Below are 117,123 nucleotides of genomic sequence, written 5' to 3' on the forward strand. Positions count from 1 at the left end.
TGGATTTTGTGCCGACTGGTTGTGCCCCCGCGATCTCCGACGACAGCGCAGCTCTGGCTGACTGGCTCGCTCTACACCATCTCCTGCCACCTGCCGCCGCCATCTCCTGCCGCCGGTACCCTTGCGACCGTGTCTATCTTTCCTATTTTCTCCTTATTTCCGTATGTGGGTCTCTAGGTCCCTGCCCTATCTCTATCCCTACCCCTTTAATCTTCTCTATCCCTTTTAATTCATCCTTATCCCTATTCCTCGTGAGCCACTGTTGAGGTGTTGCACTATGATGCAGACAGTTACGGGGATCACCTTTACTTTCTTTCCTCTCTCTTAAGAACCACTTACTACTATCACTGACGAATTTGTCATTGTCGGTTATTTGGCATCAGCACTTGATTGATTGTTACTCGACAAGGAACTTGTAAATTCTTGACACATGCGCAACAATGTAGACATCAAGATAGCAGAGCTTAGCCCTTGTTGATTACGCCTCGACATGCATGACTGTACGCATTGCGGTGACTCCACGCGCATGTGTGAGCTAAAAGGAATTTATGAGCATGTTTTTTTCAAACAAAGCTATAAGGTTGGAAGCCAGCACTTCGTCATGCCTTGCCGTTTTTCCTGCCTCTTTCCGTGTGCTGAAGTTTCATTATCGATCTGCATAAACACACCCAACTGCGTGCGCTAATGAAATAGTTAGCACGCATGTGAACTCAGCGATTTGTATGAGTGCACATTATAAAAGCAAGCAAACTGATGCAGACAGCAGCCGTGGTGGCGAGCTGCCATACAGTGGCGTAAATTTAAAAAAACACACAAAAACAGGGGGATACATCTTACAATGGCAACTTTATTGTTTCTGTAAGTATGTGCTTGAATTTTATTAACACAGAAATTAATATCATGCTTCGAAATAATGAAATAGGGAAATAAGCTTGGCGCCACATCTTGCGTAATGACATTGTGTGGTTGAGTGTTCTCAGAAAGCAACTCTTCTGTTTTATTTCTTCTTTTTTTAATAAACGATCGTAGACAAGTAATTGAATACATGCTTTATTATCAATTGTCAACATAAATTACTAACGGTAGATGATCAAGGATTCTTCGTGAAAGTTTTCATGATGAACATTCGCGGCACGTCAACTCATCTCATTTCAGAGTGATTTTGCACAGGTTTCTTTTTAAAACGAAAGTAGTGCTTTTCTACTTCATCTGTGTTTTTTTTTTTGGGGGGGGGGAGAACAATAACTTCATTTTACCCAATATTGCGCTATACTTAATTGTCAAGAGCAGTCTGCACAGCGCCTTTCAAACTTAAAGGGGCCCTGCAACACTTTTTTTAGCGTACATGGTCAGAAAACGTTGCCGCTCAGTAATCGAGGCTTCCGAAAACACGCGACATTATGGCGCTGCACATGGCCTCGATTTTACAAATAATTCTCAAAGTCAACCGAAAATTGCTTTCTCTCCTCTCTACAAATGACGCTACAGGCTCAAACATCACATGCGTCAAAAGCCATGTATCAGCCATTGGTTGATTTGAGCATGGCGCCCTTGGGCGTTACTGAGACCACCGCGGGAGGTTGTAACTTGTTCACGAGTGCGTGCGTGATCGCACTGAACAGCCGCGCACTCGACGAAGAAAAAAAGACATATTTTCCTTTCCTATGTCATCCCTTCCTGCTCAGCTATCAGCATTTTCATCAGGACGAGAGCAGAGATGCAGCATGTGACAACACACTGCAGCATGTGACAACAACTGCAGCATGTGACAACAAATCTTTGTAACTCTGCTCGTATTGGGCCGATTGTCAAGAGCTTTTGCGGGGGCAAGTGAATTCACGAGGCAATAAGCTTATTGATATATATGTTGGGCTTAACGTCCCAAAACTACCATATGAATATGAGAGACGCCGTAGTGGAGGGCTCCGGAAATTTCGACCACCTGGGGTTGTTTTTCGCGCACCCAAATCTGAGCACACGGGCCTACATTTCCACCTCCATAGGAAATGCCGCCGCCGCAGCCGGAGTTCGATCCCGTGACCGGCGGGTTTATAAAATAACTGGTCACGGCATTTGAAGAAACAAGAATAAATTTACATTATTTATACATATCAGTTAACAGTCCATGGCGGACGCTTTCTTCTCTTCTTTCTTGGGAGTTCACGCGTTCTTTTTGACTGCTTCTTCTTCATATTTTCAAGGAAAGACGAATATTCAATATGACCCTCCGCCCACCGCAAAGCCACGCACTTTGAATTTACTACAGTGAAGACAGTTCCATCGGGTAAAGAAGCTGGACAGGTCGTGGTAGCCTCATATTCCACAGCAAACTCTAGATTGTTCTTGATTTTCTTTCCCAGACACTTCATTCGCTTCATTGCTTGCATTCAGTTACCATGTAGTTGTCCCCAACCTTTTTTCCAAGGAAGCGCGACTTCATAGCGACCATTGAAGAAGGTAACGCCATGTTAAAATATTTTTTACCTTATTCTTTTCTTTGGTTGAAGTGTTGTCGGCTGGCATAATTCCGATGCTCTCCAAGTCCCTGAACCACCGTAGAATCTTGTCGGTAGAGGCAGTCGTACTTGGCCGAAAGACGCATACGTTTAGAGCTGATTTCAAAGGGGTGTCAAAAGAAAGTGGTCCTGCCAACATCCATCCAAATGCAGAACCCACAGCCACCAAGCTTTTTGTCCATGGTGCCACTTCGTCTCTCCCGACATGATTTGCCCAAGCTGATTAGCACCGATTAAAATACTGATTCCTGGAACTGCACCCACGCCCAGTATCACCAATTTATCAGCAAGGAGATGACCGCCGATTTCGATGTCTCTGACAAAGTCATCATCTACTGGTACTTGAACATCATCCTTGCCGACGAATGGTACTTCAATGGCGGTTAACAGGTACTCCTGGATGTCATACTGACTGCTAAGTTTCAGTTCGACCACACGGTGTTGTCTCGGAAGGGAGCTTGTTTGTCCAATTATATTCATCTCCAGATCAACTGATCAAAGTTCTTTCAATCCAAGCGTCTTGGATACATCTTCACGAATAAATGTGCGCTGGCTTCCGCTGTCCACAATGACACGAATATAGATCTTTTGGGTTTCCCATGACCGATGCCCTAAATGTTTGCTATAACACATCAGAGTCAACGTACGAATGAGAACTGGTATGCAGACTGTTTGCAGTTACGGAGCCTTCATGTTCTTTCTTCTTTTGTTTCCATTTGGCATCGCACACTGAAGAAACGTGCCTACCTCCGCGTGTTCCGCACTTGACTTTTCTGTAGCAGTCCTTGGCTAGATTCCCTGTTACGGTGCATCGATAACATCGCTTCTCGGCAGCCAATTTCTTCAACTTTTCTTCATGGGTAATACTGCTGTCACAAACTGGAGTAGCGTGCTTTGTAGACCCACAAAACAGACAGTCTTTATCCTTTGCTTTCGACAAACACTGCAAGACCGCTCCTGTTGGTAGAGTGGCGTTCAAGTGCCTTTTCTCTTCGGGTGGACAGGCGCCTTTCTTTCCTTTCAATTCACGAGTGTCACTTCTTTCGTGGCTTTCAACTTCAACGCGAAGATATGTCAAGAGCTTTTGCAACTCCTTCTCGGCTGTGGCTGTCGATGATGAGTAAGGCTGCTGTTGTCCCGAGCCTGCATTGTCTGTCGTAGACGGTGGTAACCTTAGGTTGGCTTCTTTCCGGTAGTAACCAACGACGATGTCTGTTGGAAATGCCTTCAACAAAATATCCGTCATCATAGTTGCATAACCAGCAGGACTGACGTTTAATCCTTTCAGACCTCTGATATCACACTGCACATATAGTCCAACAGCTTTCGAATGTTGTAGGCGTCTTCCTAAGAATCAACTGCTGGTAGAGCGCGCAGTAGGCGTATATATGGTCCTGTACAATACGACGGTTATCTCTGAAACGACTTTTCAAAATCTCAATGGCATCGTCAGTCGGCCGTCGCTTGCAGTACAGAAATCACGGTGGCTGCGTCCCCTTTCAGAACAGTTTTTAGATATTGAAACTTTTCTCCTTTTGTCAGGTTTTCGTTTTCCTCATCAGCGGTCCTAAACTGCTTCCAAAACGAAGACTAGTTGTAGAGCTGTCCGTCAAATGTCTGCAACTGGAGTGTAGGAAGCTCGATTTCCTTGCGCGGTGTGCGATTCTAGGGCATCTGAGATGGCCTTGCAGGTAGAGACTGGGTTGTCGTAGGACAATGGGTTTGACGCAATTGCCACTCCCGAGCCATCAGCCGTCCCAGAGTTTATAGCGCCGCGTCTTGATATGTCAACAGAGCTTCAAACTCTGTAGCGAACTCGTCCTCTGGAATAAGGTCTTCCAGCTCGGCGTTCACTTTATCAAATCTGCGTTGTTGCTTGTAGCCGTTCAATCAAAGATAAAATTTTTGCACTATCAGCACTTTCCATCACGGCTTTGGATTCATTGATGAGACGCGTATTCACCTGTCGTCGTGCCGTTCGCTTCTCAATCAGTGCTCTGATGCGATTCATCTTGCTTCAACAATGCGTGATCATGCTCACCTCAATCGAATGTTGCTGTCACGGCGAAAAGCAGCTGCATATGTCCCTTCAGGATTTCCTTTCTGGCTTTCTTCAAAGGTTGCTGCTGTCCTCAAGACGTGCTGTCTTCCGTTAGAAAGTTCACGATGAGCACTGGTAGCATGTATTGTCCGGATGAGTACTCCGGATGGGTTTCGGCGCTACTTTGTGAAATAACTGGTCACGGCATTTAAAGGAACAAGACTATATTTTCATTATTTGCACATTGCAGTTAACAGTTGATGCTGATGCTGATGACCTCAGATGAATGGCGCTCACCCAGAGAGGGGGATGGGCCAAGAACCGGGCGGCAGGATACTTAAATGAAACTAAAATGAAACTAAAGCCCATCTGAAAATTTAGTTTAGAGATAATACTGCCAATAAACAAAAATGTTTGCTGAGCAAGCGGTCAAACGATCTCTTGCTCCTGACACACATGGCTACGAATTATAAACTAAAGATCTGAAAAGGTTAGAGTTCACTAGCACGGTAATCTTTTAGTTGCATGGATGTAGTCAAACACTGTGGAGCTTCTATCCCTGTGGCAGAAACCAAATGTAGTGCCGCCAAGTGATCAAAGTGCTCATACATTTAGTTGTATTCTTAGCTTTTGTAATGGGGCTACTAAAAATCTTTTTCTCTGATAATAGTAATGACGACACAATAAAAATAAATGTTCAGTTGTTTCAATTTCGTTGCGAAAATGCACAGTGGTGACGCCTTGAGCCGAGCTTTGTTAAGGTAATAACTTTGTTGTGGAACTGCACAACGCAATCTGGTATAAGTGACCTCTGACTGGCGAAATACACATCACTGTTTATTCCTGCAATACCTTAAATGCTCGAAATCTTTATATTCGTGGCGGACTCTTTTTTTTTCTTTCTCTTCTTTCTTGAGAGTTCACGCGTTCATGTTCTCAAAGAAAGACAAATATTCAATAGGTGTGGGGCGACAAGCTCCTTTAGTGAATCCATTCTACGGTTACTTCAAAAAGTGTTGCAGGGCCCCTTTAAAGAAGAGCGCCCACTTCTGACAAGAACAAAACAAAATATGTCATGCAAGAAGAACCATCAGATGAAGATCACTAGTTCCGTTTTGAACGTTGCATATACGAGATACCCCTTCCGTGTGGTCGGTCTTACACAGACTCAAACCCGCCGATGTTTCAATGATCGTGTTTCAATGTTTCAACAATCAATTCTTGCGCACCAGAACGGGCAGCAATCCCGACTTGCATTGCAAGAGATGCAATCATAAAAACTGTTCGCCTCATCTACAAAAAAGGTGAAACAAACATAAATTGGTCCTGGAGAACCAGCTGAGCAGACCTGTTCCGAAGGGGATCCACCGAAGTTGCTGGCCGCACCCATGCTGGATAACCATGGTCCTCCTTCCATTCACAGGCTTTCTGGACTGCCGAGAGCTGACTGAGAGTTCGGAGTTTTTAAGCGCCCTCTCTCAGTCCTGTTCCGTGTTGAACTTTGCGCTACGTAACGCTGGGAGCTGCCAGAGCATGTGAGGAGTGTGCAATTGTTTGTTCTTCAGCTAGGGCATCTTGGGTTTATGCCTTCATCAAAGGAACTGAACGTGCTACGAGACGAGAACGAACCTACCTGCAGCATCGCAAAAGCCGGCGACTGTGGTCAAGTGAGCTTGGAATACGGGAGAGGGTACCTCCGCCTTGACAGCTTGTAGTGGGAACTTGGGAACTAACTTCGTTGAAAGTTTCTTGTAGATTCCTGAATTTCTCTGTGAACTCGCCTCCGAACCCGCCCGCACCGCCGCGGCTCGTGATTTCTCGCGCACGGTTATGGGAAAGTTCATCGAAGTTCGGAACACTTGGTTGAACCCCTGAGACCGTGTGGGCTGGCCATGTAACACCGTGCAGCGAATAGCACCGTTCGCCGCACGCGGCGCTTTTCGGTCGCTCGAAACGCGCTTTGCGTTTCCAGCTCTATAGTTGCAAGCGTGCACGGTTTAGAAAAAATGCTATTTGGTGAAAACACAAAGAAAAACACACGTTTTCCCACTATTTAAACTTCTCGAGTAACATCCTAAAAAAAGTATCCACTAACCGGTTGAAATATGCTTTAGAGACAGGACACCGCTATCACGTTCAACTCTTGAAGGAGACGCTTAAGGATCCTCAAAATTTCTTGAAGGTTTTTCTTTTTTTTTTGTGAAGAAAAACGAGCCCGCAATATATCGCATATGATAGGACTATATGAGCAAGAGATACGAGGATATGAGAAAGAGATATAACAATATACCGATATAAGTAAGAGATACTGTGAAATAAGCTTGCTAGATAACATTCAGCGAAAATCTATCCGTTTCATTTTTCATAACTATAGCCGCAACTTCTCGCCGACCACAGCCCTTCAATCATTAAACATCCCATCACAACTCTCGTGATACCAAAACGAAGCTCTAAAATTTTTATACGGAATTATTAACTCCTCCTCCGGCCTTGGTCATGGTAACCTCATCACATTTACTGATGATAGTTGTACCCGCAGTTCTCACGCTTTGAATGTAGCACCTTTCTTTGCTCGTACTAATACCTTTAAATACAGTTTTTTTTTTTCCACGTGCAATAGAAGTGTGGAATTCCCTGCCTGGTAGCATTCGCTCCTTACCACTAACCGACTTCATAGTCGCTGTCGATGAATATCTTACTGGCGCGTAATTAACTTCATTTTTACTTTTGCTTTGTTACGAGTGTACTTGCTTCACAATTTGTATTATTTGTTTGTATGTTTTCTCTGTTGCCTAGTATTATATAACGTCCCATTCCTGCGATAGCCCTGAATAGGGCTGCAGTATGTATAAATAAATAAAAAATAAAAAATATGACGAATAGACCAGCGATATGACGAAAACTTCACTTCAGCGACTGTTTTACCATAGCGCTCACACATGCACGCTTGGGCCACTCTATATTGATGTTTGTGTCTCCATACACCGGATGCTTGCAAAGATGGTCGACTGAGCTCATACACGTTACTTTTTTGTATTTATTTTTTAGGGCTTTGCTTAGCTGCAAGTACCAGCATGCAAACCGGTGAATTATCAACTGGACATCACGTGCAAGTGTCCTTCGAGGAGCTTGACTTAAGAACTCTTTGTTTTCTTCCTTTTAGTTCTCTAATTAACGTAATTTTTAAGTTGAGTGCCAGTAGTTGCAAACGCAGGGTGTAGTGGTGGAGAGCCAGGGATGATTCAGAAGCCATTAATTATTTAGAGGATAGAAGCTCAGACGGCGGAATACTGAGAGATCACGTCAGTGCTTTAGCACATCCCCTATCAAAAGGTACCGACGAATGTGCAGCCAGCAATCGTAGTACAGCTGGTCCAACAGTAGACGACGGTCCTTCCCCGCTTCACATTCCACATGTCCCTGGACGACGCCAGTCATTTTCATGTATTCGTGCACGTTCATGAAACGCATGAACTTCTGCGCACCTCGGATCAAGTCATCGGCCTCTTCGGTCGCAGCCACCCTCTTTCGAACGTTGGCGACGAGAACCGGCTCCTCGGAGACGCACTCGAAGGCGCATGCGCAGTACCAACTGCGGTCTCCCATAACGAACCTGGTTGCCCTGTCGACGAGGCTGCCGTTACGCCGCACGAGCTCCTGGACTGCGCACATCACCTGGGTGGGCCCATCGCAGAATGGAAGTTCCAGGCGAAGTAAATTGTAGCTGTGCTGAAGACCGATCAGTAAACGGTCTAGAAATACGTGCATGGAAGTACTCATGCCGCTGACGGAGAGTTCTCGAAGCTGTCGGTTGTTCGAGGCGGCGTCTGCGAGCACTTGACAATCCCTGTCACTTAAAGAGGTCTTAAGATACAGGTGTATACTCGTAATTCTTGTGTTGGAAGACACCGCCACGATTACGTTGGACATAGACTGAACTGCCGACTCTTCGTTATCAATAAATGAAGGACTATGTTCAGAAAATTCGGTAAGCAGCATAAATTCAGTGATTCTGTGCGATTCGGTAATGTAAGCTGCCAATGACGCTAATGCACCCTCGTCGAATGAGTAGAGGCTGACGCACAAAGAGGTGAGGTGGTAGCAAGAAGCAGCGACTCCAAAAAAGTTGCGCAGAACATCAAGGTTACGATGAGAGTGCCCGAAAGTGACGTTGAATGATTTCACTTCCCGACATGCGGGGAGTATCCAGGCATCTTCCAGGACAACATCGTAGTCTTCGATGTGGACTCTTCCATCAAGGCCGCAATCCTTTACGGCGCGACAAACTTCCACCAGATCGATGTCATTGGGGAAATAGCGCAAGGCCACGCTCTGAATGCTGTTACCCTTCGCGAGTGCTTTGAGTAGAAGGCAACACTCCCTGCTGGAGAACCATGACAACTCCACCTCCAGCTTCTGCAGCGTACTGTTTTCCTGAAGCGCCTTGGCCCAACCACGAACGCTTGTGTTTGCACGTGTGCGCAGAAAGTCAGGGTCACTTAAGTCCATTCCAAACAGGAACTTCAAGTTGCAGATGGACCGGCTTTGGGTTACGACTTCCAGCAGGGAGAAGAAGAGCAGGCGAGTTACAAGGCCGTACAACGTGAGATCTTCCAACGTCTTAACCCCGCGGATCACTCGGGCTAGCGTGTGCAACTCGGCAATGTAGATGCTGAATAGACAAACTCTGATGCTAAGCTTTCTAAGTATGGAGTTGCTCTTCGTGAGGTATCGCACGAACGGCCCTATTGTTCCTCTGTCGGGGCCCGAATGAAAGAAGGTGTCTCCGAGGGCCAGTTCCTGAATGGTGTCATTGTTTACGAGGGCTTCGATCAATTTCTTCGCCATCAAAGGGCTTATCTTCAAGTCCATCAAGTCAAGCGATACCAGTGTGGCATTTTCCTTTTCCAGCAAGCGGACGGGAATAGCCAACGCAGCGTTGGATGTCGCGTGGTCTTTCAAGAACTGAAATCTGGCTTTTGTGCCTCCCGCTCGATCGGAGACTTGAGGTGGGTCCTCCACAGTGCCCTCGATGTTGAGCCTTTTGAGGTTCGACGAGCGCGCCAGTACATCTACCATGGGAGGCGAGCTAACCATGCCGTAGTTGGACTCCAGTGAAACGATGCATCGATGTGATTCGAGAAGTCGGTGCAACAGCAATGGTGCCGATGTTTGGTTGTTGGCGCATTCGTCGCAGTCCGGCCATTCCTCGCAGACACGTGGCACTGCAACAACGCTCAGCTCCCCGAGGTCGTCGCGAATATCTTCTCGGAGCTGAAGGCGTGCATGCCACAAGGTTTCGTTGCAGGTGGTCAGGTGTTGCACCAGTTGACAAATGCGGGTCCCCTGCTGCGTGCACGCCAGATCAAGCAGCTCATGAGGAAATGCCTTGCCTTCCATACGGGATGGTGCTTCAGGCTCGCTTGCTTGCTCTCACCGTTCTTCTGGATCTTACCCACTGAGGGGGATCGAACAAAAAGCTGGTGGTTAATGTAAGGTTGATTGGTTCCTCAACCTTTTGGCGCAACCCACTCTGGGTGACAGGCCACGAATCGGACGGTGCCTTGCTTATCAGTCTATGCAAGGCAAAAGAAAAAGTGATTAGTTAATTCTTGTTTACCAGAATATGGCGATTTTAACATCAAAGAAAATAACAAAACTAAATTATTAGAAATTTCCTGAACGACCTCATAATATTATTTATACAAAGGGATTTATTAGGTTAAGCTGCTGCTGTGTATTAATGAAGTTCTAAATATAATCCAGCTTTGGGAAGAGACCTGGTCAATGACTTAGTAAGGTAATCTTTTTGTATCACACGGGAATTCGTAGAGGTCCCCACAGGAAATTCTAATGAAGCAGACCCAAACAAACGACAGTATTCTGAGCAGGTCCCGATAGCTCTGACGATGAAGGACCCTTTGCGTCTTCAGATATTTACGGACTCCAGGGCTGCCGCCCGGACGTTAGCCTCGGGAGTGATCTCCATCATCATCATTCCATAGAAAGATGGTGATAATCCTGGGATGAAATGCCCCTATTCAGTGAAGTGAATAGGCCAACGGACGGGTGGTGAAACAAGATAGTTGTGTGAAAGTCTCCACTGCTTGACCTGAGAATAGCGACAGCCTGGCTGGAGATCACTCCCGAGGCTAACATCCGGACGGCAGCCCTGTAGTCCGTAAATATCTCAAGACGCAAAGGGTCTTTCATCGTCAGAGCTATCACGACCTGCTCTGCTACAAAAGCAGACACTTTATTGATGGAAGCAAAGTTGAGAGCGCTACTGCGATGATCAACCACGATGGCTGTAAAGCTATCAAAGCGGCCACACTGCACCGCATCGATGAAAGACCGCTCCCTTTTCAGGAGATTGAGCAACAAGATAAAGCAGATACTTTGCCCGGGCCTTTTGCCGGCCAACATTGTACTGCAAATGAACGTTACGAGGGAAGGGTGCCACCTCGTACGTACCCTTCACTATTTGTGGGAAGATCATCTGTTCCGCATCCGTATGATGGCACCCTAGCTACCGTAGGACACGCTGCCCAGCCTTCGTGGAAGAGTGCCGTGCGACCACGAGCTGTCTGAGCCTCAATCACCTCCGAGGTGTTCTTCTGCATGCCTATACTCATAAACCTAACCGTACCGATGCTCAAGGGAAGTCCTAGCATTCGCTTGATACTTTTGCGCATTAAAGTGTCAAGTTTATTCTCCTCGCGTTTTGACCAATTTGGCGATAATGCTACGTAGTTGATGTGACTCACGAGGAACGCATGGTAGAGCCGTAGGAGATTATTTTCCCTCAGCACTCTCCTGTGGTTTTATATCCTTGATGTCAGCCTGAGCATAGCCTCAGCATGTCAGCCTGGGATGATGTGGGCCAAACCTGTCAGTGAATTCCTATCGAAGGCCAAGTGTAGAGCTGAAAAATAAGATATGAAGAAGTTTTTTATTGCTAAAAAAGGTGATAGCTTTGTTAACGTTTCTTTGATTTTGCTATCAGGGGATAGAACAAATTTTTCAGATATACACGTCAAGTCAGTTCCGCGTATGTTATTCGCACCCTTCCTTGTTGTTTTTAACAGATTTATTGCGGTTGTACCTTGTCTGTCTGTTTTGTTATTCTGAAAAGCCTATAAACCAGTTGCTTTCCGTATAGTCACTTGGAAGTTCTGCGCTTGGGTGGGCACATGTGTTCCCGTTTTCGTCATGTCTTCCCCGCGCAGTTTAAAGTCTTCTTGAAATAAGTTTCTAGTTATGATAACTCGCTAAAACTAGAGGTAAGCCGTTTATTAGCACCGTCAGACTAGTTTCGTTTATACATGCCACAATATTAGTGGCGCCGTGAGACTTTAATGCGCACTCATAACAACACAAACGTCTTTTCTAAAGCCAGGACATTCTCACATGAAGTTTCATTCTTCTTCTTCTTCGAACTAAGTTTACAGTTCGAACTAGAATCAGGAGTCACAATGATTTCAAGGCGCTGCTTAACCCTTAACTGTGCAACGACTTTGGCACCACCTGTGAAAAACAAGCCTACACCCTTGTTTGCCTCGTCTACATCCGTTACTGGCCACATTTAGCGCTTGTGTAGACTTAAAGCGTATCCGCGTGCGTGTCGCATCAGTCAACGACAAAGGCCACGCGGCCCACTCAGTCGCATTGATGATCGAGATCACTCGCTTGCATATGCGTGGGCACGTTGAAATGCTGAGTGCTGCAGACCCTGAACGAAAGGGTCGAATTTCACCTCGTACGTGCGTCATCAAGAGGGTGCAATCCCGCTGCTATACTCCAGCAGAACACACATGCACACATGCACACTTCATCCACAGATGTGCGACAAGCAATCCGCAGCCATCACGGCCAACCTGACGTGCGGCGGTTAGGCTGACCGGAAGATGGACCGCGCGGGCTGTCAATCATTACTCTCGCTGAACTCATTGCCGGAAAAGACGGCAATCGGACGCTCCTCGAGAGGTGTGCAACGACGGATATACATGCCTAGGAAAACCAGAGGCTCGTCTATGTACGGACGCATAAATCTCGCCGTGCCCCGGCGTACAACGCGTCCGCGCCTCTCTCGTCGGGCATTTCCTTTCTCCGGCCGCGTGTCACGTAGCCACATCCACAATGGCTTGGCATAGTCCTTGCTTCAATGACACGGCAAAAGTGATCCGACGAGTGGACAGATGCCACTTCCGCAAGTGACGTTCTCGGAATGAGCATTTAAGAAGCGGGGTTTTACCCCGCGCCAACAGTGAGCTTTGGAATGCGAATACTCCTGTTTCTAACCATTTATGGAGGTCGAAGAGGATGTGTATGTATGTATGTATGTATGTATGTATGTATGTATGTATGTATGTATGTATGTATGTATGTATGTATGTATGTATGTATGTATGTACGTATGTATGTATGTATGTATGACCCCTCCTATCTAAAAGTGGTAAAGGAGCCTTGAAACACTTGGAATTATTTTATTCGAAAAGCGTATTGCCTCACAAATTGAACGCCGCAAAAGTTTTAAGCATCCGTCCTGTACGAGTGGATTTACAAAGATTTGTCACACGCTGCAATCGCATTCTCTCTTCTCTCGTCCCGACGAAAGCGCTGGAAGCTAAGCGTGGAGGGATGCGAGGGGCAAATGAAAAACGTCACGCGCGCCTCAAGACCCTGAGCACTTTTTTTTTCCTTTTTTTCTTCGAATACGCGGCTTTTTCAGTGCCATCGCACGCGCACGTGTAGACAAGTGATGGCCTCTCGCGGCGGTTTCTGTAACAACCAAGTGCACCATGTTCAAATCAGCCAATGGCTGATAGATGGGCAATCTGCGTGTGAATTCTGAGCGTCCTCCATGATTTGTCGAAGGAAGAGAAAGTTATTTCTAGCTGAATTTGATAATTTATTGTCAACTCCAGGCCGCGTGCTGTGCTCTAACATTTGGCTCGCGTGTTCTCGGGAGCCTCTACTACCGATCGGCAGCGTTTTCGGACCATGCTCAAAAAGTGTTGCGAGACCTTTCACTCAAACACAGATGGGAAGCTGAGATTTTAGATAGATAGATAGATAGATAGATAGATAGATAGATAGATAGATAGATAGATAGATAGATAGATAGATAGATAGATAGATAGATAGATAGATAGATAGATAGATAGATAGATAGATAGATAGATAGATAGATAGATAGATAGATAGATAGATAGATAGATAGATAGATAGATAGATAGATAGATAGATAGATAGATAGATAGATAGATAGATAGATAGATAGATAGATAGATAGATAGATAGATAGATAGATAGATAGATAGATAGATAGATAGATAGATAGATAGATAGAAGGATGGATGGATATGGACGGACGGATGGGTGTCGATGGATGGATGGACGGAGGGAGGGATGGATGGATAGATGTTTAAAAGGACGGTATGTAAGATGATATGTAAAACGACAACTTACCGCTCTTCTATTCAGACGGTACACAGGAGTATAAACGATGCCCATTGATTCTAAACACACAAAGACAGCCAAAAACGATAGCCACAATTTCCCCATTACTGCTGAAGTTCCCTTGCTTGCTCAAGCATAACACTGAATATTCTTTTTTGTCTTCATCATTTGAGTGCATTTTTACATTGATAGAAGTGTGTGTGTGTGTGTGTGTGTGTGTGTGTGTGTGTGTGTGTGTGTGTGTGTGTGTGTGTGTGTGTGTGTGTGTGTGTGTGTGTGTGTGTGTGTGTGTGTGTGTGTGTGTGTGTGTGTGTGTGTGTGTGTGTGTGTGTTCTTGTATTTGCGCGCGTGCGTGCCTGTTCCGTGTGTGTTTTAGGAAGTTGGAACACGCAATGATGTGTTGTTCTGAAAGAGCTAGCACTTACTTCTTCAAATTAAACTATGAAAAATGCAGTGTTCTGCTCCTGCCAATAATCTCGGGCCTGCTCACCAGTGTGCTTATGTCAACAATACACCTCAAATGTATATTGCGGGGCAAGTCAATATATCCAACCAAAGTTGGCATAGTGGACGAAAGTTGGTATTCGGCTCTTATAGCTCGAAACATTTCATTCGGGCTTAAATTAGCTGGTAAAAGAATTCTAAATCGCAGCAAAGGAACGATGTAGCAGTATTTTGGAGCAGCTACAACGCAATCATTGTGCTTCCACCATTGTCATCCTTTGTTGCATAGGCGTATTAGCAATCGTGATGAAAAGCGATGACCATATTTCTAAAGCGAGTGGTTCTTCCAGCAAAAAGGCGCATCATTCTGGACTGTGCGAAGCTTTTTCTTGTTTTGTTTTTGTCGCCTTTTAGAAACCGGCTCATATGTGCAAGGAGGGCTAATTACTACAATGTCTATTATAAGCGAAGAATGAAAAAAGAAAGCCGTCGAAAAGGGAAAAAAAACTGAGAGGCAGTAGCAGAGACAGTGAACACAGAGGTGGCCACTAACAACAGACGTTTATTTTGGTTTTGTTTTTTTTAAGAAACGCCACCTCCTAAGTGTGTACAGAGCATGCGCAAAGGTGCCCTACTAGATCACTGCGCCAGTGTTATTCATGAGCAATGGTGAATCGCATGGATAAGACTGGCGCAGTGGTCCAGCAGGGTGCTTTTGTGCATTCTTTTTATGAACCGAGGATGGTGACACTTCGCTACATTACAGCCACCATGGTGTTCCCCAGGGTGGCATACTTAGCCCTGTACTATTCAACCTGACGCTAATAGCTCTCAATGAGCATCTGCCAAGTACTGTCAGATTGTCAATGTACGCGGACGACATCTGCGTTTGGACGTCTGCAGTAACACGTCTACAGCTGCGAGCGCGAATTCAGAGAGCTGCCACTCAAGTTGCTATTTACCTCCGTCAACGAGGTCTGGAAATTTCCTCTGAGAAATGTGCACTTGTGGCATTTACGCGCAAACCAATGCAGAACTACAGCGTTCTGATAAACAGCGAAAGGATACGTCACCTCCGATCATACAAGTTCCTAGGTGTTATAATTGACAGAGACCTCTCATGGAGCTCGCATGTATCATACATGAAAAGGCGATTGACAGGCATCTGTCATTTGTTCAAGTTCTTCACTGAAAAGAACTGGGGAATGTCCACAACTGCTATGTTGCAACTATACAGGATTATTTTCCTTGTATTCCTTCGGTACAGCCTACCTGTGTTAACCAACGCAAGTAAAACAAGCATACGAATGCTTCAAAGTGTCCAGGCTCAAGCACTCCGGATATGTTTAGGCTTGCCCCAAAGTGCGTCAACAGCGGCAACTATCGCCATCACAAGGGACAACCTCATCAAGACCCACATTAATGTGGAAGTGCTGAGGACACATATACGACACCTTGCTCGAACTTCTCGACATCACCTAGCCTCTCTACCAGTGGTCCGACCATGCACATCTTACTGCAAAACAGTGACCGCACATGGTGAGTCGATCCCAACTTCGTTCTCTCCGGCCGCTAGACCTGCGACTCCGCCATGGTGCCTCGTTCAACCAATGATTAATATTAACATACCTGGCGTCCAGAAAAAGGCCAATTTGTCGTCACTGGCTCTTAAACAGCTCACACTATTTCTCTTGTATGAGAAATACCAAGACTCCACACATATATACACTGACGGATCGGTTCAGCCGGACAGCTCTACAGGAGCAGTAGTGATACCAAGGTTGGCCATGACAATTAAATTCAAGACATCTCACGCAACAACATCAACGGCAGCAGAATCGGCAGCACTTCGTGCCGCGTTGCAATTTGTAGTTGATCAACCTACACGCAAGTGGACTATTTTCTGCGACTCGAAGGCGGCACTGCAGTCTCAACTGTCAGCCTTACGCCGTGGACCACACGAGCAGCTGGTACTAGATATAGCAGAGGTTATGCACCACCTGACTCTGAAAGGGCACTAAATTACATTTCAGTGGTTGCCCTGTCACTGCGGAATCATCGGCAATGAACGGGCCGATCAAGCTGCCCGCTCAGCCCACACAGAAGATCATAAACTACGACTGCCACTTTCTAGGACAGAGGCTGCACGAAAGCTTCGCAGGCTTGCTCGCCAGCAAACCACATCACAATGGAATCAGCCACACTTCAAGCATGCCCGACTGTACTCGCTTGACCCTACGCTAAGTCTTCAAGTCCCGTCGAGGCTTTGCCGAGCAGACCAGACCCTGTTATGTAGGCTGTGGTTGGGCGTTGCGTTTACCAACGCCTACGCTTTCCGCATTGGGATAGCCGACACCGCAGCCTGTGGCCACTGTGGCAAAGAGTAAACAATCCAACATATTCTTTGTGACTGCCTAGCGTATAGTAAACAACGACTATGCCTTCGCAAGGAACTCAACAAATTAGATGATCAACCTCTGTCGGAGCAGGGAATTCTGCAGTATCGACAGGATGCGACTTCACAGAAGAGGGCCCTGAAAGCGCTACTACACTTTTTGCGATCAACCGGCCTTACTGAACGGTTGTAGCTAGGACGCCATTCCTGTGTGTGTTTTTGTTTGTTTTTTTTTAGTGTGCGTGCGTTTTTTTTTTCTCTATCTACCCCCTCTTTCTTGCCCCTACTTCCCCGCCCCCAGCGCTGGGTAGCAAACCAGATGCCAATATCTGGTTAACCTCCCGGTCTTTCCTTTCTCTCTCTCTCTCTCTCTCTTATGAACTAAGGCAGAGACGTTTTGTTATTTTTTTTATTTTGTCTCTTTAATAATTTTATTTGTTAGTAGCTACCACCGTCTTCAACGTGTCTGCTTTTGTTTCTTCTTTTTTTTTTCAATGTATGAGTGGCTTTCTTTGAGTTCAAGAGGGCAATAATATTGTAAAACAGCGCGCACAAATACGCATGTGACTGGCGTACCTTGGAGGGCCGCATTTCTGCATGGTAGCCGGCTCAAGGTTTTTTTTCGCGCACAATGACTCTATTGAAATATGAGTTATGAAATCTCCTCTCCAAACACGTATAGCCAAAAATGACGAAGAAAAATAGCCAAGGCGCAGACACCAGCGTCGTTATTTCTTTCTTTATTTATTTTACCCTCAGGGCTTTACAGCATTCTAGAGGGGAGGGGCAAAAAGCAAAACATACACGTAATAAGCCAGGCAACGCAAAAAAGATGCAAAAGATTCAATAATAAGAAAACGAGAAGAAAAAAAAAGAGAATGCGGTGTGAAATACAAGTTACGAATACGATGAGGAATTATCGCGTGCGCAACATGAAATTCAATTTACATGGAAGATGTCAAGGCCTGACGGAACGCGTCAGGTTCAGTAATACTGGCGGTTGATGCTGACAGAAGATTCCAGTCGCGACATGTGTTAGGAAGGAAAGATTGGGAAAAGGTGACGGTGTTACTTCGAGGAATATGCACTTTGTGGGGGTGATCTATGCGGGATGATATGAAAGATGCAGGCTGTAATAAGCGCGATTTTAGAACGTGATTGTGATAGTATATTTTTTGGAACGCGCAAAGGCGAGTGATTTTTCTACGCATGACAAGCGGAGGGAGATTAAGCCTGACCTTCATGGCAGTTACACTAGATGTTCGATTATAGCTGCAAAGAATGAAACGTGACGACCGGTTTTGGATTGCCTCTAACTTGTTAACGAGTGTTATGTGGCCGGGATCCCATACACATGCGGCGTACTCCAGTAGAGGACGGATGTAGGTGATGTACAGCTGTTTCTTTAAAAGAGTCGGCGCAACAGGAAAGTTTCCTTTTAAGTAACCGAGCATGCGATTAGACTTGGATGGGACGTGATTAATGTGGTCGGACCATGATAGCGAGTTAGTAATGTGAACACCAAGATACTTATAAGACCGGACATATTCAAGAGGGGTTGCGTTCAGGCTGTAGGAATAGTTATGGATAGATGTGTGGTTACGTGAAACTCTCATTGCTTTACATTTAGAAATGTTAGGTTCCATTTTCCAAAGGGTACACCAATGTAATATGTTGTTTAGGTCTGCTTGTAAGGTTTCGTTGTCGTTATGATCAGTAATTGTACGGTAAATGACACAATCGTCAGCGAAGAGGCAAATAGGGGAGGGTATGTTATTAGGCAAGTCATTATTATAAATTAAAAATGGTAGTGGGCCTAAAACAGAACCTTGAGGTATGCCTGAACGCACGGGCACTTCAGAGGAATTAATATCGTTAGTGCAAACTGTGTGTGGTTAGAAAGAAATTCTTTTATCCAGTCAAGTAATAAAGGGTCTATGCGCAAGCAGTGTAATTTTAGTAGGAGCAGTTCATGGTTAACCTTGTCAAAAGCTTTGGCGAAATCTAGGAAAATACAATTAATAGTCACACCTGAGTCAAGTGCAGCGTGGAGATCATTAGTAAATAGTATTAGTTGTGTTTCGCAAGAGAAAAATTTGCGGAAACCATGCTGAGAGTTATGAAAGAGGTTATTTGATTCCAAATGTTTAACGAGGTTTGAGTAAATTACGTGCTTTATTAGTTTGCAAGGGACCGATGTGAGAGAAATAGGACGATAATTACGGGGGTTATGTCTTTCACCAGATTTATGGAGTGGGATCGCCTTAGCGGTTTTCCAGTATTTAGGTAGACAGTTATCTTGGAGCGATTTAGTAAAGAGGCAGCCTAAGATAATGGAACTGTATTCCTTAGTATTCTGAAGAAACTTAGAGTTAATTGAGTCAACTCCACATGACGATGATCGCTTTAGCTTATCAATAAGTGTCGCAATGCCGGTTGTATTAAAGGTAAGGGGATCCATAGGAAGAACGTCAAGATTCTGCATGCATGGACGATTGTTATTGATGGAGTCGGAGAAAGAAGAAGCGAACGTTTCATTCAGTAATGAAGCACAGTGAACTTTTGGGACTGGATTACCGAGTTCATCAACAAGGCAAATAGTTGAGTCCTCTTTCGGCTTAAATGTGTTCCAAAACTTTTTTGGATTAGCTTGTAACATTGCTGGTAGTGTGAAGTGAAAGAAATGGTGATTGGCGCTATTGAGAGCGTCATTGTAGTACTTAGCTGCCGTTCTATAGACAGACCAGCGTTCGGCGCTTTGTAATCGTTTCGCGGCACGAAACAGCCGTGATTTTTTATTCGACAACCTTTTAAGGTGCCTAGAATACCAAGGTGCGTTAGAATTGATGTATATAGTTCTTAAAGGGACATTTTGGGCTGTTAGTACTGCAACCTTTACTTTGAATGACTGCCATAGTATTTCAACGGGTTTGTGAGAATAATCTAAAAAAAAATTCATCGAGAAAAGAGCAGAGACTGGAGTTTATAGCTTCAAAGTCTGCTTTGCTATAGTCTCTTATCTGTTTCAACTGTCTACGTGGGTTTGGTGCAGGAAGGGTAATGGTAAAGTGAAGTACGTCATGATCGTTTAAGCCAGGGGTGTGTGTTACAGAGGAAGCGATATCAGCAACTGATGTTAGTATCAGGTCAAGTAGTGACGCTGTGGTGGGCGTTACACGCGTTGGCCCAGTTACCAAGTGAGACAGATTAAAGTCGAGGCATGCATGAATAAAAGTGATAGCTTCCGCGGATGATGAAATGGAGGACAGGTAAGGTTCTGGCCACTGAATATGTGGAAAATTGAAATCACCAGCAAGAAACACGGGCACAGCAGGAAACTTGACAGTGATTTCATTCACCTAGTCATGAAACGCCTCAGAAAAACCACTGGCACAACTTGGAGGACGATAACAGGCACCAAAAATTATTTTCTTGAAATTGATTGTTACACAGCACCAAATTATTTCCAAGCTACTCGCAGTTGAAATTAGAAAACTCTCGAATGTTTCATTTACAGCAATCAAAACACCACCACCAATCCTCTCGTCACGGTCACGTCGGTACACAACAAACTTTTTGTTGCAATGAAACAGCTCGTTGTTTTTTATTTCGTTTGACAACCAAGTTTCACTTAATATAACGACATCTGCATCCGAATCGTTGATTAGAGCACTGAGGCTCTCTTTTTTATTACTAAGGCTGCGAATATAGGTATACAGAACAGGTATAGGAAACAAGACGCCACCACCCCTCGCGGCATCCTATTTTTTTGTGGCTTGCGTTCTACTAGAGCGCGTTAACCTAGGCGAGAGAGGGGCATTCTGACAAGAGCGGGAAGTTGACGCAGGCTTACACATATTGTCTGAAGGTTCTTCGCGAACACGCTCATACACACTGTCTTCGCCTGCATCGTAAATATAGCACTTACCACCTGCGAGAAGTTTGTTGTTGGTTAACTTAGTGGTTATGTTAAGTGTTTTGCTGAACTCACTTAGTTTTTTCCGGGCAGTGCGCGTAGCGAGTGAATAGTCTTGCTTTATACTTAGTTCAGTTCCAGAAAGCAGAGAACGCTTTGAGAAATATAAATCTTTACTTTTGTCTGCAGCAAACTTAGCAATAATGGGTCTGTACTCCCTGCTTTGTATCGTCCCAACCTATGGGCACGTACAATACTATCTGACGAAAGCTGCAGCTGTAGTCTATCCGATGCAAGCGCGATAATTTTTGCTGATGATCGCTCCCAGTTTTCCAGAGGATCATCTTCAATGCCAAAGAACAGCAGGTTGTCCCACCTAGAACGATCTTCAGCATCTTCAAGTCTAGCACGCAATGTGGTTAGTTCTTTTTGCATTGTAGTTACACATTCACGTGTGCGGCAGACGTCTCCCTGAAATCCCTCGAAACAAGCTCTTTGTTGTTCCACTGACTGCAAGCGCTCATTAAGGCCCGATACAGTGGACACCAAAGAAGTGTGGGCAGCTTTAAGGTCGTCTGGTGACTCTTTCGTCATCAACAGCAGCTAGTTAAACGCAGAACACCCGTCATTCTGGTCTTGGACTTTTGTCGTGTTAAAAATTTCGTTCGAAGAAAATTATGTTTCTTCGCATCCCAGTTTCACACTTATATGACCACGATTGCATCGCAGCCGTCAAAGAGGCACATGTCATCAATTTTCTTGGGAACAACACCGGCGATGTCTCAAACATCGGAGGACTGAGTGTTGAAAGGTGAACGAGAATTCTGACTTCTTAAAGCCGTTCCACGAAACTTGATCAGTTCTTTCAGTCTTGTAAAGACGTGGTGGCGCTTCGCATGGCTGTGATGATTTGATTTATTGTTTTGTTTTTCAACTCGTACAGCCGACTGAACTGAGTGTTGCAAAATCACTTACACATATCAGTGAGGCGTGCGTGTACACGCCTTAGTTAGACGTAAATACGTGGCGTGAGCTAAATATCTGTGATGACCCCTGCACCAGGCTCTCGTAATCCTGTACTTTCCGAGAATGAATCGCTCGCCGAAGGAAACAAAGCGGGCGAGACAGTGAAGGATAAAGCTTACTCGCGGATGCATGGTCGACTGACCCAGAATAAGGCCACAGCGTGGCGCTGCTGGAGTGACCCTAGCGTAGAGTTAGCTTTAGCGGAAAGAATATGGCGTCATTGAGAGTAGAGGAGGGACACGGGATGTGTTTCTCTGTATTCAGTGAGGTTGCATTTTGTACCGGAAATCATGTGAGTGTGCGTGTGTGCGCGCGCACGGATAGAATAGACGGCTCGTCCGGTACGATTACTAATCCTTACGCGGAGCGAGACGAAGGTCGCCCGCTAAAGGGGGGGGGGTAGGAACAAGTGCAAGCAACAGGTGAGGCAAGCGGCATCACGCAGTGTGTCACTGTGCACACAGCACGTGCATCCCGGCTTCTTGTGCTCACTTTTTGTGGAGTTAGCGAGTAATGTGCCAGCCGCCCGATTCTGAACTTGATATACGAGTACATGCGAGCACGTATATAATGATGACTGAAGCTTTCACTCTTTAAACTTCCCTGTCCTTCCTCTTTCGATCCTCCTCCTTCACTCTTTAAGTGAATCCATCAGCTTTGAGTTCGTGAAAGAGCCAGTAGCGCCTGTCATATTGTGGCCACCTGCTCTCCTGTAAAGCTCGTCTGACGACACTGCAGGCAGGTGAGCTGGAGCATTTCTGGGATCCGATACAATTGCACAACAGCTCTCGTTGGTATGGCAGGTGCAAACATGTCTGCGGTAGCTCAGCCATGGTCCCCTCGCTGACTCCCAAGGCGATGGCCAACACGGCCTGGCAGCTCACCTTCCTGCCAGGCAGCGCCTTCAAGAGTCGCCAGGCCAGGAGGTTTCCGATTCGGCATCTGATGGTAAAGCACAGGCTAGTCTAGCTGTCACTGCGTTGGATGCAGTCATCCAAGTGCCGCAAAAGCATCCAATCCATGCCGCTATACCTGTTGTCTGGCAGGATATACGTTGGGCAAATATAGGTCGGGAGCACGAGTGTTGGGTTGGACAGAGCACTGAACCGTGGAGGCCCTTCTGCAGGCCATGGGGGCCACCAGTAAGTTTTGATATTCCCCCGCCTCGCCACAGAACCTCCTGAACTTAGTCCGGTCTGTAACCATGTAGGTACGCGCTATCGGCTTCCCCCAGGTGTGAGGCTCAGCGCTATATAAGTGGTCAGGGCCCCACGTACCAGGAAGGGACGCAGCCCACGAATGGCTACTCTGTGTTGAGGTTAGTGTAAGGTTGGCGGCAGTGCTAAAGCAGGATTCCTGGCAGACATATAGGCATGCTGCCCGAGATGCATCCACAGCCGCTTTATGCGTGAGGAGTCCCAGAAGTTTTTAGGACGAACGCCCACGCTCAACGCGGCCGTGTTTAGGCGCCTGAGACGCACGGTGCGGTGCAGCATTCGAGGGGGCCATAGCAGTAGCGAAGTCGCCGACTGTGACCACGGAGTGCGCCAGGTTGCTGCGCGCGTAAATAGCGGGCGTTGACTTCCCAACCTTGCGACATAGGTTCAGGCATAGAGTATACATGTTGCAGCTTCTTATAGGACAGAAGGTGGCCCCAGAGTACCCAAGAAAGCCGGCCGCCGGGGCTCCTCCGCTACAACATAGAAATATGAAAAGACAGAGAGCAAGGGGATAAGGTAGAGGAAAAACACACAAAAAATAGATTTGGATATAGGGAACAGGCATTGACAGGTACAGTATAGTACAGCTGGGGTGGGAAACAAAATTGAGGTTCAGGGGCAGGAAAAAAGAAGAGGGTGATGCAAACAGTTCCGCTGCTTCACCGGTCTTCGCACCATAAATGCACAGCTGCCCTAATTTTAATCCTTACTTGGCCTTGACAATGGTAGCAACCAGTTGTTTACATTATTTGTCTTCTTCAGCATGACTGACAAAATATTTCTTCGCGCATATCAGGCGCACTTCTCGTTCCCTGTGTTTTTTCTTTTTTCTTAGCTTTATAGTCCGAGAAAGTGGTATATCATTTGATAAAGGTGTCCAGCAACAATGAATTAAAAATGAGTGAAATGGCAGAGAACTTCGTGAAAAATATTCTTTGTGATAATATTATCTCGAAACTTGCTCTGCGAGCGTTAATCATTGCTAACATAGTCGCAAGGTGCGCAATGCGTTAAATATACGTATCTCAACGAGTACGGACACGTCCAGTTATTTTGGCTGCGAAATGTGTTCCCAATCGCTCAACAATATAATAATACCTTGGGTTTGACCTCCCCAATACTACGATATGATTATGTGAAACGCCGTAATGAAAGGCTCCGGGAAATTTCGACCACCTGGTGTTCTTAAACGCGCACGTATATCTCTAAGAAAACGGGCTACCCCGAAACCAGAAAGCACTCTTCGTAGAATTTCGCTGTCGATTTTACCCTTCTGTATGTAGAGAGTTCTGGTGGACTTCCTATTCATGTACGTGCTCATGTGCGTAATTACACTCTAAAAAAATATCGAGTAAAAAGGGTGTCTTTTTGTCCCAACACAATAATCGTCATCGGTCTTGCGTGCGCTTCCTTTCTTGAAAACTCGGCGCTGGCCACTTTCCTATCAAGAATGCAGTGTAACCCTGATAATGGGCATGTCGATCGTGACAGGAATGTACCGGGCGCGGGGCGATAGCGCAAGGATGGAACGCAATATATATAGATGACGATTATTGTTGTGGGACAAAAATACACTCTTTTTACTCGCTATTTTTTTTTTAGAGTGTAGGGGTCAATTTAGCGAGACCTATAGACGGTTTCGCTGTTTGTAAACAAACCGGCTCGCGCCGAACGGCTATATACCCCGCCTTCTGGTGCGGAACTTCCGGCAATGTGATTTCAATGGCTCCGGTGGTGTATTCGTGGTGTGTTTGAATTTTCTGCTCTATTATTTCAGGCGCATTCCTTCGGATGTGCTTGGAGCAGGGTCTAGCGGCTAATTGAAGGGGCTCGACGTAGCACACGGCAAGCACAGGCGCGGCCACTGCTGCAGGTTACGCGGCTATAGCGGGGCCGACGGGCGCCGCGCAAAATATTCGTCGTGGCCTTCCGAGGAGTCCGGACCCCAGCTCCATTTTACCTTTGATAGTAGTCGTGCCTACACAAAGAGAAAATGCATAAATTGCAGTACAAGTTTGTCAGCGAACTTAGTTGGGCCAGTTGGTTCTGCATGTCGACGATGTGGATATGCGCTTTGAAGACGCGGACCGGGAATTGACAGCGCACACCTGTCTTTTCCCTGTCCACGTCTTCAAAGCGCACCCACATCGTCGATGTGCAAGAAAAAAGTGAAGTTGTTCAATTCAGCTTTTCGACTAGAACTGTAAACCTTCCTCCTGTTGAGCCCCGAACATATTTGTATTTTCCCCTAAGGTTAAAACGCCTGTTTCTGCACCTGTGCCACACCGGGCACCTTTTGAAGAGATCAGCGGCTATCGGAATCGCTCGCAATCCGAAGTGTTCGTGTGACTGATAAATTATAAAATTTACTGATGTGATGACGTAAACTGCGGCTGTAGGGTCACGTGAACAATTATGTTTTACTCACGAGTGAGCTATTCATGAACCAAATTTTCGAGTTGAACTTACCTAACCCGGCAGTTAATCTTCACACCCAAAAGATAAATGAGCTTAAATTTGGCGATGTTCATTAGCGGCAGAAATACCGGCGATGAGTCATTTGCTCGCACATATGAGAGCCGACTCGCCGACGTCGCTTTCGAAAAAAATCAAATGCAACGACAACGAAACGTGGCGATTAATGTGTGGCGATTAATGTTTAGCGCGGCTACTTTGTGTCCCATTTGTTTCGAACAGAACGCATCATTTATATAAATCAAACTATAAAAAAAGGCAGATCCCACGTACAGTAGGAATCGATGCTATGCGAAGCACGACTGAGAAATGTTGATACGTCACTTTAAAATCAGCACAACGTTACGAGTTGGCGGTAAATGATGCCTTACATGACTTCGGTGTCATGATTATCATGTGTGGATGTGTCGTTTACCTTCGTCATCTATTCACGTCACGTGATAGCAAATTTAGTATATGTGGAGCTAGCGAAACGGCCGCGAGCACGCATTGAGCGTGGTATGTTGTCATATTCTTATATGACACACGTGTCAGGATTATCATGTTTGCACCAGTCATATATTTCGTCATCCATTGACGTCACGTAACACCAAATTCGGTATATGTGGAGCTATATAACAAAACGGCCGCGAGCACATCATTAAGGGCTCAATGTACTCCAATGTAGCGTTGACGCGCGCGCACGCTGGGCACAGCGACACTACTTTAGCAAAACGCGAAGACTCCATAGTCTGCTGACGCCAGGCGCGACCAGCGTCCGTCGGCACGGACCGACGGCAACTGGCGCGAAGTGCGACATCCTGCATTTCACGCCAATGCGTTACCCAGTCAACACCGGGTCTCCCTCTTTTTGGGATGAAGCGACGCCGGACGCGCTGAAACGCGCATGCATCAAAGCAACGCAGCGCGGCGCGTTTGCGAGTATATGGCAGGACCGGCGACTGGCGTTGTAACGCCGGCGTGACGCGACGAAATGAACGCCGGCGAGCACGCGCACCGCGTCACGTCGAAATGTATTGGGGCCTCGACTGTGGCATGCAGTCATGTTCTCGCATGACACGCATCTCATGATCATCATGTTTGCACCAGTCACATACCTTCGTCATCCACTGGTGTCACGCAATACCAAATTTAGCATATGTGAAAGCTAGCGAAACGGCCGCGAGCGCATAATCAGTGTAGCATGTAGTCAAGTTGTTACATGACACGCATATCGTGATTATCATGTTTGGATGTGTCATTTACATATGTCGTCCGTTCCCGTCGCGTTATCCGAGTTTGGTACATGTGAAGCTAGCGAAACGGCCGCGAGCACATCATGAGCGTGGCATGTAGTCATGTTGTTACATGACATGCATGTCTTGATTTTCATGTTATGGGGTCTTTCGCTTGTGTTCGCCATGCATTCATGCCATACCATACCAGTTTTGCAACATGCCATGTGAACGAAACCACCGCAAGTGCTGCAGGACCATGAAATGTAAATCATGACAATCATGCCATATATGTCATGATTTTGATGTGGTGACTAGTCAGATATGTTCTTCATACAGTCATGTTATATTATACGAATTTTGGTATCGATATCTTTATTGGAACGGCCAGGAGAGCTAAAAGTCATAGATAGATAGATAGATAGATAGATAGATAGATAGATAGATAGATAGATAGATAGATAGATAGATAGATAGATAGATAGATAGATAGATAGATAGATAGATAGATAGATAGATAGATAGATAGATAGATAGATAGATAGATAGATAGATAGATAGATAGATAGATAGATAGATAGATAGATAGATAGATAGATAGATAGATAGATAGATAGATAGATAGATAGATAGATAGATAGATAGATAGATAGATAGATAGATAGATAGATACGCTCAAAGTCGCGGAAGTTCGCTACGAAATGCTTCGCATTTAAGAAACGCCTTTGCGATGGATTTTCAATGTTAGCTTCCACGTTTTGCTACCCCTATCCCACGTCAGTACACTTATCTGCCACGGATGGAAGATGAGAGTGACTGATGTGTTCCCGGTAACGGGGGCCTTCGACTAGTCCAACGTCAGAGTATCTCCCCTGTGCCATTAATCTGCGCTCAGCTTTACATTACCTTTGATGAAATCGGCAAAACAAACCTACGCGCTCTTGGTGGGAATCCAGCTTTCTCGCGTGATCGCTGTAATGCAGGCACTCTTTTTATCGTTATCGGGCAGAAAACGGAACGTTTTGACTAGCATATAAAGTTAATTCAGGCATGCAGACTGCGTCCTGGCTTGACACAGCTGTGCTCGAGTTGCCAGCGCTTCATCGAAATTATTTTATCCGCATAAAACACCGAAACACAAGCAGCCGGGTCCAGCAACAAACGCTAAAACCACGCAAAAACAAGCTAAAGCGGAAGTTTCCATAGGTGGTTTCACGGTGAACGCACAATGTTGCCAGAGACTGGCAGGCTCTGGCAAAACCCTCTGTTACCACGCTATCTGCCATCTTTTCTATTCCTTGCTGCGTGTCCCCTGCACCCCCCTCCTACCAAACTTCCATTGCCATGTGGTCGCGACAGTGAAGGAAGCAAGCCGGTAAAGATAGAACACTTTATTAAACAAACTCGTACCCTGAAAAAAAAAAAGAATGACACCCAGATTAAATGATGCAGTCATCATCGCTCGCCAAAAAACTGATCACATGGGCGTAGCTAAAAAGGGGGGTTGAACTCTTCTCATATATATATATATATATATATATATATATATATATATATATATATATATATATATATATATATATATACATACATAACACTTTGCGCAAGCAAACGGGGACACGTGAAGAGAACACAAACGGGCGCTCTTTTCTGTGTCGCTATGTGCTTGCGCAAAAATTTCAAGGTGAAGCTAATAGGGTTGAAAATAAAGCGACTTTGTGCCTAAACTTAACACTTAATTCGTTAAGACCAGTTGCATGCAAGCAGCAAAAGAAGCGCAAGTGGCAATATTCACAGAGAGATGACCAGGTGATACCTCCTCTATCACAGTTCAAATCGAAGCCTTGTAATATTATTCATTAATAAATCGCTTATATAAACAAGAAGGAAAATGATGTCTTGAAATTCCACTGTCTAAACTTGGGTTTTACTCCGTATCAAATAAATGTTCTCAGCTTATTAGCCTCGCAACTGGATTTCAGCAGTAACAATGCCTTCGATGCCGTTTCTGGTTCGACCGAAGCAGAGGAAAGCGTGCGTTTTCAATTCACATACTATTTAAGAATTTCAACCAGACGTGTTTAATGGGCAGGGGGAGGCACGGCCTGCGGACGAGGAAAAGCGGAGCCAAAGGCTTGACAAAACTTGACCAAGCTCAACAAAGCTAAACGAGCTGCTCGTGCCAGTGAGCCCTGCACTGGATCTATCTATTCTTTCTTTCTTTCTTTTTTTTTAATAAACTCGCTGCGCCCTTCTCTTTATTTTTGCGTATAGCAGGCTGTTTCTAAATCGGTCTAGGTCACGTATTAAAATATCTCATCTGATTGCATACAATGACATACGCAATACACTCGTAAGATCCTTCCGGAAATGTGCTTTTTGTTATCGTTTATAAGTTCCCAAGGCACCTAGCAACTATACGTCCCCATTCTCGGCCTGTCATACCCCAATCATCATCTTTATCATAACCAGCCCACGCGCAGCCTGCTTCGCGCAGTCTCGTGTCCCGAGCCCCATGAACGGTTCTGTCGACACAATGCAGCGCGGCAGGCCGGACACCCCTTGCGAAGCGCGACCCTCCCGTAGCCGTCATCGAACGGCAGATGCTTGTACTCCGCTCATGAAGCCAAGCGCCCGCCACAGCGCGGTTAAGGTTGCAGTCGAGTCGACCAAGCCTTGTACGTCGGGCCCTAGCAAGGTCATGCCAACCGCCAAGGCCAAAGGTCATAACACCGAGGCGAAGCCCCGGCACGGGCGCTCTACTAGTCGCCCGCCGCAACCAAGGCCTTCGCGCTCGCAGCAACCGAGCCGGTCGACCTCTTGCAGCGATATCGCGACTGCTTCTGCAATGAACGGTGAGAACTTCTAATCAAACCTTGACTTGGGCGAGTTTGGTCGCCCTCGCCTGCCCCCTCTCGTGCGCACGCCAATGGGTGTGTGCTTGCTTACGTTGCATGGGCGTGCGTGAGCAGCGCACCTGTTCCTTTACCTTTACCTTTCAAGTAATGAACTGTTGAACAATCTCTTTATTGCGTATGGCAGTACTAAATAAACGGTTCTTAGTATTGCTTTAGTGTTAGAGTCGACTTACGTAGAGTACATTGTCCGTATTGGGTGCCAGGTCATGGCAAAACTTGACAACTACTGGCGTTAAAGAGAGGACAGGCAAGGTGTATGGTGACTTGTACCTAATGGAAATAACATATTAAACTACAGCACACTAGGAATTAGCTTCGATGATATCATCATCAGCCTGACTACGCCCACTGCAGAGCAAGGGCCTCTCCCATGATCTGCCAATCAGCCCGGTCTTGTGCTTCCTGCTGGACGTTACACCTGCGAACTTTTTAATCTCATCAGCCCACCCAACTTTCTGTCTCCCCTTCGTACGTTTGCCTTCTCTGTGAACTAAGCCAGTTAGCCCATAACGACCAGCGGTTATCCTGCCACCGTGCTACGTGCCCGGCCCATGTCCATTTCTTCTTCTTGATTTCTACTACGATGTTCTTAACCCCAGTTTGTTCCCTGAGCCACGAGCCACTCTGCTCTGTTACATGTGCATCTATCATTTTCCTTTCCATCACTCGCTGCGTCGTCCTCAATTTAAGCCAAATCCTTTTTGTAGGCCGTCTCCAGGTTTCTGCTCTGTGGTTAAGTACCAGCAAGATGCAGCGGTTATATACCTTAATTAATTTTGAGGGTTAATGGCAGATTGCCATTCATGATTTGAGAAGGCTTGCCGAATGTGATCCATCCATCCTTATTCTTCTAGTTATTTCAATCTCATGGTTCGACTCCAAAGTTAATACCTGTCCTAACTTCCAGCACTTCTCCACCTATCGCAAAGCACTATTTTCCGCCGTGACTGTTGCACATTAGGCCGTTTATTTTGTTCATATTAGTTTTCAGACCTACTCTTCTGCTTTCCGTATCCAGTTCAGCAATCATGAGCTGTAATTCCTTCCCTGAGTTACTCAGCAAGGCACCGTCATAAAGGAATCACAGTTTAATAAGATGCTCTCCATTAACTCAATTCCCAATCTAGGGCCCTGCAAACCTCCTGGAAACACGTGGTGAAAAGCATTACATAGATTGTCACCCTGCCGTACACCCTTCTTTATTGGGATTCTGTCGCTTCCTTTATTGAGAAATATGGTGGCTGTGGATCCGCTGTATATTTATTCCAGTATATTTATAGGGATCGTTGATGCCTTTATTCCGCAGTTACTGCATTACTGCTGTTGCCTCAGTGATATATGAGGAACAAACAGATATATATATATATATATATATATATATATATATATATATATATATATAGTCACCTGTCTTTGTCTAAGTAGCATTGATTTTGTCCAAAATTTGTGAAACTTGAAACGCTTGAATTGGTGTCTAGACAGCCTGCGTCTATAAAGTGGAGCCGCGATAATACAGGGTGTTTCAAGAAATGTGCCCTATATTATCAAAAATCGGTAAAATGCAATATTTGGTCACTACATTTTTCTCTAGCCGCAGGAATCTTGCAATGGCCTAAGACATCATTTTTGACTGCAATGAAAAAGTTAAACAAAAATAACTTTTAATTAGTGGAGCTAAGCACTTACGTCGTACAGAAAAATGAACCTCTACCGGGGTGCGTCACAGCGGGACGTCACTGGCACACGTGCATGATGTGGTTTGCAAAACACCCCCGCTGGTAGCTCAGCGCGGCAGTCATGCGATGTTGGGTTCAAGTTTTTTTTTTTTTTTTCAAAGATTAAGCTGTATGTTACAGTGGTTACATTACCTAAAGCATGTGTCAAATGACATCTAGCAGTGTGGCAAACTGCGTGAAGTATTTGCCAAACTGGCTGGCTGTTTATCTTGAAGAAGTGAACACGCATGGTGGCCTGTGCGAGGAACAGCGGCATCGTCTTCAAAAATGCGCAATGTTGATTGTGGCATGTAGTGTGCGTTGAAAGGCGTCGACAATATTGGTTCACGTTTATGGACGGTTAAATTGATAATATTGTGCGTGCTGTGTGAAATCTAAATAACGATGCGTCTTGTTTGCGAAAACATTGGCACTCGTTGTGAATCGGTGAAGGCAACCGGTTGTCGACTGAACTTTACGATTCGACATTTGAGTCAATTTGAACATGCAATTGACACAATCATCTGCGCACGGATACATCTCGGCGTTCGCGCTGCGTGCAGAAAAAGAATTGCACGACCTCCGGGCTGAAAGATACGACTGCGCATGAACTATAAAAATGTTTACCATTGCCGAAGCTGCATATACGCTTCGTCCCGGTGAGTACAAAGACCCAATAGAGGTATATAACTCGTATTATCGGAGGCCTCATATGGTTTCATATTTGATGATTGATTGATATGGGGGGTTTAACGTCCCAAAACCACTATATGATCATGAGAGACGTCGTAGTGGAGGGCTCTAGAAATTTCTACAACCTGGGGTTCTTTAACGTGCACCCTAATGTGAGCACACGGGCCTACATTTCCGCTTCCATCGTAAATGCAGCCGCCGCCGCCGGGATTCGATACCGCGACCTGCGGGTCAGCAGCCGAGTACCTTAGCCACTAGACCACCACGGTGGGGCATAAGGTTTCATAGAAAGAGCGTTTAAATCTGCAGTGCACATATCACGACGAAAATTCTAAACATGCGTTACCGTCAATATGCCGTCTCCAGAATGTTCGCTTTCGAAGAGGAAAATGTATATTTAATGGCTGCCATCTACGACGAGCTAATCGCCGCAGTTAACCTAACAGAATCATGCAATGACCCTTCTTTTTAGTGGCTTAAAAAAATTCGCCGAAATTTCTGCCGGAGCAAGGCAGACACACGCAGTCCTGCAATGCAGAAAGATCCCGTCAGCGGAGCTTCCTTGCCAACCAGCCCCTGCGCCGCGGAAGAGGGAGGGTATCGTGGGCACGGGGCTCGCAGTGACGTCATGCTGTTTGCAAACAAGGCAGTGGCGGATCAAGCCCCTCATTTTAGGGGAAGGGGGTAACTTGATCTAACACCGGACAAAGACGTGGGGTCGTTAATTTTTAGATGCGAAGCAGCTCTTTGATTAGCCTGTGCAATGCGGTCCGTCCATGTTTCCGTGCCAACTCTCTGCACCCCGTTCCTCCCGCCACAGCTGTTGGAGCGATGCCAAGCAGGTCAAGTAGCAGCTGCGCGTTAACGTCACTTTCTCCCTCACCCGTTTCCGCTGCCGACTCCTCCTAACACACCTGTGGTGTTTCTCCTCCGTCCGCTCCCAACACACCTCTCTCGCTTCACCCCCTCCACCGTCCACAACGCTCGACCGCGCGTCAAGTAGAAACAGCCTTTCGGTTCGTTTATCTGCGATGAAACTTACATCGGGTGTCTTTGCGTTTCCAAGAAACGCGTTTACTCAAATAAATACTACACCGAGTTCCGCTTCAACCCGGTTCTTCCAGCACCCATGTTGACGCCTCGTTTCTGCCGGGTCAACGCCGTGCGCACCGCTGCTGCTTCAGACCCCATCATGGTTGCCTTTGGGGAGAGGGTACATCGTTTGTTTTGTTTTTATTAGCATAACAACCCTAATTATAATATTAATACTGCTAATTTGTGCTCGATGGTCCCACTCTTTCGTCCTATTCGGTTAAAGGAGGTGGACAGTGAGGACTGGATAGAGACGGGACGATGACGCAGGCTCGGAGGGGGAGAGTGAACACCCCCCCCCCCCTTTGTACTAGTCGCCATACCCCATATGGTACCACCACTGAAACAGAAAAAGGTCTACTAAAGTCTTTTTTTTTTGCAAAATAACTCCATGCAGCTTCGAGATTTCCAAAAGTTGGCCTCTAGTATTAATCGCAAAGTAATGCAACTCAACCAAATGAATTGTTGAAACCGAAACCGGAGCACCGATGAACGCTACGAGGGGACGATCGCAATGACACTGTTCAATACAACGATTACAGAGGTGCAGTTCTTCTACGTTCGTTAATGTACGTAAACCATGTAAGTGCCACCCGCACAACGAAGTCTGTTGATGATTGACATAACGATTCACTCACGGCCGCCTGGATCGGCGCGCGTGGTGATCCAGGCGGCTGTGGTTCACTCCGAAAGTCTTCGTGTTTTGGTCTCGGCTTCGTTGATACATGTAGGTATACTTTGTTATTACACAATATTATTAAATGTTACTTACACACGAAAATAAAAAGAAAGATTTGGTTAATTTGTAAGCTTAAGCTTCAAACTTGTGTTCATATGGCCTCCGCTAGTGGCGCCACTAAAGCGCTGAAAACATGGCTGAGTGACCGGAAGTTGCACGCAATTACTCCAGGTAGCATTTCTTAGGGGCGGAAATGAGGAAACCTCAGTCAACCAGCAGAGGCGGTTTTGAAATCAGTCGGTCCGAGGTTGTGTTGTGACCGTTGCTGTATTTATGAGTTCGATCGCCGGAGCAGCCTGTGCGCTGCGAAACGAAGGCTTCTTTCGCGACCGGCGATTGTTGCGCGCAGAAGCTCGCCGTCGCCACAAACGGTTCACTCTTCTCGGAGCACGAAGGCGCATCGTCGTCGTCAGTGAGGCCTCAGGAACTGCGGCCGAGGACAGCGACAGTAGTGGTGAACGAAAATCCCATTTGCTTCTCCTGCCTAGCATTGTGGTTCTTTTTTATCGTAAACACGGCCTCTCATCCGGATGACTACGATCTAAAGTGCCTTACTTCCCTCCTTCGTATTCCGGATGCTTTCCAGCGGTACTGTTTCAGTACCGTTGAAGTGCCTAGCCTCACGATCGGACGTAACGGTAAAAACTTGCGTTTTGATCGTTATATAAGCACATCGTATCGAAATAAGAGAGCCTGCGTACTAACGATATGCACTCGGAAATTCGGGGGCCTGATTAGTAAACAACATTCATAATCTCGAAAGCAGGGGTAGACGGGTGTGTGCAGCCCTCACGAAATTTCGGGTAATGCTCTCGCACTGAAATGCGCCCATGCCACTATTTATTTGCAGTGCAATGTTTTCGTGTTCCTTAACGCACAGATCGTTATTGCCACTACGTTAATCCTTTTGAGCTGTGTGTGGCTGTTTACTATAGCGCAACAAACTTGCCTTTATTCTTTTTGTGCTGCATTCGTGAACCGTCCTCTCAGTACATTTATCTCAGTACACGTTCAGGCTAAAAGCACCCACTTTAGGCGCTCGCAGAAGTGTTCTGATTCGGAATCCACTTTGCCTAAAGCATCATAGGCCAGTTTCACGCATCAAGAAATCTAGATGTGCCAATTTGGAGGGCACATCTACGAGAAGCCCTGCAGTCCTGACTGGGTTTGTCTTGTGCCTCTTTTCATTCTGCAGTGATCTCTTAAATGAATAGATGTTCTCAATTGATCGTATTGCACTTAAAGATTCACATATACCAGTTTCACATCATGTGCAAGCAACTTGCATGGTGATCTTGCAAATAGACTGAAGCATTAGCAGCAGCCTGTATATGTGCAGTCCTAAAACTTAGCCAGAATGCACTAGCAACACCAAGGAGGCAACAAGTTATGGAAGGGCTTCCTCGAAACTAATCTGAAGGGAGCTAGAAAAGATGCTTTCTAGTAATCACGCATTAGAATTCCTCCATGGAACAATATTGTTCAGAATATTGGCCTGTTAGCATAGTTTTGCGAGACCCGATCGGGGTAATTAGAAGCCGCAAGAAGTTTGCGTTGTGGTTGAGCTGCACAGAATGACTCTTGCATCTTTGGGTCTTCCACCAAGGCATCAAGCAGTTTGTTTTCACGGGTTGTTGTGCTTTAATGAGTCTGTTTTTTTTTAGTCGTCACTGGAGGAGCCTAACCAACCTGTTTATTCTCTTTCTATAGGTGCAGAATGAAGGCAGCATGACACATGCTCCCTTCAGCACTACGTTAATAAAAGGGCCCTGCAACACTTTCTCAAGTAATCGTTAACTGGCTTCATGAAAAGATCTTATCGTCTAATAAAGCCACTGCTGAAAAAATTTTGCTGAATACTGAGGTATGAATGGAGCTAGAGCAATTGGTCGTCCACCAAGCACTTTCTCTCTCCTTTCATACCAGGGAGCGCACTGAACCCTCTATGAGTGGGGGAGGGATGAAAAGAGGGCAAGATATGTTTGTCAGCATGTATCATGACCTTGAGCTTTTTTTTTTTTTTTGATTGTGCAATATACTTTCACTGAGATCGTGAGTGAGTGCATAGGCATGTGCTTACTATGCACTGCTTACAATGATCAATGCCCGATGATTTAGGGTTTACGGCATCATTTGTGGAGAGAAGGAGCGATTTCTAGCGGGCTTTGAGAAATAACTGTAAATTACGGGCCATGTGCTGTGCTACAATGTTTGGCTCATGTGTTCTCGTCGATTACCGATAAGCAGCATTTTTTCAACATGCTGAAAAAGTGTTGCTTGGCCCCTTTAAGACTGATGCCTAAATGGAAATGGTGCATGAACAGAGTTCTCCGAGCAAGCGATCTTGGAAAACGTAAAGCTTTTAGCCAAAGCTCTGAGACATCAGGGAGGAGTTGGTTACCAGCATGATGTATGTTTTTTATCTACTACAATGCTTGTCATAAGTTGATAATGTATCCAGATAAAAAGTGGTTAGTGTTAAACCTTCATTCACCCTCAATGTACAGCTCGCTTGATAATAACAAGCTCATTTCTGGTGCTCTTTCCTTTTCTTGTAGCTGCACCATTTGCATGTCGTCTGAGGAGCTGTAAGCAGCCGAAAGAACAAAAGACCTTGGGCACAAAAACTACGAAGGCCCCGTTTCGACCTCCGAGCCGAGATCCAAGTCCCCGGTTGGCAACTTCCAACTATGTGACTTTTCGGGAACAGCACAGGAAGTATTACAACAGCATCCGGCACACCGTAAATATCTGTCGCATCATACGAGACTGTAAAAATATTTTACAACACTCGTTTTAGCACAGCCTTAGAACACTAACATCAGTTTAGTATGACGTCGTTATTCTCTCATTCCATCAACGAAAAAAACAAAACAATTTGCTGCATGCAACAGTAATACACAGTTGTGTCATGTAATCTATTAGTTAGTTTGTACAACAGCTCTCAATGCTCTTCATACCTCTGGAACCTTAAATACTTATAAATTATGCAAGGGGCTGTACAGCTGCCTCTACCAGTACTTGTAATGATAATTAGGGGTGTGCATGGTCAAACATTTGATTGCCCCAGTACTGCGAGCTGCGTTTGGGCAGGTTACCGAGATTAGTTGGGCTGGGGTTGGGCAAACTGGCATAAATTGTCGAGTGGACTGGGGATCTATTGAAGTCCGCTGTCTACCTGAAATTCTTGCTGGTGCTCTGAAATAACCAGAAGGCCCACACAGGATCGGTTTAAAGTGGGTTTCCGCCACTTCTTCAAAGCATCTAGCTCCAAAGTTGAAAAGCGATCTGCAAATTGGGAAGCAGGCATGCTGACTTTATTAAGAATGCACACAGGCAGGATGCAGATTGCATCTATTTATAAGAGACATGTGCCAGGGAGCAATTCTTGGTTTTTATGAAGTGTCTCTTATAAGCAGGGTACCAGGTGCGCATTTTTCTATCAACACTTATTTCAGTGTAGGTGCACGGGTGCCATACCTATTTCTCATACATCATTTTCTCTTGTAAAGGAGTCAGACTGTGCATGCCAGGTGGCATAAAGCCACAAATAAATCGGTAGGGATTTCTCGGAAAGTAAAGCTTTAATGTTGCTCGAAAATTCGGCCTGGTCCGGGAATCGAACTTGGGACCAACGCCTTTTCGGAGCGGTAGCTCTACTAATTGAGTTATGATTAGCGCAATCGGTAGAGCGACTGTCCCATTTCAATCAGTTCAACATTTCAAGCAGTTCAGCAATCAGTCTAGCTGTCAGTGCTTGTGGCTTCCATCTATGATTGCTGTGGTCAGCACTGAAGCATGAAATGTGTGCTTTTATACAGTTTTCATTCTCTACCACTGTGGTTTCCCCAGTTTTGTAGCTGGTGTCGTAAACCCGATGTGCTGTCGGTCGAGATGGTAAGAAAATTTGACACCTGAAGCTGGCCCACCTTGAAGAAGCATCAAAGTCTAGTCAGGAAATTAGTATCTTCAAGCTTCACTAGTTTAGGTACTAGCGGCAACCTAATGTGGTGGCATAGCAGCTATACCATTTTGGCAATTAACGTTCAGGCCTCGATTCATTTCCGTGTAAGGGAAGCTTTATTACAGTCTCTGCTGTGCTGAAATAGAATAAGCAAGGCACAATGTCATTGACAATGCAATGAAAAAAAAAAAAATTCAGGGCCTCCTTTTGCACATATCCAACGTAACATGTTCGAGACATGCTCGTGAGCACTGGTTGGTGGGCTTCTTTGTATTATTCCAGTTGAAGGCTGCTGTTGCGTCATGTCGCATAGCCTGTGCACACTTGTATTAGTACTGTGCACATTGACAGGGTCGGTAACTTTCCGTATGAAAAGAGGCACTAGGCAGGAATTTGAAATAGTCAGTTTTTAGCTGAAGTTACAAAGTGTTGGTGGTTTGTTACAGTTCTTTTTTTTACATTGTTTTAATTGTTCTCGTCTGTCTTCTTCTATATATATTCAAGTACAATAGCTTTAACTTGCATCTTCAGTGATTCCACTTCTGCGCCAAAGTACGTGAAAGTCGAATTTGGGAACGTTTATTACTGGCAGTTGCCACACCCATAGAGTTCGTGTACTGACTCTAGAGGAAATGCTGGGCCGAAAAGCTATAACCACCAAAACGCTGAGATCTTGGAACGTTCAAAACACTAAATTATTCACAGTACAAATCGTAAACAAGCGTGTTCACGTATTATGAACAAATAAAATTGCATGATGTTTATATCAACTACAGTTAGGAAAGGCACAAATCGCCATTTAAGCAATTTTCTGTGTGCAGAATGGAGCATTTGCAGGTTTTTTAGTAGATGGCTCCACCATCCTTGTAACGTTCAGAGCATGGCGGTCGGATGTGCGGCTGATTGCACTGGCTTGCTTGCATGTCGGGTGAGTCATACACAGTGTCTCATTGTCAGTGTTTTTTTTTTTTTTTTTTGTTGCCATAAGCCAAACACTCGACTTCATGTGACAGTCTCTTACTGCGATATAACAGATCCATGAAACAGAAAATATGCCAGAGGTTATTGCAGCATGCAATGATGTGTGCGAATTAACGTCACTTGGAAGTGGAGTATCGCTCCACCATGGCCACACCCGAGTGGCTGTGTGCGTTTTAACGCATGGGCCCACTGGGCAGCTTTTTCACTAAAGTCTGTATGTTAACTCTATGGCTATTCTGGCATCAAAACATGTGCATCTTGTTCTTGGGGCCAGTCACAATAGCGTGCCTAGAATTTTTTTACTGAATAAACAGCAGTTGGTCCTAAGTACTTCGCGATGCTATGTTTGGTGCCGCCGCAACTTCTGTAGTGATAGCCCGCTTAACGGCGAAACGCGCTCTCCACAAGGGCTCAGGACGTCTAGTTTAATTGGTGGGAAATTGTGGTGGCAATTTGGCGGCGGACGCCGTCTGTACTAGAAACACTGCCGATAGCTCGTTTGTAGGGCTGCGTGGCACGTTACTTAAGTAATTTTCACTAATAACTGTACATGTGCCACCAGAATGTCTGTCCCGTCTACTTCTTGATATCCTGGTCTAATTTTCCATGCTTCACATCCGCAGAAGTACACATGAACGGTGGGAATGCAGTTCCAGCTTTACTTTATTATTATTTTTGAATCTTCATCCAGCAGTTCATTTTCGTAATTTTTTTTCCCCAGCACATCAGCACTTGTAAATCGCAGTTGCGGTAGAATCCCCTACATCACCCTGTCCTTTCGAACTCGAGATTGCTAGGGTTCGAATTCAAAAATTTCGTGTGCTGTTTCTTCTTTAAATAAAAGCATGCTTTCTGGTCGGAGCAGCTGCAATTCGATTTTAATATGCGCAGCTTTCAATAGGGAGGCTATCGTTGCCGCTCTGGCGTCGAAAGGCCCTTGAAGCGGCTACGCCTTGTTCCTGCCTCCCACGCCTGCCTCCCACTGTCCAGGGTCAACAGCTGATGGTTAAGAAAATATAAACAGCACGCCATCGCATTCGTTGCTTCGTTTTTTTTTTTAAGGGATGGGGACGAAGGCTGCGTTGCTTGAAAGGCACAGCCGCTAGCGCTTGCTATCTCGAGGCATAATGGGATATGGTCGAAAACTATCTATGCTACTAACTTCTGCTTCGCATTTAGATAACTTACAGCATGCAAACTGTTTCGGCAACTGAGGTGATCATTGTCCCTTGAGTCAGCGTTCGCTTGAGTTACGTGAAATGCACAAACGATACAGTTTGTTAGTTTCACTTAAGCTTCTAGCAATGAATGCAATACCAGCAGTCTGTTTGCATTGAGAGTACAAAATCGTTCGGTATAACAGCAGTCATTAACTCTTTCGTTACCACGCAAAAATAGTTCTTCATATGTCTCGGGAAGATCATTTTCGCCATTCGGAAAAGTACTCCAGCACGCATTGCAGCATTCCAAACTTTGCACAGCGAAGTGCTCTTTTAAAAAAATGAGTGTTGTAGAGCAACAAAACTATATTTAATGAAAAAAGCGAAAAGTGTAGAATTTTTGGTCACAAGCTGGTAAACAGTGCAATAAAAAACACTATATATGCAAAAATATTCAAAACAAAGAAAATTCAGAATATACAATTTGTAGATGAATGACCCAGGAACAGTATAAAAAATAATGAATGTTTTACAAAAATTTTCTATTCACATAGACAAAGAAAATCAGAACCGAGGTGCTGCTTTGTTGCTCGTGCCGTTCGGTGAAGCATTGCATGATTTTTCGTGAGACGCAAGCGTACTTGTGCATTTGTTATCAGTAAATTTTTATTTTGTTGCGATAAGTCTTTCGGTGTTCCAATAGATGTAGATGGATACCCGTGATGTGAATAATTCCTCTATAAATGAAACGTCCAGAGAACTTCTCTATTTTACGTAACGTCACCTCTTTCTATGAGCCACCTTACACCGCATAGGTTGGCGTTCCAATATATGCATCCAAGCATATTTCTTTGCGTTTTCACGCATATTGTAATAAATGAAAGACAACTGCATGCCCTATTCTAAAATGCTTCGCACTGCTCCATAGTAAGGGCCAAGATGTTGCTAGGAAAAGCTCCTAGCAACAAGCTGTTGCTTGTTGCTAGGAAAAGCTCTGCTGCCAGCGCCAGCACACTGCGCCCGAGCGAAGTGTGGACGACGCACGTAACCAGAGTAGCTATAAGATTGTGCGCAAAGGTAAGAAGCTATAAGCACTTGCGGCTGAGGAAACAACTTTAGGATGTAAACAAAACCAACCCATGAATGGCTGTGGATGTAGCAGGCTGACGCAAACCATCGTTGCCATAAAACTTCAGGCTGAGGTGCTGTCATTCTTGAACGCTAAGCTTGTCGTCACTTAATTCGGGTGGGGTTGCAAGACAGTTGCAGAAGCGCATTTGTTTTGCAGCGCTCATTCGTACCAATGTGCGCGTGATGACGACATCATAAAAGCGACTAGTGACACTAGATGCGACCCTGTGTCTGATAGTATAACAATGCAAGCAAAACTAAAGCTGCTGGAAACTGTCATAGAAGACCACCTCAACACTTTAAACATGTAGCGGACCTTGACAAATATGTTTTGTAGAACAAATTTCTCCCGACTCTTAGAAACAGCTTTCTATTGAATATATGGCATAAATTTCTGGCTATCATTGCTGCTCAACATAGTCAAATTGCAAAGCTGATGCTTTAATTCGATATTTGGCTTGCAAAGGTTCTTTTCATTCCCGAACTTCGATGTTGTTGAACACTAATCGCGAGGGGCACATGCTTCTGTCAAGTTCGCCAGCCTAGTGCACTATTCCAACAATACGCGCACATTAGTTCGCGCAAAAGTCTTTCGCAAATCGCCATGTCGCCGAAACAGGCAAATTGAAATTGATTCTGAAAGTTGAGTGGCTGTACCAACTATTAGAAAGTGTTGGGTGCGTGTGTAATAAATTTTGCATGCCATAATTGCGGATCTAAAGGTGTCGAACACTGGTGATCGATTTGGATAGGCGTGATAACGAAAGAATTAATGCCTGATGAAATAGCCCGTGCGCCAGCGATCACACGTAAAGTTCATAACCCTACCCCTTTGCATTCCTAGTTCCTTCATGCTTTTTGAAGATAGGCGGTGCATTCCTCTTTGCTTTAGTAACAATCGATGGCAGGCCTGGCACACAGGATGATGTTATCGCATCCGCATTCCGTGCAAAGGAGATAGGTCTGCTTTTTTTTATCTCTACTTTAGCTATGTTCGTTGCCCCCTCTCATGCGTTTTTACCCGCTAGTAAAACATGACAGTGATGAATAGTGGCATAGACAGGGGTGGGGGTGAACATTGAGAACCATGGAATATATATACTCAATGTTATCATTTGCCTGCCCCCAGGCCCGCAGCGGTGGTCTAGTGGCTAATTTACTCGGCTACTTACCCGCAGGTCGTGGAATCAAATCCCGGTTGCGGCGGCTGCATTTTCGATGAAGGCAAAAATGCTGTCGGCCCATGTGCTCAGATTTTGGTGCACGTTAAAGAACCCCAGGTGGTCGAAATTTTCGGAGCCTTCCACTACGACTTCTCTCAAAATCGTATGGTGGTTTTGGGATGTTGAACCCCACAAATTAAACGCCTTTGTCTGCTGATGCTATACTATACCCTATCTGCTGATAACGAAATAGGTCTATTGAGAATGTTGTGTCGTGAAGTACGTTTTTATTCAACCAGTACTCTCTTTATTTGCTTCGAAAATAATCACGGGACAAGTTTTTCGAAATGCTCAACAATGGTGCCACTATTTTTGCATCAAATGAAATGGGAAGTTCTCTTAAAGCTCCATGAAATTTGTCATGTATCGAAATATTTCTAATTCTTCACAGAAGACAAGGGCCCCAAAATAATTCTTCATGCTCTTGAATGTGAATGCAACTTGCTTATCGTCCAGGATGTGAAGGTAGCTGCTCAAGATTGCTTGAAAATGAAAACTTTTGCTGCTCTAATGTGCTCCAAAATAATTTTGCTGCTCCAAAAATTGCTCCGATTTGGAAGACCTTGGTAGCATCACTGCATCATGCATTGGCCTGGGAACACACTTGAGAAAGAGGAAAACTCCAAATTTTCAATATGGGAACTCTATCTCAGGATTGAGCTTTGCCTTGCAAGCGGCTTTCGTACATCCAGGTTCGCTAACTAGCGTCTTTGAAATTATTGAGGCCGTTCATTGAAGAGCCTTACGAGGGTCAGGTTATCAAATGTCAATTCAATTCTGAATTTGTTAGTTGTCAAGTGCAAGGGGAAAAACTCAATTTTTGAAATGCACTTTCAGCTGTCGACGTTGACATTACCTTATTCTCCTGACATAACTTTCCAAATTCTCCTTGAACCAAGCATGTGCTTACATCAATTTCTATTAAAATTTTAGCATATCTACCAATAATATTGCATGTCTTGGAAATCTCTTGGCACTGTCTCTTCGAGTAACCTCCTTGGGACCTAAAGACAGCAGAATGCTGTCGCCTTACTTAAGCATGGAAACATGCTTTCAGTTCCTGCTGGGGGAGGGGGGGGGTCTGTATTTAAATGTGAAAGAAAGTACTTGTGTACTTGGATTCTGGTAAGAGTTGATAATTTAAGGGCCATCATGATGGCACGGCCCATGGGTGATGTTTGAGTGCGCAAGTTGGTTCTTATTGACTGTCACTGTTGCGACACTTGGGCAGTTTCCATTATGTGATTGGTGAGCCTTCTGGTGGACTACATTATGGATCCTTCAAAAAACTAGAAGCAATGTTGTCCAATTCCTATTATTCCTAAATGGCACAACTCACTGTAGGAAGTAAATGTTATGAAAGGTTATGAAAATTCACTGAAGTATTTTTACTCCGGTAGTGCGCTTATAGGGGACCTGCAACACTTTTCTGATGTATAGTGGAATGGTCACATAATTAATGCTTCACGGTTCGTGAATCGCATGGTGCAGAAATTTTAAAAATCGGTCAAGCACAGGCAGAGTCGCATGTATTTTTTTACATGTACCACGCGCCACCTCTCTGCTTTTGTGCCAGTGAGTGCTCCGAAAACTGCGTAGAGAGAGGGATGACAAGGGCAAAACAAGATTCACTCCTTCGTTGGTGCGTGTGATGACATTGAGCACTTTTTTTTCTTTGAATTCGCGGCTGACTTTCAGTGGGATCGCAAGTGTGCACAAACACGTGGCGGCATCTAGCAAAGCCTCTGGTAACTACGAGCTAACGATGTTCAATTCGGCGAACTGTCGCGCAGAATTTTTTTGCCTACTTCGAGAACGCATAGTTAATTTTAGACCAAGTGTAGCACTGTAATTTTCGGCTGGTAATTTAGGATCTTAGACTATCAATCAGCAGCGTTTTCCGACCATGCTTGAGAAGTGTTGCAGGGCACCTTACAAAAAGAGTAGCTGATGTTTGTCTGAGAGAGAATATATTTTTGTGGTGTAGTTATGTGGTGTAGCAATGAACAATAACACTAGAGGTTTAGCAAACTGCACCGGAAATTGTTTCAGTGGAGTGAATCTCTTTATTACATGCTGAATACCATTCAGCAGTGTTCAGAACACTCAACATTATTCTTAATTGTCTGACAATAAGACAGCCTATAATATAAAATCAAAAGCTTGGGGTCAGAAGGTGATTAAATTGCTTGTTTAATACAACATATCTTGCTTATGTGGGGTGGTAATGTTTTGGAATCGTTGTCCAACCAAAATTTTGAAGGGCCACATTAGAAGGTTGCTGTATGTGCATACGAGCATGCAGATCCAGTTGAGCCCCTCTATTAGAGGCATCCACGTACCTACATAGTAGTAAGTGGATAAGCAAATGCACATGTGGTACCCTGCTTATTGAGAGACAGAACTGCTTCCCGATGCATGTGTCTTACAATGGGGTTCAACTGTACGACATGGCCCTTGCTGGTACTGAATGGTTACTATAAGGGAAGATGCAACTCGAAAAACTGTTTTTTGCCAAAATTGTATTTTCTTTACTTGCTTTTGCAAGTTTAATTTCTCTGGCTTCATGAAAAAGAAATTAAGGTTTTTAATTAAATTCAAAGTAGGTAAAATCGATCACAAAATGCCTATTAAAAGCTATAAAAAGCCGATTGTCCGGAGTCGCCTGGAAATTGTCACCTGGCTGCTTGTCATTGCATTTTGCACGAGTTCACCAAAGCCACACACTCAAAATAACTTTTATTCCAAAAGCTCGCATGATCGCAGATATCATTATAAAGAACATATGTTTGCCACATAAATAAGCTTCAATTTACACGGTTAAAATGCATTTTTCTCAAGATGCACTTGTGGGCAACTTCTTGAGATTAGACATTGCGTTTTTGGTACTTTTGATAGTCAGATCAGGATGAAAATTTTTCCGCATATATCTTGACGTGTGAAGAGTGGAACTGAAAATTAAAATAAGAAAAGTGTAAAACCTCGTATAACTCGTATAATTATGAACCCGGTGCAAGCACTTAGTATGGGCTGAGCACTTTAAGACTTCTCACATTAGAATTTTTGCTAATTAAAGTGTCTTGCACACATTATGTTGCTTCAATATGAGCTGTTAATGGTTCATGAGCATAAAAGTGTAGTGGTAAAGAGAAGTGTCCAAAAATGGATATATTTTACACATTGTCAGGGTATAAAATCCAAAACATCTTTACATATTTGTAGTCTGTATAAAGACCTATGTAAACAACATAAATTTCGTTGTCATAGGTTATAGATCAACAAAACGTTTTTTTTGTTGTTGTTGTTGTTTTTTTTTCGAGTATATCTCCCGTTAAGACTAGGTAGGAAGGATCTTCAAATATCGAAACATTGTTGCTTTCTACAAATAGGGAAGCGTCATTGCGATTTGTGGTGTAAGTAGGCTATAACTGTATACTGCGATGTGCACTTTTATTGTGTGTAGGGACATGATATAGTACCTGCTGCCTCGGGAAATTTTATGCTTTTCGTAAACTGCACTTTGTTACAGAAACGTAGAGAGCGAATGCATTATTTTGCTTGCGAGGCATGTACCAAGTTCTTTTTTATTGAGCTTAGGGACACTGTGAACCCACAGCCTTAACAAATGCCAATTCTGAGCACCTTCTTTTTATCCGCGTGCACAGTTTATCGCCAATGCATCATCGACAGGCAGTGGCGGCGACCGCCACGCGAGGTGCAAGACTTCGAATGCAACGTGCCAGCACTCTGGACGCCCTCCTTGGGATGATTCTACTAAGGTGTCATTTGCTCCAGAAAGCTTCAAAGCCCTGATTCCTGTGAGGCGCACGACCAGAAAGGCATCTGTCAGGTGAGTGAAGCGCCTTCAAACAAGCACAGACACATTTCGGGCGAATGGTCCGCTGCAGTGGATCGCTGAATAAGGTACCTGGCTGTTGACCAGAAGGTCGCGGGTTTGATTCGGGCTGCGGTGGTCGTATTTCCATGTATGCGATCTTCTAGAGGTCCATGTACTGTGCGATGTTGATGCATGTTTAAGGACACGAGACTGTCAAAATTTCCAAAACGTTCCAGTGCAATGTTCCTCATAATCAAATTGCGATTTTCAGACGTAAGATTTTACATATATTATTACCGCAGGCACACGTCGTAAAATCGCACGAAATACAAAACCCAACTGTAGGATGTCGTGTTTGCAGGTTTCTCGTCTTTTTTTTCTATTATTTCATCACAGTACTGTTGCACCACTTTGGTTCAGCAATACCAAAGCTACGGGGGCGCAAGAAAGCTACAAGCTTTCGCAGTGAAACATAGACCCAGATATAAGTGCCTTGAAAATGGCAGGGTTCTCTGAAATAGGCGTTTGTTTGGTGTGTATAATGCCATATCAATACGCGATATGTTTTTCTTCATCGCTTTTATTTCCTACACATTTAATTATTTGTGCCGGTTATCGGCAGTAACTACGGTTACAAATCAATATGGCAGCTCCCATGCAGAAGCGACCATACGCTTCGATACGAACTTGCTCCTGCTAAACGCCCACAGCGCTGGCAGCAACAAATAACTGGTGAAAACAGCCATCGATTTGTTTCAACTTACTATGAGAATGAAGAATCGCGTACCTTTGGTTTTTCTAACCGTATCTGATAAGCCTAAAGTGCCGAGGCCACGGCTTGGGCTGTGTTGCCAGACTAAGAACGCTGCATCTCCAAATATTGGACATGCAACCTCTCACAGCGTTCCACATGCGTCCGATGCTCCTTCGGTAAAACAGAAAAAAAGATTGAAAAGATCCATTTTAGCGGGAAAAAGGCAAAAACCCGTCGACAGAGCAGTCGTGGCAGAGCCATGAACAGCGTCTGAGAGCCACAAAGTGAAGTTATCTGCTGGCAGGAGCGTCTACCGATTTTCAGTAGAGGCACAAGTCATATTGTTAGGACGCCAAACTTCCTGAAGTTGAAGTGTAATGGCTTCTCGGATAGTTTCTTACTTTTTTAAGTTAATAAACCACCCATCTTACACGCACACCATGAGCAGAAACCACGGCGTGGATAAATACATGCGAAGGGGCTAATCGCCTTTTCCGTTGGCTGGGGGCCTTGTAGCTTCCACAGAGCTGAAGGGCACCTTAAACACAAAGTTTAGATTGAAGGGTTGGATGGTAGTTAAAATGAGATCATGTGTCACACTCATGGAAATCAGTATGCTTGCCCTCATAATTGAGGAATCGTATCTTGAAGCAGGCTCCAAAAATGGGGAAAAGATGACTGGCGACATCACCCAAAAACGATGAGTGACAACCTGTCTGCAACAAAAAAAAAAACTTCCATATAGTTATTTTTGAAAAAAAACGAGCTCGCATTGCCTCCTAAATTGGCATTGTAGATGTACCTGCTAAAAAATCTTTTTCTTTAGCGGGACTCTCGAATGTACAGAAATGCTGGTGTACACAAATCGGGTCCTTTAAGGTGCGGCAGCCGCATGTGTTTAGAAACAAGGCTCTTTAGGGCTTGGCTTGGTCAGCGTCCATCGTGCTACACAGAATCAAAACTTCACACCTGCATAACAAAAAACGACCGTCTGTGTAAAATACCTACCGTAATTACTCGAATCTAACGCGCACCTTTTTTCTGGTTAAGCGAGTTCATAAATCGCATGCGCGTTAGAATCGAGTACGAACAAAAAAATTACGGTTAATCTATTGCCATCGGCAAATCCAAAATGGCCGCCCCCTACGTGTGTCGGCATGGCGCGTCGGCCATTTCTGCCTATGTGTTTCCCATGTGCGGCACTTCGTACGTGTGCTGAGGAGTTCGTCATCTAGTAGTGCATTAGCATCGACGGGGTGGAAGGGCCGACTCCAAAAACTCGAGTGCACCACGATGGCGCTTTTAAAAGAAAAGTCATCGCGTGTGCAGAAACTGACGGAAATTGGGCCGCATTACGGTCGTTCGGAGTTCCCGAAACGTGCGTGCGAGACTGGAGGAAACAAAAGCGGAAGATTGTCGACAGCAAAGCTTCACGCAAAGGCTTCAGTGGACCACAGCAGGGTCGGTTTCTGCAAATTAAAGAGCGTCTCGGCAAGTATGTGCTTGAGCAGCGAGCGGCACAGCCCGTGACGACAGAACTGCTCCAAGTGCGGGCTATGCAATTAGTCTTAGAAAAAGGTCTAATGCGGAGCCAGTTTAAAGCGAGAAGGTGCTGGCTAACTAACTTTATGAAGAGGAAAGGCTTTTCCCTCCAAAGGGGAACATGCATATGCGAAACGTTTTGCGGAGGAGTACGATGAAAAGCTTCACAGTTTTCAGAGGTTCGTCCTAAACTTGCGGCGCAGCAACGGCTACCTGCTTGGGCAAATCGTGAATGCCGATCAGACGCCTCTTTACTTCGACATGCCTGGCACCACAACCGTCGAGAAGAAGGGGGCGAAGCAAGTTCGCGTGCTGACATCGGTCCACGGTAAAACTACAGTGACGGCAATGCTCTGTTACACGTCAGAAATGCACAAGCTTCGCCCGTACCTCATATTTAAATGGAAGACGCTCCCGAAAGGAGTCGTTTTTTCGAGTGGTGTGATCGTGCGGGCCAACGAGAAAAATGGGTGCGCGTTGCAATCGATGTCTTACGTTTTTTTTTTTTTTCGTGGTGGAAATCGGGTGCGCATTACAATCGAGGGCGCGGTAGAATCGAGTAAATACGGTACTTTATGTGTTCATCAATCAAGTATATGACAGCGCAATGCATGATCACCTATGCTGTTCATCTGTTTGTGCCTCCATCCATTATTCTAGTCTGGTGCTTCAAGGTAGACATTATGGACCTTGAGATCTGAGTTCACTCACTCGTCATTATTCACTTTGTGGGGATGTGTGGACATTTTATGTGGAGTTTTCTGATAATTAATGTTGTTTTAATGTTACACTTGTCAGAGATTGGTAGTGTTTGTTACAAAAGGTTTTAATCATCAAAGTTTTTAAGGTAACTTGTCATTTCAGATTGCCTCATTTCATTGTTGTTTGTTAGAAGGCACAGCCATAGTTGCTGGCTCCAGCTACAAAAGTTGCGCTGCGAAATGCATCGATGACAGTCCAATTCCTGGCATGGAGGTAGGAAACGGTTCAAAGGGAGCTTCACTGTCCAGTAGGATTACAAAGAGGAAAAAGACAGGAAAATATTATGTCTGGAGTATGCATGCCGAACTTCGCTTGGCCATGTTTTCCTAATAGGGCTGGTGCTCCTGAACATTTTTTGCTCAAAAGTAAAAATGTTATTTAAGGTTGGATTATATGCATTTCGAGTGGATCTTCATTGCTTCAAAAAAAATGTTCGTTTTTTCGCTCAATAAAATGTGGCACTGCCTCAGTCGATTTGCCTGAACTCTCGCTGCAGTAGGTAGTTGTGCAGGCATAGGTCGGCAAGCTCACTCGTCAACTGCCTCTCGCAGACTCTGATAGAGCCACAAGTCTGAGCGAGTTTGGATGAGTAATAGTTTAGTGAGCGAGTCCGAGGTCCAGTTGAGAAAAATTTTAGTGAATCAAAGTATGACTGAGCCCTGTTAAGGAAAGCTTTCACGAGTGAAAGTCTGTGTGAGCCCTAAGAGTGAGGTACAGTTGCCAACCTCACGTTCTGTTTACTCAACTTCAGCATTATTGTCAGCCTTATGTCAGCTCACATTTATACTGATTATATCTACTTGCACATCAATGCAGTAGTGTTCATATGCCAGGTCTATATTAGTTGAACAGATGCGCGAGTTACGGAGGAAGGGAGAGGGCATGATCCCCCATCAATTCTCTTTCAAAAGAAAGTCTGTTAAAGACATCATGTTAGTTTCAATAAAAATGTCCTCGGTGGGTGTCAACCACTTGTAACCCTTAACAATACGAAATCAAAAGTGCAAAGTAGAGCTCTTATTATGTCAGATATTAGTGTTAAAAAGCATCGAAACCTTGGTTACACTAATGGACTCCTGAGTGAACTTACTCAGACTCTGATACTCACTCAACTCACTCAGACTCGATCTGAGTCTGCGCGAGTCAAAGTGAATGATATTTTAGGGAGTTGGGAGTCCAATTGAGTAGTATTTTAGGGAGCCTCAGTCTTAAGCTGAAAAAAACATTGATGAGTGTCCGAGTGAACCCCAGGGGTGAGGTATGTTTGATCAGTGAGCTTTAGTGAGCTTTAAATTTTTGTCAACCTATGTACGCAGGTGATGCCGTCTTGTTTTCAGAATGTTGTGCAAATGTTGAAGTCCAAACAATAAGTGATAGTGTTTGCTATTCGATTCGCACTGGAATTTTTACTATTTGGTTTACTTGAACTTCACTCAGACAAATACTCGCATAATCCTCGCACTTTTTTTGCCGGAAATCTGATGCAAACTTAGGGGGTGCGAGAATTACGCGGGGAAAACTTTCCACGAAAACGCAGAGAGCGAAAAAAAAAACAACAACGAAGTGGCCGCAAATCGGGATTCTCACACCAGCAACTTACAGCAAGCTTTACAAAGTACTAATTAGAACTTACTTCAACAATAAAAGCAGAGGTTCAACACAAGGCAAGATTTATTTGAGACATAAAAATTGGAAGCAAATAGTCGAGAATTAGAATACCATACGCGAAGCTTGTGGGCGTTGCGGGCGTAGCGGTAGCGGTCGGCGCTCAACAGGAGCCCTCAAAAGGTAAGCGTAGGACGTCAGTATTGGGCTGATGGCTATTTAACAGAATCGTCCGCAGTTTCCTTCTGAAGAAATGAAGCTTACCATCAATCCCAGTTTTAGGCACACAGCAGGCCCAACGCGGCTTGGTGGCTTTCAGCTGCCGTCACCAGTAGCGAACACAAGTCGTAAGCTCCGAAGGGCCTACCGGCGTCCCTGTTGCCGTTGTTTAGCGTATGATCTATCACTTGCAACTTGAAACAGCCGGGTGGCTTCAGTATCGCCCCATAACGTGCCAAGATAACCGACACTACATACAAAACACGCCGCAACGCGCACTGGCCACTTCGGCTTGGCTTGGATTGGATTGAATCTCCGTGCAATGGTACGCTTGATGCTTAAGAGATGGCGCCAAATGGCACGCGCTATCATCATCAGTGGCTGGATCGAGCACACGACATTATTGCGGCAGTTTTCGGGGGTGCGATAATTACTCGTGGAAAAATTTTTTCGTATTTTTCTTGGGCGATGTGGGGGGTGCGAGAATTATGCGAGTGCGAGAATTATGCGAGTAAATACGGTACAGTAAACATCAGATTGAAAGTGACCCCTTGAGATTTTCAATATGCTACTCCTCATCCCACTCTTACATTGCGACAAATTTGCCTTTCAGGCTCTGCTAAGATCGAAATTCCCAAAGACGGTCAACGTCCGATTGTCAAATCAGACATCGATGATATTTAGCATTCATTATTTTAGATGTTCTTGTATACAGTAGACTCGCGATAATTCAAACTCTGGTAATTCAAACTTTTGGTTAATTCAAACAAACTTTAATTTTTTGGTTGGCTTTTCATTCTTTCAATGTATTTAAACGCCTCCAAATTCAAACTCCATAATTCGGCTAATTCATACTTTTTGCAGTTCAATACCAGATAGATAGTATCTGCTGCTTTTGCACTGCTGTTTAAAAACTGCAAGCTCTTATAATCCTTAGTCTACAAATGAAAAATAAGCACCTTGGGCCTTCAAGGAAAAAGGCTTTGCTGGTTAGCAAATGTTTGAAACAAAGCACACGCATGGTAAACCGTGATGCTTCTCAACTGGTATAGAGAGCTTTGTGCTAAAGGCACATACCTATATCATAGAAGCAGTTGGCAATTCGCGATTTCTTCAAAAGGTCTGATCAGCACTAAATGGCTACTTATACCTCTGGTTTCTCTTTATGGAGTGCAGTATAGGTTTAAAAGCTCTTTTAAAGAGCTTTAAAGTTTTAAATGTGATAAAGTCAATGCTTAATCACAATGTGAGGTGTCGCCTTACCCAGAGTGATCGGTCTGAGAACTTCTGATAATTCAAACTAATTTCAGAGGTCCCTTCAAGTTTGAAATCAGAGTCTACTGTATTGACGTCTACGAGGTAGATTTGGAACTCCAGACTGGAAGGGAGCACACCCTTGTCTGCCATATCTGTCCGGCTTCAACGGAAGTTGAAAGAAGAGGAGAGGCTCAAAGAACAATATCTGTGCCTTTCACATGTAAAATGCTGTCGGTAACACCTATATTGCACAAAATTGTATGCATAGTGCGATTCGGCCTCTGCATTTTCCCAATTTCGATAAGACAGCTATAAAATGCTATTCCGCCAGTGCCTCATTAAGCTAGGGAAAAGAAACACTTTCATGTTGCTGTCCCATCAGATAAAGCTTAGCAGCACTCTCCAACTTTTTTTCTGCAGCTTAGCTTCGAATTACTTGAAAAATATTTTAGAAATACAGTCGCACTCCACTACAACGATTGCCGCTTCAACGAAATTTGCGCTACAACGAAAAATTCACGATTCCTCATCAACAGTCTATAGTAGTCGATGCATAAATATTATTGCCACAACGAACACGTTTTCTTCGATCTTTCCGCTTCAACGAAATTTTGCGATGCGATTCCAGGCTCAGATACTTATTGCTATGCAGTAAGCAGAATCGTTAACATTTCGATGCATTTTCAGAGCCTGAAAATGCATCAATGAAGTGTAAAACGCGCGTTGGCACCACTAGAAACCGCCGCTGTACTGCCGCAATACAGCAAGTATAGGCGCCGCCATTCCCCAATAGCGATGGCAATGAGACTGCCCTGGCCCTGGTTTTGCCACTGGCTTGCTTTTTAGCCGGAGACGATCCGAAACTGAAGCTCAGTCGCTCAAAAGTTGATGGTTTCCTTTACGCAGCTGCTCAGTGCAACTATGGAACGCTGCCTTTTCCGATCCCGATGCTAATCATTATGTTCGTGCTTGGCCAGTGTTGTAACTAATCAGAGCGGCTGTTCGTCCGCATTATCAACAAAACCGGCTAACCGCGAGTGATGGGTAAGAAGAATGGCATAGAATGATGCAAAAGTCGCCGCTCCACTATACCCTGCTTCCATGTCGGCGTTATCGGATACTTTTGATGGCGTACAGTTGCTGGTGTTAACATGTTAATGCAACTGTATGGTTCGTTCAGCAAGGCGGTTTTAGGCATTGTTTCAGTGCACTTTTCACCTAGGCCTCGCTATGCATAAGTGAGAATGACGTCGTGACGCTGCCGAGAAAGAATAGGAAGTAGTGGATGTTTTTAATTTTGAGAATAAACGTTCCTTTGTATTGCTAGCTCAGATCAGCTATATTTTTTCGATTTCATTATACCGAAATTTTCACCTAAACAAAATTTTTTCCACGCCCCGTCAGTTTCATTGTAGCGGGGTTCGACTGTATTAGAAAAATATTCGATTTTATTTGCACTCACAATTCAATATATTCAGATTGTCTTAACAACCAAAACTTTGCTATTTACACCGCTCTAATGAAAACATGTGATCCACGCTGCAAGTGTTAGCGAGATTGAGTGTATCCCGGCCCTCGCTTGGGCCTGTAGTTGAGCTGCCGTAACGGTGCCGCAGGTGGCGCCACTGATTAGATAGGACACTACACTAGCGCATACAAGCGCTCACGACCACTACTGTATTTACTTGCATATTACTTGCACTTTTTTTGGCGGAAAACTGATGTAAAGTTGAGGGGTGCGAGAACTGTGCGGGGGAAACTTTTCATGAAAAAGTACAGGAGGAAAAAAAGCAAGGAAACAAAGTGGCTGCAAATCGGTGTTCTCGCACCAGCAACTGCAAGCTTTGAGAAGTACTAATTAAAACTTACCTTAACATTAAAACGACAGATTCAACACAAGGCAAGATTTATTTGAGGCACAAAAGGCACAAGCAAATAGTCAAGAATTAGAATACCGTACGCAAAGCTTGTGGGCGTTGCTGGCGTAGAGTTAGCGTTCGCCACTCAACAGTAGCCCGCAAAAGGTTAGCGTATGATGTCATTATTATGTTGATGGCCATTTAACACATAATCATCCACAGTTGCCTTCTGGCAAAATAAAGTTTACCATCCATCCCAGTCTTAGGCACACGAAAGGCCCAACGCGTCTTGGTGGCTTTCAGCTGCTGTCGCCAGTAGCGTACACAAAACTCATCGACTCCGATGGGCCTACCGGTGGCCTTGTTGCCGTTGTTTAGTGGATGATCAATCACTTTCAACTTGAAAGCAGCCGTGTAGCTTCCGTATCGCCCCATAGCTACAGTGGCTAGAATAGGGAAGTGTGATGAACGCACCAGCTAGTGTGTAGCACCTTGGGAAGAAACCGCCAGGTGGTGCTGGCACGCGTTTGCATGTCACCCAAGGCGGCAATGTGCTGTGCAGAGACTGGAATCAACCATGCCTGCGGGCACTATGAAACATTTAAAATATATTTTGTTCCTCGTGCACAGCCTCAAATTGCGACCGAGCAATTATGCTAGCATCTGGAATTGCAAGATGGCTACACTATAATCTACATCTGGATGGCTGCATTTGGATGGTAGGATGGCGCAACTGAAATGAAATATCGACAGGGTGCGAAAATTGAGCACGCTGCGGCACTGAAACACTTTATCAATGTCACCAAAAAGTGGAACGATGAACTCGGTTGTGAGCTATTGCTTGCAACACCTTTCGCAGCGAACCATCATTTCCCCAAACACTAATCTGCAAATAAAGCCGCATCATTCGTAACATGCACGGCTCGCTATAGCTGCTTCTGCTAACGCACAATCGAACTCTGACAAGAATCGGGAGTGGAAAACATTTTATTTTTTGCACACTGATCGTACAACACATTTTCGTGTAGTTACTCCCTATCTGTTTACAACAATGCATTTTTTTTTTCTTGTAGATAAAAAAAGATGCGTAACCAATTAATAAATTGGCCGCGCATCTTTTTTTATTCACAAGAAAAAAAGTTTTTAGTTCACAAGCGCACTACAGAACTCTTGGGCTGCAAGCCTTGGTGAGGCGCCTAAGCTTCAGGTACTTCCTCTTTCCTGGGAGGATGCTTGTTCTTTATTGAGCCCTTTTGTGTAAAAATGCAACCGGGTGAGCAGAAAAGGGAGTAGGCGAAAAATCTGCCTCATGCACTGATTGATTTTTTTCCTGTACATAGAAAAAAACGAAGCAAAAGCAAAAGGCTGTAAAGCCTGACGAAGCTTCGTCCTTTGTAACGCACTTCCCTATTCAACACTTTCCTATTCTAGCCACTGTATCATAGCGTAACAACATTATGGACACGACATACAAAATTTGCTGCTATGCGCGCTTACCACCACTTTGGCTTGGCTTAGATTGGATTGAATCTCCGTGCAATAATAATACGCACCAGATGGTGTGCGCCATCGTCATCAGTGGCTATTGGTGCGATAATTACTCACGGAAAAAATGAAATCATACTTTTGTGGGGTAATGGGGGGGAGGGGACGAGAATTATGCGAGTGCGAGGATTATGCAAGTAAATGCAATAGTACTAAATTGTAATTTTATCGGTACTTGGGGTTCTTTTGTCATGATGTTTGCTGTTACTGCTGGTACAAGTGTTAGTAAAATGGATTTATATGTCTAGCCTTTCGGACGACCCTCAAAGTGGCCTAACCTGGTACAAGCATGTTCTTGAGAGAATAGGTGTGCAATTTGACTTACCGCATTAAGTGGCAGGCGGACCTTCACGAGTTCAGTAAGAATGCGCGTAGGTTTTCTGTCGTAGAACCAGGCAGTGTGCCATCAATCTTCATTTTGACCTTTAATTTGATTAGTGTTAACGGTTGCACTTGTACTAATTATGTTTCAGATTCTACTTGTAACTTTGATATCATATTTGTAACCATGTGAAACTAGGTTTTCGTTCAGTCTAAGATGACACTTGAAGGGCCCTTCATTGTTGCTCTCGTGTTGCATTGCAGATTGAAAAAGGATGATAGTGCCGAGGATGAGGCAAGCTTTGCCGATTCATCAGGTAAGCTAGCATGCAACTTTACACAGGCTTCGCACTTATTCGCCATTAAAAAATATTGCTGATTGGCAATAGGTTGGTCTTGTTACAGTAGATTAACTGTAGTGGCAAAGTAGTACAGTTGAACCTTTCTGTAAGGGGCATGCTCCGGGCAGCAATTCTTGTCCTATATACGAGATGTCTCTTGTGAGCAGGGGAACTTGTATGCATTTTCCTGTCCCCCATATTTTACTGTAGGCATACTGGTGTCCCTTATAGCCATTTGTCTCCTATATCAGTGTCTCTTATAAAGGGGTTCAGCTGTATCTGAAGATGATGATTGTGTGAGATTTAGTCATTGTTAGCATGTAGTTAAATACAATTCTGCAATCCGTCAGCTTGAATCCTTGCGTAAGAAGAATAAAATCTTTGGCCTGAAACGCACGCACAGTTTGTTTTCTTGGTTGTATTCATCTCGAGCTTCGAAAAAAGGACTCTTGACATTGGTTCTAGAATGTAGCTTGTTGAATGGTCCTCAAACATGGTAGTGTCTCCAGCAAAGTGATCCCCTAATGTAGCTTGTTGAATGGTCCTCAAACATGGTAGTGTCTCCAGCAAAGTGATCCCCTGCACTAATGTGCAGCACAATAACGCTAGCTGTCTACTCAGAAGACCTGTGTGAACGTGCACTCTGGATTTCAAGCCATTCAAAGAAACAAACGATAAGTGATGCGCTTCCGAAGTTGATGTGTACAGCAGCTATATCAAGAATGCACTGGACTGTACAAAATATAGCATGGTTTTAACTACAGTGGCAAGGTAATATCTGAAGATTATAATGAGACATATACCGCATTTTTTTGCATATAACGTGCACCCCTAACTTTTTAAGTACATTTTTTTCAGTTTTTTCGTACAGTTTGTGTGTGAGAAAAGACATTAAGCCAAAATAAACCATTCTTTTCATCTTACTGCTAGGTTCAATTATTGCACATGTTAGAATTAGACACATACCAGGTTAACTGGAAATGCTTGAACGTTTTTGCTGCATTTTAATTAAACCAATTTTCGATAATGATGTACAGGGCTAACATATGGAAGTTGACTGTAATAGCCTTGTTCGTCTTTCACCTTGTAGGATCGCTTTGAAACTTTTGGTCACTTTTATCGAGGCTGGATGGATGTTTAATACTAGTGTGGCAATTAAAGGGTCCCTGAATCACTTTTTTGAGTAACCATGGAATTAATTCACTGGAGGAGCTCATCGCCTCACAAATTCAACACTGCAAAAATTTTAAGAATCCGTCCAGTATGAGTGGGGTTGAAGATTTGCCACACGCTTCAATCGCATTCTCTCTTCTCTCGTCTCGAAGCTCTGGAAGCTAAGCAGGGAGGGATGGGAGGGGCAAACAAAAAATGTCACGAGCGCCTCAAGACCTTGAGCAGGTTCTTCTTTTTTTTTATCTTCAAATATGTAGTTTTTTCAGTGTGATTGCACGCGCATGTATAGACAAGTGATGGCCTCCCACGGCGAGCTCTATAACGACTGAGCGCGCCGTGTTCAAATCTGCCAATGGCTAATAGATGGGCTTACTACGAGTGACTTTTGGGCTTATTCTGCGATTTGTCTGGAGAAGAGAAAGCAATTTTTAGCTGACTTTGATCATTTGTTGGGAATTCCATGCCACGTGCTGCACTACAATATTTGGCTCGCGTGTTTTCGGGAGCCTCTACTGCCGATCGGTAGCGCTTTCTTACCATGCTCAAAAAGTGTTGCAGTGCCCCTTTAAAGTATTACACTGGTTTTATTTAGAATACCCTTATAATTTCTTTAAAGCAGACTTCGTTTCTGTTGAACCAACTTCTCATATCTTTGGTATAATACAAAAAACATATGCCACGCTTCACAAAAAAAAAAACAGCAGATTTGGTGGTTTCTTGCTCTATTGTAGCAGAACCCGCTTCAGAACTATAGGTTCTTGGTTTTATCGAGCATAATTTTTGGGTGTTTCTTTCAGGTTCTTTGTTTCACGAACCCATGACATACCGACAATATCCCTCTACACATGTAACTTATTTGTGTATTAAGAGTAAAGGTTGTGAGTTTTTCACCGTGGCTTTGTCATAATTTCTTTGCAGAATGCGAGAATGCGGCAGAGCCTAAGGGAGCCGATCCGCTTTTGGGCTTCTCGTTTTTATTCAAGCCTTACAGTTTCTCCTTTCTGTCTCCGAGCAAGTAAGTGTGAGCAAATTTCACTTTGAACTGTGAGCTGTACATCTGGGGTTGCTGCACCTTTCACATTTGCTTCTCTTTTTTGTTGTTCATTGATTCGCTCATTTACTCTCACAAAGGGCCCTCTGAACCATCTCCATTATCTCTTTAACACTTTGAGTAAAAATGTACAAGCTGAGAATGTTTGGAATCCAAAATGCTGAATGGCAGCAGCACTAGGCCCCACAGGTGTGTCGTACAACAAAATAATACCATCTCCCGCAAAAGGGAACCATGTGAAGATGGGAAGCAATGGGCGCTAGCGTTTACACTGGCAGCAACATTGACGCAGGTGCTCATCGCGGTGTTGAGCAGTAAAAACACCTGGGGACGCTCCAAGCACGCAGCGATGCACTGTTGTTTACTACTGGAACATGCCAATCGCTGCTAATGGGCAATGAGAGACGGAAGACTCCGATTAGACATGGATAGGCTTGTGCGAATAGTATATATGTCACATTATAACCCAAATAACTTGCACAATATTTTTCTTTTTTAAATAAGACCTGTGCAAATGCCTTTTTTTGTTGTTGTTCAAGGGAAGTAAAAACTGTGAAAGAAGATTTGACTTTTGGTAGAGTGCTAGTGGTAACCTTCAAAATATGTCAAGTTTTGGAATTTACCATATGTCTTGAAGTTTACTAATTTTAGAGCAAGTAAACCGGTACAACAGGCTTTTAAACTTGAAAAATGAATAATCAATGGAAGGGGATTATGTTTACTTAACCTTGAAGTGTGGCTTCGCGGCAGTGCGGGGTTCTCCTGGGTAGGTGCTTTCACAGCTTGGCACTGCTTCACGGCAGCGAAAGCAGGCCTCAGAAACTCTGTGCTGGTTTCAGTTTCAAGAAAAAATGCACGCTCGTAGCGGTTGCTGAGCATCTTAAGATCTATTTGAATGGAGGGTAGTTGATGTGAATGTTCACACTTATTGGCTTTCACTAGTTTTTACAAATAAAAAAGTCAATACCCCTTTAATGAACTTCTCTTTTGTATATATGTCTTTCCTTATTTTGTGGATTTTAAAACGGGCAAAGTGCGGGAAGTGACTAACTTGCGTTCGTAGCACTTGCCACTGCTCCTTCTCGCCCTTCGCTCAGCAATATTAAAAGTTGGATCACGCTCAGTTATCTCGCTCAATTGGCGTGTCAAATACAGGAAAAATAGATGGCTAGTTGTGGCGGGCAGAGAGCGGAAGCCACAGTGAGAGTGAGCTACGATGAACATGTCATCCATGCATTCGTCAAAGATGGCTTAATTGGGCAACACATGTTTTCCACGGCAGTGCAGTGGCTCAATTCGGGGTTTTCTAGTTCTGCGAAGGTTTTTTTCACCGTTTCTTAAAGGCAACGAGTGAGCACAAGAATTCGGGCTCGTTATTTGAGCAGGTATTGATTTTTCATGAGTGCATATGAGTAAATCCAGTTGTCTGCAAGCCTAACTTGACTGACAGAACTGCAGTGTCGCTTGACTAATTGGTGAAGACGGCCGCTAAGCTCCTGTCAAGAAAATGCGGCTTGAATTCGAGTTGGCTCGGCTACATAGTTTTAGCTTTTTTTACTTTTGGAGTGTAGTTCAATAATTGTCAAGTAATTGTACGCGGCTTCCTACTCATGAATATCTTGTAGCCACGGTTTGAAAATTTGCAACTCTTTACTTCTAATCCTGTCTCTCAAATACACCTGATGGACTAAATGCCACAAAGAATTATTACAGAGAATGTCGATGAAGCTAAAGTTTTGACAAGTGAACATTTCTTTGCAAGGCAATGCTGTTGCTTTGACGAAGACAAGAAAACTTGCCGAAACACTGTTTCGAGCAAATGTTCTTTCGCGGAAAACTTTGATCACTTCAAGCCTCCTCGTGCCTCTGAACTTCAGTCTCGTTTGGTACTCAAGTTCTTTAAGAAAAATATATGTGCCATCATAACAAACGTGATTGAGTCAATACGACGTGTCCTATTTGCGATTGTTGATGATTTTCGCCTTGGTTGGAATATAATGGGTTCAACGTTTGCTCATTATTTACGTATGTCAGTTGGAAGTTGAAGCTGCTTTAATAGATTGACACTTTCACACTAAGTGTTTGTCTGTTTTTTATAGAAAACGTGCATTAAAAAGTTCATTTTATTTGTGCCGATCGAGTTTCGTCTTATGAAAAATCAGTCAGCTTAACATTAGCCTCTTCAGAAAACACGAGAAAAATTTTTAAAAAAAGGATTAACAAAATTTTACGAATGGCCGCATCGCCCTAGCGCTCAGCGGACTTAAAAGAAGACCCGAGCGCATCTTGCTTGAATGCGAAGTGGGAAAGGAGGGCTTCCCTCTTTCTCTCATTTCAGTCCTTTCTCCCTATTTTGGGACGTCACCAGGGACGTCAAGAAAAAAATTTTCTGTTCGTGATTTATTTCTAATAGGATGCCGGCAACTGCCAGTAGTAAAAGCGGCGCTGCCGAGAACGAATACATGGGACCTATGGGGAGTTTCGTCCCCTAATGACCTTTACAGTGGGTCACATTTACAGTGGGTCACATGCCGATTAATATACACTTGCTCGTTCATAGCGGATACGTAGAAATTTTCAGATATTTATTCGATTCAAAGCAAAATATAATGAAATTTTAGTACTGTACTATTCGTTGGAATATTCGAAACATTCAAATATTCGCACAAGCCTAGACGGAGACCCGCAGTCCACATTTTGTTAACGCGCACGCTGCGAGTTTTATTGTTCAACAACGCACAGGAGAAATCTCCCACCAGCGCCACCTTGGAGACCAAAATCTAGTGTCTTTATACTATACGAGTTCGCCAGTGAATAGTTGTGCATTGGAGCAGCCTTTTTTTTTTTTTTTCGATAAAGAAAAACTGATTAGCAGGAGCTTTCTTTGTTGGTGATGCGAGGGGAGAGAGGGGGAGCGTAGGAGATGAAGAGAGGGAAAGGGAATGCACATGGGCGGTAAGGATGGTCACTCCGCACACTGAATTGAACCCCACTCTTAAGATGCTTCACATATAAAAAAAAAAAAAAGCTCGTGCTTTCCGGGCCTTCCTGGTATTGCCAGCATTGGCCATGCCGTCGCCTAGTAGAGTACGATTGTGACATCATAAGAAGCTGTTCGTATGTTAGCGGGTGCATGCACTCGTGTTCTTCTTCACATGGCCAGGAGGAGAGAAGAGCCAGCAAACTGAGCGTAGCTTAGGAAAAAGCAAGACGAGCATGTTTCAATATTAAAATAACTAGGGATGTACGAATATTCAAAATTTCAAATTTCTTCAATAGTATTTGCTTTTCTATTCTATTCACACTGGAGTTTTTCTGTTTGAACTTCCCAAAGACTTGTACAGTCAACATCAAAATAAAAGTGACCACTACCTAATTACACTCTCATATTGTGCCTGCCTTTTAGAATGCTTTACGGTCGAATTTTCTAAAATTAAATGCAGTCAACGTCCGATTGGAAGTGGCCCCTTCAAATTTTTAATATGCTTCACCTCACCACACTCTTATTGCGGCAATGTTGCCTTTCAGCTTCCGCTACAGTCGTAAATATATTTTGTCTAGGAATCGCATGGTTCCAATATGGATATGATAGATGAGGGAGAGGTGGGGCTCAATAATACAGTTTTGGTCCTGAAATGTTGGCAGGAAGTTGGACATCGAAGAGCCTGCTTATGGCCTTCAAACTGACCTTGATTGCAGTTTTATGGCATATTGAAAACGTTGTCATGTTGATAAAAAACGGCTGCTGCTGTTTGAAAATTGATGTGCACAGGAGTCTAGCACTCATAACAACATTTATTGTTACATGAATGGCATGGCAGTTGTGCTGGAAACTACTTTCAACGTATATATATTTAGTGTGGCAGCAGCAGCTCTGACCAGTCAACTCGCAGCCCACAGACCAAGCAGAGCTGACTCTTCGTTATTTTCCTTAGACGCCTGTGTGCGTGTTCCAAAGGTCTATAGATAAATGCACCATGCATCTACCAATATCATGCAACCAAACTAAGATTAGGTTGGACGATTTGAACTGATGCATACATTAAAGTGAAAAAGAAAACAGCACAGCAGATATGACATTTAAGGTTCAGCAAGTCTGCATGTTCCAATGTTTCGCGCTTTTGCACAGCCGTCTGAATCTGCTGCTGCCGGTGCGTCTTCTCGTGTCCTTTCTGCTGGCATATCTCTGAAAACAAGGTTTCGAAAGGTGCAAGTTGTTTATTTTCTGTACTTTGCATGAATAAGTAGAATTTGGTACGAAATGGAAACTTGAAATGGAAAGAATTCTAAATATAGCGAAGGCGGCGATGGCATGCATGAGGGGAGGAACGAATGTGAACGTTCTTGGCGCACGCGAATGTGGTTATCCGGTCGCTCTGGCATTTTAGTTTTCAACTTCGCTTGCTTCAGGACCATTTTTTTTTTTCGTGTTAACTTCGCGGTGCAGTTTTCCGGCCGCATAGGCGGTGAAGCGAGTGAATTTTTTGCGAGTTCTTCCACTTTTGCTCCCATTCAGCAGCATGAATGAGAAAACCGCAGCACAGTTTTATTATTTTCCGCGGCGGCTTTTTGGGGAGACAACGAAGGCAGAAAAGTTCAAAAGAACATCATGAACTCTTTCAGCAAGGAGCAGTTGACTCCAATGATGTTATTGTTCATCTTCATGATCAGCTTTAACTAGTTTTGGTTCATATGAATTCAAGATGATACATGCGTGCTTACTACAAATTCATATCGTCGCTTTCACTGCAGTAAATAAGGTCTCTGAAGTGCCCATGCATTCTTCTGCAGAGCTTGCTTAGTGCACATATCAACAAAAGTATAAGGATAGCACACCCTTTTGGCTTATCAAGCCGCATTAATGCATACATCACAGCTGCAGCGAGTGGAGATTGGCCACTGAAAAAGCCTGTTGCTAGTAACAAGCTGCTTCTAAGACGTTCATTTGTGACAAGAACCAACCATTCTCGTTCGCTAGCTTGCTCGAGCAAAACAGCTATTGTTTATCAACAGCGGCCGCAGCAGTTCACAGGGGTGGAACACCTGCGCCATTGTTCGCCAAACTCGTTTGCCTGCATCATCCTGCCCCGAACCACTCCAGTTGCACCAAACTCGTTTACTGTATCAGCGCCGTGCTGTGCCGCAGCACCCTGGAAGGTGTGACAACCATCAAGCCCAGAAAATGCGGCTAAAACATTGTCCTCTCGGTTTCTTCGAAATGTTTGTTTCATCAAGGCTGTGATCGCTCAAGTAGCAGCTGTGAATTTCCATTTTTAGGGCATGGTTGATATTGCTGACACGCTGTTACGAGGCGCAACGCCAACACGGTCCCAAAGGCACCACTGCTTCGAAACTCGCCGCTGCCAAGGTCACTGGCTGTTTGGTAGCATGTGTTTCTCAGCTCTCGACTGCTTCTGAACAGAGCTGATAGACAAGCGGGCAAGACAATGGTGAGTTAAGGCAAGGTTTATGTACAGCATAGAAATAGAGGCTTTACAAATTCGGCACTGTGCCTTACAGCTTAGACTCGAGGAGCCGAGATATCTTCTCTCTGATGCGCACGTCGGCTGCTCTCTGATGCATAGGCCAGCAGCTGGCAATGCGCCGCTTGGGCTTTCTTTATAGGCACCGGGTGGACCTTTACGTCACCATCATCCAATCGGAAGCGCCGCTGGCCATCATGTCAGATTTTCCAGTCAGTAACTGCCATTGGATTGGGTCATGATTCTCCATTCCGGAGCCGCTGTGCTGGGTTGCACTCAAGGACGAGTGATGTTGCCACGCATTGCGTAAGACTCGCAAGACTGGATGGTGCCGCTTGCATGGCATCGTTGAAATGATGACATCAGGTGGGCTTGCTCGCTGGCCTTGACACAGATTGCCTTTGCAGAGGCAATAATGTTCGGTGTTGACTCCCAGGCTTAATAGCACCCCGCCGCCAGACAATGCGCCGAAAAGACAAGCTGCTTCCACGTGGCTCAGATGTGGGCCGCGCTCGTTTACCAGGACCTTCCAGGTTTGCCTCCAGGACTATGGGGAGGATGTAGCTCCAGACTCAGTTTCGTGAACGCATCCCAATCTTGAGGACGGATCCCAGCTCCACAGGCTTGTCGCCATAACTTGTCAACTAGCTTTGCTCCTCTCTTCTGACGTTTTTTGGTCTCGGCACTTGTCATGGTTCTGCAACTTGTCAAGAACGGTTCGACAACACACGACACAAGCAAGTGGCCTCGGTTACCCGACAGAACTCCAGACAAAATATAGTACAACATATACCTAGCTGCGTGTCTATCGGAATTTCGTTCCCTCTACATCAAGAGGCACATGTGGGACACACGACTCGTAAATTGAGAATGCAAATTTTTACACGTACAACAACGTAATGAAATAGAATACAACATAAAGTTGGCCCCTTGAGATCACTCTGGACGAGAGCGCTCAGCTAAGGCCGTGATGAGGACAAAATTTTGCCTCGACTCGCCAGCAAAAGATCGAAGGGTGGAGAAGGTACTAACTAAAACGCACAGCTCAATGCGTCTGCATTAGCGTTTAGCTTTCCTTTCTTGTAGCAAACGTCTAAGTTGTGCTGTTGGATTACAGTCGAGCCTGCTTATAATGAACTTGAGCGAGACGCGGCATCCGTTCAGTGTATCCGGAAGTTCGTAGTAAATAAAAAAGTTGGGAGTGAAAACACAAACTTTTCTTGCCCCAAAAAGTCCGTGATGCACGTGTTTCGAAGAGCAGAAGCGATAAAGGCGGTCTTGAGTTCATATAAAGTGGCAGGGTGCTTGTTCGCCGAGACACGTGGCAAAAGCTGCATGAGGCGCGGGCTTTAAAGTTTTGTTGTTCTCGCAATCCCAGTCCTTCAAATCGCTCTCACCACGTGCTTCATTTACAATGCCCCAATCCGTGCACAGATCTGCAGTGTCGGCATCATCATCGGCCGTAATCAAACCATCGCAACAGATGTCCCACCCGCTCTCTCAGGTCGGAGTTCACAATGCGCTGCCACAAATCGTCACCGCAGTGGTTCTGTTCGGAAGCTTCAGGCTCGGCATCGGGCCCGACGTCGACGAAGTCGGCCTCGCGAAAACAGTTGGTGCGCATGTAGCTGTCACGGCCACCCACGAAATATTCACCATCTCCACAGCTGAATACCGGGACGCCCAAAGCAGCGAGTTGGCTGCTAGGTGGTCAACAGCTATGAGCAAGCGCTCCGCAACGCGGCACCTAACACGCGGATTGCGCTCAAGCCAAGCGGTCACACTTTCGATGTTTTGTTGAGCGGCAGGAAAAAGTATGCTAGTCCTCCCGTCGGCCATCATGACTACACACGCACACCAAAAGCGAGCAAGACGTGCACACGCGACACACATTCCAGAACGCGTGGAACAGCTCTGGGCCCGTTTCCAGTCAGAAAACGAAACTAATTCGAGCCAGTGTGGCGGGCGTCGTAAAGCGGTTGAAACAGGTGAAGTCATTTCCTTCCTCCATGGGCGAAGGGTTTGTGATCAAGAGAAGAGAGCAGATTTGCGAGAGAAGGGCAAGAAGTTGCAATAAAGAGACGGGAGGATGTGGCAGGAGGGCGACCTTAAAAACCAAAACACGCGGGAAGGAGGCAGGTTGCGTAGCTTGCTTGAAAGGTCTACAAAACTCGCCCGTAAGAGACTTGGGAGGAGTGCCTACGCACGCAAAAGTCAAAGCACGCCCGCCTGGATCGGTGCATGCGGCGGTGTTCGAAAAATGAGCGGCCGTGGTCAAAAAAATCGTGTTGCGCTGACGGGTTTGCATGGTTCCACGAACTTCGATCTTTCGCGATTCGTTCCGCGCAAATTATAAGCCGTATTCGTGCTTCTGCACTCGCACGGAAGGCTGCTGAGCCGAGGGTCAAGTGAGCGAGAACAAGTTCTAAACGCGAAACGAATCGCGAATTATCAGAGTCGGTGGGGTAGCGTACGCACGTGCATTAGACGCAGACTATCGGATACAGTCGGTGGCCGACAATGTTGGCAAATAGTCTGGTCACTCCAAGTCGGCGACGCTAACGACAGTACCAGCGATCAAAAACAGGGTAGATGGCGACCGGTCTTCGAAAGATCGGTGGCAGTGTGAAAACACAGGCCTCGTCTAGTGATGCGGGGTGCTCAGAGTAGCGGAGGGGGGACAAAAGACGGAGGGGCACGTAACAAAAAGCAGTTGGGGCATGGACGAAGCAAAACAGCTTTCCTTCTTCCATGGGTCGGGGAGAGCGGCAACTAGAGGGTCGCGTAGGCAGGGTCGGCGTTTAACAATAAGAATGTATGGCCACCTCGTTGATGACTGATTGGTGGTCGAAAGTGGTTTCCCAGGAAGTCGGCAGACAGCAGACTCTGTTCGCTGCAACCGATCAGCGGCGCTCGGAGACGTTCGTTGTAAGTGTGATTTTGTGCCATTGAACCAATGTATATTTTCACGGTCAAGCGGATATTGTTAATTTTAAACGAAAGTTCGTTTTAAGTGGGGCTGTTATATGTGGGCTGGACTGTATCATGCTCCACCTCGGTAACCGGCCACTTTGAGGCGTCATGTTATTTAACCAGGTTAGAGGACAGAGGTCCGTTTCGACCAAAAACCTCGAACCGGCGACATAACAGGCTAGCTTTTGAATGGCCCACACGAGATAAGCGTATTCCTTTTCAGAGATACTGTATGCTTCTTCCCTGCACCTCAGTTTTCGACTTAAATACAAAGGTGGCCTTTCGTTACCAGTGCTGTCTTCCGGGCACAAAATAGCTCCAAACTCCAGCATTTTATCGATCTCCACTTTCATGATCTGCTTTTGCACAGGGGAACATCAATACGGCTTTCTACGGATTGGCTCCTCACAAGTTAGCTCGATATTGCCACAGTTCGACCATCGTAGAAGACGCGTGTAACAATTCGCGTTCTTAAAAGCCGCCACGCAAGTAGCAAGAAAGCCGCGTCGTGGAACGCCGTCCTGCACGCGCCACGATGCTACGCCACGGGACCGGCACGAGACTCGAGGACAAGAGGAAGAGACCGACGAAGTTGGAGTCGGCGAGCAAGGGACATTTTGGCTGACCATTTTTAGTTTTGAGTTTACGGGCACAGGTTCACCCTAAATGAATAGTTTATATAGTACCAGGTGCTATATTTATTGGTAACAATCTGGTGGATGTGCTGGGTATGATTCCAAGCCCACCACAGGCAAGGGACAGAAGCCCAGATCCCAGAAGATTGGAGCCAGCAGAATTAACACCTGTGCACCAACGCGCGAGTCGCCGACTACGTGGTGAGCAGCCAGAGTTACGTTTGATGGTTGGGATGAAGCCCGAAAACTTCGTTACGTTTATGTCGCCCTGCAAGATTCTGCACGTACGTGGTTTGAGAACCACGAAGCGTACTTGCTGTCGTGGGATGACTTCCAACGAGAGCTAATCCCAACCTTCCGAACACGGACCGCAAAGATGAAGGCAGAGGCTGCTCTTCACGTGAGGAACCAACGGAATAACGAGAGCGTGGCCATGTACATAGAAGACATGTCACGGTTCTTCCGCTGAGCCGCCCAAAACATGGCCGAAGAGAAGTTGCGGCACCTAATGCGCGGAGGAAAAGAAGAAATTTTTGCTGGCCTGGTGCTTTATCCTCCAAGAACTGGGGCGGAGTTCCGTTGCAAGGCAGCGACAATGGAAAGGACACTACAACAACGTGCGCGACTGTACAACAGAGACTTCAGGGTCTATTCAATCAGGGCGGAGTCAACAACCCTCCCCACCAACGTTGACGTCCTCCGGGAAATGGTGAGGGCTATCGTTAAGGAGGAGCTCCAGAAACTGCAACTCACCTAAAGTCCTCCAGCGATGCCCTCAATCGTGGACATTGTACATAAAGAAGTGCGGCAAGCAATTATTCAACCACAGCCTCCGGTGCCCCACCACACGCATCCGGAACTTCAGCCACAGCTGTCGTACGCGCAAGTCGTACAGCAAGACATCAGACGCCCGAACTTTGCACAAGCTCCCGTTATGCCACCGACCTTTCCTCGCAGTACGCCACCGCCGATGCCAGAAGCGAGACCCCGCAAAAGTGATGTATGGCGCACTGCAGACCGGCGGCCCCTCTGCTACCACTGTGGGGAGGGAGGCAGTTCATCTTTATCGGACATGCCACTACCGTCGGGTCGGGCTACGTGGCTTCCCAGTGAATGCACCCTGCCTTCGTAATGGTGAGCGCCCTTACAAAATCGAAGAATTTTTATCTGCGCTATGCCTCTCCAAACACTCAGGGACATGAATCGCGGTCAATTGCACCAATGCACAATAGGTCGCCAAGTCCACACCCATCATCTACTTTCCCCAGGCGTCGTTAACCAAGCCCGCGACGAGGAAACTAGAACCAGCGACCTGTGGAGGCAGGGCCGCTGATTTTCGGAAAACTGAAAACCCTCCATCGTTAACCGGATCAGACAACGACACTGACACAATGACGGACAAGCGCATTAATGGTGACGTGACATCCGAGCTACAAGTCAGAATCGACGACGTCGAAACCTTATCGTTAATAGACACTGGTGCAGACTACTCGGTAATAGGTAGCATGCTCGCAAAGAAGCTGAAGAAAGTGCTCGCTCATTGGCCCGGACCGCAGACACGCACCGCCGGAGAGCACTTAGTCAGCCCCGTAGGATTGGGCAAAGCGAGAGTGGGAATAAGAGGACATGTGTACGTCTGCAGTTTTATTGTTCTCCCCGAACGTTCCCGTGAGACAATTCTGGGCATGGACTTCCTGCAAGCAAGCAGTGCCATCACCGACTTGCAGAAATCCTAAGTTTCTTTCTCTACAGAGAACGCTGTTGCCATGTGTCATGCGGAGCAACCAATTGTTTCGTCTCTTCGTATTGTGGATGAAGGTGTGACAGTGCCGCCACGTAGCAGCGTGACAGTTTCTGTGAAAAGCGACGTTTTTCGTGAATATGGCGGACTAGCTGATGGAGATATCGAACTGCTACTCACGAAGGGGATACGCGTGGCGAGAGGTCTAGTGAACCTGCGGAACGGATATACAGTAAAAGCTCGTGAATTCGGATTTCACGGGATCGGAAAAACTGTCCGAATTAACCGAATGCCCAATTAACGAATGAACAGGGAAAACAACATTTAAAATCAAGCTGCAGAAGCATACTTTTATTTGTTGAAGTATTTTGTAATTGTCGTCTGCGTTTTCGCGCAGATTCCGGATGACATCACAATTTTTCTTAACTGTTCCAAATGGCCAACAGCATGCAAGCTGTCGGGAGTGTTGAGGCAAGCGTCCTCTAACATTAACAGCGCCTCCGAGACTTCCCGTGAGGTGCGATGAGGTCGCGGCTGTATCTCCTCGCATGATTCTTCATCGGAATCGTGGTCTTCATGGGCGCCCGTGACATCAATAATAATCTCTTGATCGGTCAGGAGACCACTCATGGCGACACCATGATCAATCGCGATGTAGTCCTGAAAGGTCACATCTGTGTGAAGGACAGCATCGAAAGTCGGGCAGTCATCGTCGGTGGACTCGGTCGGTGGACTCTGCCGCTTTTTCGGCGTTGCCATCACTGTAGCGCACGATGGTGGTGGCATGCAAATACGCTCACAATCGAAGAAAAAGATAACTCCGCAAGAAGAGATGGTTTCGACGCGACAACACAAGGGAAAATGGCGTCGGAGGCGCTGAGTGGAGAAGAAAGAAGACGCCGACTTTCGGTGAAGCTGCGATCGCCCCCACTAGTTGATGATGATGGCGATGCCACTCAGGTTTCGGTTTCACTCCAGTAGTGCCAGCGCTGCTTTATCACTCCTTTGTGTAGCAGCAGCCATCAGCATTTGTCCGAATTAAGCGGTGCGGAGCCGAATTTCAACGAAATAACGAAGGTTTGGTCCCATAGATTAACATGCACTTTGGCCGGGACCAATAGAGCCGTCCGATGTATCCGAATTTCTGAATTAATGGGTGTTGAATTAACAAGCTTTTACTGTACTGATGTGCTATTGACTAACTTTACCAACGAGGTACAGCATGTGGCGAAGGGAGCAGCCATAGCATCACTTCATGACTACGTACAAGTCTCAGATGTTTGCACCATAGAAAAAGTATCAACAACGCCCTCAACAGTGGACAGTGTCCCCGAGAAAATAGATATTGACCGAGAGCTTTCATCTCTGCAGAAAGACCAGATTGTGGAGTTGATCAAAGAATTCGCAGAGTGTTTTTCCTCTTCATCGAAAGTCGGACGTACTCCTGTAGCAAAGCACCGCATTTTAATCGAAGGGCATGTTAGACCAGTATGTCAGCATCCATACAGAGTAGCTCCGAAAGAAAGGAAGGCGATAAAGAAGCAAGTACAGGAGATGCTCGACAACGATGTCATACAGCCCCCCAAAAGCCCATGGGCATAGCAGGTAGTACTTGTGAAGAAGTACAACACCATGGGGTTTTGTGTTGATTACAGAAAACTCAACCTCGTCGCAAAGCGGGACGTGTACCCACTCCCACGAGTCGACGATACATTGGGTAAACTGCACAATGCTCACTTTTTTTCATCGTTAGACCTAAAGAGCGGGTACTGGCAAATAGAAGTCCACGAACGAGGTCGCAAAAAGACGGCGTTTGTGACACCTGACGGACTCTATGAGTTCAAAGTACTCCCATTTGGTTTGTGTTCTGCTCCCGCTACCTTCCAGAGGATGATGGACACTGTGCTCTCCGGCCTCAAATGGCAGTCATGCCTTGTCTGTCTTGATGACGTAGTAATTTTTTCCGCTACGTTCGAGCAGCACGTACAGAGATTGAGAATGGTACTGGACACTATTCGCATGGCTGCACTTACGATCAAACCCGAAAAGTGCCATTTTGTATTCCGGAAGCTTCGGTTCCTCGGGCACAGTGTAAGCTCTCACGGTGTCCGCCCAGACCTGGTAAGATCACTGCGGTTTGAAATTTCCCAAGGCCCAGAGACAAAAAAGCTATGCGACGTTTCCTGGGGCTTTGTGCTTACCATAGGCGCTTCGTTGAAGACTTCTCCAAGACTGCGGAACCACTGACACTGCTTACGAAGGAAGGTGTGCCATTCATCTGGCACCAAGAGCAAGAAGACGCCGTCTCTGAGTTACGACGGCATTTGCAGTCACCTCCCATCTCGCTCATTTTGATGAAGATGCCAAAACAGACATTCATTCGGACGCCAGCGACGTTGGCCTCAATGCTGTTCTTGTTCAGTGGCAGAACGGGGAAGAAAAAGTTATTGCTTATGCAAGCCGCACTCTGTCGAAAGCTGAGTAAAATTATTCAGCTACCGAAAAGGAATGTCTGTCAGTTATATGGGCCGTCAGTAAGTTCCATCCATATTTATACGGTAGACCATTCCGAGCTATCAGTAACCATCATTCATTGTGTTGGCTTGTGAACCTCAAGGATCCTTGCAAAAGACTTGCTAGATGGAGCTTGCGTCTACAAGAATACGACATCACCATAGTCTACAAGTCTGGCCACAAGCGCAATGACGCGGATTGCTTGTTACGAGCACCAGTACAGACCTCATCTCCTGAGCATGAACATGACTCTGCATTTCTTGGAGCTGTGAATGTGTGTGAGATGGCTCATTATCAGCGAATGAACCCAGAATTGCTTCTGCTCATTCAATACTTAGAGGGGAAGCAAGTCGAAGTACCGCAAGTTTTCGTCCGTGGACTACGTTCCTATGTCCTCCGCAACAATGTTCTCTACAAGAAAAACTTTCAACAGACCGGTGAAACGTTCCTACTGCTGATACCATCATCACTGCGAGCGGAAATTTTAGAAGCGTGTCATGATGACCCAAGGGCAGGTCACTTGGGCATTAGTAGGACTTTGGCCAGTAATATCTCTGGCGGATTCTTGCCAAAATTGATGGATTCAGTACAGCATTATGTCAGATTATGCCAAGAATGCCAAAGACACAAAGTACGGCCCCTAAAGCCAGCAGGTCTTTTGAAACCAATAGAGCCACCGAAAGTCCCATTTGAGCAGGTCGGAATGGATTTGCTAGGACCATTTCCTATGTCATCGTTCAGGAAGCGCTGTATAGTTGTAGCAACCGACTACATCAACCGGTATGGCGAGACGTCATCTCTCACAAAAGGAACGGCAAATGAAGTGGCTCAGTTTTTTGTGACCCAGATAGTGCTGCGACATGGCGCACCTAAAGTCCTTATAACTGACAAAGGAACTGCGTTCACTGCCAGGCTAATACAGTCTGTCATGAAACTAACGCACAGCGACCACAGAAGAACTACCACGTACCATCCGCAAACTAACGGGTTAACGGAAAGGCTGAACAGGACGCTTGATGACATGATCGTAATGTACGTGGACGTCGAGCATCGGACTTGGGACACCATATTACCATATGCTACATTTGCATACAATACCGCAGTACAAGAGAAAACCCACTTTACGCCATTTCAACTTGTTCATGGTTGGACAGTAATAACGACATTAGACGCGATGCTGCCTGTCTACAGCACGAATGAAGAGAACCCCAACATCAGCGAATATGTAGAAAGGGCACAAGAGGCGCGACAACTAGCACGGAACCGCATCATTCAACAGCAGGACGTCGACACGCACCGTTACAATCTAAGACGAAGGCATGTTCAGTACTCCCCTGGAGACCAATTGGGGGTCTGGATGCCTGTACGTGCACGTGGCCTATCAGAAAAGTTTATGTGGCGCTATTTTGGCCCTTCCAGGGTTCTTCGTCAGCTAGGCCCATTAAACTACGAAGTGATCCCTGAAGGTCAAGTATCCACAACACGACGCAGGAATCTCCCGTAAGTTGTACTTGTAGGACGGATGAAACCGTATTACGACAGGAACTGAACGGGTGAAGTGACTCACATCGTCTAACACAAGGATAAGTCCTATTGTTTAGAAAATGTCAGCAGGCTCTACGCATCGGGACGATGCGTACTAGGAGGGGGACTAATGCCACCGTTGAACCATCACAAAAGACGCGTACAACAATTCGCGTTCTTAAAAGCCACCACACAAGTAGCAAGAAAGTCGCGCCATGGAACGCCGTCCTGCACGTGCCACGATGCTACGCCACGGGGCCGGCACGAGACTCGAGGGGCAGAGGAAGAGACCGACGAAGTTGGAGTCAGCGAGCAAGGGACATTTTGGCTGACCATTTTTAGTTTTGAGTTTACGGGCACAGGTTTGCCCTAAATAAATAGTTTATATAGTACCAGGTGCTATATTTATTGGTAACAATATAGTGTTCAATCATTGTTGCGTTTCGGAGATGGTCCAAAAACACGTCTTTAAACTCTGAAACAATCCTTCTAAAGTCGTCCTTCTGGACCTCACTTGACCTAAGCTCTAGGTTCAACTGCTCCAAGATTACCTCCGATCCCCATTCGATTACATTACTAGAGGTCAAAATTTCTGCTCCCTCTTCCTCTGAAGTATTCAAAAGCAGATTTACAGCCGCTTGACATTGAACGTATGGTTTCATCAAGTTACTGTGGTAAATTTTGTTCGGCCGCCTTCCTAATTTCACTTCATAATTGGTATCGGAAAGCTTCGATGCTACTTTGGCAAGCCCTTCCCAATGAACCTCAAGTTTGTTCTTTTTGGACGGCCGCAACAGCAATACCTGACTACCTACTTCAAAGGTGCGTTTCTTCACCGATTTGTTGTAGTACTCCTTCGACAACACTTGTGCAGCCTTCATGTGGCTTTCTGCAAGATCTTTCCTTTTTCCAAGCCTCTGAAGGAGGTCTAGAACATACGCAACTACATTAGGGTCCTCATCGAATCTCTCCCAGGACTCTCGTAGCATTCGCAATGGTGTTCTCAAACTCCTACCATACACAAGCTCTGCAGAGCTAAAACCAGTGCTCTCATGAGGAGCAGATCTCAAAGCGAACATAGCAAGAGGAATACACACTTTCCAGTCGCATTTGTGCTTGTAGCAAAGGGCTCTCAGTATCCGTTTCAGAACGGAATGCATAGACTCTAGCGGATTAGATTGCGGGTGATGAATCGAGCTGTGCTATACTTTTATTTCACATTTATCCAAAGAGGTAGAGGTAAGGCAGCTGGCGAAGACACTACCGTTGTCGCATTGGATTTCAGAAGGAAATTTGACGCGCACAAATATAGATAGCAGTGCATCCACGACACGAGGGAAATTGAGCTTTTTAAATGGTATCGCTTCGGGAAATTTTGTAGCTACACATAGGGCCGTCAGGATGTACTGACAGCCTTGCCTTGACTCTGGAAATGGCCCGACGATATCAATTACTAGACGCCGAAAAGGTTCTGTTATAATTGGCACAAGCTTCCTGGGTGCTTTCCACTTGTCCGTGGATTTCCCCGCTCTCTCACAAGTGTCGCATGAGCGTACAAAGTCTTCGATATCCTTCCAGCGTTTCGGCCAATAAAACTCAAGGGAAACTCTAGCGTTGGTCTTTTTTTATGCCAAGATGCCCTCCCATGCGTTTTCGTGCACCAGTTCTAATAGTTGGTGAGGATACTTTTGTGGCACCAAGAGCTGCTCATTCATACTTACGATCTTGCACATTTTTGTAGCTCGATACAGAAGCCCTGTTTTCTAAAAAAAAAACATTCTTTTTCTTTCTTTCCAAGTTTGCGCTTTTCGTTAGCGCTTTAATCAAGAGGTCGTCACGCTGCTCTCGAATGACCGTTCCTCGATCAATTCTCGACAGCTCACTCAACTTTCCGCTACAGGTGAAAGCGTTGCACCCCTTTTGGTCTCGTCCAATGGCGTCATATCTCCTCCACAGACAGAGACGGCTTCTGGGACGGGCGGCTCGAGTGACTCATCCAGAGAATTACCGGTCCGAGGCACCATCGCATCGCTGCCAAGGTCACGCAGATCAGCCTCTTTAGCAGGTGGTGTTTCACTACACTAAACGAGATCAAGTTCCTGCGAAAGCTTCCCCGCTTGCTATCGCGTGAGGGCCATGTACGCTAAGTTGGAGAACGATTTACCCTGCTTTTTGAGAAGCTGCTCAGAGTTATTAGAAAAAAGATATGGAAAACGATCGGGAAGCGCGGCAGACGCAGCCGCTTTGGTGCTAAGCTTACCGAATGGGCCTTCATTGACAACCGTAGCAGTTGGTAAGCAAGCACTCTGCTCCTCGGCGACTTGGCTGATCCACGCGCATTCTCCTGTAAAGTCGTCTGGAGAAACAAAGGATGGACAACATCTATGGTTGTCGCTGATTCTCGAAGTGCTCGACACGTTTTCCCATTCAGACTAATTTCTTGGAGATACGGCTCTAACAACCGCATGTTCTTTTCAGATTCTCTGATTGTTGCGAAAGCAAACTTTTGCTTACAGTTTACCATGATGTGCCCTTCCTTTTTGCAGTTGTAGCAGATTAGTGGCTTCCGTGATTCAAACGCCCGTGTGTTATCAGTGCGTTGTTTAGGAACCTAACTCGATTTCTTCGCTTCCGTTTGCCCTTCCCCTACAGTGTCCTTCGCAACAGACGGGCCCTTCCTGAAATAGCGATGCGGAGTTCGTTGCCGTTAATCAGATTTCTTTGAAAAGCCTTCTTTGCTTTCATCTTTTTCAACGCGCACTGCCCTGCTATGCAACTTTCGGCAAGTATAATACTCCTCAGCTAACTCTGCTGCCTTGATAAACTGTACTTCACCAAGTTTGTCCTGCAGCCAGAGCTTGACATCATCCTCGATGCAGTGGTGGAATTGCTCCGATGCAATGCATTCTACCACTTTATCGCGATCGTCATAAACACCTTCGCCCTCGAGCCATTCGATTCAATCGGCTTTAAGACGAAACGCGAAGTCAACGTGCGACTCATTCCTCTTTTTTGCATATCGGAACCTTTGCCAGAAAGCCTCGGGTGACAACTTATGACGTCTCAAAAGCACTTTCTTAACTTCGTCGTAGCTCTCAAACGCTTTTCTCAACAAGCACGTTATCATGGCGGACACTTCGCTGGGAAGAAGAGCTAACAGGTTCTGCGCCCAAAGAGACCGCTCGAAGTCATTTCGCTCACAGACGTGTTTGAACTTGACAAGATACTTCGCCATGTCCTCGCCTTCTACGAACGGTGGCAGTTGGTCCCGAATTCTTTGACCGCTGACCTGAACCGTCGCAGAAGCTATGCTAAGTGCCTGCGAACATTGTAGGATTGCCAGTTCTATTCCCTTCAACTCAAGGTGCTCCTGTCTCTCAGCATCTTCACGGCGTTCTCGCCTTTCAGCTTCTTCACGTTCGCAAACTTCTTGCTATTCAGCCTCCTCACGGCGTGCTTTGATATCCGCCCAGGCCTCATAGACTTCCTCAGCCGTCACCCCTTCATTCTTTATGATGATCTCAAGGATCGCTTGCTTTCGTCTCGCACGGCCCAAAGTAAGGCCAAGTTCCTCACGAATTTCGATGAGTTCCTTCACTTTAAGGTTCTCCATCGTTCACACTAGCCTCCTGCTGTTTGCCCCTGTTAAGAATTTACTTGCCGTACCCACTATGAGTCGACTAGCCCGACGCACAAGCAATTTTTAACACTGCCGTGCTTACACCCTCCGCATTAACTTTGGTTTCAAAGTGCTCCGACTTGGCTTTAAACGATCAAAGCTCACTCTAATGCTTCATACAGCCCTCCTCTAAACTACTATAACCTGTGCTAGAGTAGTCTGGTGAACTGAGGGGAAAACATCAGGCACTCACCGCGTCATTGTCGCTGGCGCCGGCCGATTCCGCAGCTGCCATCCACTGTTACAAGGCGCGCCGCTGCCGAAGTTACAAAGGGCGCCACGAAACTCGCTGCTTACAGTGACACCGGCCGCGCCGACAGCGAAAGGTTTCGAAGCGACGAAATATCTTCTCTATGACGCATACGTCTGCTGCTGGCAACCCGCCGCTGGGCTTTTTTTATAGGCACCGGGTGGACCTTTACGTCGCCAACGTCCAATCAGAAGTGCTGCTGGCCATAATGTCAGATTGTAGCAGTCGGGAATAGTCGCTAGGTTGCGTCTTGATCCTCAATTCCGGAGCCAGCCGCTGCTCTGGGTTGCACCCAAGGACGAGTGATGTTGCGATGCATTGCGTAAGACTCGCCTGACTGGATGGCGCCGCTTGCATGACGTCAGGCGGGCTCGCTTGCTGGCCGTGACACAAATTGCCTTTGCAGAGACAATGACGTTCGATGTGAAGTCCCGAGCGTAACAACGCGCCCTAACTTTTCTGCCCTCCATGCTTGGCAGCCATCAACACGAATGGCTCTTGGACCATTCCACGTTCTGTGCTCTTAATGTGAAGAGGCTACGAAAATAGCATGTCTTCTTGGTGTGCCCGTACTCTCTTATACCAGCATTTCATAGTTCTGCAGTATCAGTTTCAAAAGGTTAGCTGCCAGCCTAACCACGTATAACATGTCAATTTGTTGCTATCGCATTCATTGCTTTGTGAATGTGGTACAACTGCAATTTTTTTTACTTGGTAGCCGCTGTGGGAAAAGAAAAATGTGCTCAAAATAAATAGTGCTGGTGTCTGGTTCTAGGAAAAAACTAGCATAACATAATCGAGTTCATGCACGTATTCTTGTTCATTTCGTCATTCTGCTCCGCTATGCAGTGCCTATCGACTCTGCGGTGGACGCCTGTGTGATCAGGTTTAACAAATGGGGAGCTTTACACTACAGTCCACTGTTACAAGGAGCAATATTCATGCATGTCACTAGTCTGTGAAGAGGTGTCAGAACTCTCAACCAGCAGTAGCTTTATGCAAACCAAATTTACTATGCTTCTGTAAAATAGAGAAATCTAAGCATTGTGCACGCACGTGCTACCTTTAACATTGAAAGTGTCTGCACATATCTAAAAAAGGCAGTTAAATCGCAAGGGGGAAATATGAATGGGATAGCAACAAAGTTTAGATCTGATTTCACGCAACTCTACTTAAGACCAATGTGAGAGAGTGTGGCCACTCCAGGGTGAGCAGCATTTTCCGCATGGCTATCACAGCCTCCTCGTGGTGAGAGTACAGCACATAGAAGTGTATGTGCACCGCCCGCTGATGGCTGCTGAGCTGGTGCTCATGCCAGGCATCGTTGGCTGCGCCATTAAAAGCAAAGTTCACAATTGCTACTCAAGCGACACCCCTACACCTGTTGCATTCCTGTAGAAGCCGAAAAGATGTGGATGTTTCGCGCAACGAAAGGGTAGCGCTCTCCTTGACCCCATCCCTCATTATTTCATCGCATGAAACAGCCAAACCTTTGTGGCTTGTTCTGGAACGTTAACCAGCTAGTCCAGCAAAGAGTACTCCTTGACCCCCTCACGTCTTTTGATGCTCATTCAACCAAACAATGAGTTTCCTCCTTTCTTCGACGAGCGGCCTCCCAAGTGGGTTGATATTATGGCAAACTCCTTTTGAATGACGAGAAGGGCTGGCTCATTTCATCTCTGCTTCAGCCACATTGATTGTCACTGCTCGCGCGATTTCGCACACGGGTTGAACATACGATGCACATGGAGATATTTTGTCAATCTGGACTTCAGACGAGACATTACAGCGAAAATAAAAACCTGTCGAGAGTGATCGCTATTGCAATAATAAGGCTATTGCACAATCTTGCTTAGTGTTTGAAAAAATTCAGCATTCGACAAATGTTGCCTTACAAGTGCAGCCCGTATGCGGTGGTCTTGTTGTTATGGCGCTCGACTACTAACTCGAAGGCCGCAGGGTCGAATCTCGGCTGCAGCTGCTGCAATTTTGATGGAAGCAAAAATGTTGTAGGCCAGTGTACTTAGATTTAGGTGCACTATGAAGAACTCCAGGTGGTCGAAATTTCCGGAGCCCTCCACTATGCTGTATCGCAAAATGAAATAGAGGTTTTAGTAAATCTCGGATATTATATTTACAAGTGCTGTGTACGGGGCTACATCTTTTCTTAACGTTCTCTCCGAGTGCTCTAAGCTTGCTCAAAAAGACCTTTATGGCTGCTCTAAGCCTGCTCCAAAATGTCTTTCTGGATGCTCGGAGCCTGCTACAAAAACACTTTTGCCTGTTCCCAAATCCATGTACCCTGTTCCGCCCCCCGAGTTCAGTACACCCACTACTGACAGGAATACGAAATGCCGGTGTCAATAACGCCTGGAAACTTCATGAGCGCCTGTAACGGTAAGAGCTCAAAAAAAGACATAACTGCCCTTGAAAATGAAGCATTACTTAACCCATGCCTCTTTTAGGCTTTGCATGCCTACTAAAGCCCAGTTACACTTCACTGTTAACCAATGAAAAACATTAGTGGTGAAAAATAACTGCAATGCGAGAGAAACATTTCATGTTACACCACACACCATGCCAGACACGACTGTAAGTCATTCATTCTAAGCATGATGTCATCAAAGCGTTTAACACAGCACAAATATCTGATTTGAGCATTATGAAGTGAATGGCTCCAGCAACAAAAAAAAAATCTTGCATTTACTGTGGGTTCTCGAGACATACCATAACATACAGCTTAGTGAAGTTGTATATGATAGTGATATTGCAACGCTGTCGTGCTTGATAGAGGCTTTGGGTATACCTAGTCTGAAACTCCTGTATAAAGACATTAATTTTTATGCAGGAGCACATCTAAAGACAAGTGTTCAGCTGAGAAGGATGCTCCTGCGAGTGTTGGCAAAGCTGGGCAAGTACACTTTTTTTTTTCTAAGTAAATGGCTCTAGCAACAAAAAATGCTTAAAGTATTGTACAGCAAACTCTCAATAAATGGAACCTGAAGGGACCGGTAAAATATGTTCCATTCAACAGGAGTTCGGTTTACTAAGAGAACATACCGAATATACTCGCGTAATCCTCGCACTCGCATAATTCTCGCACCCCTCACATCGCCCCAAAAAAAATAAGATTTTTTTTCCTTGAGTAATTATCGCACCCCCGAAAACTACCGCAATAATGTCGTCTGCTCGTTCCAGCAATTGATGATGATAGCGCGCACCATCTGGCGCGATCTCTTAAGTATCAGAGTACTATTGCTCGGAGATCCAATCCAAGCCAAGCCGAAATGGCCAGTGCGTGTTGCGGCCTGTTTTGTGTGTTGTATCAGTAATCTCGGCACGTTATGGGGCGATACTGAAGCCACACTGCTGCTTCAAGTTGCAAGTGATAGATCATGCGCTAAACAATGGCAACAGGGCTGCCGGTAGGCCCTTCGGAGCCTACGAGTTTTGTGTTCGCTACTGGTGACGGCAGCTGAAAGCCACCAAGACGCGTTGGACCTGTCGTGTGCCTAAAACTGGGATTGATGGTGTAGTGAACGAGTGACGTGCCTCGCACTCACGGGTAGCGGTGGCATACTCTCCTTTTTATTAGACGTTCCACAAATATATACAATCACAAGGACCCAGTGTCGCCAACTCAAACACCGAAACCGAAACTACTATATACAGGATACAACATATGCTAAACTTTATTTCTTCAGAAGGGAACTGTGGACGATTCTGTTAAATAATCAGCCCAATGCTGACGTCCTACGCTTGCTTTTTGAGGGTTCCTGTTGAGCCCAGACCGCTACCGCTACGCCCGCAACGCCCACAAGCTTCGCGTATGGTATTCTAATTCTCGACTATTTGCTTCCACTTTTTGTGTCTGAAATAAATCTTGCCTTGTGTTGAACCTCTGCTTTTATATTTGAGGTAAGTTCTAATTATTTACTTCTTAAAGCTTGCTGTAAGGTGCTTTTGAGAGAATTCCGATTTGCGGCCACTTGGTTTTCTTTTTCGCTTTCTGCGTTTTTGTAGAAAGTTTTCCCCACGTAATTCTCGCACCCCCCAACTTTGCATCTGTTTTCTGGCAAAAGTGCGAGGATTATGCGAGTAAATACGGTAGGTACACAATACAAGCCCAAAACCAAGCATAGCAGAAGAAATAGCTTCGTTAAGCAGTAGTTCCGTTTAACAGATTTCCATTTACTGAGAGTCTTCTGTATTTGCTGTGAGTTCTCAAGATACCATAACATACAGCTTAGTGAAATTGTATATGATAGTGATATTGCAAGGGTGTTGTGCTTGATAGAGGCATCGGGTAATACCTAGTTTGAAACTCCTGTATAAAGGCACTAATTTATATGCAGGAACGAGAAAAAAGAGCAGTTACCACCTAAGAAGGATGCCCTTGCCAGTGTTGGCAACATTGAGTAAGTACACTTTTCTTAATGCAATTGCAGCGTTCACCGAAATAGCATCAGTGTAAAATTGCAAAAGAGCGGCTTTTGCCGAGTTCTATTTGACCTATTGAACATGTTTGTAGTGCATGGCACTGTGTAGTTAAGTTCTCTCCGCAGAGGCTTCACTAGAGATGCGAACTCAAAAGAACTATCTGCGCTTAGATTTTTTGAAGGAGTGTGCTCAGGGCATGCGTGTGTACAAATGGACACGTAAGTGAACTTGGAGAATATTGTTGGCCATCATGTGCAAATTTACAACAAGGCAGTCTCGCGGTAGAAACGGCAGGAAACTACAGTGTGAACCAAAGGTGCGAACGAGCACAAGCAAATTCCTCTTTTCAACCCTCCCCTTTATGCACAAACGCACAATCTTCAATGTGGCAGTTCAAACAAAAGTACAAATTTGCATCGCAGCACATCCCTAAAAGAATGCTAGGTGGCTGTGAAAAGTTACATCTTGTGGCTATATACTTTTAGGCAAGACACGAATGGAAGTTTACATGATATTCGTTGTGTAGCTTGTACAGACATGAACAGTTGCAATTGAATGTTATGAGGGGAGGAAGGCTAGAGAGATACTTGCTACTGAACAATACGTCACAAGCTGTATTCTAAAGCATTGGTGGCTACACTCTTATAAGAGCTGCTCGCTAGAGTGCTTGGGTCTTTATCTTTAAATTCACGTTACTGAACTCTGGATGGTCAGAATAATCCAGAGCCTCCATGAGAGTGTCACTTCATCATAACTAGCATTTGACGCAAAATGCTGTTTGAATTTTTTTCATTGGTAGATTCTACCAGTGGAATCTCAGTCGGTGAGCTTTATAACAGAACAGAGCAATCGCCCTAACAGTGGGACACTCTGAAAAGCGAGTTTACTGCATGAACTTTCTCGAAACACCCACTTTAGGCAACACTCCAGAATGAGTAAACGAAACATTTAGCTAAACCTCTGGCCGTTGCCTATCCCAATAAAGCACCTGTCACCAGCTTTAAGCATTCAAAACAAGCAAGAAGCAGGGATCGTTTCATAGTGACTGAATCTGCAAACTGTGAAATGCCTGCATGATGCAAGAAGAGTCAAAATTTTAAACTGAATGTGACTTTTTCTCTTTTTAGTATTTGCACTTTGGGAGAGAGTGAAAGATCACGTGTGTGCATGCATATGTTACTGACCGTGGCATTTTACTTGAGTTCTTTATTTCATCGGAGTGCTTGTGATGCTGTTTCCGCCTGTGCGTTTAGATGTAAAGAGAACGAAAACAGAAAAAAAGGTGGCATGGTACCTCGAGTCAACACATTTAGTTGCTCTCTCTCCTCCCGCAATCAAGAGAATTTGAAAGAGCTACACCGCATGCCATTTTATTGCTATGACATGATACATCCTGTGAAAACAAAAGTTGCTTCTACGAGTGCTTATTGATGTAAAAAAATAGTTACATAGTTAGGGCGCCTGCCAGGGTATTTTTGAAGGTGTATATAGTCTGTCGTGGTGGATCAGTGCTTATAGTGCTTGGCTGCTGACCCAAACGTTACGGGTTCAATTCGAGCTGTGGTGCTCGGATTTCGGTGGAGGCCAAATGGTAGAAGCTTGTGTACTGTGCCATGTTGGCAAGTGTTGAAAATCTCCACATAGACGAAACTACCGGAGCCCTCCACTACGGCATCCCTCCTGATCGTGTGATGGTTTCGGAACGTAAAACCTCGGATAATATTATGAAGGCGTAGCTGGTTGATGTTTTCATAACAAAAAACAGGTACTCATTTTTTTCTCTTTGTTTCCCTGTGTTTATTGATGTATTTTTCTTTATTTTCTATGTACTTGCCCCCCTTAATGCCTTATTGAGCCCTGGAGGGTGTCATGAAATAAACACAAAGAAATTTCTTGTGAGCATTATTTTAACTGTTGCAGCTACACAACAAACGACCCTTTGTGAGAACAAGTCCCATCTTTGTGCTTTCTCGTGTCAATTGCTTATCAGGTCAGCCAGCCAGGACACCAAACTTGGTGGCTCAAGACGAAGGCATCTGGCCAGCAAGGAAAACAAGCCACCTGTAGAGTCTCGTAGCTCTACCAAGTCGAATGCCTTGTCCAACCAAAAAGAAGGTAGTTGGTTTTCATATTCTTGTTTTTTTTTTTTTGTAGCCTCAGAACCATGCCGTTGCAGTAAGGTAGAAACGTTGGCGAGTTGGCACTGATGCACGTTGTAAAGAATTGGCACGAGTAAGACTGAGCACAAAAATTCTATTCTATTCTTGTACTGTATCTTGCAGCATGGATTTTTTAAAACATGCCTTCGTTGATGTCACAACAACCCTAAATATGTAATAACGTCTACCAGGTTGTTCACTAACCTTTTATATTTTCAGTTACCAAAATAATAATCCACATATTTTATACTTACTTCTATGAATAACTTTTGTTACTCACTGTTCTTAGCTTCCTAGTTAATCAGGCATAGGTAGTCGCACATTTCTGAATATGAAGCTCTCTGCTACTGGAGGCATTCAGCATTCCACTGCAACAGATACAGCAGGATAGCTTGATGAAAGTTGAACTGTCCTAATTTTGTGTATCAATGCTCATGACGGAACAGATTCCACAGCTTCCAGAAAAGTCCTTACTACATGAAAGAAATGAAGTGTCCAGAAATACCGTATTTACTCGATTCTACCGCGCCCTCGATTGTAACGCGCACCAGATTTCCACCGCGAAAAAAAAAAAAAACGTAAGACATCGATTGCAACGCGCACCCATTTTTCTCGCTGGCCCGCACGATCACACCACTCGAAAAAAGAACTCCTTTCGGGAGCGTCTTCCATTTAAATATGAGGTACGGGCGAAGCTTGTGCCCATCTGACGTGTAACAGAGCATTGCCGTCACTGTAGTTTTACCGTGGACCGATGTCAGCACGCGAACTTGCTTTGCCCCCTTCTTCTCGACGGTTGTGGTGCCAGGCATGTCGAAGTAAAGAGGCGTCTGATCGGCATTCCCGATTTGCCCAAGCATATAGCTGTTGTTGCGCCGCAAGTTTAGGACGAACCTCTGAAAACTGTGAAGCCTTTTTATCGTACTCCTCCGCAAAACTTTTCGCATATGCATGTTCCCCTTCGGAGGGAAAAGCCTTTCCTCTTCATAAAGTTAGGCAGCACCTGCTCGCTTTAAACTGGCTCCGCATTAGACCTTTTTCTAAGACTAATTGCATAGCCCGCACTTGGAGCAGTTCTGTCGTCACGGGCTGTGCCGCTCGCTGCTCAAGCACATACTTGCCGAGACGCTCTTTAATTTGCAGAAACCGACCCTGCTGTGGTCCACTGAAGCCCTTGCGTGAAGCTTTGCTGTCGACAATCTTCTGCTTTTGTTTCCTCCAGTCTCGCACGCACGTTTCGGGAACTCCGAACGACCGTAATGCGGCCCAATTTCCGTCCGTTTCTGCACACGCCATGACTTTTCTTTTAAAAGCGGCATCGTGGTGCACTCGAGTTTTTGGAGTCGGCCCTTCCACGCCGTCGATGCTAATGCACTACTAGATGACAGACTCCTCAGCACACGTACGAAGTGCCGCACATAAGAAACACATAGGCAGAAATGGCCGACACGCCATTCCGACGCACGTAGGGGGCGGCCATTTTGGATTTGCCGATGGCAATAGATTGACCGTAATTTTTTTGTTCGAACTCGATTCTAACGCGCATGTGATTTATGAACTCGCTTAACCGGAAAAAAGATGCGCGTTAGATTCGAGTAATTACGGTACACATAACATGAACTCCCTCAAAGCTAGCAGATATCATCTTACTGCGCGTATCCCTGCAGAGGAAATTGAAAACAATTGGCATGGTGGTCTGGTGGTTATGATGCTTGATTGAACCAAAGGTCAAAGGATCGAATTCTGGCTTTGGTGGCCAGGTTTTGATAGAGGCAGACCGCTATAGACCTGTGCTCTCTATGTGCATGTTAAATAACCAGAGGTGGCTGAAATTTCCGGAGCCTTCCACTATTAGCCCCGAAAACGAACACTGGCATTACTACTGTCGTGATGACGTGACATCACAGCAAGGACGTGCCTGTTTCGCCGCCGCTTTTCGTTCTTTTGAGTAATCTTTGCGTGGCCGCCTTTCAGAAATACGGGGTGATTAGGTACTCCTCAATTTCGCGATGCAAATCTTGCAAGGTACCAGATGGAAGCTTGCATATCTAGTCAGTTATTCAACTCTTTTGTGGCTGTGAGAAATTTGGCCGTTTTTGGGTAGCCCTGGAAACGTTTTTTATGGCCCCCAAAGTTTCTGATGTTGATGTTGTATCCAATTCTACAACAAGGAGCTATCTTTCAAACAGGGTCACTTTGAAACCATAAATTTATTAACAGTAGCACGAAAAACCATCAACACTGCTCTGAACATGGTAAACATAAAAAATTTATTTTAAGCTCAAGGATCGCACACAATTATCCTGTAAATATGTAAGTGCTATAAATGCAAAAATTTTTTGTATGCATAGAACATTACATGTGGTGTCCTTCATGCCACTGTGCGAAGCACATTTGCTGTGCGGCAAAACACAATTTGCTGCGCGTTTCGCAAAAAACATTTGTTTCACTGCTCCGCTTCTGCGAAAAATCTAGGGGTTTTGACAGAATGGTACTTTCTTTAACAGGAGACTTCACATGAATAGGTCTCATGGCCAATCGCTAACAAATTTGGAAAATTAGATTAATACTACCGCTCACACAAAAATTTTGGAAATGGTGAGATGTCCATTTACTCGGATCCTACGCATGGATTTTTTCTTAACAGTCACTGGGAAATACGTATTCATAAGACCTAATTTGTGTGAAGTGCTGGTCCACTCTACCGTTGCATCACTGATGCTAACGTCAACTCCAGGTGCGAAGACCACAGTTATCAACTTTTGTGAAACAAACGCCATGGTCGAAATGAACTGTTTCGATGGCTTGCTCAGCTATTAGTGTGGTCCGCGTAATAATTGAACATCCTTTGTCTCATTGAGGCGATGACTTGTCTTGCACGTCATGTATACCTGCAGGTTGATGCTCAAAGGTGAGCAACTTAAAGGAAAACCAATCAAAAGTCGTACTTTCGAGCGTACAGCAGCTGTGGCGCTGCACGATGACAGAATCTTACAATAACGGGAGCTTCCACACTCAACATCGGCCACCCCTAACCTCAATAATTTCGGTGAAACAAAGCACCAAATTATTCGGAGAAAAAAAGAAGTAAAGAGCATGGTGACTGAGCAAGTAGGTGAAAAAAACTGATACAACAGCTGCGGTGGTATTCTTGGATAAATGCATTTAAGATATATTGCTAGACTCGATACAGCATGTGTGCGTGGAGCTTCGTACACAGGCAGAAATATTATCTGTGGATACTAGGATGCGTCCAATGCACACGAACGCATGCACACACAACGCAGTGCTGGTGAAACCCTTTTATCTCCTTAAATCACCAGTGGACTGAACCCGGTGATGCAAATATGGTGTTTTGCTGGTCCAAATCGCATGATTATGCGGCAATAGTTTTGCTGTATCTAAGCAGAAATGCATTTTTTAGGCTTATGTGAATAGGGAATTTTAGGTTCGTAGCGAATAGTGATTTTGGTCGACTAATTTTAAATCGAATTCGAATAGTGTATATGTCGCATATTATGAAGAAAACACGGCAGATTTGTCATGACGTAACTAACCGGCACAATATTTTCAAAAACTTGAAATGGGGCCTGTTTAAAATGCCATTTGGTAACGTCAAAGAAGGTGGAAGTCGGAGGATTTGAGTTTTGGTAGAACGCAAGTGATAGCCTTTAAGATATGTTACTTTTTAAAATTTTCTACACTTGGAGCATAAAAGTCGGTATAACAAGCTTTTAAACTTAAAACCTAAAAAAATGAATCGATGTGAGGGTAATATCTAGGCTTGTGCGAATAGTGAATTTTATGTTCAAAGCGAAGAGTGATTTTGATCGAATAATTTCGAATCGAATTCAAATAGAATATATCACATATAAAAAAACGGACATATTTATTATGACAACACTAACCTACACAATATATTTTTTTTTTTTTTGAAGCAAGGCGTCTATGCAAGAGCTTTATCTTTTTTTTTCCATTCAAAGGAAGTTGCAACAACTTCGAAAAGTAGCAGGATTTGACTTTCAGTAGGATGCAAATGATAACCTGAAAAATGTGGCATTATTCTATACTTAGTGTATAAGCTGGCAAAACAAGCTTTTAAGCTTAAAAAATGACCAATCGGTTTGAGGGTATGTTCATTTAAAGGGACCCTACAACAGTTTTTCAAGTAGCCATGGAACGGATTCATTAAAGAAGCTTTTTGCCTTTTCAATTAACAATCTGTTCACTATCAGTGGTGTTGCAAAGATTTCTCTCATGCTGCTATTGCATTCTCTCTTCTCGTCTCAATGAAAGCGCTTGAAGCTAATGCGGGAGAGATGGCATAGGGCAAGAAAATATGTGCACTCTTTCTCTCTTTTTTTCTTTGAATACGCGGCTTTTCAGTGCAATCGCACATGTACGTGTGGATGCATGATTTGAGCGCATTATGCTCAAATCAGCTAAAGGCTGGTACAATGGCTGTGGTGACAAGCAATTTTTTACATTGTGGCATCATTTGCCAAGAGAAGAGAGCAATTTTCATCTGACTTTAAAAGTTTACTGTGAATTCCTAGTCACGTGTTGTGTTATAATACTTAGCTCGCGAGTTTTCGATAGCCTCGACTACTGATCGGCAGTGCTTGCTGACCATGTTCAAAAAGTGTAGCAGGGCCCCTTTAAATTAGAAGTGGGGCTTCACGGCAGAGCAAATTTTCTCTGGTTAGATGCTTTCACGGCTTAGCACTGCTATACTGCAGTGAAATATACGGTAATTTAAATTCGAATCGAGGTGAATTCGAATACTCTACTATTCGTTCGAAGATTCGAAGCATTCGAATATTCGCACAAGCCTACTAAAATCCTCATTTAACCTTAAACTAGGGTTTGCGGCAGCGCGTATTTTCGCTTACTGTGTTTTCACGACTCTGCACCACTTCACTGCAGTGATACTATTTCCAGGGAGTTACTTGTAAAGTAATATGCAATTAAATAGGTGCTTTCACGGCTTAGCACTTCTTCACTGCAGTGAAACTAGATTCTCAGGGTGTCGCATGCAGACAAATATGCACCTAATCCTTCGTTTTGAAAAAGTCGAAATTTTTCAATAATTTAAATTCAATTCGAAGTGAATTCAAAAACTACATTATTCATTCGAATATTCGAATCATTCAAATATTCACAGAAGCCTATTGTTTTTGCTTTCCACCCCCGTGGGCTGCCGAGGCCGGCAATGAAACCGGGATTTTCGCGCCTAGCTGCTAAGGATAAATTTTCGTTCGACCGAGCTTGGGCACCGTTACCAAAAGCAAAAGTACAGCTTTTTTTATAGTTTTACCGGGAACATTATTGATTCTGTTTTCGTCATTCATCTGGATCAAGAAGCGAATGCACACAATGGAGCAATGTAGTAAGTGAGCACATGTTATGTAGACGGACAACGGCGGGCATCGAAGAGTTCTTGCCGTAACTTCACCCAGGCCTCCCACCACGTGGTGTCACTCCAACTTATCGGGGCTAATGGCGACCCTCGTAATCGTATTGTGGTTTTGGGCGGTGAGGCCCCAATAGTCCTTATTAATACTACAGGTAGATAGTCTTTTTTCTGCACTCCAGTGATCTGCTGTTTTGTGTCGTATGAGTGAAAGGTGAAATTCAGTATTACGCTGCCTTGTTGGACGCCATATTGATGCTTCCTTTTTCCTCAAGCTCTGATTAGCTGCAAGAAAGCCATAAGCTCATTAAGGTGGGGCAGAGAAAAAAAAAATGTCCGGGAGCTACGGAGCTCGTCACCCTTGTTTCTCACCCCTCATGCCCCCTGTGCAAGATAATTTTCTGTTTTTCACTTCCCAACTGCCCTACCCGTTCTACTTTCAGTATGAACTAGCCTTTAGCGCACCTGCCACGCAAAATTTGTCATGAGTTCTGTCACGAGCGAACGAACAGAGACCTCGCAGGTCAGGTGGTTGACAGCATGTGCTATATTGCTATGAACACTTAGTTTATATTGCTAGGAGCAATGGAGGCACCACAGTAGTCAAGAAAGAAGCATGACATCATATTTAGTTTATGGCTCTCCTGCATTTCACTGTTGAATTCAACAGCATTTACTGCCTTGTCATATTGTGCAATATGTGCTTTGTTCGTCTGAAATCAGAATTGTAGTTCACTCGTGGCCTTGTAATTACTTATAGTATGTATTGATGCGCTTGTCCTCTCGTCCTTTCTGTTTATTCGTGCGCTTAAACTGACAGTTATACCATGTTTTGATATGTATGCATAGTAATTCAACTGTGATAATACCTGGTTGTAACAGTGTGTTGTTGCATGTGTTTCTCTGGTTTCATACGCATGTTGTTGCAGGTGCTGATCGTGTCCCAGTAAGTTTGGAAAGTTGAGTCATTAGTTTTTTAATTGTAGGCACTTGTATCTTTAATTGCATTTATACTTCAATGCAGCCAACTCGTCGTGCTCCAGTCCGGTCGACAGAGAGGCAAGTTCTCTTTCTCATTTTTATTTGCATGTGGCTGTCATCGGACCAAATTCTTATAGGTCCGTGCACATACACCAGTGCTTACCAAAAGAAACGGATGTTTTGTGTTGATATATTGTATTTCTTGCCACGGGTAAATATTGAGAAATTAACTTCGCTCTTTTGTAATGGGCACTGCAAGCTTCTAATGAGGGCTGGGTAGTGTCCTAATACGAGAGTATTAAGGTACTGTCTCGAAGATGCTGTTGAGTGTCTGTATTTTCGTATCGAGTATTTTGTATTTTGGTAGTGAAATTTTTTTATTATGTATTGATGGTATTGCAATACTGTACAGAATACGGGTACAACTTTTTTGGTTGGCAGCGAGCCCAAGTGAAGTGGTTATCTCTTTTAACTTGTGAGTTCGCCCGCGCAAGCGACACAGGTGCATACTTTACACCAAAATGATGCATTCGAGGAGTTTTAATTATTGGTGGTGATGAATGACCTCTTTGTTAGTTCAAAGATTGAAAAAAATCTGAACGGTCGGAGTAGACATATGGGGGAGGGGTAGTGTTCCGGTACCTAGATGACCTGAAGAGAAATATCTGCATGCTGCTGGGCTTTCTGGTCATTACAGCGTTATTCATTGGCTTAAACACAAAATTCGATGCGTCTGCAGGTGTTGATAGACTTGTCTCGTTCAGATGTCTTGTGTTGTGGACAAACCTAAGATAGCCCGTTTGGAAGGCTGCTGTTGCTTAAATGCTATCAACTTATTTCTGTTAACAAAACAAAGGCACGTAAATTAAATGCGTTTTTTCCAAATTTACTGTTGATTGTGAGGTTTTGCGCGTGGTTCTTCAGTACCCTGCAACATTACAGTCAAGCCCGCTTATAACGAACCTGAGCGTGACGCGGCATCTGTTCGCTGTATCCCGAAGTTCCTAGTAAATGAAACGCAGCTTTTTAAAAAAAAGTTGCGAGTGAAAACAACTTTTTGCCCCAAAAAGTCCGTAATGCACGTGTTTCGAAGAGTAGAAACGATAAGGGTGGTCTCGAGTTCATTTAAAACGGCAGGCTGCTCGTTCGCCGAGGCCCGTGGCATAAGCTACATGAGGCGCTGGCTCCAAAGCTTCGTCGTTCTTGCAATCCGATTCCTCCAAATCGCTCTCGCCACGTACTTCATTCACAATGCCCTAATCCGTGCACGGTTCCGCAGTGTCGTCATCATCATCGGCCGTAATTACACCACCGCAACAGATGTCCTACCCGCTCTCCCAGGACGGAGTCGACGACGCGATGCCACAAATTGCCGCCGCAGTGGTCCTGTTCGGAAGCTTCAGGCTCGGCATCGGGCCCGACGATCGACGAAGTCGACTTCGTGAAAATAGTTTCGCGCACATGTAGCCGTCACCGCCACCCACGAAATATTCACCATCTCCACAGCTGAATACCGGGACGCCCGAAGCGGCAAGTTGGCTGCTAGGTGGTCAACAGCTATGAGCAAGCGCTCCGCAACGCGGCACCTAACACGCGGATTACGCTCAAGCCACGCGGTCACACTTCCGACGTTTTTTTTTTTTTTTTTTTGAGCGGCACGAAAAAGTGTGCTAGTTCTCCCGTCGGCCATCGTGACCACACACGCACACCAAGAGTGAGCGAGACGCGCACACGCGTGGAACAGCTCTGGGCGCGTTTCCAGTCGGAAAACGAAACTAATTCGAGCCAGCGTGACTGGCGTCGCAGAGCGGTGGAGGCGGGCGAAGGGGTTGTGATCAAAAGAGGAGAGCAGACTTGCGAGAGAAGGGCAAGGAGTTGCGATAAAGCACGGAGGAATGAAAGATTTCTCCTCCGTGCGATAAAGAGAGGCGAGGATGCGGCGGGAGGGTGACCTTGAAAACCAAAACACACGGGAAGGTGGGTAGCTTGCTTCAAAATGTCCGCGAAACTCGCACGTAGAAAGGAGTGCCAGCGCGCGCAGAAGTCAAAGCATGGCCGCCTCATTCGGTGCGCGCGGCGGCGTTCGAAGAATCGGCGGCTGTGATCAAGAAATCGTTTCGTTGCACCGGCGGGTTTGCGTGGCCTCACGAACTTTGATATTTCGCGATTTGTTCCGGGCAAATTACCAGCCATTATCGCACTTCCGAACGCGTGCAGAAGGCATGCTGAGTCGAGTGCGAAGTGTGCGAGAACAAGTCCTAAACACGAAACGAATCGCAAATTATCAGAGTCGGTGGGGGGTAGCGTACGCGTGTGCACTAGACGCAAACTATTGGATACAGTCGGTGGCCGACGATGTTGGCAAATGGTCTGGTCACTCCAGGCCGGTGACGCCAACGACAATACCAGCGATAACAAACAGGGTACGTGGCCGACCGGTCTTCGAAAGATCGGTGGCAGCGTGAAAACACAAGCCTCGTCTGGTGATGCGGGGTGCTCAGAGTAGCTTGGGGACAGAGGACGGAGGGGTGCGTAACAAAAAGTGGTCGTGGAGAGCAGCAACTAGAGGGGCGTGGAGGCAGAATCAACGTTTAACAATAAGAATGTATGGGCACCTCGCCGATGCCTGATTGGGAGGTGTGCTCTTTTCACACTGTTCATTCGCGTGGAAAGCGGACTAATGCTTGCCGAGAAAGCACCCATGCCAACGACCGTGACCGCGCCCTTAAAATCGCTCACTGTTGCTACTCGAGCAGCTCTCTCCCCCCCTCCCGCGTCTTTTCCATGCTCGCTCAAGACGTTTTTTTTTTTTCTTTTTTCAAGCAATTTACAGCAGTTCTAAGACGTGGGAGGAAAAAAAAGAAAGATTAAGCGGAAGGACAGGGAGGTTAGCCAGTTCTTAGACCAGCTGGCTACTCTATGCGGGAGAATATCGTACGCGCCTTCGAGGTGATAGAAAAAGGTGATAGAATGGCCTGACTCATTTTATATCTGCTTCAACGGCGTTCTCTTGATTTTACCACCTCGTAAAACTTGCGATGCGTGGGAGCATGTTATTAATTTAGACTTCTATTCCAGCGATGTCAAAAACCTGTCTGGAGTGTCCATGTAGTTGCTATCGCAATAACGAAGTTTTTACCGTTGTTTTGGGTATCCTCTGCCTTTAGTTACCTTTTTGTTTCAATCTTACTTTTGTTAACACGAAAGTGTTTTATGCTGGGGTCCACCACGGCTCCGCCGACATATTTCAGTCACTGATATAATGTTACAAAATATATACTAACAGGTGGCAAGGGGAAGAATGAGAAGTAAAGGTACTGTCGTGGGACGTCAAACCGGTGACCTCTCAATCAGCAGCACACAGCGCTAACCACTATGCCATGCTGCGCATGTTGTCAAAATCGGTAACGGCAAGCCATTTATTTGTACCATACACCATTTGGTGGTACACAGAGCTCTGTACCTCCAGCGCGTTTTTGTCATTGGTAGGGAGATGGCGCAAGTCTCGCTTCGGGTAAAGCCCCTTGATTTTGGGAAAGTAACCACACTCTCCTCTACGTGCGGGTTTCCTCCTCATGTCATCTTCCTCGCTTGCTGTACGCGGGGCGCGCGGTGCTATTTTCCACTCCACTCCCATGGGCGTGCTGTGGAATTCAATAGAGGCGGGTCATTTGTGGCAGCTTGCGCACCACAGTATGTAGTGCTGGAATTTTTTAAAATCGTGATAATAAAAAGTTTCTTCCAAAGGTCGTATAAGTGGGGCATGCTACATTGTGGATGTTTTTATGCCGCATGATAACATGCTGTACATTTGGATCTGATGTAGTTCTGCTTGTGGTATGTGGCACAGGTACTTACAGCGTCACATATTGCAATGACTTCGTAGATGGTGGATCGTTCAGCCATGTGTACGTCTTCTCGGCGTGAAAGTAGCTTTGACCAGTGGTCTCTTACTGCAAAAAGCCTTTGAGCAATGTCAATGCGATTAAGTGTTGCCAACAGAGACTGATCTACCACAATAACAGAAACATAAGAAAATGATTACCGTATTTACTCGATTCTACCGCGCCCTCGATTGTAACGCGCACCCGATTTCCACCGCGAAAAAAAAAAAAAAACGTAAGACATCGATTGCAACGCGCACCCATTTTTTTTCACTGGCCCGCACGATCACACCACTCGAAAAAACGATTCCTTTCGGAATTGTCTTCCATCTAAATATGAGGTACGGGCGAAGCTTGTGCCCATCTGACGTGTAACAGACCATTGCCGTCACTGTAGTTTTACCGTGGACCGATGTCAGCACGCGAACTTGCTTTGCCTCCTTCTTCTCGACAGTTGTGGTGCCAGGCATGTCGAAGTAAAGAGGCGTCTGATCGGCATTCCCGATTTGCCCAAGCAGGTAGCCGTTGTTGCGCCGCAAGTTTAGGACGAACCTCTGAAAACTGTGAAGCTTTTCATCGTACTCCTCCGCAAAAGTTTTCGCATATGCATGTTCCCCTTCTGAGGGAAAAGCCTTTCCTCTTCATATAGTTAATTAGCCAGCACCTGCTCGCTTTAAACTGGCTCCGCATTAGACTTTTTTCTAAGACTAATTGCATAGCCCGCACTTGGAGCAGTTCTGTCGTCACGGGCCGCTGTGCCGCTCGCTCCTCAAGCACATACTCGCGGAGCAGCTCTTTAATTTGCGGAAACCGACCCTGCTGTGGTTCACTGAAGCCTTTGCGTGAAGCTTTGCTGTCGACAATCTTCTGCTTTTGTTTCCGCCGGTCCCGCACGCACGTTTCGGGAACGACCGCGATGCGGCCCGACTTCCGTCCGTTTCTGCACACGCGATGACTTTTCTTTTAAAAGCGGCATCGTGGTGCACTTGAGTTTTTGGAGTCGGCCCTTTCACGTCGTCGATGCTAATGCACTACTAGATGACGAACTCCTCAGCACACGTACGAAGTGCCGCACATGGTAAACACATAGGCAGAAATAGCCAACGCACCATGCCGACGCACGTAGGGGGCGGCCATTTTGGATTTGCGATGGCAATAGATTGACCGTAATTTTTTGTTCGTACTCGATTCTAACGCGCATGCGATTTTTGAACTCGCTTAACCGGAAAAAAGGTGCGCGTTAGATTCGAGTAATTACGGTAATAAAAACTGTGTTTCGACGTTGTTGTAAGAGAAACTAGTGATCGGGTTACTTGTGATAGCAGAAACTCTGCACCAGGAAGGTCGTCATAATCTGCGCGACGATAGCGACCAAGAAATGCTATCCGTACTGACTAATCCCGGTCAGAAGTACCCATGTGACACTGGTATAAAAGATTATTATTAGTTTCTTATCGGGGAATGGAAGACATGCTTATGCAGGTGTGACCGAAACTATTGCATCCCTGCTCTCCTAGAAAATGGCTCACTTTCGCTATCACTGTTCTTAAGCTTTTTTTGCGTTGCGTCTTTGTATTTCTTTGCTTCTTTCGATGGACCACATCTCTTTCAGGATTTTTGTGTGTCAATCCCACCCCCCCCCCCACCTTCGAAAAAAAATATCTGAGAACAAAATAAATGCCCTTATGGAAACGAGTGCCAATTAGTGTGATCTCTATTCATTGATTCATTTGTTTTCTTCAACAAACGTTCTTGTAAAATGAATCCTAACAATGACAAAAATCGAAAAGCTGCGTCATCACACAATATTGTTCACAGAGAAAGCAAACTACGGTTGTGCATTTTTGACGATTGCCGAGGTGCATGCGAGGTGATAAAGTATGAGCGGAATATTTTTATTTATGTTGTTTGTTTATTTAGACATACTGCAGACCAGCATTTTTGTCCAGGCAATAGTGGCATAAGGAATATCAAGTGATTCATAACAGCAAAAAAAAAGTGTATCCACACATTAACAGAGGTCACATGTCTGTGAAACAGCAACAAAATTTATAACACATTTGAACACTCTAATAACCAAGTAGATAACTTTCTAGCGACATAGCGAAATTGTCAGCCAAAAAAATCTCATGAGGCAGTGAATTCATTAACTGAGAAAATAACTATTTTTATTAAGCATTAGTTCGTGAGAATATGGGTGCCAAGGATTGATCATGTTTACGGCGGGTATTCATAGCACTGGCTGGCTGAACGCAAAAGGTACATTTAAGGAAACTTTCTCTGACATAATTCTTTATAAAAACATTAAACGATTCAGCTTCTTGTTTCTAACAAAGGAATTCAGCATATTGATTACAACTCCAGTGTGAAGCAACGCACGAATAGCCGAGGAAAAAATCGCAGCATATCCATGAGGTGAGTGATGACGAGTGGGGCGAAGGGTGTGAACGCACGGAAGCATGGATGGACTAATGGACACTTTGTCGCACTCATCATTCACTCTGTAGATATGCTGTGACACCGGTTTTATTGACATCCAATGCTATGCAATTGGCTACTACGACGACACGGGGCATATGAACCACGGCGTAAGGAGCTTCGACCCTAAAAAACGCGCATGTTGATGCAGAGGCCAGAACAATATTTCAAAAGCAGTATTCGACGGTGCTTTGATACAAGTAGCTATAAAGGCGCTTTACCACACAAAGTACAGTGTTCTTTGTCGCAACGAAGTTTTTTTCGGCTGATGTTGTGCAGCCACTGTGGCTTGCGCAAGCCATCGTGTTAATCTTGGGGTATCGTAAAAGTGTGCGTAATCGTTTTTACTGTGGTTGTTGCAGTCGTAAACGCAACAGCACGGCATAGCGCCCGCACAAAGCACAGAAAACAAAGCGGGTGCTACGTTTATTACGCGGAGCATGAGCAAAGAGTGGTGCGAGCGAGAAAGATAAACAGAAGCAAAGCGCGAGATCCACATCTCTAAGTGCAACCGCGAAAGAAACCAATCATTGTGCAGAAAAAGTGTAAAAGATCGGGAGGACACGAAGGGGGAGGGGGGCGAGGAGGGAGAGAGGAACTTGAGGGCGCAGGGGTGGGTACAGTGGATGGCGGTACTTTCCCATGATCAAGGGGCTGTAGCGTTTGGCATTCTCTCAAGGTCCTCGTTGCCTCTAGTGTTTCGATGAGTGCCACCTACAGAGAGGGCGCACCTCCTCTCCTGCAAGCACGCTTATCTTCGGCAGAGCATTAAGGTCACTTCACTCACTGCCACGGCTGCATGTACGAAAAGACCACGCCGTCGGATGAGAAGCAAGAATTGTGACAGTTGGTTGCGCTTGTCCTGCATAGAATTTCACGAGTCTTTCTTGCTGTTTGAACAGCTCGCTGCAAGTGTCGAGCTGTGACATTTGTTATTCTGCGTACGTTCTCGGTATGCTCATTTCATGTTCGCTTTCGGCTTGAGGTGTGCACTGGAAGTTTCAAGCTGGTTGTCGTTCAAGGGACATTGCATTTCGTTGCTGTAGCAGTCATTCCTTTGCCCTTGTAGCGAAACAATGCACAAAAAAGTATCAACCACCTCTGTGAAGACATGTTCCATTTTCGTGTTATACCGATTCCTAGAAAGAGGGATCAGCCACATCTCTTTTTTTTAAATTTTCGTACCGAACTTGAATATAACGAAATCCTCTTTGAAGCGAACTTTTCAGGAATTTGTCAGGAATGTTTCAAGAATTTCGTTATGTCCAGGTTTTACTGTATTTGTATCTCCTTGCATCATGTGCTCTATTTTAATATTTGTTTTCCAGAATGCTTTTATGAGTATTTCTGCCCAACCCTGCTACTTCTCCTTTTGCTGCTCTACAGGATATTTTTTTCCATTCTCTTACAGAATTTGAAGAGCCGGTACAACTTCAGGCAATTAAAAAGAACCTCTCACCAAGCAGTTTGAAGTTTGACGGGCATCATCAGTGCAGTGATCTCCTGCCATCACCAGTCACTATTGCTGAATTTGTAAATGGGCCGTGCTTGCTTGGCTTTTCATTTTATGTTTTTAGCTGTGGAAGAGAATGTTTTTTACACAGCGCAACGATAACACTGTCCTTCTTTTCTATTTGTCCATGTTGTCGTTGTGCTGTGCCAAAAATGTTCTAGCATGCTTTTATCATTGTGTGTTCTACAGAGCTTTCGTCTCAACTCTGCTACAAAGATGTATTTTATTCGGAGATCTTGTGAGTTTATTGCCTTTTACAAGAACCAAAATCTGGGCAAGTTTATAAAATTGCATATTTGAACAGGTTGTGCAAAAGACTTATAGGTACTAGGTAGAGAGACTCGGGACCAGTGCTAGCCTCGAAACCTAATGCCCATGTGGCATCTGCTGAAATACTGCCTAAGCAGTCACTTCGTAATATTTCGTTCAGTCCAAGGGATACTGCTGTGCGAGTGCCACGTGAGCATAAATTCTGGATATTGTGAGAATCCAGGGGTTGCCTCAATGTCCTTATTGGTTCCTCCCCCCCCCCCCCCCCGCTTCTTTCACCTTCGAATTTCCGCTGCGCAGTGCTGTGCAGCATACAGCACACAACAAATGCACGACATTCGTTTTGACTGCTTTTATATCACTCACTGCGAGAGACAAAAACTTGTCACACTCTGGGACACAAAAACCAGTTTTCTTAATTACAAAAGTACCCCATGACTTGTTTCTCTTCAAAGTATACGTGGTTGTGCTCTTCTGATTTTTGAATACTCGTAAAAAGTCTTCTGAAAATAGAAAAATGTACTCTTGGTTTGAGTTGATTTGATTTGTGTGGTATAACGTTTCAAAACCACTATATGATTATGAGAGACACCAAATTTTGGTTTGAGTTAAAGGTAATATTGGATAGAGATGACATCGGGGCATAACTCAACTGTCAGGGTAACTAGTGAATTTTGATTGGGTTGACTGAAAGTTTCGAGCAGCTGGGATTGCTGTGGCACCTGGCAGCTGTGGGTAACTAATGAATATTGATAGGGTTGATTGAAAGTTTCGAGCAGCTAGGATTGCGATGGCACCTGGCAGCTCAGATTTCAATCATGTGCTTCTTTCATGTCCTCAGAGATGTATATCAGCAGCACGCAAAGCGCAAAATTCACCCTAGGAACGCCACCAGAACACGCGATGATGCGAGAGTTTCACTGCCAAACGCTCAAGTTGAAGACTATGGTCACCTCCAGAATTTTTATTACCATTAGTATGTAGTATTGATCATTAATGTGTGTGCTATCTGCCTTTTCCACAGTCCCACAGTGCGTGGGCCCTTCCTCTAGGGGGAAAGTTGCGAACAGCGTCCTGGTCTCCGAGTCCTTCTTTCTAGCAATACCAGTTTTTCCGGTCCCTACCGAAACCCTACCGAAACGCCAGAGCACAGCACAGGAAAATGGAAAAGGCAGATTGTGATCAGTTGCCATTGAAACATTTTCGACACCCACCCCTTCTGAAAAAGAATTGTATCCGCACCTGTTAATTTATGTCATGGTTTCATTGTGTCATGCTTCACCTTTGCACTCATGTACCACAAGAGCTTTCATTTATTACCATAATCATATCTTCATCTCTTTACTTGTGTGTTAACTATGTATTCATAGTTATTCATTCATGCTTCATTTAGTGTTTGGACAATCACTGCATTGGTGACCCATTGAAGATGCAGTGAGCTGAAGAGTGCATGCTGTGTTTTTTACGTGCTTTTAATTTTTCGGTCGACATTATTTTTTTTAACAGTAAAGTTAGAAAAGAGGGGGAACTGATTTCTACCTTAGTGAAGTTAGAGCTGTAGAACAGTTGCAGCAGAGTTGCCTTTTTTTCCCATTTCATATGTTCTAGGTAAGCTTGTGCGATTATTCGATTGCTTCGAATATTCGAACGAGTATGGGAGTATTCGAGTTCGCTTCAGTTCGATTTTAAATTCAGATTTCTTCAGGCAAGAGTACGGTTTGGGAATTTGTCAATTTCGTTATTTTAAAGGAATGGAAATAACGGAGAAGTGTACGTCTCTATTTAACCCTCTTTAAGGATTGTTTCACTGCAGTGGATAAGTGCTAGGCCATAAAAGCACCTATTTAGGTGTATAGATCAATTCACATGTAACTCCTTGTAAAAATAATTTCACTGCAGTGAAGGGATGCTAAACCATAAAAACGTATCCAGGAGAAATCCGCTCTGCCGCAAAGCCCCACTTCAAGGTAATAAATATATTGTATAGTAAAACTTAAAACTTAGCATATTTCATATTCCCACTTGCAAGTCACATAAATTCGAATCTTGTTACTATTAAATGTTTTCCACTTCCTTTGAGCAAATAAGGCATTTGCATAGACCTTGTTTTAATTCTTATAAAATATTGTTCAATTAAGTTTGGTCATGTCAAATATGCCCACTTCTTTATAATATTGAATTGGTTTTGAAATTATTAGACCGAAATCTCTATTTGCTTGGAACTTCGGGTTTACTATTCGCACAAAGCTAGTTCTAAATTGTGTAAGGAGATGAGCACCATGATGATGATGATGATGCTTCATCGGCTCGCCTTGCACTGGATTACTGCCTTGTGGGCCATGAGTCGGGTGGATCATACATACTGAATTTGATCAATATTTAGTAAGAGATAAAATAATTTTGAGATGATTTTCTAATGTAATGTTAATTATGAATTGCAATTTTAAGTTGCACTATTCTCTTTAATATCCCAGAGACTGAAGATTTTTTGACTAGGAAGGCTGAATAAAGAATTGTTAGTAGTTGATAACCTAACTAAATCTATTCGAGTCATAAGATTTTTGACAGCTCTGAAAATATTCCTGTCCAAGCACCCCAGTGCAAAGGCCCCAAATGAACCAGTAGCATGCCCCATTTATTGCACTGCTTTGTCCTCTTCATTGGTGTAGTGGTTGCAATGCTTGGCTGCAGACCCAAAGGTCGCAAGTTTCATCCCAGCTGTGGCAGTCTTGTTTTGAGAGGCAAAACGCTACAGGCCCATGTACTGAGCAGTGTTGGTACAGGTTATTAAAAAATGCAAGATTATCAAATATTCTGGAGCCTTGCACCATGCATGCCTTATAATATCGTGGTTTTGGCATGTAAAGCCCAGATAATAAATATTACTGCATTGCATTGAATGGACAGTAATCATCATTGGCAGTCAGACAGGAATTTTAGTTGACCACCACAGTATTATTAATTCTTTGAATTCTACCTTGATACAATGATTTCCATAGCAGCTGTGATGAACTGTAGAAACTTTAATGAAACTTGAAGTGACCCAGAAAACATTTAAAGGGACACTAAAGTGAAACAATGGCTTGGTTTTCATTGAGAAATCATACCTAGAAATCTGTTTCAAGTTTCACCATTACAAGTTGATTACTGGAGGAAAGTTTCATGCCGAAACAACACTGGTATCAAAATGTATGTTGTGTATTTTTGGTATTCTTGGGACATTGGCTCCGCCAGATTCTTCGAAACATTGTATGATAGATCTGTCCTCCACTGATTACAATGCACTTGATTTTTACCAATTATGAATTGCGCAGAATCCAGTAGGCTCCGTCAAAATCTTATGTCATGGTGATTGGTGTGGGAATCTTAAGGTGGCATCTCCACCCCTGTAAAGTTTATATGTACAGAGTGCCTCTAATTATTTTTTTCTTTTAGTCTTTTTTTGTATTTTTGTATTATCCTGTACATTACTGTCATGATCTTGGGATAGCCAACTCTAATGTAGCCTATCTTCCGATGTTTTGTCAAATGTAACTACATAAAAACTAATTCACTCGCATCTTCTTTTAGTGGGATTGCTCTCTAAATGAATGTCCTCTTGCATTAAGAGGGAGGTTTTGGGACAGCAGAGTTGTGTTTTACTAATACGAAAAAAAATCTTTTTTTTCTTTTGTGTTCCTTTAACAGGAGTTTCGTTTGCCGAGAAATATGGCCACCACAGTCAAATAAAAAGCCGAATTTCTAGTTGCATTTAACTACCAGTTCCTTTTGAAATATTTCCATTTACAGGAGTGTTCATTGTAGTATCGAATTTTTGAACAATGGAAGTCTGCAACTGTGAGCTGGCCATACGCCTTTGTTGTGCTATGGTCTACAACAGGGGTATCAAGCTCTTCTCATCTATAGGGTACAAGATTAGGTACTCTTGATGAGCAAGGCATGTGGAGGTTAGAGCAAAGGAAGAGAAGGGTGGGGGGTGAATTGGAATAAAATGTCGGCTAAGTGTTTTATGTGAAAGGCGCATTCTATGTACAATGTATCCAGGGGTGTAGAGACGGACAGACACAGAACTTCATTATGTTCCTAGGGAACACTATCTCGAGGAGGTAGAGCACCGGGCCGCTCCCACGTCGGAATGGCTAGGCCGAGCCTCACCGCTGCGTCGTGGGCCCTCTGGACAGCTCCTGAGTGCAGAGCTCTATTCCTCTTCGGTCATATGCCGAGAATCGCGTGATAAGGGGCTCTGCCAGAGCATGTGGTCTAACGTAGATACGGCCCCACAATCTGGGCGTGTTGGATAAATGCTTTCAATGAACTGGCTGTCGGAATGAAGACTTGGGTATGACCTGGTTTGAAGCATGCGGAGGGTACATGTTTGGGCTCTACAAAGTTGCATATGAGGAAGGGGAAAAATCCTTCTGTCCAGCTGGTAATGTTTGGTCACCTCGTTGAAAGTGAGAACATCGCTAAAGACCATTAGGTTGGAGTCAAGGTCGCGCAGGCTGCCCAGCACGATGAGTAAGTTTGCGTGCTCGGGCGTGGGCGATCTCGTTTAGGTTTGCCATGGAGGCCAGATGTGATCTGAGGTAAGCCGGAAACCAAATTATGCCGCAAACCAAATTATGCAAAGTCTCGAACTGCCGCTCGTGAGTCTGTATAGACGTGTTGCCGGGAGTCGTCAAGGAGAGCGAGAGCTATGGCTACCTGTTCAGCTTTAGCGAGAGTGGTATTCCTGATAGATACGGAGTGAATTACACAACCTGCGTGGTCAACTGCAACGACCGAGAAGTTTGCTGTTAGACCATATTTCGCCGCGTCTACGAAGCATGCAGACTCCGGGTTTGCACGAACACTCGAGCGGTGCTTCTCCCCTGGCCTTCTGCCTGTTCGCGTTGCGCTGCGGATGTATGTTGCGGGGGAACGGAGCGACCATAATGTTGGCCCTTTGCTTCTTAGTGAGCGACTGACTACGTTCCTCTTCTACCGCACTATACCCTAGGATTGTCAGGATGCTCCTTCCTGCAGCGAAGGAGGAGAGCCTGGCCACCTGAGCCGTATGCTGTGCCTCGATGCAACGTGTTGTGTATACCCAACTGCATGAGGCGTTCCGTACTGGTACCCGAAGGCACTCCTAGCAGGAGGTGTTACCTCCTGGCTACGCCACTGCATGGGTCGGTCATTTCTGAAGGTGATTCCGAGAAACATCCATACTGAACTGATTTGATTGATTTGAGGGGTTTAACGTCCCAAAACCACCATATGATTATGAGAGACGCCGTAGTGGAGGGCTTCGGAAATTTCGACCACCTGGGGTTATTTAACGTGCACCCAAATCTGAGCACATGGGCCTACAACATTTCCGCCTCCATCGGAAATGCAGCCGGGCTACGAACCCGTGACCTGCGGGTCAGTAGTCGAGTACTTTAGCCACTAGACCACCGCGGCGGGGCTCCATACTGAACTTCCGACTGAAAACTGAACGCCAATTTAGAGTTTTTGTGATAGTGATTGGGTGAGTTGGTGTGCCTCAAGAAAAAAGAATGTTCGAGAACAGCCAGGTCCGTGTAGATAATGAACATACCCTAAATTGACAGAAATGTTTGGGACCGCATGCCTGGGCCACAAATATTCAAATGAGATAGCGCTACAAAACCAAAAGGGGCGCAGGCCCATAATTGATATTCCTGGATTTGAATCCGCCTTGACGCGCACTTTGAACATCGGAAATTCGGAAAGCTTTCATGGACGACTACACTAAATCGTAACCGCACTAACCCCTTTCTGAAAGGGCGCTTCACTGCTCTGTATAGCCGCTATGCCACGAAGCCTCGAGGGAAAACCCGTACTGCCGCGAAGCAAAAGTGTTTAGGAAAAGCAGTGACCTTTTCGAGGAGGTATTCACGTGACGTCATTTGTAAGGGTTGCTAGCGTGGCAGTCGCCATATTTGTGGACTTGTGCACGAATATTAAAGTAGCGAACATCATCCTCGATGAAAATTTATTGCCATTCTTTAAACTTTCGCAAGCTTACTCGTAGTTCTTAGGCTGCCTATAAAGTTATTGGCTGTTGATTGATATGAGAAATTATTCCCTTTGGTTAGGTTTACTATGTTATATTGATATGTGTGTTTGCAGTTGTGAAGTCTCTTTTTTATTCTTTTCCGAGAGAGTCACCTGAACGTACCACTTCTTATTAATAAATTACACCATATTCTGCGTTCAGGTTGGGAAGCAGTGGTATCTCGGTTCTTCAAACGTTACATCCAAAATATTGTAAACTGCTCCCCTGCTTAATTGTTACTAAGCAACTCAATGCAACATATATTTAGAACTAAACAGTATATCATCTGTTTTTTCCGTTACAATGAGCATCTCGTGAAGTGTTTTTGAACATCCGTTCGGAACTCGCGCATGATTTAGTTTGTTTAACCAAAATTCAAATTAATACGTCGAAAAATCGACTACGTGTAGTGTCATAGTGAAAAGCAACCAAAGAGCGGCTCCAGCGCAGTGTCAGATGGCGACTGCTCAGGGAAGGCGCGCGCGTCGGCGTCCATATGTCTACCAAGGCTATGACGGCACTCCTCTGGAAAGCGCACACCGGCGGCGGCGAGTCGCGCGCGGCCGAGTGCGAGGGAGGTGCCGGCTCCGGTGCGTGACACCCCTGATCGTCTGCCAAGCGCATCGAATTGCGCGTACACCGGCGGTAGCTCTGTACTGGCGGTGAGCCGCGCGCGGTGGCGGCGGAGTATCATTGCGCATGCGCAGACCAGTGCCACGCGAAATTGGCTCAGTGAAGCCAGTGTAGCTAACGCTACAAAAAAAAAAAATGGCAGATCCCACGTGTAGTGGGAATCGATGATATGCGAAGCACGGATGAGGAAGGTTGATATAGCGCTTTAAAGTCAGCAGAACGTTACGGGGTGGAGGTATATTATGCCTTACATGACTTCCATGTCATGTGTGATGAGTGAAGAAAACGACAACGACGGAAGTGCGGGGCAAGGCGCGTGTAATGTGCGCGTGAGTGGCAGCGAATCAGCTGATGACTTGTGGTGGCCCATAGAGGTGGCGTGCCACGATTGGGCCACGGGCGACCATCACGTGGCAGTGGGCTTTGTGGCTGGGGACGAGCCGAAGCAGCGGCAGACGGGAGACAGCGGGCCGAAGCGTCGGACGCAGGCGATCCAGGTTCCGGCCAGGGAACGCGGCCGTCCACGCTGCTGCCGTCCAACTACCAGCTGGGGCGGCATTGCCGGCACGAGTACTGCATCTCGGGGCGCGGCCTGGTCTGCTGTTCTCTTCCTTGCCGAGGGCATCGCGGATCTCGGCGAGGCGTCTCCACGGTCAGCCGTTCGACACAGCGATGAACGTGGCCTGGCTAATGGTCACGGATGCGTCGAGCATCGCGTCTCGGCGCACGCTCTTCGCTGGACGGGCTGGCCATGCCCCGCATGGAGCATCGCGTCTCCATGCGGGTTGACTGCTCCGTGGCCGAACCCATGCCATCAAGCGCCGGTGTCACGAGAGCGTCGCACTTCGGCAAAGGACGAGCGAGATGTTCTGCCGGGCGAGACGCGGGAGTGCACACAGAGGAGCATGGAGCCGGGCGAGGATTCAGGGTGGCCGAGGATTCAGATGCCAGGGGAGTTGCTGCCTGAATCGAGGATTGCCGAGTGGTGCCGAGCCGTACCGAGCGACGCGCCAGCCTCGGAAGTGGGCCGCGAGCTCACGAGGTGCGCACCCAAGGGTACCTGGCTGTGCCCTGGCCAAGGCGACGAACGCCGGTGAGTGAGCTGCCGCACCGCAGCTGTAGTGTGTTGGCCAGAACCCACACGTGGAACCGCTACGCCCGGAAGGTGGTCAAAAGCTTGGAAACGAGGTCCGAGGTCGCGCTGGTCAGGGCATCTCCGCCACTGCAGCTCGAGAGTTGAGGCCACAAAGGCAGACGAAGCAGTGCGCCGCTCGAGAGGACGAGTTCCTGGGAGCGTTCCTGAGCCGGACGTGGGACCCGTACGTGTCGGCCAGGTCGAGCTCCGGTGTGTTCGTTCAGGGTCGAGTCCGCCGGTGTTTCTGTTCAAGGTCCAAGGCCGAGACCTGCTGAACGGCTCCTGCCTGGGTGCAGTGGCCGGGAGCAGGTTCGTGGCGAGGCCTACCGGGCGTGGTCCTCGTGAGCCGGGGCCTGATCCGGGACCTCCGGAGTTGCGACCCTGACTGCTGGGTTGGCCGCGACGTCCGACTCAACGGCGCTGCACACGGTAGCGTATCCGTGCGTCGTCAGCCGTTCCACCCATGCCATGAAATAAAAAGTTAATGTTAATGCTTTCTCGTCCGCTATCAACAAACATAGTGACGAACGTTCCTTTAACCATCACAATTAATGGCGAGCCTGCCAGGATTAAGCTCTCGCGTTACATCTGAGAGCCTCACGTTGTTTGTGTGTGGCGGACGAGAATGGACGACAAGAGAAAGCTAGTTGAGCTAGGGAAGGAGATGGGGCTGAGTGGAGAGGCTTTGCTGGCATGGGTGAGCGCGGAGGAAAAAGAAATGAGGGACCAGAGAGCTCGGAAACGAGGCCCGAGGCCGTGCTGGTCCAGACATCTCCGCCACCACTGCTCGAGAGTCGTGAGTCCACGGGACTGTTCTTCCTCATCACTGTGTATTGTGAGAAAAGTTGTTTGACTGAAACAACTTTCTTGTGCGGGGGGTTATTGTGATGAGTGAAGAAAACGACAACGACGGAAGTGCGGGGCAAGGCGCGTGTAATGTGCGCGTGAGTGGCAGCGAATCAGCTGATGACTTGTGGTGGCCCATAGAGGTGGCGTGCCACGATTGGGCCACGGGCGACCATCACGTGGCAGTGGGCTTTGTGGCTGGGGACGAGCCGAAGCAGCGGCAGACGGGAGACAGCGGGCCGAAGCGTCGGACGCAGGCGATCCAGGTTCCGGCCAGGGAACGCGGCCGTCCACGCTGCTGCCGTCCAACTACCAGCTGGGGCGGCATTGCCGGCACGAGTACTGCATCTCGGGGCGCGGCCTGGCCTGCTGTTCTCTTCCTTGCCGAGGGCATCGCGGATCTCGGCGAGGCGTCTCCACGGTCAGCCGTTCGACACAGCGATGAACGTGGCCTGGCTAATGGTCACGGATGCGTCGAGCATCGCGTCTCGGCGCACGCTCTTCGCTGGACGGGCTGGCCATGCCCCGCATGGAGCATCGCGTCTCCATGCGGGTTGACTGCTCCGTGGCCGAACCCATGCCATCAAGCGCCGGTGTCACGAGAGCGTCGCACTTCGGCAAAGGACGAGCGAGATGTTCTGCCGGGCGAGACGCGGGAGTGCACACAGAGGAGCATGGAGCCGGGCGAGGATTCAGGGTGGCCGAGGATTCAGATGCCAGGGGAGTTGCTGCCTGAATCGAGGATTGCCGAGTGGTGCCGAGCCGTACCGAGCGACGCGCCAGCCTCGGAAGTGGGCCGCGAGCTCACGAGGTGCGCACCCAAGGGTACCTGGCTGTGCCCTGGCCAAGGCGACGAACGCCGGTGAGTGAGCTGCCGCACCGCAGCTGTAGTGTGTTGGCCAGAACCCACACGTGGAACCGCTACGCCCGGAAGGTGGTCAAAAGCTTGGAAACGAGGTCCGAGGTCGCGCTGGTCAGGGCATCTCCGCCACTGCAGCTCGAGAGTTGAGGCCACAAAGGCAGACGAAGCAGTGCGCCGCTCGAGAGGACGAGTTCCTGGGAGCGTTCCTGAGCCGGACGTGGGACCCGTACGTGTCGGCCAGGTCGAGCTCCGGTGTGTTCGTTCAGGGTCGAGTCCGCCGGTGTTTCTGTTCAAGGTCCAAGGCCGAGACCTGCTGAACGGCTCCTGCCTGGGTGCAGTGGCCGGGAGCAGGTTCGTGGCGAGGCCTACCGGGCGTGGTCCTCGTGAGCCGGGGCCTGATCCGGGACCTCCGGAGTTGCGACCCTGACTGCTGGGTTGGCCGCGACGTCCGACTCAACGGCGCTGCACACGGTAGCGTATCCGTGCGTCGTCAGCCGTTCCACCCATGCCATGAAATAAAAAGTTAATGTTAATGCTTTCTCGTCCGCTATCAACAAACATAGTGACGAACGTTCCTTTAACCATCACAATTAATGGCGAGCCTGCCAGGATTAAGCTCTCGCGTTACATCTGAGAGCCTCACGTTGTTTGTGTGTGGCGGACGAGAATGGACGACAAGAGAAAGCTAGTTGAGCTAGGGAAGGAGATGGGGCTGAGTGGAGAGGCTTTGCTGGCATGGGTGAGCGCGGAGGAAAAAGAAATGAGGGACCAGAGAGCTCGGAAACGAGGCCCGAGGCCGTGCTGGTCCAGACATCTCCGCCACCACTGCTCGAGAGTCGTGAGTCCACGGGACTGTTCTTCCTCATCACTGTGTATTGTGAGAAAAGTTGTTTGACTGAAACAACTTTCTTGTGCGGGGGGTTATTGTGATGAGTGAAGAAAACGACAACGACGGAAGTGCGGGGCAAGGCGCGTGTAATGTGCGCGTGAGTGGCAGCGAATCAGCTGATGACTTGTGGTGGCCCATAGAGGTGGCGTGCCACGATTGGGCCACGGGCGACCATCACGTGGCAGTGGGCTTTGTGGCTGGGGACGAGCCGAAGCAGCGGCAGACGGGAGACAGCGGGCCGAAGCGTCGGACGCAGGCGATCCAGGTTCCGGCCAGGGAACGCGGCCGTCCACGCTGCTGCCGTCCAACTACCAGCTGGGGCGGCATTGCCGGCACGAGTACTGCATCTCGGGGCGCGGCCTGGCCTGCTGTTCTCTTCCTTGCCGAGGGCATCGCGGATCTCGGCGAGGCGTCTCCACGGTCAGCCGTTCGACACAGCGATGAACGTGGCCTGGCTAATGGTCACGGATGCGTCGAGCATCGCGTCTCGGCGCACGCTCTTCGCTGGACGGGCTGGCCATGCCCCGCATGGAGCATCGCGTCTCCATGCGGGTTGACTGCTCCGTGGCCGAACCCATGCCATCAAGCGCCGGTGTCACGAGAGCGTCGCACTTCGGCAAAGGACGAGCGAGATGTTCTGCCGGGCGAGACGCGGGAGTGCACACAGAGGAGCATGGAGCCGGGCGAGGATTCAGGGTGGCCGAGGATTCAGATGCCAGGGGAGTTGCTGCCTGAATCGAGGATTGCCGAGTGGTGCCGAGCCGTACCGAGCGACGCGCCAGCCTCGGAAGTGGGCCGCGAGCTCACGAGGTGCGCACCCAAGGGTACCTGGCTGTGCCCTGGCCAAGGCGACGAACGCCGGTGAGTGAGCTGCCGCACCGCAGCTGTAGTGTGTTGGCCAGAACCCACACGTGGAACCGCTACGCCCGGAAGGTGGTCAAAAGCTTGGAAACGAGGTCCGAGGTCGCGCTGGTCAGGGCATCTCCGCCACTGCAGCTCGAGAGTTGAGGCCACAAAGGCAGACGAAGCAGTGCGCCGCTCGAGAGGACGAGTTCCTGGGAGCGTTCCTGAGCCGGACGTGGGACCCGTACGTGTCGGCCAGGTCGAGCTCCGGTGTGTTCGTTCAGGGTCGAGTCCGCCGGTGTTTCTGTTCAAGGTCCAAGGCCGAGACCTGCTGAACGGCTCCTGCCTGGGTGCAGTGGCCGGGAGCAGGTTCGTGGCGAGGCCTACCGGGCGTGGTCCTCGTGAGCCGGGGCCTGATCCGGGACCTCCGGAGTTGCGACCCTGACTGCTGGGTTGGCCGCGACGTCCGACTCAACGGCGCTGCACACGGTAGCGTATCCGTGCGTCGTCAGCCGTTCCACCCATGCCATGAAATAAAAAGTTAATGTTAATGCTTTCTCGTCCGCTATCAACAAACATAGTGACGAACGTTCCTTTAACCATCACAATTAATGGCGAGCCTGCCAGGATTAAGCTCTCGCGTTACATCTGAGAGCCTCACGTTGTTTGTGTGTGGCGGACGAGAATGGACGACAAGAGAAAGCTAGTTGAGCTAGGGAAGGAGATGGGGCTGAGTGGAGAGGCTTTGCTGGCATGGGTGAGCGCGGAGGAAAAAGAAATGAGGGACCAGAGAGCTCGGAAACGAGGCCCGAGGCCGTGCTGGTCCAGACATCTCCGCCACCACTGCTCGAGAGTCGTGAGTCCACGGGACTGTTCTTCCTCATCACTGTGTATTGTGAGAAAAGTTGTTTGACTGTATATATATATATATATATATATGTGTATATATATATATATATATGTGTATATATATATATATGTGTATATATATATATATGTGTATATATATATATATATATATATATATATATGTGTATATATATATATATATATATATATATGTGGTATAAGGCGTCGCTACCGACTACAGCGCTGTGCGGTGGCACGCGCTCGGTGGCCGCCACGGGGGAGAAGGAAGAAGATGAAATAAACAAGATGTCTCCGTTTATGCTGTGCTATTCATTATGCACGATGTAACATATTTTGGCGACGAGGATGGACTATTTCGCTTCAAGAGGGTTTGCTTCGGACTGGCGTCGGCGCCATCAGCGTTCCAGAAAATGATGCACATGATCTTGAAAGGGTGCAAATGTGTCCTATTTTACATTGATGACATCATCGTGTATGGGCGATCCCGAGAGGACCATTTGGGAAACTTGCGCGCTGTATTGCAACGTCTTTCTGATGCTGGCCTCCGGCTCAACAACAAGTGTGTCTTTGACGTGGCAGAGTTGACTTTTCTAGGTCACGTTGTGAGCGCCAAAGGATTATTTCCGTTGATGTCATCCATTGAGGCGATAACAAAGGCACCATCACCTACAAATATTAACGAACTCCGCTCGCTACTGGGGCTTGCAGGCTTCTATTCCAAGTTCATTCCTCATTTTTCGGATGTTGTCGAGCCAATGCGCGCCTTGCTACGAGGACAAGCCTCTTTCGTTTGGAGTGCGGCAGCACAGAGCAGTTTGGAGCGCCTGAAATCTCTGCTCACATCTTGCGAAGTGCTTCATCTTTTCGATCCTCACTTGCCTGTGTTCGTTACAACTGATGCTTCAGGATATGGATTAGGTGCAGTACTTCAGCAAGACAACGGGACCTCACTGCAAACTGTCGCATTCGCCTCCCGCACACTTCAACCGCATGAGCGGAAATACTCAGTCGGCGAACGTGAGGCCCTTGCCTGTGTTTGGGCTTGCGAACACTGGCACGTTTATCTATGGGGACGACCTTTCATCTTACGAACGGATCACGCAGCGCTGGTTACGCTTCTTTCGACGAAAGGCACCGGTCACCGACCATTAAGGATTGCGCGCTGGTCCTCACGGTTGCTCTGCTACAACTATACCGTCGAATACAGGAAAGGTAGCGAAAACGTCGTGGCTGACGCTCTCTCCAGGCTACCCGTCCAGAGTTTAATCCGCGATGCACCAGAAGAGGAATTTATCTGTTTGTTGTCTCCCGTAGTTACCATGCCAGAACTTCAAGAAGCAAGTGCCAATGATCAGATTATCTGTGAAGTTAAGCACTTCACGACTACTTCTTGGCCTGACAAGAAATCACTGTCAAAAGAATTGCTACCTTACTTTTACGTGAAGGCTGAACTCTCTGTTGTAAGTGATATCCTATGCCGGGGTGACAGGATTGTCGTGCCTGCAACGTTGACACGCCGCCTTATGGATCTGGCCCACGAGTCACATCCAGGCATTAGTCGTACCAAAGCTCGCCTGAGAGAGTCCTATTGGTGGCCATGCATGGATAGTCACATTGAAGAACTGGTGCGCACATGCGTGATTTGCCAGTCTTGTGACAAGTCCGCACGTACCTTTCCAGCGCCACTGCAACCTGTTCCTCTTCCTGACGCGGCGTGGGAAAAAATTGCCATCGACATTGTGGGACCTTTCACGCAAGCTTCGGCCGACTGCCGTTTTGCGATTACTGTTATTGACTATTATAGCAAGTGGCCTGAAGTGGCGTTCGTGCGAGATGCGACCACGTCTACAGTGAAGAAGTTTTTACTTGAACTTTTTGCGCGAGAAGGCTACCCACGTAGTATTGTATCCGATCATGGACCACAGTTCTCTTCAGCAAGCTTTGACGAGTTTCTCACGGAGCGTGGAATAACGCACTACAACTCTTCCGTGTATTACCCACAAGCTAACGGCTTGGTGGAGAGATTCAATAGGGTGCTGAAGTCGTACATTCAACTAGCCCTGCTTGAACGTCGTGACGTACGAACAGCCATGCTTGATTACCTGCAAGTATATCGCTGTACGCCTCACGCGACTACTGGTGCGACACCCGCTGTTCTTCTTCATCGACGCCAACCTCGCACCAGACTTGACATAGTGGGATTGCCCGACAGATGCTTCAGCACGGACCCGTCAAGGGCGATTGAACAGCTACGAGAGCATGTCAAAAAGAAGCAAATGATCTCGAAGAGCTACACCGATGAAAAACGTGGAGCCAAGGAACCCAGTTTCGTCGTTGGTGATTACGTGCGCGTTAAGACAACTGCAGCTCACGGTAAGCTGTCTTCACAATTTTCCGCGCCCAAGAAGATCATTGGAAAACGGGGACCGGCCTCGTACCTTTTGGACGATGGGCGTGTGTGGAACGCATCTAAGTTAATCGCAGTTCACTCCGGAGCGGTCAACAAAATGAAATCGGGCACCCCTGCTGTTATGAACTGGACACCTGCATTTAATCGGTCTTCTCATGCATTACAGCCTGAAACCGCTGCCCTTATGAACTGGTCCCCTGCATCTGATCGGTCATCTAGTGCGCCCCAATGGGACACATCAAGAGCGGATGGTCATGAAAGGGCAGACCCCGTATCATCTCCACCAGACGGCACGCAAGCTTTGACCAGTCCAGGATTTAATGCGCCTGCAAGGAAAAGCAAGCGTAAAAAGAAGACCCCAAAGAAATTGAAGGACTTCGTTAGGAAGTAGACAAAAACAGTTTTGTGTGTTTCTACCATTTATTTTTATTTTATTTTATTTTTTTTTTTTTGCAAGAGGGGATATGTGGTATAAGGCGTCGCTACCGACTACAGCGCTGTGCGGTGGCACGCGCTCGGTGGCCGCCACGGGGGAGAAGGAAGAAGATGAAAAAAACAAGATGTCTCCGTTTATGCTGTGCTATTCATTATGCACGATGTAACAGTGAGTCCACGGGACTGTTCTTCCTCATCACTGTGTATTGTGAGAAAAGTTGTTTGACTGAAACAACTTTCTTGTGCGGGGGGTTATTGTGATGAGTGAAGAAAACGACAACGACGGAAGTGCGGGGCAAGGCGCGTGTAATGTGCGCGTGAGTGGCAGCGAATCAGCTGATGACTTGTGGTGGCCCATAGAGGTGGCGTGCCACGATTGGGCCACGGGCGACCATCACGTGGCAGTGGGCTTTGTGGCTGGGGACGAGCCGAAGCAGCGGCAGACGGGAGACAGCGGGCCGAAGCGTCGGACGCAGGCGATCCAGGTTCCGGCCAGGGAACGCGGCCGTCCACGCTGCTGCCGTCCAACTACCAGCTGGGGCGGCATTGCCGGCACGAGTACTGCATCTCGGGGCGCGGCCTGGCCTGCTGTTCTCTTCCTTGCCGAGGGCATCGCGGATCTCGGCGAGGCGTCTCCACGGTCAGCCGTTCGACACAGCGATGAACGTGGCCTGGCTAATGGTCACGGATGCGTCGAGCATCGCGTCTCGGCGCACGCTCTTCGCTGGACGGGCTGGCCATGCCCCGCATGGAGCATCGCGTCTCCATGCGGGTTGACTGCTCCGTGGCCGAACCCATGCCATCAAGCGCCGGTGTCACGAGAGCGTCGCACTTCGGCAAAGGACGAGCGAGATGTTCTGCCGGGCGAGACGCGGGAGTGCACACAGAGGAGCATGGAGCCGGGCGAGGATTCAGGGTGGCCGAGGATTCAGATGCCAGGGGAGTTGCTGCCTGAATCGAGGATTGCCGAGTGGTGCCGAGCCGTACCGAGCGACGCGCCAGCCTCGGAAGTGGGCCGCGAGCTCACGAGGTGCGCACCCAAGGGTACCTGGCTGTGCCCTGGCCAAGGCGACGAACGCCGGTGAGTGAGCTGCCGCACCGCAGCTGTAGTGTGTTGGCCAGAACCCACACGTGGAACCGCTACGCCCGGAAGGTGGTCAAAAGCTTGGAAACGAGGTCCGAGGTCGCGCTGGTCAGGGCATCTCCGCCACTGCAGCTCGAGAGTTGAGGCCACAAAGGCAGACGAAGCAGTGCGCCGCTCGAGAGGACGAGTTCCTGGGAGCGTTCCTGAGCCGGACGTGGGACCCGTACGTGTCGGCCAGGTCGAGCTCCGGTGTGTTCGTTCAGGGTCGAGTCCGCCGGTGTTTCTGTTCAAGGTCCAAGGCCGAGACCTGCTGAACGGCTCCTGCCTGGGTGCAGTGGCCGGGAGCAGGTTCGTGGCGAGGCCTACCGGGCGTGGTCCTCGTGAGCCGGGGCCTGATCCGGGACCTCCGGAGTTGCGACCCTGACTGCTGGGTTGGCCGCGACGTCCGACTCAACGGCGCTGCACACGGTAGCGTATCCGTGCGTCGTCAGCCGTTCCACCCATGCCATGAAATAAAAAGTTAATGTTAATGCTTTCTCGTCCGCTATCAACAAACATAGTGACGAACGTTCCTTTAACCATCACAATTAATGGCGAGCCTGCCAGGATTAAGCTCTCGCGTTACATCTGAGAGCCTCACGTTGTTTGTGTGTGGCGGACGAGAATGGACGACAAGAGAAAGCTAGTTGAGCTAGGGAAGGAGATGGGGCTGAGTGGAGAGGCTTTGCTGGCATGGGTGAGCGCGGAGGAAAAAGAAATGAGGGACCAGAGAGCTCGGAAACGAGGCCCGAGGCCGTGCTGGTCCAGACATCTCCGCCACCACTGCTCGAGAGTCGTGAGTCCACGGGACTGTTCTTCCTCATCACTGTGTATTGTGAGAAAAGTTGTTTGACTGAAACAACTTTCTTGTGCGGGGGGTTATTGTGATGAGTGAAGAAAACGACAACGACGGAAGTGCGGGGCAAGGCGCGTGTAATGTGCGCGTGAGTGGCAGCGAATCAGCTGATGACTTGTGGTGGCCCATAGAGGTGGCGTGCCACGATTGGGCCACGGGCGACCATCACGTGGCAGTGGGCTTTGTGGCTGGGGACGAGCCGAAGCAGCGGCAGACGGGAGACAGCGGGCCGAAGCGTCGGACGCAGGCGATCCAGGTTCCGGCCAGGGAACGCGGCCGTCCACGCTGCTGCCGTCCAACTACCAGCTGGGGCGGCATTGCCGGCACGAGTACTGCATCTCGGGGCGCGGCCTGGCCTGCTGTTCTCTTCCTTGCCGAGGGCATCGCGGATCTCGGCGAGGCGTCTCCACGGTCAGCCGTTCGACACAGCGATGAACGTGGCCTGGCTAATGGTCACGGATGCGTCGAGCATCGCGTCTCGGCGCACGCTCTTCGCTGGACGGGCTGGCCATGCCCCGCATGGAGCATCGCGTCTCCATGCGGGTTGACTGCTCCGTGGCCGAACCCATGCCATCAAGCGCCGGTGTCACGAGAGCGTCGCACTTCGGCAAAGGACGAGCGAGATGTTCTGCCGGGCGAGACGCGGGAGTGCACACAGAGGAGCATGGAGCCGGGCGAGGATTCAGGGTGGCCGAGGATTCAGATGCCAGGGGAGTTGCTGCCTGAATCGAGGATTGCCGAGTGGTGCCGAGCCGTACCGAGCGACGCGCCAGCCTCGGAAGTGGGCCGCGAGCTCACGAGGTGCGCACCCAAGGGTACCTGGCTGTGCCCTGGCCAAGGCGACGAACGCCGGTGAGTGAGCTGCCGCACCGCAGCTGTAGTGTGTTGGCCAGAACCCACACGTGGAACCGCTACGCCCGGAAGGTGGTCAAAAGCTTGGAAACGAGGTCCGAGGTCGCGCTGGTCAGGGCATCTCCGCCACTGCAGCTCGAGAGTTGAGGCCACAAAGGCAGACGAAGCAGTGCGCCGCTCGAGAGGACGAGTTCCTGGGAGCGTTCCTGAGCCGGACGTGGGACCCGTACGTGTCGGCCAGGTCGAGCTCCGGTGTGTTCGTTCAGGGTCGAGTCCGCCGGTGTTTCTGTTCAAGGTCCAAGGCCGAGACCTGCTGAACGGCTCCTGCCTGGGTGCAGTGGCCGGGAGCAGGTTCGTGGCGAGGCCTACCGGGCGTGGTCCTCGTGAGCCGGGGCCTGATCCGGGACCTCCGGAGTTGCGACCCTGACTGCTGGGTTGGCCGCGACGTCCGACTCAACGGCGCTGCACACGGTAGCGTATCCGTGCGTCGTCAGCCGTTCCACCCATGCCATGAAATAAAAAGTTAATGTTAATGCTTTCTCGTCCGCTATCAACAAACATAGTGACGAACGTTCCTTTAACCATCACAATTAATGGCGAGCCTGCCAGGATTAAGCTCTCGCGTTACATCTGAGAGCCTCACGTTGTTTGTGTGTGGCGGACGAGAATGGACGACAAGAGAAAGCTAGTTGAGCTAGGGAAGGAGATGGGGCTGAGTGGAGAGGCTTTGCTGGCATGGGTGAGCGCGGAGGAAAAAGAAATGAGGGACCAGAGAGCTC

The 117,123-nt window shown here is 46.3% G+C and overlaps 1 protein-coding gene across 3 annotated transcripts; it reads left to right on the plus strand.

Moving 5' to 3' along the window:
* The first annotated feature begins 29,158 nt into the window (after window positions 1–29,158).
* On the plus strand, window positions 29,159–102,546 carry LOC119177741 (uncharacterized). 3 transcript variants are annotated; one of them, XM_075888941.1, is made up of 11 exons: window positions 29,159–29,564; window positions 36,425–36,609; window positions 45,991–46,175; window positions 56,292–56,344; window positions 58,460–58,556; window positions 80,240–80,302; window positions 81,747–81,809; window positions 83,822–83,946; window positions 90,333–90,349; window positions 90,428–90,462; window positions 98,158–102,546. In XM_075888941.1, the coding sequence occupies exons 1-11, from the start codon at window positions 29,225–29,227 to the stop codon at window positions 98,162–98,164; spliced, it is 1,170 nt and encodes a 389-aa protein (XP_075745056.1). In that variant the 5' UTR covers window positions 29,159–29,224; the 3' UTR covers window positions 98,165–102,546. The 3 variants fall into 3 exon arrangements, with proteins under 3 accessions (XP_075745056.1, XP_075745054.1, XP_037284810.2); XM_075888939.1 differs by lacking the exon at window positions 90,333–90,349 and having other exon boundaries at window positions 29,161–29,564; XM_037428913.2 differs by lacking the exons at window positions 29,159–29,564; window positions 90,333–90,349 and adding an exon at window positions 34,051–34,320.
* Window positions 102,547–117,123: the final 14,577 nt, after the last annotated feature.

This window comes from Rhipicephalus microplus, chromosome 1 (genome assembly GCF_043290135.1).
Source record: "Rhipicephalus microplus isolate Deutch F79 chromosome 1, USDA_Rmic, whole genome shotgun sequence".
Taxonomy (NCBI): Eukaryota; Metazoa; Arthropoda; class Arachnida; order Ixodida; family Ixodidae; genus Rhipicephalus; species Rhipicephalus microplus.

What these genes read in the sequence shown, in the direction of transcription:
- LOC119177741 (XM_075888939.1), top strand. Translation starts at nt 29,225, where the DNA reads ATGAACGGTTCTGTCGACACAATGCAGCGCGGCAGGCCGGACACCCCT. An exon ending in ACAACAGCATCCGGCACACC is followed by an intron (nt 36,610 to 45,990) that starts GTAAATATCTGT and finishes CCGCGTGCACAG; the next exon opens with TTTATCGCCAATGCATCATC. An exon ending in ACCAGAAAGGCATCTGTCAG is followed by an intron (nt 46,176 to 56,291) that starts GTGAGTGAAGCG and finishes GTTGCATTGCAG; the next exon opens with ATTGAAAAAGGATGATAGTG.